Below are 144,179 nucleotides of genomic sequence, written 5' to 3' on the forward strand. Positions count from 1 at the left end.
AGTACCAACCTTAGTCTTCCGCTTGGCTCCTTGCTTGCTTCCTTTCTCCTTTGATAGAATCTTGCCACTGCTTCCTTAATTGTCACGCTTCAAAGAGCACCTGTAGATTCATAGCAGCATAATACCATCAAAGCATAGAGATGTATCACTGTAAAAAATATAGGATCAGATATATATTGACCATACAAATGCATATATCAACACAATATTCAGAGATACACAAGAATATGGAGGAAAACTCAAATAGCTTTATTAGTGAAAGTAGTAGAAGAGATGATTACAAGCACTTGGTCTGACCCAGTGCCATCCTCCCCACTTGAAAGCCGTCTTCACCTCACACAAAGCAATATCACCCAACAATGACTTCAAAGAGAAGCCAGCAGCACCTCTTTGCAAATTACCAAATTCCAACCTTTGGATCTCTGGGATGAGGGATCCATTTATAGATATTTGCATGGGGGTGAGTCAGCTTCTGGGATTTTGATTAGTGTCATCTCTCCGATAGTTCTTGGTTCCACTTGGAGATTTCATGATCTCTTACTCATCCTTGGGTGAATTCAGGGAGGCAAGTGTCAAATGAGCAGCTTCTAGAAGTTTCTCAGGGTCTCCACCTAACAAACTGCTTGTGCCATTTGTCTGCTCTCGCTCATCGCACCCTATAGAAGGGCTTCCTAATATTCATCACACTTTTTGCATGTGTCAGGTGAGATGCATCGCACCCTTTACACTGGGCAGTCTGTATGGTCCTGGTTTGACCAGTTCTGAGTGGTTTTTCATGGATAACTTCTGGGAGATGATGTAATCAGCTGACCTTGCTCCTTTAGGGTATGAAACAACACTTTTAGGGACTTAGAAGCCCTTGGTTTATGGACATATGTGATTGGGGTTGTAGTGCCCAAATATGTCTATAACACAGAGGATTACATAGTTCCCATAGGCAAGACCAGTAATGAGTGCTAGATCAAGACAAGAGTTAGCTTGTGTTTGGGAGGGTGTTTACTTTTCATCAAAAGTTGTGCAATTGTCATCGACAAGATTCAGTTGTTGTCAAGACAACTTAGTTAAGACACCACACAAGGGTTGCATGAAAAGGTAAGTGATTGTGACACTAGAGAATCAAGAGGAACACTTGATGATAATGAAAATGATAGTTCTTATAGACAAAAGGTAGGATCCAAAATTGAAGCATAGGAAAATTTTTGGAGGGGGTTGTAGTAGCTACAACACTCTCCTACATATATTTGGAGAAAACTCTGCAAAAAGAAATATGTTATAGATGTTGAAGAACACAAACTAATCTAAATATATGAGGACATTAAAGTCTCATAAATAAAAAATGTATCATCATAAAACGGCTCCCTCATATAGTATCATAATTTTTAGGAGGTGCAATAATTTCATCATGTCTATTTCTAAGAAGACTCTTGGAATCAAATGCCTAAATTACAGGAGGAGGAGAACTTCAAGAAATAAAAAGAAATCAACAAGGTAAAGATACAATAGTTGAATATTGATAAACATAAGTTAATCATCAAGAATAGTGAATTTGGTTTTCCTAAAAATTAGTGATTACTCCCAGATAGGAGGAATGTGATGGACAACTTATGGACAATGCAATAGGAAAGGAAAATAAAATTTCAAAATGGACTTGACAAATTCTGATGAGGTTACAAGGAAAGAGGAAACTACAATTTAAAAGAGGCATACAATATCATTTTAGGATTCTCATAACTGCTATAAGAAAACATATGGAGTAAAATATGGAAAATGGGCTTATGGTTGAAGATTTCACTATTTTTATGTTAGTTTGCACATAGGAAGATGTTAAATTGGGATAAGTTTCAAATATGTGGCTTTTTATACCAATCTCTTTGTCACTTATATTGACAAAAATCTAAGTCCTTAGAGACCGTACATAACTCTTGCTCATATGTGTCTATCCTCCGGGATAAAGTGGCTCTTATATTTCATAATATGATAAAGTTAGAGACATTCTAACCGTAACATCAGAGTAGTGTATCTCAGACTTCTCATAGAGTATAATTAATTAAGAATGGTAGTCGCTCAGAGGAGTTATTGAATGGGAGACTAGGAATGAAAAGAACAAAATAATTTCCAAAAATACTTTGCAATCAAAGGAACAAATTCGTAGAAGAATAATAAAATCTATTAGAGAAATTATTTTATCTCATAGTTGGTCTCCATAGGAATGGTAATGCAACGATCCATGAAAACCCACTTTAATTTAATCCCTCAACCTAGATGCTCCAATTCAACAAAATGGATTTGTCCTCCCCTAGAAGCAATAAAATTAAATTTTTATGGGACCTTTAAAGGCAACCTAGGCCCTAATACATATGGATGAGCCTTCAAAATCTCTCATGAAATTATATTACATATTTATTTTGGTTCATTGGGCATCGATAGAAGAAATTCAATGTAACTTTTTGCACTGGAATATGGGCTTCGAATAGCCATTCAACATCAATGTAACAACCTACTAATAAAACAAGATTCTTAATTGATAATAACCATGGTGAAAATCATTTAAAATGGATCTCACCTATCTAAAGTGTTTAGGTGATGGAGAATATAAGAATCTCTATTTAGAATAAACACCCTTCTCTCTCAAACGTTTTCCTTTTATTATCACATGGGAGATGAACTAGGAATAAATTAGCCAGCAAACTAGTAAATGAAGGAAGAAATATGGCTAATGGTGCACTGGACTCTTTGTGGACTGAAGTCAATGACAAACCACTAAGGTCTTATTGTATGGATTTGGTTCAAGAAGATCTCACCCCCCCACATAAGGTGTACCATAGCTCCATTTTGAATATCTAGGACATTGATTGAAAGGAAGGTGAAGGGGTAGGGCAGCGACTGAGGATCCATCACTAGGGAAAAGCATGCAAGAATTAATGGGATTCATGATTTCAAGGGTTTATGATTCTAGCCACTATACAGTTTATCGATTTGGCATACTTTGGAACCATAGGAAATCAAGTTGTTCGAGAAGGATATGATAAATTTGTTGGGTGTGGAGCCTGATTATCTTCTATAGTACCGGCATATTGGACCCCAGTTCAAAATGGGGCGGCAACGCCGCCCGTAAAATAATCGCTGCCGTGGGGGGTCCAGGGGGGGGCGGCAGCGACTTTTGGGAGCCCCCCCTGGCGGGGGGTTTCGGGGGCAGCGCCCCCGAAGCTAAAAACAACTGTAAAATTGCCTTGTAAAAGTATAGTAATTTCTAGTCAATCTGGGCCGTTCATTAGGCGGATGATCTGACGGTAGAACTTATGTTTAGTTTAGGGTTTTTTGCCCTAGAAGGCAACCCCTCTCTTTATATGAGGGCATTGTATTTGAGGTTGTGAGATAGATGTGTATTCGGTGAGCGAGAAACATAGAGGTGAGACTGTGAGAGAAAACAGAGGATATTACAGCGGTTTTGCTGTAGGTTGTATCTCTTCATTTTGCTGGATAATAGAAAGGAAGGACTGGCTGTTCGGGGTGGACGTAGCCCAAACTGGGTGAACCACGTATATCTGTGTCTCTCTTGTTTTGTGCGTTTTCTGTGTTTATATTTCTACAATATTTTATGTGTTCTATTGCTCCGTAATATATAATTTTCTATCAAAATTTGTTGTTATGAAGGTTAAATTGACTATTAACCATCTGATGAGTAAGATTCATAGTTGGTTGGCTGACACAACATTCTTGGTCTTGAATCTTTATGCTTGGTGGATGTACTTCCTCAAGCTTTTGGGGTTAAGGATGTTTTTATATAGAAAGTTTCTATGTTGGTCATTTGTTATTTATGTTTCCTGTAAGAAATCCACTGGTTCAAAATATAGCTTGGATGATGAACCCGTGGTTTTCCTTTCGTATTATTAAAGTTTTTTCATTCATAAAATATTTAATATAGCCTCTCTTAAGCATGATTTCCATTTCCTTAGCTCTCTTCTAGGTTTGTTTTCTATGATAGGTGACATAATTTCCATTTTTAGCTTTGTTTTGTTATCATTGGTCCACCATTCACTTTATACGTTTAATGTCTTTGGCTAGAGCTTACATAGGTACAAATATTTGATGCTCTTATGTGTCCTGAGCTTCTTTATATGATGCCTTCATTTCTTTGGCTTCTACTTTAAAGGATTCTTAGAAGCAACTTCTCTCAATGGGTATTTGGTTTCTTTAGCATTTCTATGATTTTTTAAATAAATATGCACTAGATTTCTCCTTTATTTTCCTTTGGTTACCCTAGTGGAACCTCTTCCTTTATGGTAATGTTTTCACTTGCTTCATTGATTTCCTCCATCTCAATATTCTCAATCCCATTCCCCTCCCTTTATTATGTTATCTACTTCAGTGGTTTCTAGAATTGTCTAAGCGAAGAAAGTTTAATTCTCCTTGGGTATCATATTAGTTGTTTTATTCTTCCTTTCTTAAAGTTTCTACCAATATTTTAATAATTTGTTTTAGGGCTTCCATCTACCCTCTATGGTTTCTTTCAATTGGCCTTTCAGTTATGCCTACAAAGTATGACTCAACTGGGAGAAAGGGCAAGCATTACTCATGACCACCCCAAAAAGCCCCTTTTCTCACTTGCATATGTCAATTTTTTGGTGATGGTTATAATGTAAGTTATTTGAGTTTTATTAATAAGTTATTAGAAATGATTTGTGATATACAATTATTATAATACTTAGTTTAAAACTAATCATTATATAATTAATGATTATGAGTATAATGCGATGCATACTAATAAAGTCAATAAGAACAACGTTTTCTATTTTTATTTTTTTTATTTTGGGCCCTTATCATTTATGGATTGATTTTTTAAAATGTTATTGTCTAATATTATTTATAAATTTTGTTTAAATTTTAATTTTAATTTTAATTTTAATGTAGTGTGTGATTATGATGAGTTGATAAATGTTTGTTAATTAAAAATAAATAATGATAATGGATGATATTTTTTATAGGGTGAATTAAATATCTCAAGTTTTCTATACTATATGGTGTCATCACTTGCTACAAATGTAATTTGGTAACAAATGGAGATAAATGTTCAAGAACAAAGGTACCCTCAATTAATAAACTTACTCATTGGAAATCCTTCATCCTACTACTTAGCATAATCCAAACCACTACTTCCACAAAAATGAATATGATACATAAAATGGAGATCACATATGTTCTTTGTAGTTCATTGGCTAAAACCCACCTTAAGTTTGAAACTACCTACATAGGTTGAGTTAACCTAATTAACCACTTAACCTAAAAATTATATTTCAATTTACTTGTTTCAATAAAATTGCAATTGAAGTGATGGTTTGTGGAAGATGAATTAAAAATTTAAGATGTGTAGCTAATGCTCAAATCCTCTTATTATGATTTTTTTTAAATGCACTATCAATATTCTAAATTTAAAATAACTGAAATATGAAAATGAGAGGATAAGCAAATGAACGCACCATCGAAAAAATGAACACAAGATGTTTCCATAGAAATATAATGTAAGAGAAAACCCATGGGGGCTTCACTCAATGAACCTCTGGCATATCACGTGCATTTGTGGCATACTAAATAATACCCCTAATTTGACTATGAAAGGAAAATACCTCTAAAATCGCATTATTTAACCCCCTACCAATACAAACTTAATACACCTTCCTAATTTAAAAAACCCCTACTTTCACTAGATATTGTAGGTGTCCATTTTTTCATTAACATTTTTTATACCCCTTTATAGTTTTTCATTAACTTTGAGCTCCATTTTTTATACCTACCAATATAAGAACCCTTTACCCCCTAATATATGCTCAATATATTCAGTCATTTTTTCCTCAATATATACCCAATATGAACACATGTGGTATGGTATTGCTCCCCGAGTGAAGCCTCCATGAGAAAACCCAACTAGTGGGTGAAGCCTATACTCTACTCTCTCTTCTTTATTTATCAAAATGCAAATACAAGGAAAGAGAACTCACTATGGAGTTTCTAGTGATACTATGGATTGAATGATTACTATAAAGTCTTATACTTCCTTCTTTATGCTCTCAAATCCCACTCTCTAGATGCTCTGCTCAACTATAGCACATTGATAAAACAATGTAAGGTCTTCCTCTCTTCCTAGCAAACCCAATATTTAACTTAGTCTGGTAATCATCTAGGCTTAAAATTTTTGTATACCTCAACCCTAAATTAGTATTAGGATTTTGGACCTTCTAGAATCTTCTTAAAATTCATCATGTGGCTAGCCTCACATGTGAGTAATGGGGGATGGCATGACATCCACTTGGTTTGCATACAAACTTTAATGGAGGTGATTTTGCATTGTTGTTAGGGTCTTTATGTATAAAACAATATCAAGGGATTGTGAGCTATGCTCAAAAATATTTGAACCCAATTAGTGCCAATTGGTGAACCAAAATTGTGATGGAAAGTTCCAAACCATAAATATTGAGGAAAGGACTTGCCACTAAAATGGGCCATGCAAGCCAATTCCTCCAAAGTTTCACCTAGAAATTACCAAGATAGATGAAAAATTATATAATGATCCATTCTAGATCATACATACCCATTTACGGAGGCTTTTAGTCCCCAAAAGTTTTTTACTGAATGAGGTGAGGAAAATGTTCCTCTATCTTCTCCCTAGTGTAAGATTTTTGCCTACTTCAAATTTTTCCTTTCAACTTGATCTACCAAAGGGCATGTCATGAAAAATTATATATTCTACTAACTTTCATTAGGTTTCTACTACTAAGTTATCTATGGTAGGTATTATTTTCTCCTTAGTTTCTTGATCCAACATGGAAGGATCATAAAGATTCATATTTTCCACCTTCAATAATAAGTAAATGTGCATAAATGGATTTTGAAAATGAGTAGAACCATCTTGGGTAGGCATGGACGAAAGTGTTTCCTAATTTGGTTTTCATTTATTTTTTAAATAAAATGATTAGCTTAGATTACTCCATTTAATGTGGACTATATGATAAATTCCTTAAGAGTTCAATTTAAATAGATTCCTTTTCATGTGGCATGAGGGAACATAATGTTTCATCCACCTTTTTTAAAGGGAGAGGGAACATTAGTCTTTTTTTATTTTTTATTGTAAAATCTCTTTGTCCACTAAGATACTTTTTTTGTTTTTGAGAGTAATAATTATTGAATCACATACTTTCTTAGCGGTTGACAATGATCTGTCAAGTATAATTTACACTTTTGAGAAAACAATAGTGTTGGCATTATGGATAATGTGTTTTCCTTGATGGAAACCTCTTGACAAACTTATCCTTATTGTCAACTTGCTTATAATATGATGATTATAGAGTCTATTACACATGACATGATTGATGGTACATGTGTTATAGATAATTGGCAATTTAGTTAATATAATGGATGGAAAGCGTGAAGTTTGAAATGTACACGTGATCCCTGTGAAGAAGTGTCACATACATATAACACATATTTCATTAAATTTGGAATTAAATAATGGATCTAGAATTTCAAAATAACCAAAAAACTCAATTATAATGATGTCCTTGTAATAAAAAATTTCCAGATTAAATGAAATATGTGTTATATGTAGGTTTAGTGAAAAAAATTCATGTACATAATCAAAACGATAGTAAATAGGAAACCAAAAGCTACTACCATGGTAATTTCCAATACTATTGTGGTGGAAACGCCTATTTCATCCAATCAAACAAATACCATCAACATTACCAAAGGATTTTCTTATGGTATTGGCAAAGGAAAAAGCTATATAAGGAGATGAAGATCAAGGAGTTAAGTGTGAAATGAAATGGTTTATTCTTGTATGATCTGATTTGGAATAGGTGTGTACCAAGGAGAAAGGAGAAGGCTCAGATCTAAAAGATCTAAAGTTTTATTGAATATATGCTTGATTGATTTGCTTGTTGAATAATGTTTAAATGACTAACAATGCAAGATATGTGATTATGGTAGAACTATGATTATGAATATATATTTTTTCTAAGATATGTATGTGCATAGAGATCTGGGTTTGACATGTGATTTGTAGTGAAGTTTTAATTTAGTAATTTAAATATTTGTACATGGTTTTTCTTCTGGATAGTCGTTGACATATACAAATATGCCCCGCAATAGTCATGTATGTATTATCAAATAGTTTGTTTTAGATTACTTGTTGACTTGGGTTTTGGAATTCAGTATTTTGAAATATATACGTGAGTTTTATGGATGATAGGTGTGTATATATGAAATTTGGTTAATTTAAGTCACATATATATTCCAGGGTTTGAATTTCTACTTGATGAGAACAATTGATGAATTATATCTTACTTGTTGTTATGCGTCAATGATGTCTTGATAAGAATGATATGTATTTGACAGTATGGATGTGATTGACTTGGTTGTGGCTTATTGATCAGTGATGATGCTACAAACTTTTGATTGGGTATTCAGTGATTCAATGTTGGTATATCAATGATTGAATGATGCAGTGATTTAGAATTTTTACTTAGTGATTCAATGGTTCAATGATTCAGTTTGTTTTTATTCAGTATTCAATAACATGAGATATGCAAGTAGGATTTATGCATAACAAGTGCATATATATGTAGGTTTGGTTCACAAAAACCACGTATATATATTGAATTTAATTTGATGAGGGTTTGCAATGACTGCACATTGCTTCTACGATGATTGTTTGGTATCTAACAATGTGATTAATTAATGAATTGTTGATTATTAACTTGAATGTTTGATTGGTGTTGATCTATTATTGGTTGATTGATAACTTGGGATTGGTTCAATATTAAGTGATTCAGTTTATTTGTGATTGGTATTCAATTGTGATTCAATGATTGTATTAAGTTTGAGCTTATTGTTGGTGTGGGTCCAGTGAGACAATTTGATGAAAGGTGGCCTACAAGTTTTGATGTGTATTTGAGACAGATTGATCTAGAATGAAAATTATGAAACCTAGTCAAAAAAGGATGTTGAGGGTTGAAACCTTCAATAAGGGAGTTGGAGCTTCCTTCTAGTAGTAGCTGGAAAACTTGTTGAGGGGGTAGGTGCTCCCTTCGAGCAGTAGCTAGTAAATGAGATTAGAGGGTTGTAGCTCCCTTCTAGTGGGAGTTGGACAACAAGTGGAGTTCATTGCCTCTTGTAAGTGAGTGCCTGCATGCTGGTAAAAGTCTTCACTAGTACAAAATTGTAATAATATTTTATTTATAAAAAAAAAAAAAAGACAAAGACGACAATAGCGGTGGTTTTCTCCCACATGGGTTTCCACCTAAAATCTCATAATCCTTATGTGTTGATTATGTATGATGGTTTATTTTATCTTAATACTCATGGTTACTACTTAATTAATGGACAATGAAATAATTATGCAATGGTTAAGTTAAAAAGTTAGTAATTTGTATATACACAGTTTGCATTCACTGAAGTTGTTTACACGTGCAAGTTGTTTGAATAACAATAGCATACAAGTTTTTGAATTTGAAATTAAAGGTTAAAGTGAAATTAAAAGTATTGATTCACTCCGCTCCCCACCCCGCCTAAGTATTTTTGCTAACTATTGGTATCAGAGCAGGTCCGTCAGAAGAAGCTTGATAACTTAAAGGGATATATAAAGGGAGAAGCAAGATGGAAGGAGTATTTTCTGCAAAGCCACCTTTGTTTAATGGAACTAACCTTATGCTTTAGAAGGTCAGGATGAGATCATATTTGCATTCACTAAGAGCTGATGTATGGGGAGTTGCTGAAGATGGATATCAATATCCAAACTTTAATCATCCGAAAATGCGGGAAAGCAACAGTATGAGAAAAATTAAAAGGAAGAAATGTTATATTGGGAGGGCTAGTAGAATCCTAATTTGTGAAAATCATGATGCTAAACACAGCTAAAGTAATATGGGGAAAGCTTGACCAAAGATATGAAGGTGACACTAAGGTAAAAAATGTTAAACTTCAATCATACAGAATTCAGTATGAAGAATGCTTGATGATGAAATCATTGTAATGTTTTTTCATTAGAGTATATGAGATTATTAACAAAATGAGAGGATTCATTGATAATATTGAATATGTTTCTATTGTTGAAAATATTTAGAGATCACTAACCCAAAAATTCGATGCCAAATTATCTGTCATTGAAGAAATGTATGATTTGAAAAGTCTCACTCTAGAATAAATTCATGGGATCTTAATAGCTTATGAGATGAGAAAGTGGAAACCATAAGATATTACAGAAGCAACCTTCAAAGCCACATATAAAGGGAAAGAAAAGGAAGAAACTAAAGATACAAGCTACATTTCAAATGAGGAAGAAGTTAACTTTGTGAGAAAGATGCAAGTGGGAGTTGGTAAATTTAAAGGTAAACTTCCCTTTAAATGTTTTACTTGTGGAAGATTAGGTCACTATGCATCCAAGTGTCCATATAAATAAAATTGTCATAAGAAAGAAAAGGGCAATGATGTTTACAAGAAAAATGCTAAAAAGAAGTATTCTGCCAAGAATAGTTTTTATTCTAATGAAGAGAGTCAAAGCAAATATGATGCTTAGGAAGATACAAATTCATATTCTAACACTAGAATGAACTAGTGAATCAAATAGTTGTGAAGAACATGGTTAATGAAAGCATTGAAATAAATTGATAGAATCAAGAATGAAAATAAAGATCTAGAAAATAAATAAAGAAGTATGGTCAAGGAAATAAACATGTTAAATATTCAATTACAAGCATCCAATAGAAGAATATAAGTCTTAGAAAAACAACTTCAAGAAAAGGAAATGCATTGTGAAAAATTAGAATCGAAAGTCGTGACTCTAAGGGAAGATTATGAGAAAACCAAAAAATGGGTAAAGGCATCTGAATTATAAGAGAATATTATTGATGAACAATTCTCTCCTCTAATCAATACATCCATTTGATACAACCACATGGTTTCATATCAACAAGATAATAACAAGGAATAACACAAATCTCCTTAAAAGAAAATTGAATCAAGTTCATCAAGATCGATCCCTAAGTATAAGAGATGGTTTTATGGGTATTTTTTTTCTTGTAACTCATTTGGGCATAAGGGAACTGATTCCAGGTCAAGAATTTGGAATGGAAGCAACCTATCCTCTAGTTTCACGAGATGGGATAAGTTTGAAAGCGTGATTAGAAATTGCAGGTAGATTTGAAGGAAGAAGGTGCAACAGTTAGAGATGTAGGGAAGATAGACCCTACTACAGTCTAGTGTACTTAATGCATACTTCTAATAGAGACTATAGAAGTAAATGAGATGTATGCAGCCTCATGGAAAATAGATGATGATTATTAGGTCCACATGATCAATGGAATATGATCTCAAGGGGAGCTATGCATGTGTGCCTTAATGATGATGATTCCATATGTTATTATGTTTGTCTGATAAAGTGGCTGTGACTAGGAACAAACATATTTGGGGGGAGATGTTGGCAGGAAAAATAAACATTTCATATTCTGTATATGTTTCTTATGAATGAAAGTCATGTGTATATGTGGTTATTGGCTTATACAGCCACATATGCTTCTCTGTGGTGATAAAGAAGTGGCTCAAATTTAGGGGGAACTTTGCATATGCCTCCATCAATTCATTATTGTAATTTTGATCTAACAATGGTCTATTGCAGTTTTTTGGTGATTTCCTTATAGAAATGTGTGAAATAATATTGGTTCATGATGAGTGATGAATTGTTGCAATTTTTAATCACTGCTGTCAATCTGTCTCTTTGTTGTTGGTGAGAAGGATATAATGTGATCAAATTTGATGATGAAAAATTGGCACAGGTTTAGGGGGAGCATCCTCTATGCATCTAATGGTTCATTGTTGGCATTATGGTATCTTGAGCACTCCTTATTGCATGATTTTTCCTATGATGAGTACATGGTTGTTAATGTTGTCATCAATCCTATTATTATTCACTACTAGAAAATTTATGTGCTACTTCACTATGACATGGGTTATAAATGATGTTTGGATTGCATGTGATGAAGTTATGGATGGTGCCTTATTATATAAAATAAGTCTTTGTGATGCACTTGAAGAGGAATATATGTATACTATCCTTACTACTGATGTTGGTTGATAATAAATATGTTGTTATCTATTATATTCTACTTAATGTCTTGTGATGTTGGAGGTTCCCTTAGTTGTTGGTGCATGGATAAAATTTGTATATGCTTCCTATGGTGTTGTGGTCCAAGATATTGACATGATCTTGCTACTTGAATATTGTGGGTCTTCCCATATATGTAGAAAGTATGTTGACCTTGATGACAAGAATTCAAGGAGATTAGTTGCTAACAGAGCCTTATTGCAAAAATCTTATGTTGTTGTTATAATTTCTTAGTATGCTTAGACATATTGCATCTTTGGCCACATGATGATGCTACATAGTCTTATCAGCTTGATTTCTTCTTGATGATGAGGATGTTCTTGATGCTTATTATTGTGCTGCATATGCCCATTTGGAGCATGGTGGTTGCTGATGAGTATCATGGTTTCTCTACAAAAGATACTTCATTGTTGAGATTCTTGTTTATAGTTATAGATGTCATGTATGTCTCTTGATGTAAAGGTCATGAAAACACCCATGTCATAATCATTGTAAAAATTAGTCATGTATGGGTTATTGGGATTAGGTCATGCTATGTATGTAATCCCATTATTTTGGGTGATTGATGTAAAATTTTGGGTCAAATGTGTAACCCCATTATGTTGGATGACTAATCATAGAGTCATTGATTCTAGGAAATGTCATGAATAATCAGGTATTTGATTCATGAAGTCTTGCACTTTTATTGCATATCTTTAGAATCTCTATCATATGATGAGGGGGAGCATGGTTAGTATGCATATTTCATGATTCATATTAATAGATCCTTACAAAGGGAAGTACTTCATTAAGCCTAGTTCAACCATTTTCCCTTGATGTCAAAGGGAGAGAGAAGACTCTGTGTTTGTATGTGGTTTGTTTACAGGTGGTTTCCAAACACCAAAGAGTTTGCCATCAAGTCTAATGGGGGATATTTTTGGCATTATGTCTAGTGTGGTTCCCTTGATGGAAACCTACTTGAAAAACATATATTGTTTGTAGGTGGTTTCCAAACACCAAAGAGGTTGTCATCAAGTCCAAAGGGGGAGATTGTTGTCATTATGGCTAATGTATTGTCCTTGATGGAAACCTCCCTGAAAAACACATCCTTGTTTTCAACTTGGTTATAATATGTTGGTTATAGAATTGTTATAGATGACATGATTAATGGTACAAATGTTACAGAGAATTGGAAGCTTAGTTACATAATGCATGGAGGGTGTGAAGTTTGAAAGGTACATGTGACGCCTGTGAAGAAAAGTTGCGTACATACACACTTTCAGTGAACAAAAGTCACGTACATACTCCAAACCGTGAAAAACAAGAAACCATTAGGTACTACCAAGGTAATTGCCCATTAGTAGCAGCAACGTCTATTTGAACTAGTCAAATGAATACCATCAACATTACCGAAGGATTTTCCTGTGGTATTCGTAAATCAAAAATATATATAATGAGATGAAGATAAAGGAGTTAAGAGTTAAATAAAATGGTTTATTCTTGTGTGATATGATTTGGAACAGGTGTGCACTAGGGAGAAAAGATAAGACTCAAATCTGAAAGATTTGAAGTTGTATTGAATATATGCTTGATTGATTTTCCTATTGCAAAATGTTTAAATTAATAACAATGAAAGATATGTGATTATGGTAGAACTATATATCTATCTATCTATCTATCTATATCTATATATATATATATATATATATATATATATATATATATATATATATATATATATATATATATATATATATATATATATGTTGAGATATGTATGTGCGCAAAGATCTAGGTTCGACATGTGATTTGCAATGAAGTTTTGATTTAGTAATTTAAAGATTCGTATGTAATTTTTCTTCTGTAGAGTCGCGTACATATGTGGACATGCCCCGTAGTAATCGTGTATATATTCTAAAATAATTTTCTTTATATTGTTTCTGGACTTGGGTTTTGGTATATAATATTTTGAGATATATATGTAGGTTTTATGCATGCTAAGCACATATATAAATAGGTTTGGTTAATTGAATTTGCATATATATTCTAGGGTTTGAATTTCTTCTTGAAGATAAAAATTAATGAATTTTATCTTATATATTGTTGTTCATCAATGATGCCATGATCAGAATGATCTGTATTTGACAATATGAATTTGATTGAATTGGTTTTGGCTTATTGATTAGCAATGATGTTATAGACTTGTGATTGGGTATTCAGTGATTCAATGTTGTTATATATGTGATTGAATCTTGTAGTGATTCAAAATTTCTACTTAGTTATTCAATGGTTTAGTAATTCATTTGGTATGTATTACGTACTTAATAACATGATATGTGTATGCAAGTTTCATGCAGAGGAAGTGTTTACATATGTGGGTTTGCTTCAAATAAGTCATATATATATATCTATATATATATATATATCTATATATATATATATATATATATATATATATATCTATATATATATATATATATATATATATATATATATATATATATATATAGATACTGAAGTCAATTTGATCAGGTTTTGTAGTGACTGCACATTGCTTTTGTGATGACTATATAGTATCTAACACTGTAATCAAACAGTAAATGGTTCAGTATTAACCTGAATGGTTGATTGGTCTTAATCAGTTATTGGTTGATTGGTAACTTGGGATTGGTTCAGTATTTAGTGATTCATTTTATTGGTGATTATTATTCAATTGTGATTCAGCGATTGTATTCAGTTTGAGCTTATTACTAGTGGTGGTCCAATGTGAAAATTTGATGAAAGGTGGCATACAATTTTTGATGTGTATTTGAAACAGGTGGATCCAGTATGAAAATTATGAAACATGGTCCACCAAGGTTGCTTAGGGTTGGAGCCTTTAATGAGGGAGTTGTAGCTTCCTTCTAGCAGTAGCTAGTCCAGTTGTTGAGGGGGTAGGTGCTTGCTTCAGGTAGTAGTTGGTAAATGATATTAGTGGGGTTGTATCTCCCTTCCAGTGGGTGTTGGAGAATGAGTGGGGGTTATAGCCTCTTTCAGGTGGGTTCCTGCATGCTAGTAAGAATCTGCACCAATACAAAATTATAAGAAGACTTTCTTATAATAAAAGAAACAAGACAAACATGACAACATTGATGGCTTTCTCCGACATTGGGTTTCCACCTAAAATCCCAATGTCCTTGTGTTTTGATAATGTGTGATGGTTTATTTTCTCTTATTTCTCATGGTTGTTGTTTAATTAATGGAAAATGAAATAATGATGTAATGGTTAAGTTAAATTATTGATGGATATTATGAAAAAATAGTAATCTGGATATACGTTGGCTGCATTCACTGAAGTCGCGTACACACATGAATTTTATGAATAACGTTAAATTATAGAATTCTAAATTTGAAAATGAAGGTTAAAGTGAAATTAAAAATGCTGATTCAATGCCCCCCCCCCCCTCCCCCTCGGTATTTATCCTAACAAATAGTAAGTCAGAAGATCTTTAGGTATTGGATTAAAAAGAAAAAACTCATGTTTGAGACTCTCATTACTCTTGTTATTCTATATGGATGTGAGGTTTGGATTTGTAGTATCTATAGAGAGTCATGGAGTAAGATTGAGTAGATACATGTCAAGCAGTTTATATCTTAAAACCTCAAGATTAAAGAAAATACTACCTACCCTATTCCCCTAATTGAAGCAAGTCTTTCCCCCATTGAAAGCATGGATATTACTAGGTATTGTGTGTATAAGAAGTTATACAACATGGATTCCAAGTGGTTTCCTAAAATTACTTCTAACTCTAGCCAAAACCCCACTTTTGGCTCAAGCGAGGATGGAATAAGGATTCCTAGCCTTAGCTAGACCATTAGGGGATAAGAAACAATATCATATTGCAAAAAAATAAACCATCTTAAAAATATTATTACTTCCAAAATTAAGCAGAAATTATGGGGGGATAAAGAATTAGGGGAAAAAGAAACTAAAATATTATGAGGTGATCGACCCCAATCTCGAAAACCAAAAATATCTATTTGTCTTAACTAATGTTAAGAAGAAAATGAGCATTGATAAGTTAATAATTAATTCTCTTGAGCATCATAGTGAAATTGGGCATTTGTCAATTCCTAATACACCATGGAATGAAATAGTATGTCACTTGTATGATATTAAGAGGGTTGAAGATGAAAATAAATTTCTCTTTGATTGTCCATCTTATACTCACATTCAATTTTATTTTCAAAATATTTGTCACACTACTCACCTTCCCTTTTGTTACTTATTTTCAATATACAAATATAATGTTAAATAATTTTGATTAATCTCTTATCTTATTAAGTCGAATAAAACATATAAAAAATATCAGTAAAAATTAATTATCATCCACTATTTTATTCTTCAGGCTAGTGAGAACCATGAACCACCATGTGGGTAGTCCACAGTCAAGATAAACAACTTGGAAAATGAAATTTGTGTGCCCCATGTCTACAATCTAAAAATTTCGTAAATTTTCCACCCCACATGTACAATTTGTAATTAGAAAAAATCTCAAATCTATTCGATATGCACAATTCCACAAAAATCCAAACACTGAGAAATTTACCTAATTTCTTAGGTATTGATCACTCAACTGTGGAGGCTATAGTCGATCAAAAGAGGAGATCGTGACTTCTACGGATTTCATCCTCATCAACACCATAATATTTCTCATCTTTATCTCTGCAGACAACTATCTAATTGATAATTATAAAAAAAATAAAAAAAAAATGAGTGAATACAGGTCGCTATATAAGCCCTATACCACGTCTTACTGAATTAAAAGATTTCCCTTCTCCATTATTTATGTTCATTTTACCATTTGATTAAAAAATATTTAGAAAATAATAAATGTAAATGTTATTTTTTTTAACTTAATTGAAAATGAAAATATACTTTTAAAAGTGATAATGAGCATGTTTTCCTAAAAGGCATATATGATGTATCATTGGATGACATCTATTGTTGTGGCATGTCGCGTGGCGAACAACTTTCAAACTTACCACGACCATATTTTCCTTAAAAGCATATGACATATTGTTGGGTGACGTCTATTATCGCGACATGCCACATGGTGGAAAACATTCAAACTTACCATGAATATTGTCCGTAAATACATATATGACCTCTCGTTCGTGACATTTATTGTCACAACATGCCACACATTGGAAAACTTTCAAATTTACCATGTTTTTTCCTTTTGACAAACTAGCATCATTATTTTGTTTTTTTTTTTTTGGTCTAAAACCTTTGACTTCCAATTAGTTTTGAAATTTTTAAATAAATTCTATGTTTTATTAAAGTTTTGAAAAAATAAATATTAAACTGAATATTTTGAAAATAAAAAAATAATCTTTTTAGTTTTAAAAATGTCAATTGTTTTTTTCTAATTGGTTGATGACTATTTTTATGTGGTTTTAAATTGAATTATCAAATATAAAAATTATATTACAAAATTAAAAATCTAAAAAAAAAATTATAGTCGCCAAGTGTCATAATAATTTAGGCTTTGTTACAACCATGAATTATCAATACCACATGCCCAAAAACCATAACTCATTTCAAAATGAAAATATTTTATAAATATTTTAATATAATATAATTTTATAACTTGTAAATAGGTTTTGTTACAATACCATGAGTGAGTACAATGGCTTATCAATACCACTTTCCGAAAAACCATAACTCATGCCAAAATCAAAATATTTTATTTTAATTTTATCTTATGACATTTTTATACATGTCTTTTAATTTTATTTTATAACATTTTTATACTTGCCAAAGACAAGTTAAATTGTTCTCTATTTTGGTAAAAAAAAACTTTGTTTTTAAAATAGTTTTGAAATTTTTAAACATATTCTATGAAGTTTATTAAGCTCATTATCAACCAAGCTAGCCCCTACAACATAGAACAAAACTCAGGGAATTGGATGTATGACAATCTAATCGTATGCTATAACTATATGCCCAATGGAGAACATAGCAAAAATGAGGGTCATTAAAACACAACACCCTCTTTAAAAGAGGCCATGTAGCAAAGGGAATCCATAAGACATGAAAAGAAGCGACATTAGAAGTCCAATCTTAAAATTTGATGATAAGAAAATTGAATTTTACTCGATCTGTCTTTACTTTCCCAAATAAATGTACTACATATCAAAGAAAAAGGAAATAAAATTTTAACTTTACTTAAATTTTTAATTGTTTAGCTTGTTATGCCATTATGTGACATTTAGTGTTGATGTCGAGCTATTTTTTTTTTTCGGTACACAATTTTTTTTGGATTTTGATAACCTTTGCTTTCGGTATAAAAAATTTTCAACGTCATTGCGTCAAGGCATGCCCAATACATGTTTCAAGGGATGTCATCAGTGCATAAGGAATATGTGTACAAAATATTTGTATGAGAGATATCTTGAATGCGACTACTCCATCGGGTTCGCCATAAAATGATGCAAATCAATCAATCATCTGTGAGCTCCATCTTTCTAATCCATTGTTGCCCCCATAATATTTCAAATATCACATGCATTTATATGGTTTAAAATTTTGAATTAAATGTGCATTTGAACATTTATTTGGATTTAAGAATCTTGTTTCCCTTCCCAAAATGTTCAAGAGCAAGAACAATATGCATGATTTTTTCTTCATTCAAAAGATTTGAGCCAAAGATAGTTGAAAAACTTGTAGACAACAGGTTGGGGGATAATTCAGCAGGTATTTTCTATGGGAAATCAGCAATGCTCTACTCGATTTACTCATGGTAATAGAGAGATCCATGAGGTATCAAAGGCTGGGTGTCATTTTGATGATGTTTTCACCAAAAGTTTTCCTACCTTTAACTAGGGCCTCTCGAAATTCATGTGGCTATTGCACTTTTCCTCTGCCACCAAAAATGGGCCAGAAAATGTACCTAAGCTCGACAAAAGTGTTGGAAATTACACAAAATGGAGAAAAATTTAGTTTCAGCGACATGCATTTTACGTTGGGAGACAAGACAAAGATTCTTTATCTAGTAGCCATGGAGGAGGTAAGATTTAAGTAGTATTTGTTCCATGAAATGGAGGACTACTTGATAAACTAGTTTACTCAACTGATACAAATTTGAAGTATTAGTGGTTGAATCGATGTATTAGTGGTTGAATCAAATCAAACTGTCAAATTTTCAAACTTTTTTACTTAACGAAATTAGGTAATTATGATTCAAATCTGACTCATCATAATGGAAAACAGCACAGGTTTTCCATCTACCGTGCCATGGTTATTATGTCTTTCCTCTACCCTGTCATGGATATTGGACTTATTAGGTTTTGTCCTCATCCCTACCATGGATATGGTAGATTTCTCTATGTCTAATGATATTTAGTTGGATTTCTGTAAAATGGAAATGAGTTGGAGATATTATTATTAGAAGATAAACTTTTCTGGTTGTTAAAGATCTAGATATAGTCTATTTTACAATATATGTGTGATTATTTTGAATGTGGGCTCATTAAATAACTCTTTGATTTTCATTTTGTAAGCAGTCTCACATGGTGAGATGTGTTTTGGAAACATTTCTAGCATCAGTGAGACAAGGGTAACCTTGCTTTTGTTGCATTGAAGAACTACCGGAGCAAACTGGACTACCAAATTGAAACAACCCTAAACGATTGTGTTTTCCAAGGTAAGGATAATTTTCCTTCAACTTTTAGTTAAATCTAGGGAAACATGACAAAACAAAATTATTATGTTTATGATTTTGTGTTGGGTTATTTTGAGTGCAGGAACAACCTCGTCGTTAAATCAACGACAGGCGCAATGTTATCAAGCCAATTGCAGAAACAAGGGGTAAATGTGTATCTTGAAAACTTCCAAGACTTTGAAGGGTTGGCTTAGGTTTTTTGGGCCATGTTCTCTAAATTATATGGATTAAAATTTTCAAGTCTTTCAATGGTGAGTCCCAACCATAAGGCATTGCAAGGCAAGGGTAAATATGTATCTTAAAAAATTCCAAGTTTGACTAGATAAGGTTTTCTGGGCCATGTTCTCTAAATGCTATGAGTGAAAAATTGCAAGTACTACAATGCGGCTTCCAACCAGAAGGCATTGTAAGCCAACAACGATAATAAGTGTGTCTTAAGAGACACTGAAAATTTGGTGGGAGCTCTAAATGCCAATTCTAAATGCACGCTTAGAATCTAAATGCATAATATGATGATTAATTATGAATCCTCTCAAACTTAATTATACTTTTCTTCACTTGATAATACTCTTCTTCCTCTATTAATGGTGAGAAATACCACAACCTATAGTAACCAATCAATCAGTTGTCACAGATCGGTAGAATCAGTTGTCAAAAACACCCATTCCAACACCGGCATCCAACAGGGCAGTTATTGAATCAATGCATATAGGGAACTGTAAAATCCTAATCCATTCTCCTTCTCATCACTCTATCTATTACTCATTCATTATCTAATGTGATTCTTAGTATCCTTCCCCAAATGAACACATCTATTTTTCTCCTCACCCATTAATGCTAGTGTTAAATGAATAGAGAAGTTAGAATGGAAGGAGAAGTAAAAGATTCAGGTTGTGAGCCTAAGCTTGATGAACATCCCCTTTCAGAATTTGGAATATGTGAACCACTATTAGCGAATTCAAAGTAGTAGGAGCAAAGGTTGAGTCGATCCATTTCCAATGTGACCTCACAACTAACCATTGTGGGTTCAAACGTTTGTCCTATCGAGAGCTTGGACTATGACTATGTCTCCCTCTAACTTATAAGTTTGAACCTGTGGTTGTTGTTTATGGATTTTCATTTCCATGTTGATTGTGTGACCATGGCCTCATAGATCTTGAGTGCAGAATCACATGACTTAGGTTTTGAAATATATTTCATTTTGATATTTATTTGATGGTATTTGGCATAAAGGTTGTTCCCCCATGGCAATATGGCAGGAGAATAGCCAACTGAAATCCTTTGTTCCTCTAATTTTCATTCAGTTCATGAGTTTTGTCCTCAAGTAAGCACATGCACTCATTCTATATTATGTTCCAACACATTATATTCCAATGCCAGAACCTATAGAATTCAAACCTTTTCATGGTTTACATTTGGGTTTCCAGGTCTTGACTTGAATTCCCCAACACCCCCTAGCCCCCAACACACTTGTTCCACTTGGAAGTATATAAAGGCCACATGTGTAAAATAACAGTCATGAGTTAAAATTTCAAAATATTTAGGGATCAAACTTGAAGATTCTAGCATGCATTCATATATTCAACTCTCTTACTTTTTCTCATAGAGTAAAATAGAAAATTATACCAAACGTTCTTTCCAAAAATTGACAGATCATTCCAGCTTCCTCCATTAGTTCAGTGGTGTGGTTTAGATCCTACAATCATCTTAGGCTATAATGTACACCTTAAATACCCATTCTTGTTTGGAAACTACACACAAACTCATAGTGAATGCATTGTTAGTTGAGAGTTAGCCAAAATAAAAATGGAAAACACCCTAAAAACTTTTGAGGGGTTTGAAGCCAACCTCAATTGCTCGTATCTACCATGATATACTACCGTTTATGATCTTTCTTTAATGGTTTCAGATTCATTGGCCATCTTGAACTACATATCTAGTCCCTCTCCCATCTACCCCTAGATTTATGGACATACCCTAATGCGAATGTTGATTTACCCAGCCTTATATGCACACCAATTATCTTAGGGTTGTGGCCAAATATGGTGGAGATTGTGTCATATGAGCTATCTCATGTTATCTAATTGAAGAACATTCTATTGGTTACTTCAATCTAAGGGTGATGAACACCACAAAATGCATGATATTCATCCTACTTGATAATATAAAATCAGTATTAGTGGTGGATGTACCCAAGGCCTAAACTCAATGTTTAATTTCTCAAGTATATACATTATTCCATTATTCTTGAAGATGATGGTGGTTTCCTATTTTTATCATCCAGGATTATTGAACATGATATTTTCAAACATGATTGGCATATTAGATATCATTTTTGGCTATGATTGGCATAGCCACACATGGATTAAAATATTCTAGTACATCATTCTGAAATGGAATTTGTCATTTTTAATTAGCCTTCTAACTAGACTTGTTTTCTTCACCATCAATCTAGCAATTGAAAATATTGTTGGGAACAAGCTAGCAATTACCAACAATTTCATGCTACATAAAAGGTGCATCTCTACATGCATAACATGCATGCCGATTGCATTATGTGCCTTGAATCTTTTATTACTTTATGCCATAGTCTTGTTTCATTGTTTCTATATTTTCTATACCATATTTTAGTTAAACGCACTTGTTTCTAGTAAGATGAATTAAACCCAACTAAAAGATAACTAAGCTTAACAGTGGCTCACGATGAATTTACAAAGTTGTAATGTTTTAATGCAGGTATGCATTAGCATTTGGAGTATATGCAGGATCTAATTTTATTCTAATTATATTTACAGCAATACTTTGTGCTTATATTGCTCCAACAATTGAGAGATCCAGTATACCAGATGTCAAAGCTTATTTAAATGGTATTGATGCTCCAGGAATTTTGTCTCCAAGCACACTGATAGTGAAGCTATCGATTTATGGATATGACAATGATAAGTCGATATGCAACAATAGATATAACATGGCACACTAATACTCAAATAGTAGCCCCAAAGGAGGAGTCTACATTCTTGAAACTCTGCCCTGTGCCACAAATAGTACCAAACAAAAACTATTTTTGGGCACAGTTCTTAATATGAATTAAATTAAATGTTCTTGAAATTTCAAAAATAGTAGAGCATAAAGATGAGGGTTGAAGATCATATCAGTTGAAAACAAGCGTGTACATTATTTGGCAAACAAGTAAGAGTTAACATAGTATTCATAGTGATATGAATGCTTATGGAATCCCCAGTAAGATGTTTAGAGAACATTATCCACTTTGATTATTTCCATTTGTAAGTGATAACATGATAAATTCATAAAGATGAGGGTTGAAGCTTAGATTGGCTAAAAACAAGTGTGTACATAATTTGGCATAAAAGTCAGTGGTGACATAGTTTTCACAGTAATATGAGTGCCCATGGAATCCTACAAGCCATTTAGATAACACTATCCACCTTGAAGATTTCCATCATTAACTAATAACATAGAAATTTTGAGGGAAGAAAATCACAGTATCCCAATGAAATGAAAAGAATCATTATGCTTCATTGATGACATGCACACCTAAAATACCATTTATTTATGTAATTTTTTTCAGGTGAAGAAGTCCACAAGAGAAGTTGAACTCTTGTATGTTATCATATTAAAATAGTCTCGTGTTCCAGCTTGATTTAGAATCACTCCTAATATCTCATCCTAATCATATTGCACTAGTTATTTCTTCCTCCCTAATTCTAGATAACCACCATGTTTCAAGGAATTGATTGAAAATGTTGCAGAAGGAAGTAAAGGAACATGAGTTTTTTTCTAAAAGATAGATTAATATCATTTAATGTCTAGGCACAAAGTGTGCTCTAATATGCATGCATATTTGTACCCGACAATGGGGGACCTAAGTGATGTACTAACACGTCATCATTCTTTATATATCATAATCTTGAATATAAAAATCTGAGCTCCTCATTATCCTAAATCAAGTAAAATATGAAAAAATTCATTCTAGATGTCAAAGGGTGATGTGAGATAGAATAAATTAGTGAGAGATTGCTTCTTCCTTGTTATTATCTCATCTTAAATACGATGGGGCCAACATTTTATTGTTGTTTCCTCTTATGATATTTATATATGAGCCTACCAAATCTTTCTATTGCAAGGGTTTATAATTGAATGTCATGGGTAATTTAAATTCTAGTTGGTGTTGGTTTAAACATTAGGGATAATCTATCTACAGTCATGATTGGATTATATGGGTTTGAAACCTTCTTCTCTATTTTTGAACACTAACACTTATGTCAATAGAGAGTCTACCATGCCTCATTTAACATGTATCACTCAAGTTTTCACTGTTTGTCTGCATTCTTAGCACATTGAGAAAATGCTATGTAATACAAAATGTTAGTGGACTTTTTCATACGCAGATTTTAGGTAGCCTTTACGCAGTCTCTAGTTTCTTAGATGTAGGTAAGGAGGGACCTCTTATGCATACTGGGACATGCATAGCATCATTGTTGGTGTAGATGGGCTCCTGATCTAAACTTAAACAAGAAAACAATAAATCACATATACAACCATAAATACAGAGATGCGGTAGAAATAACACTTCATTTCATTAATATCAAATACTAAAATAAGCTTACAAACAGAAATGGAAATAAACTAGCTTAGGTGATGGTCGCTTATCTCTGAGAATAGATGTGGTGGCTACATGCCTATGAACTATGCTACAATGAGGCTCAAGGGCCTATTTATTATTGAAGAAAAAGGAAAAACCCTAAAAGACCAAAACCCTAACCCCAAGAGATGGAACACCAAGAGTTTGTGGGCCCTGTTGGGGTTAGTTGGGCAACCAACTTCCCAGGGTCGTAACATGGTCATATTATATCTGTTTGGCGTATATGATACCTTGTTGGAAATATCTCTTTGAGTACTACATGATTTGTAGCATTCCCCTACCTACAAATATAGGCCTGCTACGGACCTCAAAAAAACATCGTTTAGGGTGTCAAAACTACTCCGTAAGTTTAAGACCCAAAAAACTACTAAAAATAGTAAATCCTACAATAAACAAGGAAACTGATGAAAACCAATTGGAGGTATTGGTAGAATAGGTGGGTGGACACCAATATCCACCTAGATTAGTTCTCCCTCCTTAGGAAGCAATGGTACCCATTATGTGTAGAGCCTCCATGAGGCGAGGAAATTTCCATTGAACCTAGTTCTTGGTGAAAGAGTTGGCCTGCTTTGACAACTCGATATAGTTGGATCCTCTATTGGTGAGTGTTCTTAATATATGTATCCATAATCTGATCAGTTGTGTCATGTTCCATGTAGTATGGGTTTAGCTCTGTTGGTGTGAGCTATTCTACAATGTCGGATGTGTCTAGCAATGGTGGAAAGTATGGCTGAAGATTGTCTACATTGAACACTGGGTGTAGACCAAGGAAAGATGGAATGATGAACTCAAAGGAATTATCACCTACAATATTGGTGATGGTGTATGGCCCATATCAGAGTGGCTGAAGCTTGTAGTGGGGTCAAGTGAGGCACTCCTTCTGCAAATGTAGCCAAACTTTTTCGCCCACCTAGAACTTGTGTGGAACCCAATGCTAATCATGGCACTGCTTGTACTTAGCATTGGCTATGTTCAATATATCATGGACCTGTTGGTGGATGTGTTGAATGTGCTCAATGAAGTTGTTAACCCTATTGGCTTCAGACTGGACGTGAGTTGAATCTTCCTAAGTAGCTAAAAATGGTATGGTGACATCAATGAGACATAATGGTTGAAATCCCAGCCCTATCTGAAAGGGGTTGTGTCCCATTGAGTTGTGGAGAGATATGTTGTAGCTGTGTTGGACATAAGGGAGGCTTTCATCCCATGTGCATGGATGCTTCGAGTTGTACATACACAGAATGTGTACGATCATCCTGTTGATGACCTCTATTTGGCCATTGGTTTTGGGATGGAAAGTCATGGACTCAGTAAGTTTGGTATCCAACATCAACCAGATACTCAACCAAAATGCACTTAGGCATCTGTTGTCCTGATATGAGATAATGAACTATGGGATCCCAAAGTGTACCCAGAGTTGCTGAAAGAAGAGCTTAGCAGTGGCCTCTTTTGTGGTACTCTTCTTGCAGGTTGCAATAATGGCCATCTTAGAGAATATGTCGACGACCATGAAAACATAGACATTGTAGTGCTTAAAAGAAGGAAGGCCCGACATATATTCCATGGAGATGGATTCCCAAGGTCGACTAGGAGTAGCAAGAGGAGTGTGTAGGCCTCGTTTCTTGATGGTTGGTTTGGAAATGGTACAAGTGCAGGATTTAATGTACCTCCCGACTTCTTGACGATGGTTAAGACAATAAAAATACTTCTACAATACTGCCACTATTTTCTCTACTCTGAAATGCCTAGCGACCCGACCATAGTGCGCCTCCCAAATAATCTTGGCACGTTCACTTTAAGGAACACAAATGTGTCCTAGGTGGCATAACAGTGCATCCTAGAGGTGAAAATTTGGAAATTTCTTACCTTCCAAGAGTGTCTGGTATGTGTTGTCGAATTCTAGATCTCTCTTGTAAAGATGTGGCCACCTCGAAGTCTCATGCCCATAGGAGCCGAGCACACTGATCGGTGCCATGAATAGTGGTCGACTGAGGTAGTATGAAACATTATTGGTGCTTCCCTTCTTCTACTTAATGTTCAAATGGAATTGTTGTAGTTTTGGGCATGGAATCCCCCCACAGCATGTTTTGGGGCTCAAAGCCCAAGTTTTGAGTACTATTGTTTTAAAGACTCTGTGAATTGCGGGCGCGAAGCACAAATTGTATGTTAGCGTCATAGGGTTGTCCGCCCTAAGTTTTGAATGTAGTGTCAGTCTACCCATGGTCTGCGAACCATGGGATTGTATAAACAAAGCGAGGCTCTAAGTTGTAATGAGATACATGGAAAAACAAATGGAGTCTATAAGATAGTGAGCATAGAGTAAGAGTCTAAGTACCTTGGGACATAGTAGTAGGAAGAAGCTTTGCAGCTGAGTGCGTAGAGGCCTAGTAGAGTCCACAGCTAAGTGCGCGGACCGCTGCAGCTGAGTGCGCAGGGTAGAGTCGAGTCTATAACAAGAGAAAGAGATAATAAAGAGAAGTTTGATTCCAAATATTGTGCATCTATTTTGAATTATCATATGGTTGATATCTTCTGCCATTATATTGTTTTATTTATCGTGCGCACTTGCATGAATGTTGAACATTGTTAAGTATAACTAAACACATACATATAAGCTAAGTGGTCAACTAATATCGAGTTAATAGTAAGGATTTGGGTAATAACACTGTTCGGGCCCCAAGTAGGGTTGTGCGAGGGCAGCATCGCAGGCTTCGAGGTACTGATAGGTGCATGTAGCGACATGTGCGCAAGGTCAAACCACAAACCACTTGAAATCATTAGACATCTCTAGGGTGCAGAAACTTAGTTCTAGCACCTCCCATACTACTTCGGGTGAGACCTCAGTCTGCGCTCCACAGACTGTTGCCGAAAGTGCAAGTAGTACCGATATTTTTTTGGTTAAATCACCTCTGAACCTGGGTCAGGCCCCTACAAGCCAACAAATGGTTCCGTTGCTGGGACCGGGATATGCATAAGGGATGTCTGATGTTGTGTCACTTGAATCCAACAAAGAAAGAAATTGAAGGGTGGTTGGAAAATAAGATTCACGAGTTCGCAACACAGGAAAATAGTAATCTGCGAGTATCTAAAGAATAGTGGTTGAAGTGCTACTTATATAAAGAAATCCACGAAATTTTCTTTGCATCCTTTCCTTCTAAGCTGTATGAGTGGATCACGAAGTTAGCAGATAGTAAGGGAAGGTGTAGGCTCGACAAACCAATCGTGTGGACTCCGGAATTAGTGCGTAGACTAGAAGTGTTAGAATATAAGATCGCGTAAACTATGGAAAATTGGCTCAATCAATTTATCATTGTGTCAGACGATTTATCGCTGAGTTCATGGTAGATACGACCGTCAGCTACAGCGAGGCAAAATGACGCTTCCTCAAAGGACCACGAGGTAAGTATATTAAATCTTTGAACACTTGGATTAAAATGCTACTGTGTGAAAAGCAGGTTATGTGAATAAATTAATGTTTGGGACTATGCAAAGTGGGAAGATATATAGAAACATAAGTAGTGAAGAATTAGAAACTAGTCCCTTAATTTCACCCTCACAGGAAAGCGAGGAAGAGATTGCGAAAGTTTCTCTGAGAAGCGCGGTCAGTCTGATAAGGCAGCGGATTCCGTGCTTACCACCTCCACCTACAATGCCACCAGTCTCACAATCTTCACCTCCATCTCTGCCCACCCCACCTATGCCACCACCACAGTTCAATATGGCGAGCGCGATCAAACTGTCAGTATTTAGAGGAGTAGGGAACGAATATACAGACCAATTTTGGTTCGTAGTAAGGGCGGTATGGGAAGCACAAGGAGTCATGCATGACAATATAAAGAAAGCTACGCTGGTATGCACGTTTCTGGATCGTGCACTAATGTGGTACATTAAGCATTCTAATGACCATCCAAATGTAGGAAATGCAGATATCCAGGTTGCGCTAAACAGGGAATTTAGTAGACCAAAATCAAAGACACAATCAATTATTGGGTTTAAGGAAATTGCGATGCTCCTGGACGAGATCCCCTGGGATCTGGACCAGAGACTGAAGAGTATGATTCGCGAAGCCAACATGACCTTGATGGATGGACAACACCATGCATGGTTTTGTAGCGTCACTAACACTGCATTTAAGGATGATGCTTTCACAACAAAGGCTTTCCACCCAGGCTGAAGCTTTGGAGGTTGCAATCAGATTGCATGAGACCCCTATACAAGATCCTAATATGAGATTCCAACAAATCCACGCGCAACTACAAAATTTGTGTCTAGAAATGCAGAGTTTGAAGGAGGACAGGACACCTCTGCAAGAGGTGCGCGAGAAGGTATGGTGCGTAAAATTCAAAGGCCAGGGGCATGATAAGGACCAATATCCATTTTTTGTGAATTACTTGGCCGGAGGAGGGATGATGCCGTTAAGACCTAAGGCATAAGAAGGACTGAGCACGGCACCTACATTATGGTGCGTAATCTGTCAAATAGGAGGGAAACACGCTATAGATAATTGTCATCTATTGCAGAAGTATACGCAGACGTCCCAACAATTGTTTTGTAATTTCTATAGGTCAGTAGGCCATGATGAATGCACCTATAGAAGCTACGAACTAATGATGGATTGGACTCCTTCCTATAGAGTACAGACCGAAACGCGAGCCCTCGACCCAAATGCAGGAATGGCACGCTCTAGATTTCAGGGGCGCGGATGAGGTCGAGGTGGAATGGGACCAGGAAGGGGTTGTGAACAACTAATTTGTTACAATTGCGGAAGGCCATGCCACTATGCCTGCGATTGTATGAATCCGACGAGAACATCATGTTTATACTGTGCTCAGTTTGATCATGAGGCAGAAGATTTCCCTACATTGATAGCGAGGCTACGCAAAAAATGGGTACTCCAGCCTCCCCCGACTCAAAATTTGCAAATGATGAGGTATGAGCCACGCAAAGAAGACCCGAATGTAAACATAGTGCTCAGAAGCAGTATCACAACTGGAGATGAAAAAGGTAAGCAGTTAGAAGAAAGTGCGTGGGTTTGCAAGGCTCCTACAAAGGAACCTGAATTTGATTTGGAGCACGTGAAGGAAACATTCATGGAAGCTAAGAAGAGCTTCATGGAGGCCTCCACTTCAGATAGTAAGGATCAACTAGAACCGACGATGGATCCTTCAATGATTACTACCTTTCTAGAGACATGCACAAAACTACTGCACGACAGCAAGGCTGTAAAAGGACTATAGGAACGTATCACTAGGTGCGCAGGGTCAGAAGAACCATGTGTGGTCCAGAAACTTGGAAAGCATGCATTGCGCATAGGAAGGGAAATGAGATTGACTACGCAAATAAAAGAGTACGAAATGGATCAGGTAATTTTGGATCTCAGATCAGATGCGAATGTACTGCCGAAACAAACATGTGAACGCATGGGAATACCCATGCTACAATGGTCTCCTATTCAATTGCGAATGGTGAACCAACAGAAGATCTTACCCATGGGGAGATTGCAAGGGGTAATGGTGGATATTGAAGGTGCGAGCGCGCTGGCAGATTTCGAAGTGATAGAGATTGTCGATGATGTAAATCCCTATCCCACACTACTAGGCATAGATTGGGCCATTGACATGAATGGAGTCATAAATATAAAGAATCGCAAAATGATTTTTGAGAAAAAGTCACTATGCATAGTAATACCACTAGATCCGGCCGAAGGAGCGCGATACATTGAACCAGTGCATGATGAGGATAGTGATGACAATCTCAATTGTATTTATAAGATAACCGCTTGAGAACAGGATTGGGTGAATCCAGCAGTAGATGGTAGGATTTCGTGGGAGCGCGAAAGCTCCTGAACTTCGGATTCAGACAAAGAAATAGAACGATGGCAGAATCGGCTGCACAAAGTAGCAATGCTCATTTGCAACATGATGATAAGATCACTATGCTACATGACAATGGAGATAAGGGATTTTCCTGGGTACGACGAGTTGACAGTGGTGGATGAATTTCTAAACAAATTTTAGAGTGAAGTACCGGAACAACAATGTTTTGATGCTCTGAAATGGGCACTGTGTGCTACGCCCGCAAGATGGTGGGGTACGCACCAACAGAGTTTCAAGGATTGGCGCGAATGCAGAAGGATGATGCGCCTATGATTTGGAAAACCCCAGCTATGGATGAGAGCCGGTTACGAGGGGAAAAACAACTTGCACGCCCACCTTTCCCGATGGGTACAAACATATGACATGCAACCCACACAAGCACACACCACTCCCAAAATAGAAAACTGGAACAAAACGCAGCAGCAGGGAAAGTGAAGTGTGCTAAAGATTATCCATGGAGAAGCATTCGACAGGGTGTGCGAAGTGTTGAACAGGGTTCACAAGGTGAGATGCACTCACTGGGACCTGCACATACCAGCAGTTCGATGGGCCTATAGGACCATGTGCAAAACCTTGACTGCGAAAATGATTCCAAGGCTATGGAATGAAGCAGGGATCGAAATCTCGAAGGAGCATGTAGAGATGAATCCACACATAATAACACCCATAGGTGTGACAGTGCGTGAAGCCCAGGATGAAGAAATCACATAGCTACACAAAGCAGAACACATAAGACTTCGGGAAGAAATTCGGTAAGGGAACCTTAGACTTCATGAACTTGAAAAGGACTGGGTACGGCTAAGGAAGAAAGGCATTTTAATGGATGCAGAGGTCAAGAGGCTGGAAAACGAAATCAAGGGAGCATGTCTCATCGATAAACCAAGGATGGAAAGGCAAGGTGCGAATAATCATACTAATGAATTAGAGGACTATCGTCGAGAATTGGTTAGTCTGTTACCGTGACTAGGACCGCATATCACCAAACGCAGTAACTAGGGAAGCGCATTGAAAAAAGTAGAGTGTGTGGTGCCGATCGCCACAATGACAGATGAGTATTTTCCACGAACTATGCTAGAGGGTGGGATGGAGCCCCGCACAAGTGGTGCAACCACCTGACTAGGTATAGGAAGAACAGTCTTAGCACTCTAGGCAGCTGAAAGGGAGCGCGGAAATATTAATTATTCTGCCTGGGAGTTGTGCGCTCTGAGAGGTGAGCGCAGGAACATCATGTCATAAGGTTCGTACCCGCGCATGGAGGGATGTGATACCGAATAGGTTGAAAGGGAAGTGACCATTGGTGTCATTGTTCATGAAGGGATGTCTAATTGGAGGCCAAATGGAGTGGGCGGTGGGCATTTAAGACAAAAGTTATGGGCAAGATTTGGGAAAATCTGCTGCCAAGGAAGCATTGATGGCCCAGAATTGGGGGGAACGATTGAATTTGAATTCAAAATGTGTTATAAAACTCCAAGGGCTAGCCAGCAAACAACACTTGGTCATTTGAGACTTGATCGGTTAGATAGAGTGCAAAGTGTTGAGAGCTAAGTGATAATAGAGCCCCTAAGTTCGCGAAAGACCGCATACAGTGTAGAAATGATGATGACCACTAAGGATGGGTTGCGCAATGAAGAAGGAGCAACCAGTGAGGTCGCACAGACCCCCATGGTACAGGATATTCCCGCAACACACTGTATCAGCTGCAAGATGGGATTACAACAGAACTCCGCGCAAGAGAGAGCCATGCGATCCAGTTTCTGAGCAAGCAGAAGATTAATATAGAACAACTTAGATTGCAGCGTGACGAGGTGGTGTCGTAGAACCAACAGTTGGTGCAAATAGTTGATGACGCTTGCTAATGCGTCCCAAAGTTGTCCATTGTAGCAGACCTACCGGCAAAAGTGTGGATCCATTGTTTGGCAAACGGAGTCCGCAACGCTCAACAAGAAACAACAAGAGTGCAGCTGGAGTTGAATCTCTAGATTACCGAGCTGTGTTTGAAGGCGCAGCCTTCCACTCCACTAGAGGTCCAAGAGCAGTGCGCCAACGCTATGGCAGCAGGGATGGAAGAGATTGGAGGTGCAATCCACGACTGTACCAACATGTTGGAGCAGGCGCTTGAGGTCCTCACAACATTGCAGGAGGACCCCAACATCCAGCGGTTGGAGACCGAGGCACATGATCTCCAGCAATAGTATGACAGCATCAGAGGAACTGTGTAGATAGTAATCCTTACTCAGTGAGTTGGAAGGATGTAGCAAGCCAAGGCATTAAAAGAGCAGGTGGACGCGGCACGCCACAAGGAAGTAGTTCTCAAAGTGCACGTCCAACCATGGATTGACGAAGCCTTCACAATCACGACAAATATTGTAGGAAAGCTCGCATAGATTTAGGGGATGCATGCATAGATGCAGCGCAACACGCTGGAAATAGAGGGTTCAGAAGCGATAAAGCAGCAGGTTCAGCAAGCGGCAGCTTAGTGCGCTGTAGACATCCAGACCATTCAGGACTAGCTAGAGTGACTCCACTCCAAGATCGTCGCACCAACAAAGTGACTCGAGGACGAGTCATGATGTTTGTGTTGGGGGCCTATTGGGCATGGAATCCCCCCAAAGCATTTTTTGTTATTGTAAAGACTCTGCGAAATGCGGGCGCAGAGTGCAAATTGTATGTTAGAGTCATAGGGTTGTCCGCCCTAAGTTTTGAATGTAGTGTCGGCCTACCTATGGTCTGTGGATCATGGGATTGTATAAATAGAGTGAGGCTCTAAGTTGTAATGAGATACATGGAAAAACAAATGGATTCTAGAAGATAGCGAGCATAGAGTAAGAGTCTAAGTACCTTGGGTCGTAGTAGTAGGAAGAGGCTCTACAGCTGAGTGCGCAGAGGCCTAGTAGAGTCCGCAACTGAGTGCGCAGACCCCTGCAGCTGAGTGCGTAGGGTAGAGTCGAGTCTATAACCAGAGAAAGAGATAATAAAGAGAAGTTTGATTCCAAATCTTGTGTATCTATTTTGAATTATCATATGGTTGATATCTTCTGCAATTATACTGTTTTATTTATCACGTGCACTTGTATGAATGTTAAACACTGTTAAGTATAACTAAACACATACAGATAAGCTAAGTGATCAACTAATATTGGGTTAATAGTAAGGATTTGGGTAATAACACTATTCGGGCCCCGAGTAGGGCTGTGCAAGGGCAGGATCGCAGACTGTGAGGTACTGATAGGTGTGAGTAGCGACGTGTGCGCAGGGTTAAACCGCGGACCACTTGAAATCATCACACATCTCTAGGGTGCGAAAACCTAGTTTTAGCACCCTCCCATACTACTTCGGGTGAGACCTCAGTCTGCACTCCATGGACTATTGCTGAAAGGGCCAGTAGTATCGGGATTTGTTTGGCTAAATCACCTCTGAACCTGGGCCAGGCCCCTACAAGCCTGGTAAATGTAATGTAAAAAAGATTATCAACATTTGTACTGTAAGGAAAAGAGATGTTTAAGTATAATGTAAGAAAGATTGTAAACAATTTTAATGTAGGGAATATATATATATATATATATATATATATATACACACCTTGGGTGGGCCTAATGGTTAAGATATATATCTCTCTAGATTCTTGGTACATCCCAATTAATATATAAATTTATTTTAATGTGATATACATATTAGAAATTTTTCTCCAAAAAATTATTTATAATTTTATTAATAAAAACAAAGATATAATACAACACACTGCATTAAATCATTTTTTTTTATTTTTTTTTAACTAAACCTACATTATATTATTATTATTATTATTATTATTATTATTATTATATTTAATACGTCCTCTAATATGCCACTAAAACTCAGCCATAAAGAACTTATATATTAAGACAAATCATAATATCTAAATATATTTTTAACAATATTATAATTATAAATGCATCAATAATAATAAGTTATCTTTTGGATGAGTTTGTAAGGAAGTTTTCATATAAAATATATATTTTGAGTAGGCTTAATGATTAAGAAGATGTGTTTATGATTCAATGGAAAGTAAAGTATCCATTCGTTAATAAATTTTAGCAAAAGTCCTAGGGTGCTGCTCAATTAGTGATCAAAGTAATGTGAAATCTTTGAAAACTAAAAGATTAAAGATTCGAATCCCTTGATTGTCACCCAAGTGCTCAATTAGTGATCAAAGTAATGTGAAATCTTTGAAATCTAAAAGATCCAAGGTTCAAATCCCCCGATTTTCCAAGTTTACGTAGAGGAGGATAGGCCATAGAGCCCCGAGAGGTTTACTGGGTTGTTGCGTTCCTTGGTGATCAAAGTAATGTGAAATTTGAGAAAAATGAGATATCTTAAAATCCCCTCAGTTGTGACTTGGTTTACGCTAAGGAGGATCAACGATAGACCCCATGTTTACTAGTAGTTACGTATTAGGTGTGCTATTAGCACTTAATTTCTAGCTTCGTCAAGAGCTCAAAGTTAAACTATTATTATTATTATTATTTTCATTTCTACAATAGTGATGCTAGATCATGGTCATGTCCAAGAATAACATTGAATAGCGTGGGAGAATGGAACCAATGACTTAACACGTAGAAGTTCCTTAACAATACACCTGATCATCATTTATCCAAAACCCTATAGACATAATTAAACTCTTTTTATTAAATAAAAAAAAAAATAACATTTTTTATTTATATATATTAAATTAATTATAATTAAACATATGTATTTATAAAATCAATCTAAATTTATTTTTGGATTGAAAAGAATAATATTGCAACTATAATTGTAAAAAGATATTGGTACAATTGGACTCAACTTTACAAAAACAAATTCTATTAACACTATTCTTCGAAATCCCAAAATCCCGTTTTCGATTATTGTTCCTTTATTTAAGATTCGATTCTCATCCTTCGAGTCTGAACTCGTTGAAGAAACGTAAATTAACGTACCAAAAGTCAATTAACATTGCAAATTTGACATTTTTCGTTTTCGCCGTGATTATTGACTGAGTCACTAGGCCAACGTAAATTAACGTACCAAACGTCAATTAACGTTGCACATTTTTCGCCTGATTATTCAAAGAGCCACTAGGCCCCTAAGCCACTGAAGAGCCTAACTTTGAACCTTGTTATTTGATCTGTTCCACTTGACAAAAAGTACATGTTTATTGACAAAAAATAGTTGTATTAATTATGTTAAAAGGCGTTTAATATGCAGGATTGGGGTGGGCTGACAGTGTTTACCGTGGCCAGTGAGAGGTTTTCATTTTAGTCATCTTCCTTTCAATAAAAAATTGACATGGGGAATTAAATATATGATAAAATATTCTGTGTGGGTTTTTGACATTATTTTTTCATTTTTATCACTATCACACTTTGAGTGGATTTAGTGAGTGCATGTCTCGCGAATAGAGCTTAGCATTGAGGCCCGAAATGCAGTCATAGACTCACAAATCTAGCACAACAAATTTTTACAATGTTGTGCCTTGAGAAAATTTGCACTATAAACTTTGGCATCACATACACTCACTTCATCCGACTCACAATAAAATCTAGCATGTAATTCACATAGATCTAGTTCCTTCATTGCTATAGCCATGTTTAAATCTATGAGACACCCCCAAATTAACTAAGACAAAGAAAACCCTGGATTTATTCACTAACCAAATTCCAAACAAAAAGGAGTTCACAAAACCTCTTCGGATTGTGAACATGTGGAACAGTTTGGGCATGGCTAGAACTTGACTTTAAGATTTCCATCCATTACAAGGCCTTTGTGGGTGTTATGGTGATAATACTTGGAATTGGAGATTACCTCTTTCTAGAGGATTGCACTCATTATTACTTTGTGCTAAGAATTGAAAAACATATGTATCAACGTGGTTACTATTCTAAGGAGATTGGTTATGGCACAATCTATAGGGATTAAAAAAAAATATAGTGCAAGTGATAATTCATCCATACCATCACCTAAATTTATACCATGTTAACAATAAGCTTGAGACAAAGAGAAATTCCAATTGTTTTTCTAAAGTAATACTAAACACTAATCATAGAGTTTTAGAGAATTGCAACCATGAAAACACCAAGAAAAGTGAAAAAATGCTCAAGGTGCACAATTAAGTGTTCCATAGAACTCAACAAATTTTCCAGCCACTATATTTAAAAAAAATTGAGTTACCACTAAAACCAAGTCCTTACATGTCACTCCATTGTTGTTATTTCAGTTAATTTGAAACTAACAACACCAGGGAGAACTATACTCATTGGTTGTGGATGCATAAACAAATGTTCAAAAGTAATTTAACTCCATAGTATACTGACTCTAGAAATTATTTTAGTGAGTCTTAAACCTACAAAAACACACTTGCGACCTATAACTAAATAATAATAAAACACTCGAGCACACTTTAACTTAATAAACATTCAACAACTAAAATATATCAGTAATTGTGCAATTGTAAATTGAATGACTCGTTATTTCCAACTATTAAATCGTTTTTTTCTTGTTTCTCTGCACCGGCGAAAAATTCTTCAGTTTCGTTGGCGGTGGGAACTGAAATTGGTTCCGAGTGCCATGCTCCCTTGGTTCTGTAATCTTCTTGTAGCAGCGTTGAAGGAAGGCCCAGTCGTGGACCGCGGGGTTTCCATCATCTCCACGTCACTTATGTGGCTCAATGGCGTCGTTTCTCTATTTCTTCTGCCCAATCGTGCCCCCAGAAAAAAACCAGTTAGCCAAGGGCAATGGGAATGTCTTTATATTGTCACTTTTGGATGCCATTAGTCTGTGAAAGCATGTTCAGCTGAAAGAGGCGCTGAAACTTATAAACCCTCCCACTTATGCTTCTCTTTTGCACGAGTGATATGAGAGGGTAAAATAGTCCATTCTCATCCGCGCAGCGCATATTTTCCCATGCCTTCGAACACAATTATGATACATATATGTACTGCTCTGAGGAGCACGACCCACCGGATATCTCAACCACATTTCGAGAAGTGTTTCTTTCTCCACCAACGCTCAGCCTCACGTTGTCTGTATTTCAATTTCCAGCCACATAAAAAATGCAATACTAAATGTTATCAATAAATAATGACCATTCAAAGCATGTTGACACTAACTGTTTATTTATCGTCCAAGCAATTCAAGATTGGTGAGGATAGCGACCATAGTTCCCCAATCCTTGGTTGGTATTTGTATTTGGCCAAGCTTCAATGGGTTTATATATAATTTTGGTTTTTTCTTAAAAATACAATTAATTTGTCATGGGTTCCTTTTTTTTAATAAAGAAAACACGTTAACGATCTAACAGCATGAGGTTTAGGTTTGGCTAAGAATGAAAGTTTATATATAAATTATTAATAATACACCAAATGATGATTTAATTTTAAGTATTGAAATGATATAAATAAAAATTAGGTTGGTAATGTTATGGAAGTTTATATCTTTATAAATTATCAATGTTGAGGGCGGAGTATGCCCTAAAACTATTTTTTCTTGGCTAACAATTTGTCTTCTTCATATGTAAGGAAAATAAGTTAACACCCTAGGACCTAGATGTATCTAGCAGGAGTGAAAGCCAACCCACCTTAAGGACCACCAACATGTCATTCCAGGTGGTGTGGCTTTCCTTGAAAAATGATGACAAATCAGCCTGCATTTGTGGATGGCCACTGCTAGTTTGACAACTGTGTTATAATAGCTTGGCCCCCTAAATATATAGATCAATCAATGCCATTAGATTTTAGATACATAAAACGGTGATGTCAATTTAGGGATTGAAATTATATTGTTAAAAAATAGCTTATTAATCTTGGAAAAAATGGGCTAATTTAATTATTAGACATTTTTGGGTTTTGGGTTGAAATTACATGATAATTTTTTATAAAATTGTAAAATTTTGTTATTTAAAATGTTTTTTTTTTTTTTTTATAGAGTGTTAATTTTCTCATTTCCTATATTTATTCTAACATCTTATTACTTTTATTACTTCAGGTATTACAAGGTCCGTTGTGACTATTTTCCATTTGAATACTAATTAGCTTATAACTTTAATAATTCTTCTAAATGAACACCCATTTCAATTATTTTTATATATTTTATATTACTTCATATAATTATATTTATGCATATAATTTATTCTTATATTATAAACTAATTTCCTTTAAATTCTAATCAACTTATACTCTTAAAATAATTTTCTAACTAACCTAACATCCTTTTGATATTACTTTATTTTATACAGGTCCCTTATGTAACTAATTTTCCATTTAATTATTAATTAACTTATAATTTTTAATAATAATTTTAAATAAAATTATTTTATATATTTGTATTTATTTAATTTATTCATATATTATAAGGTCTTTTATTTAACTAAATTTCCTTTTAAATACTAATTGACTTATAATTTTTATAATATTTTTTGAACTGAATACCCATTAAAAAAAAATAATAATATATTTTATATATTTTTAAGATATTGGTTCTAGGTATTACTAATTATATTATTAAATAATTTTGACCCCGGTCCCACAGTCAAATTAGCCGTTGGTCAAGTTAGCCGTTGGAGGCTCTACTCAGACTATTTAACATGCTAAACTGGATCTGTTTCTTCAACTTGTCCTGACGTTGAACTACACTAGTTGGTTCGATGTGTGGTATTCCATGTGATTTTCGCCCAAAAATCTCTCACAATCACAAACTCTTTACATGATTTAGCACTCTAAAAAATGGTACTTGGATTGTACAAATTAGAAAACTCAAATTTATAATTCCAACCATTCTTTACTATATTTAAAGCAAAATTAAACAAAAAAAATATACTTTTAAAAAATCAAAACATTTAATAATAAACTACGTTAAAAAATTAAAATTAATAAATAAATAACTCAGTTTATAATAAATTTACTTTTCTCTTTAGTTTTTTTTAAAATCAAATGATTTAGACCTTTTGACCTTTTATTATTTAGAGCATGATTTAAACATCGGCGAGATATGTCTTCACATAATTTTGGTATCTTGAAGGAGCTTAAACCATTATACATCACATTGGTATGTTGACGAAGCTAAAATCATGACATATGACATTGGTCATAGGAGCAAGGTGCGAGAGAAGAAATCATGGTTTCCAATTCCAAGTGTAACTCAATGTCCTTTCGGATCAAGTAAGAAAAAATTGTTTTACTAGAGATATTGTATAGCTTATATTTTTAACCCTGTAAAGTTCATAAATGATTTTCTAAAATTTAATCTTATATTTTTAACCCTGTAAAGTTCATAAATGATTTTCTAAAATTTAATTTTTTCATTTGTATTGGGAAAATCCTTCTAAGGTAAATCATCATTGTTATAGAAGAGTTTCATAAACAAAAAAACTACATTTTGATTCATAGTCACTGCAAACAACATTTTGGAAAAAAAAATAAAAATAAAAAATTGAGCTGTCGAAGCTAAGATATCAAATATAATTGCATGTTCCCAAATATTAATATACATATGGTTTCTGAATATTAATATAGGTATGGTTTCTACTATTTTTTAAAATTCAAAATTTGTTAATTTTATTTTCACACTATATTTTAGTGCATTGTTTTGTGAATATTATGTTTCAATGAACAAGGAACATCACACACACTCAAAATATTGCAAAGTTTTTCATTATATTGAAGTATAAAAATATATGTATCAAGAATTTCTTATTGTATCTCAATAATTCTTATAGACAAGATAAATGGCATGATCTATGCCACAAAATTGTTTCTTCAAACTAAGAGTCTAAAATAGAATAGTGGGAACCATAATGCTTGGAGATCAATTTAATTGAGTAAGTGCCTAATTTATTACTTGTTAAATATGGTGAACCATTTGTGGATTTCGGAAGAGTCATCTCAAATCCTTTTGCAAAGGACTATTGTACATAAATGGCATATGCATCCAACAACTTTCATAGAGATGCTAACGTAGGCTTTCTTAAAAGGCACACATGACTAGGTTGTCCCAATTACAGAGTTTTTCACAAGTACTTTCTCAACATTCATTGATACAACAATTCTATTTGTAACCCCATTTTTGCTCATCTTCCCAACAACTTACTAATAAAAGTCTTTCTAGTTATTATTTTATTGACCAAATACTATGTCATCATTTGAACATACCCATACCTGAGTAGTTTAAATTACCCTCATGAAAAATAGTAGTATTAATTAATAAAAAATACTAGTGTTAATTACTATTTTATTGACCATGCACATCATCATGATTCATTTGAACATACCTATACTTAAGTAGTTTGAATTAGCCTAACAACTTAACCTCCAAATTATATTTCTATTGACTTCTCTCAACAAAAACACAATTGAGATGATGGTTTTAAAAAGAATTGTCGAAAAAGTTAGGTTGTGCAACCTAGCTTTATATCCTCTTTCGTGTAAGATAAAAAAAATATATAAAACCCCAAAAACAATAATAATACATAGATATTAATAGTATATTAACATTATAAATTAATTTAATTATTATTAGTTATTATTATAATTTAAATTAATTTAGAATGATGAATTTATCACTTTTCATTTAATTTAATGTAAAAAATTTAATAAAAAATATAAAGCAAAACTATAGGTTATCAATCTACCTCGGTATGAAATTTAACCCAACTATCTTAACTATTTCTTTCTATTTATTCTATATGTTTACTAGCCTTAAAATTCATACAATTTTATATATATTTTAAGTAAATAAAAATGAAAACGTGTTTATCAATACTACATAAACATAAAAGATTGAACATTTTAAACCAACATAGATCCATCTTTACTCTAGATCTACCAAGCGCCCAGAGGGATCAAATATTTTTTCACTCTATGCTAGTTTTCATATCAAGATATTTGATCCCTCTCAATGCTTAGTAGATCCAGAGTAAAGATGGATCTATGATGATTTAATTCCCCCCTTTAAATAGGCTACATTCCATGTGAATGCCATGGGTCAATACCATTGGTTCTCAATACCATGGGTCAATACCATGTGCCATCTTTATTTTTATTAATATTAGTATTAGGGTTAATAATGTTTTTTTTGCATAGTATTAATAATATTTTGGCCCATAGGCTTCACCTAAATAAAACCTCATTTTTGAGTGTTCGTAAATATAAAGTGAATTTAAATATTTTATTTATTTACCACACTTCTAGTTGTTTATTTATATTTTTATTAATTTACCATATCTTTTTTATAAATATGGTATTTGGCCCATGGTATTTAGCTCATGCTATTAAAATGATAGCTAGCCCATAGGCTTCACCTAAATAAAACCTATCTTTTGAGCTTTTGTAAATATAAGGAGGTTTATGGACTAAATATAAAAAGAGGTTTTATTTATTTACCATATCTCTAGTTTATTTATATTTTTATTTATTTACCATACCTTTGGAGTAAGTATAAAAAGAGGTTTTATTTATTTACCATACCTCCAGTTTATTTATATTTATATTTATTTACCATACCTATTTTTTTAGTGTTCATCATAAATCTTATTACATGAAAAGGTAATGTTAAAAAGCAGAGTAAGTAAATTTTAAGAGATTCAATTTTGAAGTAGATAAAAAAGACATAGGTGATATAGATAAATGTTAAAAGTGAAATTAATTTTACAAGGTAAGAAATGATGATTTTTTTTTGCTTCATAGATTTTGTAGTAGGTATGTCCACAAAATATATTTGTGTATACCAATTGAAAGAATGTTGAAAGAATTGAACTCGTAATTTTTCAATAACAAAAGCATGTTAATGATGTGGTGGTTTAGTCCCCACAAATTCCGAGGTTCATTCCCATACAGACTTATATAGACTCTTCTTTAATTCATATGAATAATAAGAAAAGTATACTTGTATGAAAAAAAACACCTTAATAATAAAAACTCAACCAATTAAACTAATTCTCATAATAATATAAAAATACTATTAAAAACAAACTGAATCAATTAAACAAAAACCATAAAGAAAACCACAACATTATTTAAAAATCACAAAATTATAAAAAAGTAAGTGAAATATAATTATCACAAAAACTAGTATCTAAGATTCTAAAGTGCAAAGTAAATATATTAATCTGGCATGAATGAGGATACCAATAAAGTGAGACCAACTTTATGAGATATGAGATATTATGTTTAATAAAAGAGTGGCCTTCCTCGTTAAGAAAGCTTGCACTTTACCAAAACTTAGGGATCAGACTGCGACGATTTATTAGTCACCTCTGTTTATGTGTTCATGAAAAACATATAAAAAAACACACATATTCGGACATGATTTTTACTTAAACGGTTCCGTGGCAAACTTTCTTTATCTTTGTCAAAGTTTGGATGTGTATGTCTAATTAGTGTGAATTCCTCCACCTTAAAGTAATTGACCAAAACATAAGAAAGAATCCTCAGTGTAAAATGAAATATCTATTCTCTTTATAAGTTGTAGTTATATTTTCAATTTTTTTTAAATGTAAGTTTCAATTTTTTTTTCATTGTGGCATAGTGATGATTATAATTAGCTATGTTAAATTTGTTCAACAATTTTTTATTCTATTTTTTGGAGAGATAAATACATATTTTGGATTTTGATTTACTTTAATATCTAAGTAATATTGAAGTTGTCCCATGTTTTTCATCTCAAAAAATTTCTTCATTTTTTTCTTTATGGATGTAATAGATGCTTCATTTCTCCATTTTATCAAAAGATCATCTACATGTACCACAAGATATACAATAGTTTTCCCAACTTTTTTGACAAACAAAGTTGCATCATCAATATTGAAATGCTTGAAATTGGTCTTAAAAAAAGCTCACTTAGCTTTCCATAACATGTGGAAAGTATTTTCCTTAGGCCATAATGGGCTTGTGTGCCTTATGTTCTTGACCCTTTATAACAAATCCTCATAGTAGAGACATGTAAACATTCTCTTTCAAGTCTCCATTCAAGAAGGTTATTTTCACATCCATTTAATAAATCATCTACCTATTATGCATACCCAAGCTAATAATGCACGAATAGTAGCCCATTTATTTGTGGGAGAAAAAGTCTCCTCATAGTCTATGCCTTCTTCTATGCATATCCACTCACCACAAGCCTAAACTTATGTTTGTGAAGTGAGTCATAAAATTTGCACTTGTTCTTGAAGACCCACCTACAATCAATTGGTTGAGTTCCAAATGGATAGGAGCAACATACTCCTTTGCATGGCTTCTTTCCACTCATCAAGAGAAGCAACTTATTCAAATGAAGTTGGTTTAAAGTTAGTAGACAAATTCAATTTACAACCATATGAAACATCAATATCATTTACATTGAATTATCTACATCACCTCCATCTTGCCTTCTAGAACTTTTGGTTCCTATGTTTCCAAATTCATCAAGATGAACCTTTTCAAGTGTCTTTATAAGCAACTTTGGACCATTCTATGGTAGTCTAGGTTGCTCTAGTACTTGAGATGGTGTTGCATTCTAATTAAGGTTTAGTCTTTCAATTCTCTTAAGCAAATCATCCAATTGAACTCCCTATTATGGTGAAGTTGTTGGATCTTCTTCATGAGGGGAAGATGGCACTTCAAAAGAAGATTCTAGAGATTGTTCCAATATAAGGATCCCCACTTCAAGATGTGGAATCTAATCATCAAACTCATTATATCTATTTACATGGTAAATATATCCAAATGATCAAATTGTTACTCAACAATTTTTTTAATCCCAATGGATTCAAAGGAAAGCACGTCTCTAGAAAGAATGAAGTTTTCGTTTACCTCATCATAAAGACAAAATTCCTTGGTGGTAGTTGAGTAACCCAAGAAGATTCCCTTTCAACTCCTTGCACCAATTTTGTTTGTTTTCTTCTTAGGAATTAAGAAATAGTAGGTGGAACCAAATACATTGTAAAGCCTCACCAAAGAAATGCAACCATACTACAATTCAAGGGGATGCGATGGACTCATGTTTTTCACACATATTTTCCATACAAATTCATTATCCCAAAACATCAACTTCACATTCTTGAAAAAATATCATTAAGTGTACCATATTCAAGAGTGTCCCATTCATTCATTTTGCTACACCATTCTACAAAGGATTATATGGAATAATGGTTTGATGCTTGCTCATATGTTGATGAAGATATATTTCAAACTGATTTGGATCATTGGAGGAATGAGACTTATAGAGTGACAAATGAATACCAACTAAAAATTCCCAACAAATCTCCCATCCTAGTACTACTTTGGCCCAAGTGCGCTTAGTTTCAAAGTTCTCATGAAATCTAAAGCATTTAATGTTGGTGTGATCCAAATTGTTTAAAAAATGAAATTTCATGAGTGAGAAAGGAATATGTCATAATGCACGAGATAAATATTGTAGAAAAACATTATAAAAATAATTGAGAATAGGGCACAATTCATAAGAGAAATAATGCAAAAAAACATTATAAAGATAACTCAGAATATGTTACCATGCATAAGAGAGTAAACATGAACTCAAATATTTATTGAATTGATAATATACCATGATAATACATTATGAGAAAAGATTGCTTTGATCCCAATGAATTCTCGTATTGATACTTTTAACAAGAGTCTTTCCACTAAGAGTCATCCCTTTGTACATTTTAAAATATCATGGGTAAGTACCATCGTTTACAAAATCCATGGATGAATACCATAGGTGGAGATGACAAATTATGATGGTAAAATTCAAAATATTGTGTGATTCAAATACCATGTATAAATACCATGGTTTACAAAATCCATGGGTGAATATGATGGTAAAAACTAAAGCATCGTGTGATTAGATTCTTACTTCACTATTATGATTTTTTTTTTCTCATGCATATTTCAAATATAATCCATGATTTTACAAACATAGGTAGAAAAATAATTATTAACCATGGTAACTATTATCCTTTTGGATCAATCATCCCCCCTTTGGAAGAAATGGTCCTTGTTACTTAAAATCCCCTCATCATATGGGGAAATGTTTGTTAAACGTGGTTCCTGGTGAACCACTTTACCTAGTGAAGAAACTTCCCTGCGTTAACCACTTGAAAGAGTTGTATGTTCCATTGGAGAGTACCCTTCATCTTGGCATCCACAATCCCATTAGTTGTATCTAGAATCTTACATAGAACCTAATATTGGTCATGTCTTTGTTTATACTTGGCATTGGCTCTTGGTAGAGAATCATGAACTTATTATTGGAAGTGTTGAAATCGTTCAACAAATTTGGTTGGACGATGGGAGGACTTTGTTGGTGAAGATGTAGTCAGAAAGGTGACATCCATGAGGATTATTGGTTGGAACCTTGAACATGTTTGCAAAGAACTAATAGAGTTGTAAAGAGCACCATTGTAGCCACACTGAACATATGGATGGATTTCATCCGATGTATGTCAATGTGTGACTTGGAAGAGTAGGGGTGCCTTTATCAGTGAGGTGAATATATCCCTTTACTGTTCTATAAGCTTGTCCACCTTCTTGTGTTTTGTAGAAAGAGCTTGTACTGAAGTTGTGGTGGTTGTAGTGACTTTCTATTCACATTTTGACCCAGCTATGGAAAAAAAAAACTTAGAAGTATGAGATAACACCTTCTTGCATTTTTTTTTAGATTGACAATTTTGCAATAGTTGGAACTTCTTCTAGTATCCAGTAGAGCTGATCCCCTAGAGTAATAACAACACTACAAGGTCGAGATTCATAAACAGCATAATGTTTCCACATATAAGGTTGTCTTAACAAAACATCACAAAATTTGAGTGGTGCAACATCACACAATACCTCATATGTGAAGGGCTTGATGTTGTAGGAAAAATGACATTGTTGGATGTCACAGATGTCTCGTCCATGGCTCAACCAACCAATGGTGTATGGTTGGGGGTGTAACATTATTGGCAGCTTAAATTCCTTGACGACCTTTGCTGAGATTAGGTTATTCTGGTTACCATTGTCAACAATGAAATGTAGTGGGGTCCTTGTCACCCACATTTGTGAATGGAAGAGGTGCTCCCCCACTAGGGGATCCTCTAACTCTTCTAGTTGGATATTCACGATTGCAATGATAACATTGGGTTATGAAACAATGATCAAATTTCTTTTATACTATTTTAAATCAAAAGTTGAGCCATATTTTATTTATTTCTTTGCAAGCTCTGCCAATAATGATTGTTTCAAGCAGTAATAATCAATATTGTGAAAGGGACTTATGCGGAGCCTACGCCAATTCCCTGTGTCTTCCTTTTAATTTCCATAATCATTTTTTCTCGAGATTTAGTTGCATTGTCCTGGGGAAGTCCACCCTAGCTCTGTCCCTTTCCTTACTTCCACTGTGAATGATTTTCATATCCAATGTATTTCTTATTCTGTTTATTTTATTTTTCTATTTATGACATATCGGTATGTTGCACCAATTGAGGAGATGTCTAGGAACTCAATTTATATCTAGATGTATATGTGTAGACATCCATGGTACTTGATCACTAGATGTCACTCAGAGTCTTTGATATCCATCTTAGTGCACAAGGTATGAAAGATATTTGTGAACTCTGGAATGTCTTGGCCCCTTTACAACCATAGTATGGTCCATTTTATGCATCTATATTCATAGCTCCCGACAGGGTAATATTGTTCCTTGATGACATCTCGGAAATAATTCCAGGAGGGTGCAACTGAAAATAGTGAGGGTTCATCCTCATTCCTCTAGTCATAGTAATTTTTGCACTAGTTCTTGACATGGGGGGAGGCTTTGAGGAGTGCAAAAGTAATATTTTCCCTATCGAAAAAATTATGGACCGAAAAATATCCTTCTAGGAGATTTAACCATCTATTTAGGGCATTTGCGTCTATCTGGCCTACAAATATTAGAATGTGAAAGTTAACTTGTACCTTAAAGGGGAAATGAAATAAAAATTTAAAGAAGAACACAACAACAAAACATGACTTCAATTAATTAATAGCAAGTGTTGAAAATTGTTTACATACATAAGATAATCAAACTACCTCATGTGATGGTAGCTTATCTTTGAGAAGAGATGTGATGGCTATATGCCTTCTGAATTGTGTTACAATGATGTTGACAAGAATTTTTAACATCAAGAACAATGTAAAACCATAAACATCCAAAAACCTAACCCTAGGAGATGAAGCGCCAAAATTTTGTGGGCCCTGTTTGTGTTAGTTGGAATGTCAACTTCCCGAGGTCGTAATTTTGGAATACATTCTTTATTTGGTGTGTACAATACCTCATTAGAAATATCTATCTGAGGAAAATAAAATTTTACTACAAGCCCTTATTGTGGGCTACGCATTTTCCCTTTTTCCAAAAGAACTTCGTTTAGGGCCTCTAAATGGCTCCAAAACTTTAGGGCTCAAAAAACTACCAAAATATGAAATTGTGCTAGAAATTAGGAAACTAAAAGGAAACCATGTTGGAGGTCCAAGTGGAATAGGTGGGTGGCCACCTATATCCACCCCAATCATTCCTACCCCCTTAGGAAGCAATGTCCCCATTACGTTGAGTGCTTCTATGAGACAAGGAAACATCTGTTGAATTTGTTCCCTAGTGAGCCACTTGCCTTGGTGCAGGAACTGGACATTTTTGACAACTCAATACATTTGGATTCTTTGTTGCAGATTGTTTTTAATTTGTATTTCTATGACTCAATCGGTTGTGGCTAGCTCAATGTAATCTGGATTGAGAATTATTGGTGTCTGCTGCTCAACAATGTCTACTGTGGCCAACAATGGTGGAAAGTATGGCCAAAGGTGGTCGACATTGAATACGTGGTGCAAGCCAAGGAATGGAGGGATACTTAACTCAAAATCATTGTCACCCACTACCTTGGTGATAGTATAAGGTCCATATCGAAGTGGTCAAAGCTTTTGATGGGCACTGACAAGGAATTCTTTCTATAGATGCAACTGTACCTTGTGGTGACCTTGTGTCCCACTTTAAACTTATGTGGAACCTGATGTTGATCATGATGTTGATTATACTTGGCATTGGATTTATCCAAGATATCATGAACCTACTGGCATATGTGTTGGATGCATATAATTAACCTAGTGGCTTTATCAACCTTGGATTGTACATTCGCATATTTTACTTGTGTTGTCACAAGAGGCATGGACACTATCAATTGAGCATAACAGTTGAAATTTGAAGCCCACTTGAAAGGGGTTGTTGCTAGTCGAGGTATGGAAAACTCTATTATAGGTATGCTACACATAGGGAAGAATCTCATCTCATGTTCGTGGATGCTTATATTTGTACATGCATAGTATCTAAATTATCATCCTGTTGATGACCTCTGTCTATCCATCATTCCGGGGATGAATTACAGTTGACTCAGTGAGCTTGGTGTCCAACAATGACCAAAGGCCTCACCAGAATGTGCTCAGGAACCTGTCATCCCAATCTGATATAATGGTCTACGAGATCCCAAAATGTACCCATACTCGTTAGAAGAAGATTTTGGTACTATCTTCTGCAGTGATACTCTTCTTGCAAGTAGCCAATATAGCCATATCGGAAAATATATAAAATACCACAAATACACAGTCATTACCATGCTTTCTAGAAGGAAGGCCAAACATATAGATCATGGAGATGGATTCCCAAGGCTGGCTAGGTGTAGGTGAAATTCTTTGAATGTTTCAAGTTCTTTAGATTTATATTTCAACAAATTGTAGGTTTTAACCCCATACAGAAATGACCTGCATACGAATTCTACAACATAGATAATAAACAATAGTGAGAGCATAACACATATAGAAAATATACATAGATATTTTCCCCTGGATCACAAAACCGGGACTACCAACTTGATTTTTCATTATGTTCCTTTCAATGTTACAATACATATTTATACATGCCAAAGCATCCAATACCATGGACTGAAAAGCATCGCGTCCAAAACCATGTATGAAAACCATGCACGAAACCATAGGTAGGTCTGCCAAACCTAATATAGGGTCCAAAACAAAGTTCCCCGAGGCGTTGCCCCGAACCCCATAGAGGGGGGCTACCCACCCCCCTCAAACCCCTTGGATAGCAGGGGCTGCCACCCCCCTTGTCACCCCTCCACTGTGCAATTGGTGCAATGAAGGGGGAGTTCTACCCCCCTCTAACCCGCCAGTTAACTAGGTTAGCTAGTCGTGGAAATAATATAACACAACCCAACATTCTCCCACTTGTTTTTTTATTTCCACAATGGGCCACAAGAGAGCTTAGTCATTTATGCAGCCCTGCAACACTCATTTTTTCTCTACACCAAGAGAACTTCTCATAGCTCACAGATTTTGTCAATGCATCTGTAGTATTCTTCAAAGTCTCCACCTTCACCAGAAACACTTTTTTGTCTTCTATCATATCCCTAAAAAAGTGATATTGAACATCAATGTGCTTTGTCTTTGAATGATAAGCAGGGTTCTTTGCCAAGAAAATTTCACTTTTGTTATTACGATCTATCCTTATAGCTCCTTGTACTAACACCATACTTGAACACAATCTCCGCAACCAAACTACTTCCTTGCTTGCATGAGTAGCTACCATCTATTTTTCCTCTATAGTTGATAATGCCACTATAGATTGTCTCTTAGTCATCGAACTGATTGCACCTCCAAATAGGTTAAACACATACCCACTTGTAGATCTTCAATGATCCATATCTCCAACCTAGTTTGCATCAACAAAGCCATGGATATAAAAAAATCTGTCCAATCCTGGTCTTCCTTGGTAGCACAAACCATAATCACTAGTGCCACACAAATACCTAAAAACCCGCTACGTTGTTGTCCAATGCTCCTTTCTTGGTTTTGACATAAACATGCTCAATCCTCCCACTGCATGTGTAATGTTTGGTCTAGTACAGACCATCACATACATTAGGCTACTGATTGCACTTGCATATGGAACACGGGACATGTCCTCTCCCTCTTCTTGTGTCTTGGGACAATGTTCATCAGATAAATTTGCACCTACAAGAATAGGAACTTTCACTGGTTTACTATCCTGCATATTAAACCTCTGCAGTATTGTCTAGACATACTTCCTCTGGTTTAACCAAAGATTCCTCTTTGCTTTATATATTTTAATTTCCATGCCCAAAAAATAGTTTGCAGCACCAAGATCTTTCATGTCTAATTTGGAGGACAATTGGGTCTTCAAATCTTGGATAATTTCTTTGTCATTTCCAACTAGCAACATATCATCCACATACAAGGCTAGATAAATAACACGGTCACCAATTAATTTAAAATACACACAGTGATCTGCTTTGCTTCTGGTGAAGCCAAGTCCCCGTATAAATGTATCAAATTTATGATACCACATCCTTGGTGACTGTTTCAAACCATACAGATATTTCTTTAACTTGCATACCAATTCTTTCTTATCCTTCACCACAAAGCCTTTAGGTTGCTTCATGTAGATCTCCTCTTCTATATCCCCATGAAGAAATGATGTCTTAAAATCCATCTGTTCTACTTCAAAATCAAAAGTAGCAGCAACAGATAAAAGTAATCTAATAGAAGCTACCTTGGCAACAAGAGAAAAAATATCACCAAAGTCAATTCCCGACACCTGGGAATAACCTTTTTCTACCAACCGCACTTTGTATTTCTCCACCTTTCCTTCTCCATTTGTCTTCTTCTTTAACACCCATTTGCTTCCAATGGGTTTCCTTCCAGCCGAGAACTCCACCAGATCCCAAGCCTCATTTTTGTGCAAAGATGCCATTTCATCAACCATGGCCTCTTTCCAGAGGTTTTCATCCTCTGAATCTATTGCTCCCTTCACAGTTCTAGGATCATCATCAATAATAGATAAAGAAAAATTTGAACAGAAAGCAGATGTACTATACCTTTCTAGCTGCCTTCTTTCTCGAACTGATCTTCTCACAATCGAAGTTTGTGGCTCTTCATCTTCTGATTCCTCTTCTGCTCTAGAGTCTGATTCTTCCTCCTTTAGCTCAAACTCTATCTTCTCAGGTTCCTTTTATGGGACTTCATGTTTAATAACATCTTTCACCTCTTTGAACACCACATATCGGTTGTACACAACCTTCCTTTTTATTGGGTTCCAAATCTTATAACCCTTTAAACCATCCTTATATGCAATAAAGATGCACTTTTGAAATTTACTATCCAACTTTGTTCTTTTCTCCTTTGGAAAATGTACATATGCATCACATCCAAATACCCTTAGATGTGAAAGAAAGGGTTTCTTACCAGTCCATACCTCTTGTGGAGTCTTATCCTCCAATGCTGATGAAGGTGATCTGTTGACCAGGTAACATGCTATCTCCACCGCCTTTGCCCCGAATTCTTGTCCTAACTCGGCACCACTGAGCATGCTTCTTGCCCTTCCATCAACGTCTTGTTCATTCTTTCTGCAACTCCATTTTTCTCAAGTTTGTATGGAGTAGTCTTCTGTCGTGCCATACCACACTTCTTACAGAATTCTTCAAATTCCTTGCTACAAAACTCTCCAACATTATCTGTCCTCAGCACCTTTATCTTCTTCTCTGTTTGGTTTTCCACCAGAGCCTTAAATTCTTTAAACCTGTCAAAGACTTCAGATTTATTCTTGAAGAAATATATCCATGTATTCCTTGAGAAGTCATCTATATGATACATAGTACACAGACTTACCTAGTGATGGAACCTTCACAGGTCCAAACACATCATTGTGCATAAGCTCTAATATATGTTTCGCCCTCTTACCACCAGAGGGGAAACTCACCCAATTCTGCTTCCCATATACACAATTTTCACAAAAATCAAAATCCAGAGAGCTATTAGTCATACCTTCTACCATACCTTCACCATGAAGTATTCGAAGGCCCTTCTCTCCAATATGTCTAAGCCTTTGATTCCATTGCATGGTTTTTTCTCCAAAGACCACTAGATTTTCTGCTCCACTTTTAGGGACCACAGAATTCTTGCACCCATCAATAATAGTGCTACCTTGCAGCTTGTACAAAGTTCCAATCTGAACTCCCCGCATCAATACCAGTGCTCCCTGAACCATCTTGCAGGTATCCTTCTCGAACACTGTTTTTACACCTGCATCATCCAACTTTCTTACAGAAATCAGATTTCTGGCCAATGCAGGAATATGCAAAACAGCCGGAAGTGTTCTAACCCTTCCACCTTGCAACTTCAACTTTACTTTCCCAGGACCAACGATTCTAGCCTTCTTATCATCCCCTAAAAAGACATCACCACCATCATATTGCTCATACTCACAAAACCACTCTCTATGGGGAGTGAAGTGAAAGGATGCACCTAAGTCAATCAACCATGCCTCATAATCTACATGTGTACTTGAAGAAGCGAAGTACACATCCCCACCTTCATCTGAGGTGGTTTTTGCCTCTACAGAAGGAGCATCATCAGAACCCTTTCCTTTGTCAGGAACTTTAGATTTACAGTCCCTTTTGTAGTGCCCATGCTTTCCGCATTTCCAGCACACCACCTTTATAGGATTTCCTAGAGATTTAGATCTCCCTTTAGATTTAGATTTCCCACTCGATGAATTATTTTTGTTTCTGTTATGGGACCGTCCTCGTAAAGACAAGGCATCACCATTTTGGCTCTCCATATTTTTCTGTCTCATCTCCTCCATCAGCAAGGATGAGACTATTTCATCAAATTGCAAGGCAGTTGCATTGCTACCTATTGTAATAACCAGACTATCCCACGAATCTAGTAGAGAACACAACAAACTGATGCACTTATCTTCATCTGAAATTTTAATATCAACAAATAATATCTGACTTACCACAGTATTAAATGCATTCAGGTGCTCTATCATCGAGTCTCCATCTTTCATCCTCAGGTTATGTAGCTTTTTCTGTAGGAACAGTTTATTCACCAAAGATTTAGATTGGTACAAAGTCCTTAACTTCTCCCACAAAGCCTTCGCTGTAGCTTCCCCTTATACATTCATAAATACTAAATCTGAGACACACAATCATATTGTGCTCTTTGCCTTCTGATCCAACTTCTTCGATTCTTCATCAGACACTCCCGTTGGTTTAGTATCGAGATCTACCGCGATCCACTGATCTTTATCCATAAACAGATCCTCCATCTTGAGTTTCCATAACTCAAGAATCTGACCATTAAATTTATCGATCTCTATCTTTCCATTACTCGCCATCTTCTTTCACCACCAAAATCGATCTCATGGATCTCCCACAGAACAAAGTCTACCACAGGCCTGAGCAAAACCCCTCAGCAACAAAGGCGTCCCCTTGAAGCAAAAACAGATCTGATACCGAATGTAGGTTTTAAACCCGTACAAAAATTACCTGCATATGAATTCTAAAACATAGAAAATAAATAATAGCGAGAGAATAACACATAAATCAAATATACATAGAGATTTTCGACTGGATCCCAAAACCGGGATTACCAACTTGATTTTTCATTATGTTCCTTTGAATGTTACAATGCATATTTATACATGCCGAAGCATCCAATACCATGGACCAAAAACCACTGTGTCCAAAACCATGTGCGAAAACCATGCACAAAACCATAGCTAGGTCCGCCCAACCTAATATAGGGTCCAAAAAAAATTCACCAAGGTGCTACCCTGGACCCCGTAGAGGGGAGCTACCTGCCCCCCTCAAACCCCCTAGATAGGGGGCACTTCTGCCCCCTGTGTGACCCCCCCATTGCACAATTAGTACAATGAAGGGGGGTCTCCACCTCCCAGTTAACTAGGTTAGCTAGTCATGGAAAGAATATAATGCAACCCAACACAAATAAACACAACATATGTGAAGAACATACCCGAATGTTACAATATGATGAACATAACCTATCATCACAATGTGACGTGCAAAGCCTGGTATTGCAACATGACATACAAAAGCTAAACATAGAAATGTGATGAACCTAACTTGAAAATACTATATGAAAAACATACCCTGGCATCCTAAAGCAAAAAACATAATCCGACATCATAATGTGATGAACAAAACCCAATGTCATAATATCTCAACCTATTGACGGTGCTCAATACTGTCAACATACAGGGGGTCTCCCCAATGTGAAGTCTCAATTCGACCTCACACCATTTGGAGTAGGAGCCCCATCTAGAGTATCGATTTGGCCACCATAACCCTAATCTTTGCCTTGGCTTCAAGGTATAACATAAGATATTACACACATATCCTTTGAAATAGGAAAGTAATTTGACATTATGAAAGACAAATTGTAACACGTAAAAGGAGACTTTTATGAGGGGAGTCTAAAGAGTAGGTGCTTGGAATAAAAGTAATAGTACTAACCTAAGAGAGGCACATGACAACAATGAAATATTTGTTAGTTATCTAGCAAAATAGTTCACATAGACACAATGATCATTAAAGAAACCACAAGACACATTCAACAAGATGAGTATGAAAGAAAATGAACTAGTTTAATTTCTTTATTAGTATGAACATAACACATACCAAAAACATATAAATAATAGTCTTACAATAGTCACAATACATACATGAAAATGTGTTGGCTCAATGTGCTCCTGATAATTAAGTGAAAGATCGAAGTACACAGTTACAATCTTGAGCCACTAGATCTAGTAGTGGAACATTAAGTCACTTATTGCTTCTTCAAGGAATGATCTTCTCTCTTATGTAAAGTTAGAGAAGCCAAATCTATCTCTCCAAAGATTAAGCCTCCAAAAGGAATTTGCTTGAGTTATGAGGTTTCTCTTATAACAAGAGGAAGGACCTTTCATCTCCCCTTATGACTCTTGAGATATCCTCATGAATCTTGGACTCCTAAATGACTTTTCAACTTCTATAAGGCTCTCTTTTCCACATGTGACTTTTCATATTCCAAATCTGACTCTTTCACTTCCACACATTACATTTTTTCATTTTCCTTGGATAATACATCATTACATACACAAATGATGTGGCAAGACACATTGGCACATATGACATTGTGATGACACTTGCATAGGGCTGATTTGGCATTGATGACATAGGACTTCATGATGATGTGGCAATGCCAAGCTACTCTCTTATTGCTTTATATTCAACTTCACCATCCAAGGGGTCTTGGATCATCATTGATACCTTCTTAGTCATCATGGAATGTCATCAATCTGTTTTAGTTTAGGATGTGATTCATGTCTTCATGATGGTTCTTCTTTGTGCTTCTTCCTTGCAAGTGCTTCTTTGCTCCTTCTCCTTGGTTACTTCCTTGAGAATTGATCTGAACTTAAATAGGAACACAAAAAATTATAGATATAACCATCAATACAAAGATGCAGTAGAAATAACACTTCATTTCATTAATATCAAATACTGAAATAAGCTTACAAATAGAATGGAAATAAACTAGCTCATGTCATGGTGGCTTATCTATGAGAAGAGATGTGGCTGCTACAGGCCTCTAAGCTGTGTTAAAATGAGGCTCAAAGGCCTATTTATTATTGAGTAACAAAGGAAAATGCTAAACATCCAAAAACCTAACCCTAGGAGATGAAGCACCAAAACTATGGGCCCCCGTTACAGATCCATTTGGGCACATCAATCCCATCATTCATATCAGTACTATTAGGGCTCATCAAACCATAATTCAGTTGCTACATGCCCTAAACAAGTCATCACTTTGAATTCCTCCTTCTCTGAGAGTGTCTTGGCCTAAAGCCCTCAAGAAATTTCCTCTTAAGGGACCAACGCAGCCTTGGTCAGGGGTAAGTGCACTTCAGTGTAGGTAGGTCCATGTCAGGGTGGATTTCAGAGAACTTAGGCCCACTTTGACCTGTGTTGGGCGAGATTGAGAAAAATCCTCATAGGGTTCTAGGAATATCCTTATCTTCTGGAGCCTTCTAGAAGATTCTCACACTTATCATCTCCTATGAGCTCAAAATTGGATAGGGAATGAGTTAAGTAACCTCCTATTCTATCATCCCTTCCTCCATGGAAACTAGCTCTAAGCTTGGAAGGCCATCCAATACCCTCATTCATGACCAAACCTCCTCCATTTTCCTATAAATTGAGCACTCATGTAAGTAATCAGGGGCTAGAATTTTAAAACTTGTAAGGAGATACTGTTGGCATGAGGTTTGAGATTGTAAGCAAGTATTGTTATGTTGTCGGAGTGTTGTGCTTTTGATGTGATGTTGGTTGGAACTCAAGCTGGAGGAGTGATAGTAGATCGGACTTCATGGTTGTAACTCTTCCTTCTACTTAATAAAGCTATTTACACCTTTTCCCATATTCTTGTCTTTATGTATGATGATTATATGTGTAAATTCTTTCGATTCCATTTGCTTATAGTGTTATAGACATATTTGGGCACATCAACCCCAAACTTATATGTCAATAAACTAGGGCTCATCAACCCCTAAAAGAGTTGTTTCATACCCTAAAAGAACATAGTCATCTGATTACATCATTCCCCAAAAGTTCCACCTAAGAAACCATCCAGAAATGGCCTAAACTGAACCATACTGACTGCTCCACTGGCAAAGTGTGATGCATACTGAGTGGTACACTGCCAGGGTGCGATGCATACTGATTAAGCCTTCTATAGGGTGCAATGGGTGAGGATGGACAAATGTCCGAGACAGTTTGCTAGGTGGTTGCTCATGGAATCTTCTAGAAACTTCTCCTATGCCACTTGCCTCTCTGAATTCGCCCAGGGATGAGTAAGAGATCCAAGAAATCTCCAAGTGGAACCAATTGTAACAAGTGGAATGACACTAATCAAACCCCATGGATGACTCACACCCTTGCACACATCTATAAATGGATCCCTCATCTAAGAGATCTAGAGGCTGGAATATTGTGAATTGCAAGGAAGTGCTGATAGTTTGTAATTGAGGAAAGAGCATTGTATTGTTGGTGTGATCTTGCTATTTCATGAGGTGAAGAGGGATTGAAGCTGGGAGGATGATGCTGGATCAGACAACTAGGTTGTAATTCTCCCTTCTATTAATAAAGTTCTTCAAGTTTTCTTCCATATTATTGTGCAATTGTGAATGTTATCATTTGTGAATGCTATCATTTGTTCATTATATATATGATTCTATAATGTTTATGTTGTAATATCGCATAAGCACATGGCCCAATGGTTTTGTCCATCACCGATACCGATTCACTGATCCGATCATCGATGATCAGCATATCACATATCGCATATTGCTCATTGCAATTGTCATGTCTTATGCTCAGATATCCTCCGCCTACAACCACCGATTGTGATTTGTTGATCGGATCTGGATCGTTGATCGTCCAGATTCGAGGGCTCTTGAGCCAAGGTTGTTTGACCTCCAATAGGCTCGATTTCACTGTTTTCTTCATGTTTTTGCCTCTTGATAGTGTTATTTGCCTTTTTTAAAGGTTCTCATTTTGCGATAGTTTTGGTCTTTGAAGACATAGAGGGTGTTTAGGACCCATTTTAGGGGATTTTGCCCCTTTTTCCAAGGGATAAAGGGCAACTTCATTTTATGATAACTTCCGCATCCTAAGTCCATTTTTTCCCATTCAAGTTGTAGTAGATTTAGAATGAGATGATCTCTGTAATGGGGCTAGTTCCAAGAACTTCCTTGGACTTTCATTTTTCCTCTGTGAGGAACACTTATACTTAGGAGCCTATCCAAAATCCCTTTTGGATCAGCCTCCTAGCCTGAAAAAGGGTAAACTTATACTGGGTGCATGACATTTCACATCCGTTATTGAGTTCAAAACAATAAGGGCTCGACTATGTTTTCACTTTTAAAGGGTCAGAAAAGAGTTGAAAGTGGACTCCCTATTTTTATTCTCTTTAACGAATCAAAAAGGGAAAAAATACTCGGCAATCTTTTCATATGAGTTTAACAAGTAGAGAAAAGAGTTGAAATCTGACTCATTGTCATCGTTGAACATCCATCACCTGTTGCTGCGCAAGTAAGGCAAAGTGTATTATCGAGTCCTTGAGGTAAAATAGGTCAAAAATATTTACAAACCCTGATATTTTCATGAAAAAATGAATAAAAAGGGGAAAGGTAAATATATTTTTAGCATTTACCATTTTAGCTTTGCAATGAAGACTTTTTACCCACTTTTGATGTAGTTGTTTCGGAGCATATTGCAGGCGATCCAGGAGGTCAATCGATGAGCCATCAGTTCCAGGTAATAGCTAAAGCCCTAAGCTCCATTTTCATGCTATTTATTTCTATTTTTAGCCATTTTTTTGGATTTTTAGGGACGTTTTTGAAAATATTTTTTTCCCTCGGTCGGCGCGATTTCCGAGCACGGGATCGTACCAGCCGAGGGTGATTTGTACAACCATCCGCGCTGATTGGCGCAACTATTTCTAAAATAGGCATGTTGATGTTGTGGATAGGGAAAAACCATTTTTCCTCAAAAATGACTGTTTAAACTTGAATTTTATGTGCCAAAGATGATAATTGACTCAAATTAATGGCTTTTGCAAGAGAGAAATTGCCGAAAATGGTGGATTGAAAGGAAAGGGAACATGAAGAAGTTGACACCCAGGCACTGACTGATCCAAATTTCCTAGAGGCTTTGAGGTATTGTGGGCTCCTCACATTTTTCCTTACACCAGGGATGCGAGCCCAGCTCGAGTTGCTTCAATACTTGATAAGCCTTCGAGACACTAATCGCGAGATTTTTGTCATTGGGGACCTGGAGCTAGAGTTGAAAACTTTAGATATTTACTTCATCACTAGACTATCTCGCAGAGGTGAGCCAGTGAACTTGTATGGGTCACGTCCGATCGAGGCAAGCATATCTTCCCTGCTTGTCGAACACTGCCCTAAGGCCTTGAAATCCAAGAGTGGGAAGATAGAGATTTCCAGTGTGTAAGATTTGACACTGAGGGTGCTTCTGTTGATTATCAACAAAGTGGCAGGGTCCTAGGCGGAACATGAGACTAACAAGTCAAAGTTACTTTATGCTATTGACTACACAGCTCCTACGATCTTCAACTGGGCAGAGGCCATGAAGATGAACATCAAGCGCCAGCTGTCCAAGGCCAAGGCGAGGAATCTGAAGAAATTTGGCTTTGGATCAGTACATGTGACATTTTTTCATGGAACGAGTGCCACTGTTCCAGTATCAGTTGACTGAGGTTGATCCTCCTACTCCACGTGACCCGTGGATGGCCCACTAGAGTCGTCTAACACCCAGGATCACTGGGGGTCAACATATGTCATACTGACCTGCATTCTTCTCATGGCTACTATGACAAAAGATCTTCATGGAGGAATGGACATACAACGACACTAATTTCCATGGAGATAGAGATATGCCCTTACCAGATGGAGAGGACTTCGATGACGAAGGTAAAAAATCAAATTTTTAATTTTGATATTTTTAATTGTTTTTGGTATATGCGTGCTTATAACATTTCTCTTGTTTATGCAGATGTTGGACCAAAGCAGCCAACTGGGATGTCCCCAATAGCTAGGTGCGTCCCTCGCCCTATTAATGGTTTCACCCTTTATCAGGAAGGGAGCGACAATGAGGAGGAGATTGAGAGGAACCTCGAGGGGTTAACTCATGGTATCCCGGAGTATGCTTGAATAGGAGACATGCCCCAGCTGTACCAGAGGCACACAGTGGGAGTCTCAGGTCAGATTCATCGACTGTTGAGTCATGTTGCATGAGCTGTCTTGTGCTACCATGACCACCATGCTGAGTAGTTCCTAGGTCCAGCACTTACATATTTTTTAGGCCTGCATGCCATGGATGTACAAGGCCTGCAAGCCGCTGATGTTATTATAGACACATATTGTTTTTTGGGGTTCTTATGTATCAAACATTCTCACCATATATCTATATATATATATATATATATATGTTGTATTTTCCTGTCTATTATGGTACAAATGGTTTGTCTTATCTTTTACATGTTTCGTAAATGTCTATCCAACACGTAATTAGCTAATGCATCTATCAATGTATTCATGTGTCTAAGAATATGATGATATGTAATATAATCAAAATTCCTTTCCAATAGATAGATATAGAGATACATTTGTAATATTTGAGGGTTCCTGATGGAATATTTCCCGTTGAGTTGAAGGACGACAAGCTATAAATCTAGGTTGACAACCAATTCTCTCATGCCCAGAGTGATGGCTTCTGACAACATTTCGATGACTGCATTGTATTCAGCAATGTTGTTGGTTGTGTGACCCAAGAAGATACCTTGAAGGTCAATCAACTCACCGTTAAGGTCATAGATAGCCCATGTCACGGATGATAGCTTCTGGTTACTACGGAAAGCACCATCAGAAAAACCAACGTGAGGAGTCACAGACATCTGCAAAGCAAGAAAAGCATAGTAAATATGAAGGTTGTTTGAAAACTATCACACAAAACCATGCTGTAAAAAAATGAATCACACACTAACGCACATAAGTAACCATGCAAGATGACCTAAGCATAGTACTTTTTGAGATAAAGCCGGTTTCGAGGCTTATCGAGAGGATTTCCTTCATAATCAATAAGCTCATATGCTCCTTTCTACAAAACACATTTTACAATATAGGGCCCATGCCACATAGGTTCGAACTTTCCTACCCCCATCTTATCGTTAGCTTGGTCGTATAATGAGACAAAATCACCCTCAGAGAAATCACGAGGGGAGACCGACTGATTGGAATGGGATTTGACCCATTTCTTTTGTGCTTCGATGACCAAGGCATCGAGACAGTGAGTCTTGTCCAACCGTTCTAAATATAAGATGCGTTCCTCTTGAGGTCATGTTTCAGGGAGGAGTTCAACAACTAACTTGAGTGAAGGAATCTTGCATTTGAACGACAATGTTGCTTCCAGACCATAGACTAGCTGGAATGGTGTGAAATTAGTTGTGTATTTGGTTGAAGTTTGGTAGGCCCACAGAGCTGAAAAGAGCATGAGATGCCAATTTGACTTGTGCATCCCAACAGTACGCTGAAGAATGGTGACCAAAACCTTGTTCACGGCTTCAACTTGGCCGTTGGCCTGAGGGTAATATGGGGTCGAACCATCGTGGTGCAAGCCCAATGCAGATGTTAGTTCTGCCGCCATGTAATCTCTAAAATGGGAGCCATGGTCTGTGACAATGGCTTGGGGTATGCCGAACCTAGAAATAACATAGTTAAAAAGGAATTAAGCTACCGTATTACCATCTGCAGAATATGTAGGCATCGCTTCGGCCCATTTGATAAAATAATCCACAGCGACAATAATATAGCCATGCCCCTCGCCAAACGAGGGTTACATGTCATATAATCGATGCCCCATTTGTCAAAAGGATCAACAGTAATGACGAGATGTAGGTGAGCAGGTGGGGCACGCATCTTGTGTTGGTAAATTTGGCATTCATGGTACTTACGGATAGTAAGAATGCAGTCTTTAAAGATAGACAACCAAAAATAACCAGAATAAGATACCCCAATATGAATGTGTTCAACGACACCGGGTTTGATAGAAATGTCAATCAGCATCGTTTGGGTAATATTACCCAGATTTCCTTTCGACCATACTTCATGAGTAATAGTCGGTGGTGGAAATGGAGAAGAGGATGCCTCGAAAGCGGTAGACATGACCGCCGAGCGAGGCAAGAACAAGGAGCGATGATGAGTATCGATCTATGGTGGTTCCTCAAGAGACATGATTTCCATGATACCTTCATCGGCGAGGAAGGTCTTGGCTAAGGGATCGGATGATTCCAAAGTGCCAAGCCAGGGAGATTGAGAGTACATATTGAGAGAGGTATTCGACATATGTGAATTAGAGGATGCAGAGTTTGAAAATTTTTCCAAGTAATTGACTTTAGTGGGACTAAGCAACATAACCTCGCCCCAAGTATCAAAAAAATCTGGTGTAGGTATGATCCAGGGATCATATTTGATTGAGATCATGTTGACAGAGGCAACATGAGGAGGTGGGAGTGGAAAAATTCCCATTAAAGCAGAATCTTTGAAGAGCCCTGCCCCCACACTCTCATAGGGAGCACCAGAGTGCTTGACGTAGGGAACATTGCCACCCGAGGAGGAAGAGCCAAAGAAAGACAGTTGATGGACAGTGAAAATTTTCCCTTGATGGGGAAAATGAATCACGTAGAACAAGGAGGAGGCCACGGCATGTATGGCATGAGTCCAACTTTGGCCAAGTAGAAGATTATAATTGAGATTGGCCTCAAAAATTTCTACTTCGACCTGCACTGTCTTGCCTTCTAGGGTGATGGCAAGGTTAGGTAAGACATCAAATGGTCATGAATCGCACCCATCGAAAGCTTCCAAATTGTTCGAAGACTGGTTCAGTGCAGGGGAACCAATAGCCTTCCAACATGCATTTGACATGATGTAGGTGTAAGCACCTTCATCGATGATAGTTCTGTGGATGGTCTTCTCATTGATGATTACCTAAATAAGAAAGGAAATCTGATGGGGGAACCGTGGAATATGGTTCTCTAGATTGAAAAATATGAAATTAGAGTTGGTGGGATCTATGCTCCCGATAGCTGACAACAAATATTTCTACTGCGATGGGTAGATTTAGAGTACCTCGAGAGCCGACATGGCTAATGACACCTGAGCCAAGTCCTCAACAATATTGTAGTGCTAAGCGGCTCAGGCGTTGGGATTATACGAGAATTTCCACAGCACAGCTCGAGAGGGTGGCCGCGTAGCGGAATTAGGGTTAGGGCGCTCGATTTGCAGAGGGCTAGAACATGGGGTAGAAGAAGGAGGTGCAACTTCTTTCCCTTTCCCAGCTACCAGAGCTAGAGTTTGATAATCTTTTAATTGGGTAGCCACATTAATGGGTGTGCTCATCATGAACACTTGAGATCCAGAGGAAGCAGATCGGGGTTGGTCTACCATTTAGGTCTGCCGAGATGGAAATGGCTCTTTGAGGATAGCAGGGGTCCCTCTGTGTAGGTGACTAACTTCAGATCGTCAAGGACAATCCTTAGTGTAGTGATTCTCCTTGAAAATGAGGCAAGGATACTTAGGTTTCCGTTGCGAAGATTTGCCAGTCGACAATTTAGGAGGACCCTGTTTCGGGGCATCGGCTTTAGCTTTGCCTTTTCCTTTCTTTTTCCATTTTGAGGATTTGTCCACTGTGGTAGACTAGATAGCGTGGATCTCTGAGATTTTACCACGGCCTGGTGGATTTTGAGATGAACTATTAGGAGCAGCATTCGAGACTGACTTCTGTTTGGAAGAAGTTTTAGCAGGGGTCTGGGATTCTAAACCAATATCTCTATCAATAGGAGGAAAAACTAGTGACTTCAATGCTATAGGATCAGATGATGGGAGTGGAGCATTGGGTAACAACTCGTATAAAGTGCCAGACTGAGAGTAAACCAGATCCAAGTACTGGGCATGAGCGATGGTTTTCTCTTCAATGACGCATCCACCCATAGCTATATCACGAGCAATTGGGGCTACGAATAATTTGGTAAACCATTCAGTGAGCAACTAATCAGTTATCTCAAATTTTATCAAGAAACATCTACATCTCCATTCATGGATATAATTAGAGATGTGTCTCGCAGTGTCTTTCTTAAGCAATGTGAGCAAGTAGGTGCCAATTTCATAGCGAACCGACAACTGAAAATGCGTGAGGAAAGCCATGGCTAATGAATTAAAGTCATGGAAATTACTTTAAGGTAGCTCGATGTACCATTTCACTGCAGTACCCATGAGGGTTCGTTGGAAAAGACGAAGACGAATGGAGTCATCTACGTATGAGTTCGATGAGCACCATAGGTGATATGTCATCACATGGGCCTGAGGATATTCTTTAGCTTTTCCATAAAACTTTGGGCAATCACTTGGTATCTTGGATGGCACCGGAGGCCAGTACGGTAAATGAAGGATCAGATCATTCCTAAGGCGTGATACATCTGGCAACTCAAGTGCAGCCAAGAAAGGTAATTGAGTGTTAAAAGGCATGGGAAGTTGATAAGCGAGCCCATAGGGAGGAGCCCATCCTTGTTGGTAAGGATTTTGACCCCACAGTGGGGGATTTTGGCCCCACAGTGGGGGATTTTGCCATATGGAATCTGAGGCTGCCCCCATTGTGGATTACCTTGACCATAGGGAGGATTTTGACCTTGAATACCTTGAAACTGTCTAGGCATAGGTTTTTGATAAGCAATGTATGGGTTAAAAGGCTGTTGAGCCTGTTGACCTTGGACATACGGATATGGGACTTGTTGTCCTAGAACATAGGGCTGATGAGCCTGTTGTCACTGAACAAGAGGGTTTTGGACCTGTAGTCCTTGGGAATAAGCTTGATACACTTGTTCCCCTTAGATGTAGGGATTTTGTACCTGGTGCCCTTGGCCGGTAGGATTCTGAACCTGTTTACCTAGGACAAGAGGATTCTAGGCCTGCTGCTACAGGACTTGACCTTGGCACTACCCCTGCAAGGGTTTACCTTGTTGATATGTATACAAGGGTTGTTGCTACCCTGGTGTTTTTTGTTGTTGCAAAGGCTGACCTTGCAGTTGCAAAATTTGTCCCTGGGGTTGCAGAGGTTGGCCCTACGAGGGTATGGGTTGAGAGGTGTGTGGAGAATATTGCATCTACTACTGCGCGACTTGCTACAACTGCTGTAAGGATTTACCTTGCGGTTGTTATAGGTGACCTTGTTGCGGGATAATTTTCCCTTGCTATTGCACGGAGAGCCCTTGATGCAACAAAGGTTTCCCTTGTGGTAACAAAGGCTACCCTGTTTGCTGTAAAGGTTGTCCTTGCTGTTGTAAGGGTACTTGAAGAGTGCCTGGGAAATTATCGAACTAAATCTAGTCATAGCCAGGCTGGATGTACTGCCCAAATTGGAGGGTGCAAGGTTGATTAACCAATCCTTGAGAACCATATGAAAAATAAGGATTTCGGTATTGGACCTGAGCCCCATAGGTCTGCTGATACTGAACAATTCTCGATCCAGATAGACCAACAAGATTCTAAACCTATTAGTAATGGACATTTCTTGATCTAGTAGGGTTATAAATAATACCATAATAGGGTTGGTTTATACCAAACATGTGAGCCGCTCACATTAGTGGCACCTGACACCATAGAGACATTCTGGTTCTGCCCCCCAGGTGGTGGCACAATCTGGCCACTGACTAATGGGATAGAAGAACTAATAGAGACAATATTTGAAACTGCCAATTGTGATTGATGTGTAACTAGGATCGATGATAAAAGAGTATTCGGAATGGTGGGTTGAATTGGGATTGAAGTAACAGCCTGTTGGGAAGTCGTGTTCATGACAAATGAACCTGACGTAGGCCTGATGCCTGACGCCCATACAAGATTATGGTAGAGTGATGAGGCAGTAGGTGTGCCTGAAACTAAGTGCCCCAAAGACACATAGTTGGGTGGAAAGCTGGCGGGAATACCTTTCGAATAAAGGAAAACCTTAGGACGAAACTGAAATTGCAATTCTTCCCCCTCAATAGTGTGTGGAGTAGAAACTTTGAACTCATCTGAAGATGTGACTAGAGCATCGCCTTCGGGTTCCATGTTTGAAAACAAACAACGACAAATGGCCGAACGTGTACTTGGGGATAGTTCCAAAGGAACACCCGGCTGGTCGTAGGACTGTAAGGATGCTACCGTGATATATCAACGATGTCAAATAGAGGGTTCAAAGAATAGATAACCAATCCAAGATGACTGTCAGTGGTCGACAAGTTCTCTGGAGTTCAAACAAGATTGTCTGGTGATTCTGGGCCAAGATCAATAGATGACCTTGAATCAAAAGTAGGCAGAGGATGAGATGACAATGGTTTAACACTCAAAACAATTGTGAGTTCAATGTTTTGGCCCTCAAGTGACTCTAATAACTCATGAAACGACTCCTCAGACAATATTTCAGATGGAGGAGAGGAAGAGGAATTGGGTGAACCACGTGGTTCAACCACGATGATCTTGTCTTAGTCAATAGAAAAATAACTTCAAGGCTTTAAAATTTCCTTTTAAGGGAACTCATGATTTGGTCAAAAGGATTAACATGATGTTTTGGATCGTGGGAAATCAATTATTAAGACACCTAAAAGACTGATGTTCTTTCATTTTTTAGGAGTCGAGAAAGAAACAAAGATGATTCTATCACTTTCGAATGGAAACAAGCTCGAAAGGACAAGTGCTCGAATGATCTTTTAAGTTTAATCAGTCAAAAAGATCAAATGACTACTCTGGATGATCTAGGTAAATAGGATTACTAGGCAACTGTGAACTACATAATACCTCTTGGTGAACCAAGAAGTACGAGCAGATAATCTCCCTGAATGTTGTGTTTGGTGTATCACATTTGTAAGGTGGCTGACTCGGCTTCCTAAGAATAAAAGGGTTGCAGCCTAGTGGATTCTCTCATTATATACTCGACTGTACGGGGAGCACAAATCCGTGCTAGCGCTGTCAAATGCCAAAGCTAACGATGGATGCTAGGTTTAAAGACGTCGAAACACGTCTCTAGCGTAGACCTTCTAGATATGATCGCGAATGTCAAATGCACCTTAGGTTAATTGAATTCATTTTAGAGTTGATGTTGAGTTATGTTTCAATTTTCAGGTGTTAGCGATGCTACTTGAAAAAACCTAAAATGCAACTAAATGGGACAGGACCCTTTCAATTTGATGAAATGCCTACACTAGAGAGGGTAGAAACTAATCAATCAAATGCAAACAATCAAGCAACTGAAAATGAAATGATCTTTCACTACTTCACTTTTTCAAAAAATAAACTAATGAAAAATGCATCCCAATTCCTAATTCCCTGACAAGCACTTATCTATTAGTCCTTTCAAAATGAAGAAATTTCTCTTCCTTTTTCAAATGTTGATGCAATTCTAGTCTTTAAAAGATGTAAATTATTGTAACATAATGATGCAACAAGCTATAATTTCATACTTTCTCATGAAACAACGAAACAAACTTTTCGCATACAATATTTCAATGAAAAAGTTTTCGAGACAATGAGCTCTTCAAGAAGATGAAAACATGAAAAGAGAAGTTCATTCAAATCAATGAAACACTAACTTGACCAAACACAAGACCAACAATGTAATCTATGCTGGAAAGACATGTTCAAGCTAGTAAACCAAACTTTTTCAAACTTGTGCAAAAAGAAGTCAAAGTCGTAAAAAGGACCAAAAATAAAATGCAAGGAGCAAACACACCTACAATCCGACTTAGTGAGTTCACAAACTGCTGAATGGGTGACCAACTAGATTCCCTAGTGTCGTTGGCCACTCAATGACTCAATCAATCAAATGGAAAGATGATAAGCCAACAAGCAAGCAAAACCAAATGAAAAGTGGCTTTCTAATTAGAGGGAAGATAGTCAAAAAGGAGCATGGGGTGAACAACACAAGAGCGGAACACACTGGCAAAGATTGGGGTCAAGCCCTAATATTCACTTATAGGCATCGGCATGACTGCCTAACTGACAACAAGTGCCAGAGGCTGGTCGACGTGATTGTCAACGGATTAAGCATGCTAGCTGAGGTAACTAAGGAAAAAAAATAAAAACAGCGACCAGATCTGCTACTATGAATTTTAGACTCAGGCCAGTAAGTAGGAGAAAATAAATAGAACCAAAGGGAAAACGTGAAACTAGAAAAATTCTCACGAAATCATGAAATCCAAAACAAACAATAAGATGGGTTCCCTAGTAGAGTCACCAATTTGTGGTGAAGTAAAATTATAAGTGCGAGCATGAACGAATTCCTCTAGCCCGATAATGGGTCTAGCCACAAAAGATACATTCTATGGAAGATTTCCTTAGGTTAGAATCAATCAAGAGGGCCTACCTCTTGGTCACTTATCCTGCTTGATGGTATCCTCGCTTGCTTGCTCCAACAATCTCTTTCTTTCTTCTTGAAGCTCCTAAAACAAGTAAACAACAACAACACACAAACATAATAATAGACAAATTGCAATTCAACCTACTTAACGAGTCAAGAAGCATTAAGACACGGATATGTAATATTACAAAACATGAAGGAAATCAATTGATAGTTGCATATATTAATATCAAAGAGAGATTACAACCATTCGTCTTGACATTGTAGTCTTCCTTTGACAAGACCAAGTTCCCACACACTTCTGTTAGCATTCCATGATGGCTTCAAACAACAATAGTTTAAAGGCTCTTCCCTTTAGGCTTCACTCTAAACCAAAACACACTTCTCCCTCACACAACAAGATGGCTAAAACTAGTAATAGATTTCTCGTCTACTCCAAAATAGTATCAACACTTTGCAACTATAACACTCACACTCAACCAAAAACTGTAACTATGACTAGTTTGTTCTTGGGAATAAGGGAGGTTTATATAGGAAATATGTATGGGAGATGGATCCTCTTCTCATGGGAGAAGGAATTATTCCTTGAGGTAGTTCCATCATTATAGGGAAAAGGAGCCCAAACTATCATCCTCGACCCCATCCGGCCAAACCATTTACGGAGCTTCTAGCACTGGAAGATTCAGCTCTAATTTAAAAAACTTTCCATAACAAGACCGGAACGATTGAAACACATTTCAATCACTCTGATCAGCATGACGAGTAGTGCTAATCTCTGCACATTGACTTTGGGGAGACAAAGGCCATTAGCGTCGGCCTTGTAAACTGGGAAAAACAGAAGTTTAAGGGAAAATGGTGCAAAAGGGAATGATTTGCTCATGAAGAGGGACATAATGGGAGTTTCTTCATGAAGGAAAAGCCTGTGGAGTTCACTGTAGAGGTCCTCCAGGATCAAGGAATAGGGAATACATGGAAAGTGACAAAATGTTGTGTAACAGGCCAAGAAACTCTCAGGGAAGGAGGCATTCAAAGTGATGACCTGTCTAGGGCATGTAGCAACTGAATTAGGGTTTGATGAGCCCTAATAGTACTTATCTAAATGATGGGAGTGATGTGCCCAAATGGATCTGTAGCATTTTCCCCCTAAAGCATGAAGTCAAAAATGATAATGTCAAGTGATATGCTTTACGATTTGATGAGGAGGTTCTGAAGCGGATAGTGATCTGCATCAATTACAATACATAATATCATGATATTTTGATTATTTCTCATGAATTGCTGAGGGAAGGCATACCCATGCTCAACATATAAACTTTAATAACATGTAAAAAGATAGTCTTCTACAGATATAGACGCATGATGGGATGACCATCAGTGTAAAGCCATTGTACGGATGATTTGGTACTTCCCTGAAATCACAGCTTGGATGGATGAAACTAGATCCGGGGTCTTCTATCTCGTTCAATCGTGTGCTCAGGTATGAGTCTAACCATGTGAATATGTGATCTAAAGTCGAACATGGGAAGACACCATATCATTACCAGCCAATGATGTAAGTCATTAATAGAGGCGAGGGAAATCACCGATAATTTTAATGATCCTCAAGTACTACAGTATATTTTGCATAGTGTGAATAAATGTTTTGATGTCAAACACCATACAAAGTCTTTCAGTCGAAGGCTAGTGATGTTAACCTATCACCAGAATCAAGAAACTTGCCATTGATGTATGCAAGCCCCAAGGTACTCAAAGGATGTTTCTAAGTCAAATTCTTGGATAATGTGCTGATGTCAACAAGAAGCAACTTGTCGTAGGAGCGCCTTGATGTATCCCACATCAACAAAACGAAACAAGTGTAATGATTTTTTGAGACGGAATGTGATTGACGACATAAGGTTAAGGAATGGTGGTCATGAAAATGAAGGTTTATGAGTATTACAAAGGATGAATTCTGACTGAGTGACTTCTCTTGAACATGTCGGCGACACTGAATGAATTGGCAACATTGACCCAAAACCAAAGTAATGGACGGTATGATAGACCAAGTTATGATGACCATCAAGAAGATAACCCAACCCATATAATCATAGTGATGAAGTGAAAGTGTCGTGTTCAAGAGTGACCTGCTGCCATAAAGTGGTGTACCCCTTCTCCCATTTTCCCCAGTCATTGTTGACCAGTACCTCTTTATTTTTTTATCAAGATTGAGGAGGATAACATATGCTTGTTGTATAATTCCACACTTTGGGTGAATCCATAGCTACGTGATGTTTTAATGAGTCTAGCAAAGGTGAAACTCGGTCTTGTCATGATGGAAAAGTTGTCACTATTTGATGTTTTAACGAGTTTAATGACAATGATAACTTGGTCCTTTTCATGTTTAGAGAGTTTGAAAAGGGACAAAAATAAAACTCCACAAGTTCTTTTTTGTAGATTTGTCTCTCAAGTCGGATAAAGTGTAAAACAATACGGGATCGAACCTATTGACCATGTTCAGTCAACGTATTCCTTTTTTGTAAATAATCTATCTTAGTTTGGAAAAGGTTAAACTTATACTGAGTGGATGTCATTTCCAATCCATTAACGAGTTGAAAAGGACAAGTGCTTGGAAATATTTTCAGATTTCGAGAGTCTGAAAAGAGTTTAAAGAGTACTCCAAGGGGGTTCCTTTTTCGATGTTTAACAAAGCTCAAAAAATAGATAAAAGTATGTTATGTGGTCAACGTACAATTCACGATCGTGCACATCAAATTCTATAAGTCAACTATAAATATGTTCAAAGCAACACCAAACGGATCAAACATACCTGTTCATTGGTAAAAATAGGTAAATACTAAAGTTTACTCATTTAACTATCATGAAATATACATAAAAACAAGAATTTACCATGTTATTTTCACCATTTGATATTTACCATTCAGGTTGTAGTCTTACCCTATTTTTTACCTCGATCTTCAGTAGTTGATTGCGAGATATTATGTGTATCATTTCTCGTGCTGTTTGGACCAAGTAGAAGATCTACCCCTCCTCTTTCTTTTCATGTCATTCTTTTACAGTTTCATGCAAGTTTTTAGGGCTTTTAGGGCCCCTGGGGTTAGAATATTTCACCCTGGGATCAACGCAACCTTCCATGTCGAAAACTGTGCTACATAGAATCCATAAAGAAGGGTAGTTGCATTGCAGTGCATTGTCTCCTTGCCTGGGTTGCGTTGGCCGAGTTTCACAAATTTGTTTCACCTGTTGGCCCAAAATTTCTCCAGTTTTTTGCATGAAATGGATCCTAACTAAGCTTATGGCTTGATTTCAGACTTTCATCAGATCAGAATGTCTATTACTTGGCGAGAAAGAGACATGAAGAACAAGACATGGTTGTGCTAAATGATCCATGTACAATTGAGGCCCTCAGAAACTGTGGGTTGCTGAAATACTTTAGGTTGTCTGGGATGAGGAAACAATCAGAACTATTGCAAGTCCTAGTTCATGCATGGGATCCAATGGATCATAATTTTCACATAAGGGACAAAGTGGTCCCTATTATGATCGATGATGTTTACTTTCTATTGATGCCCCGAAAATCGTTGTATCAACATTGGGGGATAACCACCCGGTCCGGACCTTAATACAACTCCTTTTTCGTTTGGGATGGTGGCTCCGACTGGATATAATGGGACCAGTTTCCCAATAATGAATAAAAGGGGATGGATGAGTGATTGATTTCTAATAAATGATAATGAATGGATAACTTAATCTATCAGCGAAAATATAAATAACTATTATATCCCGGGAGGCTTCTATTCTTTTAAGTGCAACTTTTGATGATCTGTGTTCACTGATAGGCATATAGATGACTCTAAGCAATAAACATAGACATTCATTTACTTAATGATTACTTTGTTCAAATAGTTGAACAAAGTGGTTAACAAAACATTGCTACACTTATCTTTTTATGTTACCGATACATGAATGATTCAGAGAAGAGCATGATGTAAACATCCAATAGTGGAAATTATAAAGAACACTGCTAAAACACATGCATATATCTGATAATAGCAAGAACGATCAAACAACAATTCATATAAACAGAATAAACTCAGACATAGATAGTAGTACCATATGAGCTGAAAATCATTCCCAACATCAATTGCTATTTGAAATTCCTTCTTCTGACTCAGAAATACTTTTAAATAAAGGCAGTAGTGCACATCCACAGAAAAGCTTCGTTATCAAAATCTGGAATAATTGGCCCAGTTTTATAAAAGAATATGCCTGAAGTACAGTAGTGCAACTTCAGGTTTTAAGTCATATACAAAACTTATGACCCCTTCCAAATACAATGAAAGGGTCTATAAATACTTAATTAAAACTAACTAACTATGAAACTAAAATCCTACTTAATTGGTACAACTTTGATTGGAAATATCTTCTTCATAGCAATCTGGCAATTGGCAGCATGATTCATCACATAGGTTGTTTGTCTTTCGACCTGAGTTGGCATATTTCTAGCATTGGTTCCACTTTTGGAGGTCGGTTGAGACGAGAATTGAGTTGGGCAGCATAGGTGGCATCTTGTATATCGGGAATGATACACCCGATTGCATCTGTCAGACACTTTAGGGTGGCTCTCTGACTGTATGGTTTTACAAGGAACAACCAATAGGTGTCCCAAGTCAAACTGTTAATACCTTCGATCAATTTACCATTCTTCTCCAGCTCTTGAAAACATGACTGCTCCAATGTTTTGGCTGATAGTAGTTTACCTGGGATACATTGAGAGATCATGTTAGATAAATAGAGAGTATCATTAATCAAATCAACCAAATTACTTGTGGTTAACTTGCATCTAGAAACTTCTCTCTCTGCCTTCATTAACTGGGACTGCCATTCCATAAATAGAATCTCTTTATGGGATTCTAAGATTTTTGGTAAATTTGCTACCTGTCCCTCATCAGTGTCTTGCCACTCAAGAAAATTGGTCAAGGTTTTATCGGTCTGCTCCAGGTCTGTTCTAGCCTCAACGGATTTATCAATTAGAGATGTTGTTGTGTCACATAGAGGTTTTGCTTGAGAGATCTTTTGACATAACAGCCTTATTTGTGTTACCAATGCTTTGTTAATCTGTAGTGCTTCTGCTCTGAACTCGGCCGGCTGCAGAAGATTCTTAGACTTTTATAGTTGGCCTGATAATTGAGCAAATTTCTCATCTTTCATCTTAACCATCTACTCATTCATTGCTTTTAGTTTTGCCAATGCTTCCGATAGCTCCTTTTGCTTTTGAATTGCGCTTGACTCAACCCTTTGTTTCTCTTCCTGCAATTGTTTATTCAATTGATTATTTATTTGTTGTTGTGTAAACAATTGATGTTCTGCTCGTTTGGCCTTCTACTGTGCCTCCGATAGCTGCGCTTGTAGCAAAGTGATTTCCTGGTCTTTTCCTTTTAATAGATTACTAACTTTTGATGCCTTGTCTATGGTGGTTGCTGAATAGGTTCCAGCATATTGGGACAGTTTTGTTAGGTCATCAGAAGGATCAAACTCCTCCTTCCAAACCACATTGCCTGTCACTGTTTGTTCAGGGAAGAGGGAAGGTTGATCAGTCCTTCTCCTTTTCCGCTGTCGTTTTACTACAACCCTGTGCTTTGGACTGTAAAAGATGTCCAATGGAGGTATCTCCTCCACTTGCAAAATGATTTGATCCGAAGGATCCTTGGGAATTATTTCTATACCTGTAGAAGGGGGTAGGCCGCTGGTTCCACTTGGAACCTCTTTTGATGTTGTATCATGTTTCTCAGCCACTTTTGATGTATCAGTTTGCTTTGGGCTCTCAAGATTGCTTATGATTGAGTCGAATTGCTGCCATTCCTGGAGCAATCTCGGGTCAATCTGGGCATCTACATTCACGTCTGTGCTGCTCTGCTCCTACTCTTTCCTCTGCGCTTCCTCGTGCTCTTTCCTCTGCGCTTCCTCCTGCTCTTTTGTTTGGGTTTCTTCAGCAATACCTGATGTAGCAGGGGGTCACTATTCAGGCTCGCTTGACTGTGTCATTGGGGCCATTGCTAACAGATCTAGAGGCAGAGTTTGCAACCTCTATTCTCTAAGCCTGTTAAATTCAACTAACCCGTTGTCATGATATTTCATTCTGGCTAATGTTTGAACCTGGAAAAGTGACTCTGCTAAGGAGAACAGGTCATCAAACTCATCATATTTATGGTAAAATTTAGTGAGTTTTGCATGTTCAAGTGCATTGTAGGCGACTTTATTTGGGTTAAATCGCCTATTCGGAAGAGTGGCAAGATTTAGTGTCTTAATCTTATCTGCTTCTTTCTTTGCATGTTTATAGTCATGCAGAGTGTAAACACCACACCTTAGAGGAAAGGGAGGCCAAACCTGCTTCTTTTTATTCCTTAGAGTTTGTGTAACTCCTTCGGATGTTATATGAGATGCTACCTCTTGGGCTAACAGTTTGTCGGGTATATACAAAGGGAGGACATGAGGCTTGGCATGGCTGCCAAAAACTCTTACATAAGTGAATCTTTCTTCTCTGAACCATCTCCCTATGGCTGTCAAGTCAATCTCTGCCTGAGAGGAAATCTTAGGAGCGGGCTTGTTAAAAATAGCATAGTGAATGGGTAGCATAAAACCATTGCAAACTTGGTATAGATGGTGTTTATGGTGGGCTTTCCACAAATTCTGATGGTATATATGAAGGGGCATAGGGTCTTGTGGAGTCCATCTCCACCTGAGCACAGGAAATTCTGAATTAAAACATAGGGTATCCAGGATGTAGGCACTATAGTAAAATGGGGGAATAAACCTTTCAGTAACGCGGGACTTGTTTCTGAAATCAAGAACCGCTGTTGCTAAATTATCAAACAGTGTTTTTCCCCAATCCATTATTTCACTATTGCAAGCTGCTTCTATTAGAGGATCCATCTCTATAGTGAAATTTGCAGAATCATGCAACCCCCACAACCTACACATCATTACTCTGGCATAACAATAAGGAGAACACAAGGAATTGACAGAGTACTTACCCAAAGACTCATGCTTGTGTTTCGCTGGGTTTTGCCTCCAATCCCGTATTGGTTCCGATTCAATGTGATTTTCATTTCTAAATTTCTCCAAAAATGCTTTGTTGTACTTCTTCTCCGGTGCAGGCAAATGATACATTTGCCTTAAATCATCAGGTTGAAATGAGCTGAAGACTCTCCCATCCATGGTGCAAAATGTTCTGTTTGGTGATTGGGATTTCTTCAATCGCCCATCTCACCACATCTGTATATGGGAGAATTTGTTCTCAGGCTGCTATCCGATGAAGGTAAGAGTCGGCTAAATCCTTTAGAGTAGCATCAGACTTCCGAGTCGAGTCTTCTATGGCTTGCACTGTTGTTACCTTAGGCTCTTCGGCCTCAATCAGATTGTAGATGTTCAGCCAAGTAGTTTTACCGAGTCCTAGACATGTGGTGTCCAATATTAGTCCCTTTTTGCTTTGTCCAGGATCGGCAATTTGTTGTCCTGTAACTGCTGAAGCGGAAGCTGTTCCAGTTTTCTTAGATTTCTTACCCATTTGGCTTGAATTTGCTGCTTCGGAAGAGCTCTGCACAAGAGAGAAAATGAACGTAATACGGAGAATCGGTGGCGCAAACCAAATATGAACGAGATATATTAATCAATGAATAATGGAGGATTAACTTAAGGTGGCCGCGGATACAATCCCTGAAGAGATTTTAGCCTTACTGTTTCATTAAATGGCCGTTTAAACCTGTCAATCCTTTAAATGCCCATCATATCGTTTATTGGCCGAATAATTCATTTAAGCATGTCTTTGATGTTTTGGCGGTTGAGCGTAAGTGAATCACTATTGGGAAGATAAAGGCTTTTAATACTAATTAACCGTAATATCCGAGCCTTATCAATCCTTTTTTGAAATACGCGCCTAGCTTTATCGCAGTCGGTGATCGGGGGAATACTTGAGTTTTTATATTGGTGTCCTTTCGGAATCCCCGATCGCCAATAGCGATATCACCAATTCACATCGGGAGTTTTAAATGAGGGCTTTCAAATGCATGCATGGTACATCTCTGATCGCCGATATCGATATCGCGTCGCATCAGAGTGAAAAGGGGCCTTTTGTTATGATCACTTACCATTGCCGATATCTGATAACCGTTTGTGTATTGTCGCATCGCGAAAAACCAATGGATCCTTTTGTTATGCATCCTTTGTCATTGCGATATGCGATCTTGCGATCGCTTTATCGCAATAATAAAGGATTATTCATTTTTTATTATAAGACCACTTATATGATTTATCAAAAGGTTTTATAATGTGTTTTTTGTTTTCGGACCTTTTGAATAATGCTAAGTTGATACCAATTTAATCTAAAAGGGACCCATTTCATACTATAGTTTTTTGAAATAAAAATTTTATGAAATGGGGGGGTTGTTGTAGAGCACAACAATTGGCGATTCACTGGGAGAAACAGTTATCTCTGAGAAATATTGAAATACTTAGACTTTTTGCAAATAGAAATCTTATCAAACAGGAAAATTCTAATATAACTAGGTATATATATATATATATATATATATATATTCCAAATAAAATAAAAACTATTTTTGCTAATTTCTTCTCTTGTTGAAATTAGATACATTCTAAGTTTTTAGATTGGCCTCTATTGGTTGATAATGATAAAACAGAAAACCTTTCCAACTCTGCCTTTTTAATTAACTCCTTTGTCACAGGTAGAGCCTCTGCTACCAGCAAACATTCATAGTTTCGACAGGGATACCTTTTAACCATTTGACTGTCCATTATCCCATCCATTTCAGAGTATGACTAAAAGAATGAATTCAAAACATGCTTTCATATTTTGTAATTCTTTTTTACTTTTTATTATTTCATAAGATAAAAAGCCATTGTCCTGGTTTGGTGGCCAGCTGTTTGACAATGCCATTCACTGGTAGTAATCTAACCAAACAAGTTGGCTTGTGATGAGACCCCTTGTCTTATGATTATAAGCCATTACCCTGTTTTGGTATGCAGTGTTGGTAATGTTGGTCAAACTATTTTCCAATTATCATGGTAAGCAGGCTTGTAATAAGACCCCTTATCTTTTATATCAAATATGTTAGAATTACACTCTGAGTAATCATAAACTTCGATGAATGGGATGGACAATTTTCTCCTTAAGAGTGAATGGATGACAGGGTAAGAGTTGAAGATGCTGAAGTTGAATTAGTTTCTGTTTTGATATTGATAACCTTTTTGTGACCAATCTTGAAAACTAAAATGATTTACAATAATTCTAAACCTTGAGAAGAGTTCACAAAAATTGAAATATGGTTTCAGAATATGAATATGCCTAATTTCCTAGAAATTGTCCCTTTTGATTAAGGCTTCTATTATTCAAAAGTAAATATCAACAATACTTCTTCGAGCCACTTTTAAATACAGCAAAGGTCAATGGAAGATACCTTACAACTTTATTTCCTAATGATCCTACAATTTACATATTCTACTAAACTAAAAAGGGAGAAGGGGTTACCTCAATTGAAGAATTTTTTTAAGATAAGGCCATTAACACGAAGAGAATCTCTCTTACCTGATAAATCTTGTAATATGAATGTCGAATGGCCTATCTTCTTACAGATATGAAATGGTCCCAGCCACATTTTCTGGAACTTGGTGTGTTTTCCTTTATCTTCATGGGCTTTGTCCCATTTCAGAACTAGATCACCGACTTGCAATTGTTTTGAACTGGATGAGGTTGAATCAAAAGATGATTTGATAATTTGCTGATGTTTTGCATGAGTAATTTTGGCCTTTTCTCTTTCTTCTTCTAATTTCAAGATTTGATCATGTCTAAGTTGAATAGAAGAAGAGGGGCTTTCTTCAATAAACTGAACTAGGGCTAGAGAAGGAAGGACAAGATTTGTTGGTAGCACTGCTTCTTTCCCATATACAATATTGAATGGAGAAGAACCTATGGAAGCCTTCTGTGTTATCCTATCAGCCCATAGTGCAAATATTAAATATTTGTGCCAGTTTTTATGATTTTGTTCGATAGTTCGCTTAATAATTTTAACTAGATTTTTATTGGTAGATTCTGCTAAACCATTACCCTGGGGATAGTAATTGGCAGAATATTTCAATTTAAACCCTCTTTTAATAGCGAAATCAAACATAGCATTTCCAGAGAAATAAGATGCATTATAAAAAACAAGAGCATTTGGGAAACCAAACCTGGTAATGATGAATTGATCTATGAATTCCATAATTTCCTCAGAATTTGTTGCCTTTAAAGGAATCGCTTCAACCCACTTAGTAAAATAATCAGTGGCAGTAAGGATATACTTATGTTGTTTGGATGAATGTGGAGTGATTTCTCCAATGATGTCCAATCCCCATTGCTCAAATGGTTGTTCAATGTTGACTGGTTGCAAAGGGAAAGCTGGCTTTCTTTGTCTTCCACTAGAAGTTTGACAACTTCGACATTTCCTTACATATTCATGAGCATCTCTGAACAAGGTGGGCCAATAGTACCCAGCATGAATAATTTTGTGGGCTATTGTGTCAGCTCCAAAATGTCCTCCTGCTGGTCCATCATGTAGTTCCTTCAAAACTTTCTGTGCTTCAGGTTTTTCTAGGCATCTTAATAAAATTGAATCATAATTTTGCCTAAAAAGTACATCATCAATGATTGTGAAGTTTTTCGCTTTTAATCTAATGGCCCTTTTGTTTTTATAAGAAAGGTTGGGAGGTGCATATCCATTTTTCAAATAAAAGATCAAGTCTGCATATTGTGATTCAGAATCAGTAATACTTATCTGGTTGATTTCTTCAATAGGTTCTGTATCATCTGGTTCTTGAATGTTGGATGCTCCTGCCAATAACCTGCAAAAACCTTGGCCTCTAACAATCTTTGTTGGCTTGATTTCCAAATCATATTCTTGAAGTGCTGTAACCCAGTTTGCTCTTTTTTCCCCTAATTCCCTTTGGATTAATAGTTGCCTTACTGACGGGAATGGAACTATAACTTTTATATGGGCTTTTAAAAGGAAGGGTCTGTAATGTTTGACAGCTTTATACACAGCAAAGGCTTGTTTTTCCACCTCGAAGTAATTTAGTTCAGCAGCTTGTAGGCTTGAACTATAAAATGAAATTGGTGCTTCTAAGTTGTAATCATTAATCTGAGTGAGTACTGCTGCATAAGATGAATCAGATGCGATAGTATAGAATGTGAAATGATTAGAAAAATTAGGAGTGTTTAAAGCAGGGGCATTGATTATTGATTGTTTGATTGAAGCAAATGCTTCCTTTTCTGCTGATCCCCATATAAACACTGATTTTTTCTTAATCATAGTTTGTAGTGGTAAAATGATTTGAGAAAAGTCGGGAACAAATCTTTTGACAAAATTGATTTGGCCTAAAAATGACTGCATGGATTTTTTATTATGAGGAAAAGGAATTTCAGAGATTTCTTTAATCCTATCCGGATCAATATAAATGCCATCTTTAGAAACAATAAAGCCTAAGAGCTTTCCTTGATTAAGAGTGAAGAAGGATTTTTTGGGATTGAGTGAAATACCGTACCTTCTGCAGCATTCAAAAATTTGATTTAAATCATGCAAATGATTGGATCTCTTCTTAGAAAATACAGTAATATCATCTAAGTAGACAACTACTGTTTTGTTAATCAATCCTTTGAAAGCTATATCCATCGCTCTTTGGAATGTAGCTCCTGCATTAATAAGTCCGAAAGGCATTTTCTGATAAGTATAAGTTCCCCATTTCATTCTGAAGGTAGTTTTGAGTCTGTCATCAGGATGGACCAGAATTTGGTTATATCCTTAAAAACCATCTAAAAAGGACATTAACTCAGAGCCTGCTACTGATTGGAGTATCTGCTCCATAGTAGGTAATGGGAAATTATCTTTTTGACTTGCCTTATTCAGATTTCTGAAATCTATACAAATCCTGATGTCGCCATTTTTCTTCCTAACAGGCACCATATTGGAGACCCAGTTTGAGTGTCGAACGGGAAAAATAATCCTAGCTTTCAAGAGTTTATTGAGTTCCGATTTTATTTGACTCTCTAAGTTCAGATGTATTTTCCTCAACTTTTGTTGAACTGGTTTCTGTTCGGGAAGCATTGGAATGGTATGCTGGATGATAGATGTATCATATGTCTTTAAATCATCATATTTCCAAGCAAAAACATGTTTATTTTTCCTTAACAGTCTAATGAATGCTTCCCTTTCTTCCACGGAAAGTCCTAATCCTAAATTAATGTTTTGAGGATTTTTCTCAGTGCCAAGGTTTATCAATTCAAACCTTAAGGTGGAACTTTGGAGTTTTGTATTGGTCACAGGTTTGAACCTGTCTTTAATATCGTAAAGATCCTCAAGCTTCACCACAGGCTTTGGTATTGAATTTTCCTCGTGCTTTTCTTTCATCTGAAGGTCATGATCGCTTTCCTCAATGATCTGATCATCGTAGGACTTGTCGGAAGTTAAAAAATGTAAGATGTCTTCATCGTGATTGAACACTCTCCAATTAGTGACATTGTCAGGAATTGATGGTCTAAAAAGTAACTCTACTGAAAATCTATCTGGGCTATAATCTTCGGAAGGTAGGAGTTTGGAAGCAACATTGGCTAGCAAGTCTGCTGCTGAATTTTGAGACCTAGGGATGGAGGAAATATTGAATGCTAAAAATTGAGAGGTGAGTTCTTGTACCAGCGTCTGATAATGTTTGAGATGTCCAGAAAGACAATGAATTGTATTTCTCACCTGTTTAATAATAATTTCAGAATCTCCAAACACTTTCAAATATTGAACCTTGAGGCCAATCACTTTGTATAGTCCTTGAACTAAGGCTTCGTACTCAGCTGTATTATTCGTGCATTCAAACTCCAACCTACAAGACAGCATCGTTTTTTCTCCTTGAGGGCTAACCAAAATACATCCTGCTCCCGAACCTTCGCTAGATTTAGACCCATCGAAATATAGTGACCAAAATAAAGAAGTATTAACAATTTTATTTACAGTTTTCTCAGCATCATTAAAACATCTTGACCTATCTGTTTGTGAATAATTTTCTATCTGAGATGTAGAATTGTTTACTGAGAAAGGAGATGGTTGGGCAGTGAAGTTGCCAAAGAATGACTCAGATGAATAATTCCCCAATATGTTGTTATTAAATGCTATTGGTTGATTCTCCTGTTCAAATTCTGTAACTGTATGGGTCATGTGTTTCTCCCGATCGATTTTTATTTGATTTGGCTTTCCCTTGTAGGGAAGCCACATATGAGACCAATCGGTAGAAATATACCCATGGAGCTTCTCAGACCAATCCCTACTCAAGATTAAACCATAAAATTCAGGTATATCGGCGATTAAGATATCAATTCTTTGAACTACTCGTGGGTCAGCCGATAACCTGATAGTTACAGAGTTAATTTCTCCTAAAACCTATACCTTGGTTCTATCTAACTGCACAATGTGAATTGCAGACTTTTGGGGTTCAATGTTCAGTTTGGAACAAACTGAAGTTGGAATTATATTAGAGGATGCCCTTGAGTCAATCAAACAGTTGTGTAGGTTTCTATTGTAGATCTCATAGTTTAAAAGGAAAGGTGGAGTATGAGAATTTGATCTATCTCCAATTAGAACTGCATCAGTAGCTTCGACCCTACCAGAAGGTGGTTGACCTGAATCATTTGCAGCTTTAGCATTGGGAAGATGTGAAGAAGGAACAACATTCAATTCTTTGAGAAGCAAATTCTGCTGATTTTTTAATTTACTAAGTTCAAACATGGTAATGTTTTCCTTAGTCTTCTTCATATCATCAACAATATTGTAATCCATTGAATTAGATACTACCAACGTTTTAGATGTTGAAGGAATATTTGAGGTTGAAGGTCGGTTTTGCGGAACTGTTGCAGGTGGCTTCTTTGTGGATACCTTTTCCTTTGTAGTGGTAGCTCATGCACTCCTTTTCATTGAAGTTGCCTGAACAGGTTCGGAGGTACTTTTACTCCTAGTAGTGATAGGAAAAGCTTCTTCTTCGTCTTCTGTATCGGAGTTAGGGAGTATGAAGTCCCACATTCCATGGCATTCAACAACTTCCTCTTCATCATCAGTTGGTGAGATTGTTTCCTCTTCTTCTTCTTCAGGATCTGCATCTGCATTAGATATAACATTTGGTGTCTTTGATTCGGTTTTCTTGAAAGTTATAAAGGGCCTTTTTGTTGAGGTTTCAGCTACTTGTTTTTTGATTTCGACCATTTCATTTGACATAGTCTTGAGGACATTTTGTAGACCCTCCATGTCATATGGATCTTTAGGGGTTTTCTTCTTTGAATCATCTTTAAAAGAAACTTTTTTGGTTTTTCTATCTTCAAGAGCAGCTTTCTTCTCTAGAGCATTAATACGTTTCTCCACAGCAAGTGCTTCTTTCATGTTTTCATCTAAAGTTGGTTTTCCAACCCTGTCTACAAAAATAGCTATATTGGCAGGTAGGGCAGTTATATACCATTCACTTCTGATTTTCTCACTTGGTTTGGAGGCCATTGGGATTTTATTCAAGAGTTTATTGAATTGCACATTGAATTCTTTAATTGGTTCCCTATACTCTACCCTAAGATTGGAGAGATCATTTATTAATGTGGCTAAAGATCTATCATCCCCATACTTAGTGAGAATCTGTTCTTGGCAAGTGGTCCAACTGGTAATGGAACTAGACGGCAAGGAAAAATACGAGGATCCTGCTGATCCTTGCAAAGTATAAGGGAAAAGCCTAATGACAACATCTTCCTCTGTTACTCCTTTAAGATTTACTGATAACATGAAGTTGTTAATATGTTCCTCAGCTTGTGTCCCATCGTCTGGGTTAAACTTGGGTAGCCATTTGTCAGGAGCATCAGGTAATACATGTAATGGTGCAGGCATGTTGACTGCACCAGGCTTGGTCCATGGATCTACCATTGTAACACCAGTAGTGGATGATACTACTGTTGAAATTCCAAATGTTTGGGAAGGACTTGATATTGAGGATTGAGCTGATTGGGATGCTGAAGTTCCTAATCCCTGATGAACAACAATATGTAATGAGGGAGTGGATGGTTGACTTCGCACTGGGGAAGATGAGATGGAGGATGTGGATGAAAGTGCTTCACTGTCAGATCCTTCAGTGTTCTTCTTTGCCCTTTTCCTTTTGGGTAAAGGGAACTCAGTAGGTTCAATACCGAGCTTTCCGCTCTGAAGTCTAGTGAGGGGATGAGGTAAATTGAATTGCGAAGTCTCACTGCTTTGAGATACTTCAGATTTATGTGGTGTTATCGAGAAGCCTTGAAGTTTCTGGATGAGTAACTGAACTTCAGGGGACTCAGGACTTAATCATTCTGGAGTATTGTGGGTTTGAGCAGTGGTAGTTGATTCCTCTTCTTCTTGTTTGGATACTGGAAAACCAGCATGCAATTAGGAAGTACGAGGTGATGTGGAGGCAGAATTACTCTTAGAATGGTCTGTAGATTTGGATTTGCTCGCCATTCATAGTTAGGCCCTCCTTCTAGTGCCAAAAATTTTGATGCCCCGAAAATCGTTGTATCAACATTGGGGGATAACCACCCGGTCCGGACCTTAATACAGCTCCTTTTCTATTTGGGATGGTGGCTCCGACTGGATATAATGGGACCTGTTTCCCAATAATGAATAAAAGGGGATGGATGAGTGATTGATTTCTAATAAATGATAATGAATGGATAACTTAATCTATCAATGAAAATATAAATAACTATTCTATCCCGGGAGGCTTCTATTCTTTTAAGTGCAACTTTTGATGATCTGTGTTCACTGATAGGCATATAGATGACTCTAAGCAATAAACATAGACATTCATTTACTTAATGATTACTTTGTTCAAATAGTTGAACAAAGTGGTTAACAAAACATTGCTACACTTATCTTTTTATATTACCAATACATGAATGATTGAGAGAAGAGCATGCTGTAAACATCCAATAGTGGAAATTATAAAGAATGCTGTTAAAACACATGCATATATCTGATAATAGCAAGAACGATCAAACAACAATTCATATAAACAGAATGAACTCAGACATAGATAGTAGTACCATATGAGCTACAAATCATTCCCAACATCAATCGCTATTTGAAATTCCTTCTTCTGACTCAGAAATGCTTTTAAATAAAGGCAGTAGTGCACATCCACAGAAAAGCTTCGTTATCAAAATTTGGAATAATTGGCCCAGTTTTATAAAAGAATACGCCTGAAGTACAGTAGTGCAACTTCAGGTTTTAAGTCATATACAAAACTTACGACCCCTTCCAAATACATGAAAGGGTCTATAAATACTTAATTAAAACTAACTAACTATGAAACTAAAATCCTACTTAATTGGTACAACTTTGATTGGGAATATCTTCCTCATAGCAATCTGGCAGTCGGCAGCATGATTCATCACATAGGTTGTTTGCCTTTCGACCTGAGTTGGCATATTTCTAGCATTGGTTCCACTTCTGGAGGTCGGTTGAGACGAGAATTGAGTTGGGAAGCATAGGTGGCATCTTGTATATCAGGAATGATACACCCGATTGCATCTGTCAAGCACTTGAGGGCGGCTCTCTGACTGTATGGTTTTACTAGGAACAACCAATAGGTGTCCCAAGTCAAACTGTTAATACCTGCGATCAATTTACCATTCTTCTCCAGCTCTTGAAAACATGACTGCTCCAATGTTTTGGCTGATAGTAGTTTACCTGGGGTACATTGAGAGATCATGTTAGATAAATAGAGAGTATCATTAATCAAATCAACCAAATTACTTGTGGTTAACTTGCATCTGGAAACTGCTCTCTCTGCCTTCATTAACTGGGACTGCCATTCCATAAATAGAATCTCTTTATGGGATTCTAAGAATTTTGGTAAATTTGCTGCCTGTCCCTCATCAATGTCTTGCCACTCAAGAAAATTGGTCAAGGTTTCATCGGTCTGCTCCAGGTCTGTTCTAGCCTCAACGGATTTATCAATTAGAGATGTTGTTGTGTCACATAGAGGTTCTGCTTGAGAGATCTTTTAACATAACAGCCTTATTTGTGTTACCAATGCTTTGTTAATCTATAGTGCTTCTGCTCTGAACTCGGCCAGCTGCGGAAGATTCTTGGACTTTTCTAGTTGGCCTGATAATTGAGCAATTTGCTCATCTTTCGTCTTAACCATCTGCTCATTCATTGCTTTTAGTTTTTCCAATGCTTCTGACAACTCCTTTTGCTTTTGAATTGCGCTTGAATCAACGCTTTGTTTCTCTTCCTGCAATTGTTTATTCAATTGATTATTTATTTCTTGATGTGTAAACAATTGTTGTTCTACTCGTTCTGCCTTCTGTTATGCCTCCGATAGCTTCGCTTGTAGCAAAGTGATTTCCTGGTCTTTTCCTTTTAATAGATTACTAACTTCTAATGCCTTGTCTATGGTGGCTGCCGAATAAGCTCTAGCATATTGGGACAGTTTTGTTAGGTCATTAGAAGGATCAAACTCCTCCTTCCAAACCACGTTGCCCATCACTGTTTGTTCAGGGAAGAGGGAAGGTTGATCAGTTCTTCTCCTTTTCCGCTGTCGTTTTACTACATCCATGTGCTTTGGACTGTAAAAGACATCCAATGGAGGTATCTCCTCCAGTTGCAAAATGATTTGATCCGAAGGATCCTTGGGAATTATTTCTATACCTATAGAAGGGGGTAGGCAGATGGTTCCACTTGGAACCTCTTTTAATGCTGTATCCTATTTCTCAGCCGCTTTTGATGTATCAGTTTCCTTTGGGCTCTCAAGATTGCTTATGATTGAGTCGATTTTCTGCCATTCCTAGAGCAATCTCGGGTCAATCTGGGCATCTACATTCACGTCTGTGTTGCTCTGCTCTTGCTCTTTCCTCTGCGCTTCCTCGTGCTCTTTCCTTTGCGCTTTCTCCTGCTCTTTTGTTTGGGTTTCTTCAGCAATACCTGATGTAGCATGGGGTCATTGTTCAGGCTCGCTTGACTGTGTCATTTGGGCCGTTGCTAGTAGATCTAGAGGCAGAGTTTGCAACCTCTGTTCTCTAAGCCTATTAAATTCAACTAACCCGTTGTCATGATATTTCATTCTGGCTAGTGTTTGAACATGGAAAAGCGACTCTGTTGAGGAGAACAGGTCATCAAACTCATCATCTTTATGGTCAAATTTAGTGAGTTTTGCCTGTTCAAGTGCATTGTAGGCGACTTTATTTGGGTCAAATCGCCTATCCGGAAGAGTGGCGAGATTTAGTGTCTTAATATTATCTGCTTCTTTCTCTGCATGTTTATAGTCATGCAGAGTGTAAACACCACATCTTAGAGGAAAGGGAGGCCAAACCTGCTTCTTTTTATTCCTTAGAGTTTGTGAAACTCCTTCGGATGTGATCTGATATGCTACCTCTTAGGCTAACAGTTTGTCGGGTATATACAAAGGGAGGACATGAGGCTTGGCATGGCTACCAAAAACTCTAACATAAGTGAATCTTTCTTCTCCGAACCATCTCCCTATGGCTGTCAAGTCAATCTCTGCCTGAGAGGAAATCTTAGGAGCGGGCTTGTTAAAACTAGCATAGTGAATGGGTAGCATAAAACCATTGCAAACTTGGTATAGATGGTGTTTATGGTGGGCTTTCCACAACTTCTGATGGTATATATGAATGGGCATAGGGTCTTGTGGAGTCCATATCCACCCGAGCATAGGAAATTCTGAATTAAAATAGAGGGTATCCAAGATGTAGGCACTATAGTAAAATGGGGGAATAAACCTTTCAGTAACGCAGGACTTGTTTCTGAAATCAAGAACTGCTGTTGCTAACTTATCAGACAGTATATTTCCCCAATCCATTATTTCACTATTGCAAGCTGCTTCCATTAGAGGAACCATCTCTATAGTGAAATTTGCAGAATCATGCAACCCCCACAACCTACACATCATTACTCCGGCATAACAATAAGGAGAACACAAGGAATCGACAGAGTACTTACCCGAAGACTCATGCTTGTGTTTCGCTGGGTTTTGCTTCCAATCACATATTGGTTCCGATTCAATGTCATTTTCATTTCTGAATTTCTCCAAAAATGCTTTGTTGTACTTCTTCTCCGGTGCAAGCAAATGATACATTTGCCTTAAATCATCAGGTTGAAACGAGCCGAAGACTCTCCCATCCATGGTGCAAAATGTTCTGTTGGTGATTGGGATTTCTTCAATCGCCCATCTCACCACATCTGTATATGGAAAAAACATTTCTCGGGCTGCTATTCGATGAAGGTAAGAGTCGGCTAAATCCTTTAGAGTAGCATCAGACTTCCGAGTCGAGTCTGCTGTGGCTTGCACTGTTGTTACCTTAGGCTCTTTGGCCTCAATCAGATTGTAGATGTTCAGCCAAGTAGTTTTACCGAGTCCTAGGCATGTGGTGTCCGATATCAGTCCCTTTTTGCTTTGTCCAGGATCGGCAATTTGTTGTCCTGTAACTGCTGAAGCGGAATCTGTTCCCATTTTATTAGATTTCTTACCCATTTGGCTTGAATTTGCTGCTTCGAAAGAGCTCTGCACAAGAGAGAAAATGAACGTAATACAGAGAATCGATGGCACAAACCAAATATGAACGAGATATATTAATCAATGAATAATGGAGGATTAACTTAAGGTGGTCGTGGATACAATCCTTGAAGAGATTTTAGCCTTACTGTTTCATTAAATGGTTGTTTAAACCTGTCAATCCTTTAAATACCCATCATATCATTTATTGGATGAATAATTCATTTAAGCGTGTCTTTGATGTTTTGGCGGTTGAGCGTAAGTGAATCACTATTGGGAAGATAAAGGCTTTTAATACTAATTAACCGTAATATCCGAGCCTTATCAATCCTTTTTTGAAATCTGCGCCTAGCTTTATCGCAGTCGTCGATCGGGGGAATACTTGAGTTGTTATATTGGTGTCCTTTCGGAATCCCCGATCACCGATAGCGATATCGCCAATTCGCATCGGGAGTTTTAAATGAGGGCTTTCAAATGCATGCATGGTACATCTCCGATCGCCGATAGTGATATCGCGTCGCATTGGAGCGAAAAGGGGCCTTTTGTTATGATCACTTACCATTGCCGATAGCCATTTGTGTATTGTCGCATTAGGGAAAACCAATGGATCCCTTTGTTATGCATCCTTTGTCATTGCAATATGCGATCTTGCGATCACTTTATTGCAATAATAAAGGATTATTCATTTTTTATTATAAGACCACTTATATGATTTATCAAAAGGTTTTATAATGTTTTGTTTGTTTTTGGACCTTTTGAATAATGCTAAGTTGATACCAATTTAATCTAAAAGGGACCCATTTCATACTATAGTTTTTTGAAATAAAAATTTTATGAAATGGGGGGGTTGTTGTAGAGCACAACACTTTCTTATAGGGTTGTCAAGATGTGGTGTCCCCATTTCTCTTTCAGGTTCTTCCCATGGAGGGGAATCTGTGAGGGACTATGTTAGACAATTTTTTCAGCCAGGTACGTAACCTAGCAAAGACGAAAATATAATCATCAAATATATTCGTGGTTTTCATTTGAGAACAATCCTTTTCACTATTGCAAAGTTGGAAGGAAATGTATTACTTCATCTGGCAAATAGATCATACATGCAACATGCACTTGAGTATCTTGAGCCAACTTTATTCAGCTGGTGTGAGGCCATATTTTCTTCACTGAAAGAGTAGCTGATAAAGGTAAAGAGTGGTAAGATGAAGAATTTTAGCTATGGATCGCTCTTAATCACTTTTACCTTAGAGAGAATTCCATTGATGCAACCTCAGCATGTAACACTAGGTGTAGTTGGTCCTAGAGATCCACGGATGCAGAGGTGGGTCGAATTGATGGCTAGACATGCTGGTCAGTCATCGATTACATTTTCTACTACATTCTTTAGTTGGCTTGATCGAAAACACATTGTCATCAAGGAGCATCCATATGCAGGGATGGACCTTCATGGAGATCTAGAGTTGAGTTTACCAGTGGGCGCTCAATGAGGTGCTATAGGTAAATTGTTTTTGACCAAATGTTTTTTATTTTTAAGTTTATACATGTTTTTGTGTTTTGATGTTTCCAAGACTAAACTAAAATCATTCTCATGCATACAAATGTTGGTATTGTTTTACCTATGAGACACCAACAGGAGGCAGGTGAACCAGTGCGGAGAAATGTTGGGAGGGTAGTTCTCCAGGATTTGGATTTGACCGAGACACTGGTAGAGTTGCAGGATCATGTAGAGGGGTTAACCCTCAGTATTTTGGATATCTGGATAGAGGAGTTACCTATGAGGTTGCAGCGCCATACTATTGGTATTCTTGGCTGTTGGATGCAGCCATTGCGCATGATAGCTCAGGCTGTGACTTATTATCATGAGCATCACTAGGTCTACTTAGGATGACTTTTGTATGCATTTTTGAGTTTTTAGGTCAGATGACCAAACATGTCTTGGACACAAATTTTGTAAAAACTTTTAAAACATCTATCTATTTTTTACTTTCAGAGTTTTTATATATGGTTATGTGCAATCCTATTCAACTAATGATGTGAATTGAAGATTTACTTTTACAAGTGTCACAAATGTCTGTTTAATACATAGTTTTCTAATGAATCAGTTAATGTGTTAAAGTTTCTGGAAATATGTTGATATTGAATGTAGTCAAAATTTCTTTCCAAAAGACGAAATCTAAGGAACATACAAAGAATAGTTGGGTTTCAGACGGTATAATTTTTTGTTAGTTGCAGTACATTGAGTTCTGAGTCTAGCCTAATGATGACTCAACGAATTCCAAGTAAAATGGCATCAGAGAGAAGTTCGATAAACGTGCTATACTCAGCGATATTGTTCGTAGAATGGCCAATAAAATCCCTTGAAAACTCACTAACTCTCCACTTGGAGCGAAAATGGCCCATGCTGTAGAAGATAGGTTCAGTGTACTACGACTAGCACCATCGGTGTAACCAGCAAATGTTTCCAAATATTCTGACATCTGCAACAAATGAAAAGTGGACTACTTAACCACATTAAAACTGTAAAAGACACATTGACACACACACATGAAATTAAATCATATATACAGTGATTTTACTACACTCAATTAAGTAGAGTAACATTTGAGATACAACCCATTTCAAGGCTGTGACAATGGAATTCCATCATAATCCACCAACTCGTAGGCACCTTTTGCAAAAACACACTTGACAATATAAGGCACCATTCATAGTGGTTAAAATTTTCTTGCTCCCAGTTTATCAGCTTCCTGATCATAAAGCAAGACTAAGTCTCCTTCTGAGAAAATGCGAGGCTTGACATTTTGGTCGTATTGCACCTTGATTCCTTTCTTATGTGCTTCGTTAGCCAATGTGGCTACATGAAGGGTTTCATCTAGATGGATGAGTTCTAAGAAATGTACTTCTTCATCAGAAGTGTTGCGTAAAAGGTCAATCGCAAGTTTAAGAGATGAAATTTCACATTGTATCAGAAAGATTGCCTCCAGACCATACACAAATTGAAAGGGTGTGAATCTAGTTTCATCCCTAACCGAGGTTCGACATGCCCACAAAGACGGGTACAATATTAAATTCCAGGTTCGTTTATGAACCCCTATCATTCTTTGAAGCATTTTCTTCAAAACTTTGTTGATGGCCTCAACTTGTCCATTAGCTTGCGGATAATAAGGAGTAGAACTATCATGTGAAAGTCCTAACTTGGCAGTTAACTCAGTCATCATGTGATTGCGAAAATGTGACCCATGATATGTAACTATAGCCTGTGGTACACCAAACTGAGAAACCACGTGGTTGAAAAAGAAAAGTGCAGCCATCTCGCCACTGTTGTTTAATGTTGGCATCGCCTCGGCCCATTTTGTGAAATAGTCAACGGTGACTATAATGTACCCATGCCCCTCGGCCGAGGTGGGGTTACATGTCATGAATTCAATGCCCCATTTGGTGAATGGTCCAACAACAATGATAGGATGCAATGGTGCAGGTCGTAATCTAGATTTACAATCATAGATCTGGCATGCATGACAACTTCTGATGGCAATAATGCAATCTTTGAATATAGTAGGCCAGAAGTAACCAGCACGGAGAATTATCTGTGTGGTAGCATAACCAGATAAGTTTCCACCACAAGCACCTGAATGGAAATCATTCAAAACTTTCTCAGCTTCCTCATGAGTGAGGCACCTCCGTAAAACTCGATCAATACCAAGACAGTAAAGAGTGTCGCTAATGATATGATAATCTTTGGCTTGGTGTCGGATACGTCGCTGTTGTGAGCGAGAGGTATCAGGTCGGAAAGTTTGGGTCTGGAGATAAATCAGTATATCTACATACCACGGGTTAGATGATGAAATCAGGAATAGAGACTCATCCAGAATTGATGGTTCTGATATTGAATCAATGGTATTTGAGGTAAGGTGGCAAAGAAACTCGACGAAAACTAGAGATTTCTTTTATTTGGATTTGATGAATTCCAAGTCAAATTCTTGCAAAATCACAATCCATTTTGAGTATTTTCCCCCGAGCAATTGACGTGACAAAATATATGTCATAGGGATGGAATCTGAAATGACAGTGGTCTTTCGGAGTAGGATATAGTGGTGTAATCTTTGTATAGCTTGAACAGCAGCCAGATCTAGATTTTCGACGTAAGAGTACTTAACTTCTGTATCATTGAGATTGTGGCTCAAATAATATATCAGATGTTCAATCCCATCTTCTTCTTGGACTAAAACCATTCCAATGGTTGTATCTGTAGTGGCGAGATACAAGAAATAATAGTTTTTGATAATTCGCGGAATACATTAATGATGCTCTAATCAAGGTATCTTTAAGAGCATCAAAGGAATTTTGCGCAACCTGATCCCAATGGAAGGGTATCCCCTTTTTCAAAAGATGAGTAAATCTTTTAACCATTTCAGCATAATTGCGAATGAACATCCTCAGAAAGTTAGCCTTCCCTTGGAGTCTCTGTAATTGTAGTAGATTGGAAGGTGGAGGCAAGTCAAGAATTTCCTGAACTTTAAGTGGATTGAGTCAAATTCCCTCTTTAGACATTACGAAACCAAGCAAACAACCAGAACCAACAAATAACACACATCTGTGTGGATTGAGTCATATTTTGTAGTGTCAGTACCGTAAAAATATATCTCTCAAATGTTGCGGGTGATCAATCCGCTTTCGTGAATGAGTAGGTAAATCATCAAGATATGGTTGAACAATATGTTTGATGTCATGGAAGGGATAGTTCAATTCCCTATGAAAAGTTGCCCCTGCGTTCTTCAAACCAAAAAGGAGTTTCCTGTAAGCGAATGTGGCCCATGGACAAATAAAAGTAGTTTGAGATTGGTCCTCTAGGCAGATATTGATCTGATTATAGCTAGAAAAGCCATCCATAAATGAAAATATTTCACATCCAGCACATTCATCAATAATCTCGTCGATAAAGGGAGTGGGATAATTGTCTTTTGGAGAAGCCTGATTAACATCCCTATAATCGACGCACACTCGTATTGTCCCTTGTTTCCTCATGACAGGAACAATATTGGAAACCCAATTAGTAAGAGGAATATGCTAAATAAAATCAACATGCAAAATTTTTTCAACTTCCATTTTAATGGTAGCAACCTTCTTTGGATGAATAGGATGGAGGTGTTGTCACACTAGTTTGACATCAAGATACATTTTGATTTCATGTTCAACTATACTAGAGTCAATACTTGGCATCTCCTCATATGACCATGCAAATATATCTCAGAATTCATGAAAGAGAGCACGATAAATATCAAGTTCTGATGGAGAACAAGATTTTCCAACATGAATGTTTTCTACTGTTATCACCCCAAGAAACTCACCTAGGTTGTATATCAGTGATGCTCAAGAACATTAAAAATTCAACAGTTTTGTTGGATAAAATGATAGATAAATGGAAGATGTGCAGCACCTTTAAGCCAGATAACCACTCCTACTATGATTTACCCCAGACATGGGTGAAGACCCCCAAACTACAAGGATTTCAACCACCAACTACTCACAACTTAAAGTAAAAGTGATGATGGAGAAGACTGATTGCACCAGCAGATGCACAAGGCTCTGTGATGGCCAGCTGCAACCAGTTAGAAGGTCTACAAGACTACTATTCCATATACAGAGAGGATGACAGCTCTCTGGTACTAGAATAACAGCAACCTGCAAGCAATTTTCAATGAACCACTAAATTTTAACATAGAGGTGGGATGACAGCCCCTCAAATTCCAAATATTCACAGCACATCAACTAAATGCAAATCAGGCAGAGCCTAGAACATAGAAGAAGTGAAAGCAAGCAGGTGATAGCAAAAGAAGCTTGTATTAATGGAAATCAAGACTAGAAGCTGCAGGTCTCATAGTATTAACAGTCTCCAGAAGTTGAAAGGCTACAATAAGCTCTCATTCATCAAACACTCATCAAATCTTATTACATTTGAGTTTTGAGTATATATAGTGTTACAATACAAAACATCTCTGTTAAACAATGTGTGGAGGAGCCCATAAATGGCCACCAACCATATTCATATTCAGAAATGGGCCTCTGATACAAATCTGTCTGAGTTTTAAATAGATTTGACCCTCTCTGGCTCTCTGCAGTCCTCCTTGGGCAAGTGGAATGAAATATGGGTGAAACCCATAACCATTGAATGCTCTGTCTGGATCTGTGGTGTCCTGTTTCCTCCTCGGCCATACTGCTGATTAAATGCTGCTGCTGAATCATTAAATGGCTCTATCATGACTGTTTTGGCTTTAAAACAGTGAAATGCTGCCCAAACTATTCATTCCCGCCCATCACTGCTTCCATGTTGACTTTTAAAAGGTTCAGGCATGGTTTATTCACTATCGGGTCCGCCTTTGGCTCGCAATTCACATTAAAACAGGCCCCTCCTTTGTTTTTTAATAGTTGACAAATATATGAAAAACTGCCGCAAAACCACCAAAAATGGCTTTGGCAAATTTGAAATATATATATATATATATATATATATATATATATATATATATATATATATCTATATATATATTTCTTTAGAACCCTTTCGGATCCGAAAACCCATCGCAATCGGCGCTTGCTAGGCATCCTTTATATTTCTTCATATTTCACAATACACAGAAAACGCGCCCGAAACCATTGAAAATGGCTCAAGCGCGGATTTGAAATTTTATGCAAAATGATTTATAAACCATCGGGTCCGACCCATCGGGTCCGAACTCCATCGCAATTGGCGCTTGCCCCAGGCTTCCCTTTGTATTTTCTTTATACAAAGAAAATACACAAAATACATTGAAAACGCTAAGGGCGCGGACTTGAAAAAATATGATATGGAGTGTTGTGTGGTCATCGAGTCTGGCTCATCGAGTCGGAGGTATGCATATGTCTAAAGCCCCGCCCCCTTGTCATTGCCGATAGCGATATCATTCCGAACCCGCACATTTATCAAAAGGGATTTAATACCACCGTCGGGTCTGGCCCATCGGCGATCGCTCATATATGCAAAAGGCCCTGCTCCATTGGAAACGCCGATAGCGATATGCCGATGCAATATTGGCGATCGCTCATCGCACCATAATAAAGCCCCTTTGGTAAGTCCTCCATTGCGATACTATCGGTGATCGTCCATCGACGATATATTATGTCACTGCCACTGCCCTCCCCCGACCTGCGATATGCCGATGCGATCTGGACTGTTGATCAACCAGATCCGACGGCTGAGATTGATGCAGATCCATAAGCCTGTGCTTTTGATTTTTATGTGGTTTTTTGGGTATTTTCACCTCCTGATAGTGTAATTCTGCCCTCCAAAGGGCTTTTCTCTTACAACCTTTTTGATCGGTGGGCAGCTTTTTCCCATAATTTGAGGATTTTAACAGCAAACATGGATCTTGGGCATGATTATAAGTATATTTGCAGCCTTTGAGAGCATTTTGAATCCATTTTTGATCCTTTTGCATAGCAAGGCTAACATCTACAACTTTATGTTTGGTCGAAATATTGATAGAAACAGTTTCTTCGATATTTGACAAGTTTCGCTCGGAATCTACTATATCTATGAAAACAAAATTCGAAAGGAAATTGACAACCAAAGGGTGATTAAGTTCATTTGAAAAATCTTCTATGTGATCTGGAATATGGGAACGATGATGATAAACTTCCCATGGTTCTTCTTCTGTCATTATTGATTGGATGATTCCTTCATCAGTAGAAAATATACATGAAAAAGGATCAGAGGAAGTACCATACTCTAACGAATGATCTACCCATACAATTGGCGAAGATGGATTTGGGTTCATCGCGCAAGCCAGAAATATTGATTGCTATGCAAGCTCAATAGGGCTTAGCAGCATGATTTCATTATTACTATCAACTTTTGAACTATTGGTAATTTTCCTTAAGTCAGATGAAGTGGAAGATATCATGTTTCAAGTCTCAACTTTTTCCACTTCCGCCATGTTTGATGGTGGTGGTAGTGAAAAAGTACCCATTAGGGAATAATCCTTGAAGAGACCTACACCAATGTTTTGAAGAGAGAGTGGGGATCTGTTAAGTAAAAAAATGCTTCGAGTAGCCTGTGAACTAGAGGTGAAGAAGGAAAGTTGATCGATAACTATGAATCCACCTAGATGAGGGAATGGAATCGTACGAAAGTATGTTGAAACTACAACAACCATAGCATAAACCCACTATCTTCCTAGCAAAATGTTGTAGTTAAGGGGTCCATTAACAACCTCAACTTCAACAGTTACTGTTTTTCCCCCTAGTTCAATTTACATGTATCTTAAGATTCCACAAGGCGTATATGTGTGACTGTCAAAAGCTTTTAATGTTGTTGGTGAGCATGAAAAAGGTGGTGAGCCAAGTGTTTTCCAGCAATTCATAGACATAATACAAGTAGATTCCCCCTCGTCAATAATGGTTTGGTGAATAAGTTTATTCAAGGCATTTACTTGAATCAGGAATGTTAATTGTGCTGGTAACTGTGGCATATAACCCGCATGGTTGAAAACCACAAGATTGGAATAAATTGGATCAATTCCACCAATTGCTGACAACAAAGCTTGCTTTTGGGATGGACAATTCTGAAGCACCTCAAGCGTTGAAATAGTAGAAGGTGACCGAGCCGAATATTTTACTATGTTATAGTTTTGTGCAGCTCGAGCTCTAGGGTCAAATGTTGATTTATGTACAACTCCCTTAAGTTGTTTTATTGTTAACTCTGGTGCAATAGGTGGTGGAATAGGATTAGATGAAGTTGAAGTCAAAGGATCAGGTTGATCAGCTTGGTTATTTGATGATGATGGTTGATTTCCATAATCTTTACTTCGTGTTGACACCAAAATACCATTTTTAGGCTTAGAGGTTGATAGCATAAGTACTTGGGAAGTGGAAGCATGGTCTGTAGCAACCGTATGTGTCTCTAGGTTCGGAAAAGGATTAGTCAACACTGAGGATGTATTAGAAGTCTTAAGAAGCTTTGAGACTTCAGAGTGGTGAGGACAATCTCGCATAAAGTGCTCATCATTATAGATTAAATATGGGTAACGAGGTTTCCTAACCGAAGAAGTTGAATTAGATGATTTCTCTTGAGGGGGATTATTTTGTTTCTTCTTGTTTTTCCCCTTCTTCATGCTTCTTGGTTGCTTTTCATTCTTTCCTTTGTTGGATGACACGACATTGATTTCGGAAGCAAGAGTGTTGTCAGGTGCATTTGAACTTTGATTGGAAATGGCAAGTGTTTGATCAAATGGTCTAACTGTCGTTTGTGTGCTTGAAGAACCAATCACACCATCATCGGCATGAGAGTCCTTACTCGATGGTGGTGGAGGAACAATGAAATCTAGTCGGGGTTCATTCGGGATCTTGTCATAGAGCGTGCCAGACTATGTATAAATCAAGTCCAAATATTGGTTATGAGAAATTACTTTCTCTTCAATGATAACTCCACCTTTTGCCACATCCTCAGTGATAGATGGCAACAAGGATTTTATAAACCACTCAGCTAAGAGCTAATCAGGAACATAAGTTTTAGCCATTTGACGACGATGATGCCACTCATGAATATGATCAAAGATATGAGTAGCAATAGTCTGTTTAAATTTGGCTAATAGTTCCGTTCCAGTTTCATATCATATGGGTAACTATAAGTGGGTTAAAAACATGGTACTAAGGTTGTAAAGTTATCAAAAGAAGCTCGTGGTAACTCAATGTACCACTTGGCAGCTGGACCAGTAAGCATTCTCTGGAAAAAGTCTAACTGAATCATCATTCAAGGAGTTTGGTGAACACCATAAATGAAAAGTCATGACATGGTTGGACGGGTCTTCTCTAGGGTTTCCATTGAATTTCGAAATATCAAAAAGTAACTTATGAGGAATCACCGACCACCAAGGTACATAAATAATTGGGTCATTGGTGAGCCAATTTAGATATGGTAACTGAAGTGTTCAACAAAAGGCAACTATCTATTGAGGTCAGGTTGAGCATATCCAGGGTATGATGGGATTGCCTGGGAAATAGGCATTTGTTGGTGGTAACCTTGTTAAGGGTAAGTTTGTTGAGTAAATCCAGTGTAGCGTTGTTGTTGAGCACTAGGATACATTTGATGTTGTCCAAACTCAACATAGGCTTGTTGACTAGGACTTGGGTAAACTTGTTGTTGACCAAACCCAGAAAAGGCTTGTTGACCAAGTCCAGGATGAGGTTGGTATTGTTGGAATTGCTGCTGTTGATATTGGGGCTATCAAGGCTGTTGAAGCAACTGTTATTGTTGTTGATACAATGGTTGTTGATTGAACAGTTGTTGCCCACTAATGTAAGCTTGACTAGGTTGTGAATACACTAAACTAGTGTAAGTCTGAGTCATTCCAGTAAAAGGTAAACTAGCATGAGGTTGTTGGACTCTAGGCATAAGTGGTTGTTGTAAAACTACCTAAGAAGTTTGAATCTGTACACCTAAAACATGGGGGTCTGAGGTTGAAGGACCAACTTCCGCAGGTTGAGATACACAATTCTGAGCTTGTGACTGTGTAAAGCTATAACAATAGGCATTGTAGGTATGGATGAGACAGATTGCATAGGTTGTGATGGATACACAAGCCTAGGCTGAACAGGCATTGTTCGCTGCCACTGACAGACAGTCATTCCAGGCTGAACTAAAGATGACGGCATACCAACATATGGTTGCCCCCCAGAAAATGGAGGATAAGGAGATTGTGCATATTGTTCTTCGTATGGGGGTAGTCCAGTGTAACGCACATACATAGGATGGTAACCAGATGAACCAGCTTGATATTTACTTGATGGGTCTAGTTGTTCGATATCCGTTAATGAGGAACCAAATAAAATTCCTATAGAGGACATTGGTGAAGACCAAGGACTAGAAGAAACACTTGAGTGGGTTCCAGATAAATATTGGTAACCCGATGGGATGAAAGCAACACCATACAAGTGTGACTCAGATGTCGTAGTAAACATCGAAGAGGTTGTGACAGAATATTTTGTAGTAGCTGTAACAGATGGTACAGTCTGGGATGTTGAATCTGCCATAGTCAAATTTCCAAATAAATTTCATAACAAATCAACGAGTGTCTAAAAGTAATCAAGTTCAAAAGGAGCAGTAAAATGAGGAGTATGAGGATATAGATAAAGTCCATTTCCAAAATGGAATGGAGTTCTAGGTGTTTCTACCTCAGGTTCCTCTTCTATCAAAATCAAACCAGGTGGAAGGATTTCACTATCAGGTCCATAATAGATTTCCAGTATTTTTTCTTGAGATAAAGAGGAAGTCTCAATAGTTACGGATGTCTGAGGATGTACCAGTTGATCTTCTTCTTGTATGGTAACAACTTCTGATTATTCAACCTCAAGATCCAAATTTTCTAGTAAAAGAACAAGTTCAGGTTGGGTCTCTTGAACAACTTCTGGTTCAAAAGTAACTTCTGATTGAACAGTGATAGGTTCAAGATCAACTTCTGGTTGAACAGATTCATGTTTAGAAGTAATTTCTTGTTGAACAACTTTGGGTTGGGAATCAACTTCTTGTTGAACAAATTGGGTTACCGTTTCACCAGCTTCAGTTCTAGTTTCCTCAGGTAATTGTGGAGATTCCACTTCAATAACATATGTACGAATAACTATAGGAGTAACTAGGGTCATAGTACTTACTGGTATAGGTGTTTCTGGTAATTCAGATGAAGAACCAGAAGTTTGTGAAGCATTGGATTTAGTCAAACGAGATCGCTTTGACCAGATAGGTGTAGCTTCAGGCGGTAAAGGCGGTTTACTCGCTGCTCTCTGCAAACTACGGGGTAAAGGTTGATGTTCCTCCATGAATTCTGATTGATTTTATTCCAAAAAAGAAATAAGCAAAAAGGGGTAAGCTAGGAAAAAGGTTTACCGAGCAATTGTGAACTGCAGAATACCTCCCGGTGAACCGAGAAGTACGGGCAGGAAATCTCCCTGAATGTTGTGTTCGGTGTATCACAATGTACAAGGCGATTGACTTGGTTACCTAAGGATGGATAGCAACCTAGTTTTGTCCTCCCATATATACCCAAAAATACATGGAGGCCCAATCCGTATTAGTGTTGTCTAATGCGAAACTGCATAGTGAGAGCATTCCTTTATACTTTACGTACTATAAAACTGCCCTATATACTCGAAGGTAGATGGACGAGCTACGATATACTCACGTACGTGGAATGAGGTATCACACTCAAAATGTATCACAAACAAGTTAGCGAAACTGTTATGTTTTACGACATTGGAACACGTCTCTAGCCTAGAACCTTTAAATGTTTTGCGTTAGGTGACAATGCTCCATTAGTTTAATTGAGGTTAATTTTAAGTTGATCTTGACTAAGAATTTGCCTTTCAAGGTTCACCATGTGATGTATTTGAAATTCCTAGAATGAAACTAATATGATAAGCATCCTTTTCATTCAATTTCAACAATGAAAACCTTAGCTAGTAGGGATAGAGCAATCATATTCTTTTAATCAAAGAGCAAAGAGCACATTTAATGAAATTTCCCTAAACTATTCCTATGAGCACACTCAAACTTTTTCAATGCACAATGTAAGTTTTTCTTTTCAATTCCCTTAATGTTTGAAATGAACAAAAGGAAACTAATGCACATAAAATCAATCAATCTTTTTGCAAGAACAAAGACTTTACGACAGTTCTTTTTCGAAAGAAATGAAGACTTTTATGACACTTTCTTTTGAACAAATGTTAATTGACTATAGACTAACTTTAAAAATGAATTGATAGTGATAAAGAAATCATTTAAGAAACACTAAAGAATCAAGGCCAAAGTAGGGCTAGCAAAGGAAACACAAATGTATTTTAGAGACACAAGCATCATTGATCTTTCAGTAAGCAAAGACAGAAGGAAATTTGGGAAAAATCAAGTCAAAGGAGGGATTTTTAACCTAAGGAGGATCAGTGCAGCCTTGAATGGAGACAGTGTACTTCAAAGCACTGTCCTCAAGCCAAGGGTACTCTGTAGCGCTCTGTCTCTTGATCAAACCTGCACTGGTGCCAGAGTGGCCATCCTAGTAGCTTTCAAGCACAACTTTTACCAAAAAACACTTCAAAAGGTTGAAACAAGATCAATTCAAGAAAATAAAGTCTACTAGGGTATACTAGGATGAAGATAAACTACTTGGAATGATGATCGTTCCCCAGTGGAGTCGCCAATTTGTTATGTGGAATTTTGCATCTATAGATAAATACAATTTCCCTAGGTGGGTAGCTGTACCTAGAACAACAGAATTAAAGCGCTAAACCTTTTTCTATAGAAGATAAATAAGACAAGGGACCTACTTGTTATCTTTTGCTTTCCCTTTTTCTCCTTTATGGCTCCCATCACTTGTTCTCAATCTTAATCCGCTCGTCAAGTACCTGTAATCATAAACAGAGGATAGAAACCAATCAAAGCAAGAGATATATCTACTATATGCTTATGGGAAAACTAGTGTCTTATCGAATGACTCGCTGTCTAGGTTTGGCAGCTACCCTAGAAACAACAGTTTAAAGCAATTCAATGATTTCTTCTATGTGTAATAGATAAGAGAAAGACAATGGAACCAACCTGGAAATTTCGCTTAATCCCTTGCTTGATTTCTCTCCCCCTTGATAGAGCTTGCAACTCCTCCCCGTACTTAACCCGATTGGAGAGTACCTGCACAAGTACAGCAACAAAGAATCGCCAAAGCATCATGATCTATTACTACATAAACATTACAGAATCAGATATATAATGAACAAATGATAGCATTCACAAATGATAACATTCACAATTGCACAATCATATGGAAGAAAAGTTGAAGAACTTTATTAATAGAAGGGAGAATTACAACCCAGTTGTCTGCTCTAGCATCATCCTCCCAGCTTCAATCCCTCTTCACCTCATGAAATAGCAAGATTAAACCAACAATACAATGCTTTTTTGTTGGGTCCCTATAGTACTAGTGATTACCCCATTACTATTGTAGTTATACCCCTTATTTATATTGTTGTGCCCCTATTACCCCCATTTTGTTATTTCTGTGCCCCATAGAATCCCTCTATTGCTATTTTTGTGGCTTTATATTATTATTGTTAGGTCGGCTGGATTATATTGTGACTCCCTAGACTCTTATATACAGAAAGGAGGTTTTGTCATTTGTATCATCCAAGAATTGTTCATTTATGTAATGTAAAGGAGGTTTCCCCCTCGAAGAGGCTGAATTATAAGGCGTTGATCTATCTTTTCTATCTTTTCTTGAGCTGGTTTCATAACATTTGGTATCAGAGCTTTGGATTCTAGGGTTTCGCTGCTCCAAACAGGTCATCGTGGCATTTTCGCTATAACTTTTCTTCTATGACGTTTCAAAAGTCACAAAAAAAACCCATTTGAGAAGAAATCGTGCTGAACCTTGGGTCCGAATTTCAGAGCTTTTCGCGTGATATTTGCGGAGATATGATCTGAGGAAGTTGGTCTTTTTGCAGACTCCTAAATTACATTCAAAACAGGTGACCTGGGGAAAATCGTCATAACTTTCTCTCTGGAGATCGGATTGAAATTTCGTAAGAAGGTACAGAAATAGGACGGACTTTAGTTTCTTGTGTGTGTGTTTCAGATTCAAAGGTTGAAACAGTGACTTGTGGCACGTCGTACAATTTCGCTCTACTGAACCAGTCTAAAAACAAGTCACTGTGGGAGATTTCACATAACTTTTCCTTGGAGAATCCAATTTGGCTCAGAATTGTGGCATTGGAAAGAGGACACAGAAGGCTACTACAGGTACCAATTTCAGAATTGGATGATCCGAAATTACAGAGATACATCAGATTCAATATCAGGCTTCTATAAAGTGAAAAAAGGTGTGTAGTTTTTTTTTTTTTTTTTGTAAGCTTGGTTTAACGGAATTCAAAGGGCATAGTAAAGCATTATTATCGGTAAATGATGCCCCGAGGAAAGAAAATGCAAACACCTAGTAAGGAACCTGAAAGCTCTAGCATGACTCATGAAGAAGAGGAAGAAATGCTACATGATATATCAAAATTACAAGAACAAGTGCAACAAATGTCACGCTCACAAAAGCTAACAGAAGCTAAGATAAGTGGCGTGGAATCTAAGATAAATGGCGTGGAATCTAAGATAAATGGTGTGGAATCTAAGATAAAGGGAATGGAAGCTAAGATGGATGATTCGAACACAGATTTGAAGAGAGACATGGCAAATTTGAAGATAGATATGAAGACAGACATGGAAGAATTGAAGAAGTTGCTACAAGAAAGGGTCACTAATGGTGAAAAGGTAGTAAAGGAAACTCATGATGAGAAAAAAAGAAATGTTAATCATGATTCCATAGATGCTAATGTTGGATCGAAGAATCACCATATTCCAAAAATCGATATGAGGAAGTTTGATGGCAAGGATCCCGCCACATGGATATTACAGATGGAGCAATTCTTCGATCTCAATAATGTGCAAAACGAACAAAAGGTACGTATGGCAACTGTATATTTGGAACCAAATCAGTTTGTATGGTATCAATGGCTTTGTTCTCGTAAACAATTTATCACTTGGGCAATTTTTACGGAAGAATTGATAGCACATTATGAAGATACAAAAAGCAACACTTTTTTTAGCCAATTGATAAGTCTCAAACAAAAGGGTTCAATAATGGAGCACATTGAGGAGTTCCAAAAATTGAACATAAGGGTAAAAGATATTCCAGAGGAGCATAGGATTGATGTGTTCATAGGGTCTTTAAAGGATAATATCCAACATGATGTTCGCCTTTGGGAACCTGATTCATTAGAGAAGGCATTCAGGTTAGCAAGAAAAATGGAAAGCAAAATTATGGCAACCAGGAAGCATACCACTCACAACTATAAAGACGGAAGTGTTGTTGCCCCTAGTCTTCCACAACCTATAAGGTTGACACCACAACAATTGGAAGAAAAAAGAGCAAAAGGGCTTTGTTACAGTTGTGATAGCAAATACACTAAAGGTCATAAGTGTGCTGAGAAGAAATTATTCTACATAGATTGTGAAGAGGAAGAAGAAAAGGAGCAAGAAAGGTCAAAAGAAGAAGATATACTTCAGGAACAAAGCCTAGATGAAGAACAAATAAATCCGACCATATCTTGTAATGCATTGGCGGGAATTACCACTCCTCAAACCATCAAGATAGAAGGACAAATCAAGAAGAAAAAGGTAATAGTGTTGATTGATTCAGGAAGCACCCACAATTTTATTCATTGTAGGGTAGCAAAAGAATTGAATTGCTTCCTATATCCAGCACCAGAGTGTCAAGTGATGATTGCAAATGGAGGAACAATAAATTGCTCTGGAAAGTGCCATAATATCAAGCTATCCATGGGAGAATATGTATTGACTAGCCCAATGCTTTCCATTCCAATGGGAGGTGCTGATGTTGTACTAGGAGTCCAATGGCTACAATCCTTGGGTACAATAGCTTTTAATTTTCAAGAACTTTTCATCAAATTTTCTACGGAAGGAAAGGAAGTTGAATTAAGGGGTATTGCAGGGAAACCAGGAAAGATAATCAGCTCTAATGGTATGACAAAGCTTCTAAAAAAGGAGCAAAGAGGTGTAATTGCACAATTATGTTCGCTAGATGTTTCCACATTGGAATCATCTATTTCTCCAGATCTCCAAAAAGTCCTGGACAATCATTCCAAGGTATTTGAGACTCCCAAAGGTCTCCCACCTATGCGTGATCATGATCATGCTATTCATCTGATTCCAGGAAGTGTTCCTCCAAACATCAGGCCGTACAGATATCCCTATGTCCAAAAAAGTGAAATTGAACGTATGGTTGCAGAAATGCTAGAGGCTGGTATAATTCAACCGAGTCAAAGTTCTTTCTCAGCTCCAGTAGTATTGGTGCACAAGAAGGATGGATCATGGCGCATGTGTCCGGATTATAGGGAGCTCAACAAGCTCACTATTAAAGATAAGTTTCCCATTCCTGTCATTGATGAATTACTGGATGAATTGCATGGATCAATTTACTTCACCAAGTTGGATCTTCGTTCGGGATATCATCAAATCAGAATGAAGATTGAAGACATTCTAAAAACGGCATTTAGAACTCATGAGGGTCATTATGAATTTTTGGTCATGCCTTTTGGCCTTACCAATGCACCTTCAACATTTCAAGGTTTGATGAATTCAATTTTCAAACCATTCCTTAGAAAATTTGTGTTAGTATTTTTTGATGATATACTAATCTACAGCAAGTCTTGGAAGGATCATGTTGAACATGTTGACAGGGTGCTACAACTATTGGAGGAGAAACAATTATATGCAAAAAGATCCAAATGTTTCTTTGGAGTCCAGGAGGTGGAATATTTGGGTCATATTGTATCTCATGAAGGAGTTAAGGTAGACCCTAGCAAAATTAAAGCCATTAAGGAATGGAAAATCCCCACATCCATAAAGCATCTGCGAGGATTTCTTGGGTTGACAGGGTATTATCGCAAGTTTGTTAAGAATTATGGGAGAATAGCAGCACCTCTAACAACATTATTGAAGAAAGATTCATTTTCATGGACTCCGGAAGCAACAAAGGCCTTTGAACATCTTAAAGAGGCAATGTGCCAAGCACCGGTCTTAGCTACACCGGACTTCACAAAAACCTTTATTGTGGAATGTGATGCTTCAGGAAATGGAATTGGTGCTGTTCTAATGCAAGATGAAAGACCCATTGCTTTTGAAAGTCGTCCAATCAAGGGAAAGTTTTTAAGCAAAGCTATTTATGAGAAGGAAATGTTGGCAATACTCCATGCACTTAAGAAATGGCGACCCTACCTAATGGGAAGACACTTCAAGGTAAAAACGGATCATGATAGCCTTAAATACTTTTTAGAACAAAGATTATCCTCTGAAGAGCAACAAAAGTGGGTCACAAAGATGTTGGGTTATGACTTTGAAATCATCTACAAAAAAGGGAAGCAAAATGTGGTGGCAGATGCACTCTCAAGAAAGGATGAGGATGTGGAAGCATTGTTGTGTGCCATTTCTATTATCCAACCAGATTGGATAAACGAAGCAAGGGAGGAATGGAAGAATGACGAAGAAGTGTGGGCACTTATTCGAAAGCTACAACAAGATTCCAGTACTTCTGATACATTTAGCTGGAAAAATGATTCGTTATGGTACAAAGATCGCTTATACCTCTGTAAGAATTCCCAGCTAAAACAAAAGATTCTTATGGAATTGCACACTTCTCCCTTAGGAGGGCACTCAGGATTTTTAAAAACTTACCACAGGGTTAAGAAGGAATTTTTTTGGGATGGCCTTAAATCAGATATTCAAAAGTTTGTGGCGGAATGTTTGGTTTGCCAACAAAATAAAGTTGAAACAATTAAGACACCGGGTCTATTACAACCTTTATCCATTCCAAGCCAACGTTGGGAGGAGGTTTCAATGGATTTTATCACAGGTTTACCCAAGTCTGAGGGAAAGAGTGTCATCATGGTGGTAGTTGACAGACTTACCAAGTATGCACACTTTTGTGCATTATCACATCCATTTAAAGCCAGTACAGTTTCTACTGCATTTATGGAAACAGTTCAAAAGCTACATGGAAACCCAAAGATTATTGTAAGTGACAGAGATCCCATTTTCACTGGAAATTTTTGGACAGAATTATTTTCTTGTCTTGGTACTCAGTTAGCTCATAGCTCATCTTATCATCCTCAATCTGATGGGCAAACTGAGATAGTAAACAAATGTTTGGAAGGATATCTTCGTTGCTTTGTATCTGATAAACAGACACAATGGGTCAAATGGTTGCCTCTGGCTGAATGGTGGTATAACACTTCCTTCCATACAGCAACAAAAATGACCCCATTTATGGCACTTTATGGGTATCAACCACCATCCATCACATCATATTTAAGAGAAAATTCTAAGGTTCAGGCAGTGGAACATCACATCGAACATCAACAACAAGTCCTCCAACTCTTAAAGGATAACCTCGTGTTGGCACAAAATAGAATGAAACAACAGGCAGATCAACATCGCAGTGAAAGAAGTTTTGATGTAGGTGATTGGGTATTCCTGGCTACAACCATATAAGCAAATGTCCCTAAAGCAAGCTAAGAAGGATAATAAATTATCACCAAAGTATTATGGTCCGTACAAGGTGTTGCAAAAGATTGGTACTATGGCATACAAATTGGAGCTTCCTGCAGCTTCTCGATTGCACCCAGTTTTCCATGTTTCATGTTTAAAGAAGGTTATAGGTGACAAGCTCCCAATTCAAACAATATTGCCAGAACTTGACGAGGAAGGAAAAATTATATTGGAACCGGAAGCAGTCACAGAAACAAGAACTCGACAGCTACGAAATCGATCAATTTCAGAGTATCTTATCAAGTGGAAGAACTTATCCGCTGAAGATTCCACATGGGAGGATGAGAATTTTATGCAGAAGTATCCAGAACTACTCAAGCGTTGAGGACAACACTTTTTTGAAGGAGAGGGGCATGTTGGGTCCCTATAATACTAGTGATTACCCCATTACTATTGTAGTTATACCCCTTATTTATATTGTTGTGCCCCTATTACCCCCATATTGTTATTTCTGTGCCCCATAGAATCCCTCTATTGTTATTTTTGTGGCTTTATATTATTATTGTTAGGTCGGCTGGATTATATTGTGACTCCCTAGACTCCTATATATAGAAAGGAGGTTTTGTCATTTGTATCATCCAAGAATTGTTCATTTTATGTAATGTAAAGGAGGTTGCCCCCTCGAAGAGGGTGAATTATAAGGCGTTGATCTATCTTTTCTATCTTTTCTTGAGCTGGTTTCATAACATTTTTCCTCAATTACAAACTATTAGCACTTCCTTTCAATTCACAATATTCTAGCCTCTAGATCTCTTAGATGAGGGATCCATTTATAGATATGTGCAAGGGTGTGAGTCATCCATGGGGTTTGATTAGTGTCATTCCACTTGTTATAATTGGTTCCACTTGGAGATTTCTTGGATCTCTTACTCATCCCTGGGCGAATTCAGAGAGGCAAGTGGCATAGGATAAATTTCTAGAAGATTCCATGATCAACCACCTAGCAAACTGTCTCGAACATTTGTCCATCCTTGCCCACCACACCCTATAGAAGGCCTAATCAATATGCTTCGCACCCTGGCAATGTACCACTCAATATGCATCGCACTTTGCCAGTGGAGCAGTCAGTATGGTTCATTTTAGGCCATTTCTGGTTGGTTTCTCAGGTGGAACGTTTGGGGAATGATGTAATCAGATGACTATGTTCTTTTAGGGGATGAAACAACTATTTTAGGGTTTGATGAGCCCTAGTTTATCAACATATAAGTTTTGGGTTGATGTGCCCAAATATGTCTATAACAGTTGCCCCCTAAAGCATAAAGTCATAAATATTGATGTTAGGTGAAATGCTTTATCATAAGGATCTGAAGTTTCGAACTGGAAGGTGACCTGCATAAGTTACAATACAATACATCATCATAATATAATTTTCGTGATCTAGCTGAGGGAGGCATTCCCATGCTCAACTTTATAAATTCATTTCATGTACATAGATTAGATAGTCGTCTGTAGATGCAGACTAGTGATTCTTCAGATGTAGAGTCATCATCCATGGTTCAGATGACCATCTGTGCAGCTCCTTTGTACATTTGATGTTTTTATATCCTTGAATATATCATAGCCTGAATGGATGAAACTAGATCTGGGGTCTTCAAACTCGTTCAATCTTCATCCGATGTACAAGTCAATCCATGTGAAGAGATGTTCTGAAGTCGAACATGGAAAGACATCGCCTGATTACCAGCCAATAATGTGAGTTGTTAATAGACGTGAGAGGAATCACTGATAATGATAATGACCCTCAAGGTACTACAGTACAATTCATGTGGTGTGAATATATGATTCGATGTCGAACACCACGCAAAATCTTTTGGTCGAAGGCCATTGATGTCAACCTGTCGCAAGAAGTGAGAAACTTTCCGTTGATGTATGCAAGATTCAAAGCACTGAAAGGGGTGTTTCTAAGTCAACTTCTTGGATAATTAACTAATGTCAACAAAAAGTGACTCATTGTAGGAGTGCCTTAATGTATCCCACATCTACGACATGAAATGAAGAAAATGATTTCGAGGGGTGAAAATGAACTGACGACACAAGGTTCAGGTATGGCGGTCATGAAAAAATGAAGGCTGCAGGTATTGTAGTGGATGAGGCATTAACTGGATTGTGGTTTCTCAACTGAATGAATTCTCTTGAACATGTCAATGACACTGAGATGAATTGGTAGCGTTAACCCCAAAATATGATGGTATGAAAGACCAATGGTGAGATGACCGGTGAACGGAATAACCCAACCCAACTCAATGATGGTGATGAAGTGAAAGTGTCATGTTCAAGATCGACCTGCTACCATAAATTCTTCAAGTTTTTTCCCCTTTTCCCCAGTCATTGCTGACCAGTACCTCTTTATTTTTTCCAAGCTTGAGGAGGATAACATGTGCTTGTTCTATAATTTTCCCTTCGGGTAAACCTGTCACTATGTTTTAATGAGTCTAGCGACAGTGAAACTCGGTCTCGCCTAGAATGGACAAGTTTGTTGCTATTGTTTTAACGAGTTTAACGACAAGGATAACTTGGTCCTTTTCATGTTTAAAGAGTTTGAAAAGGGACGAAAAGAAAACTCCATGACTTATTTTTCATAAAATAATCCCTCAATTTCGAAAAAGGATAAAATAATACAAAAGGGATGACTTTTCCGATCACTTTAACGAGTTGAAAAATACAAGCACTCGACTCTTTCATAGGATAATCCCTCGCGTCCGAAAAAGTATAAAATCATATAGGAGGGATGACATTTCCAATCACTTTAATGAGCTAAAAAGGCAAAGCACTCGACAATATTTTCATATTTAGCGATTCTGAAAAGGGTTTAAAGGAGACTCGGTTTTGAGGAACGAGTGGTGTCTAGGGTAGAAACTGGTTCCGGTGAATTTGGAACTTCTCAAAACATGGTGAATTCTGTGAAGAGGTTGGCTAATAAGACTACTCATCATAATTTTTCCTCAAAAAGGGTAAAACAACCAAGTGGAAGCGTATGATCGGCCAAAGGAATGGTGGTGATGGGATGTACACAACCAAGGCTCAAAAGGTTGATAGAATGGCAATCACAAAGGTTAATTACTTGTAAATGGGTTCATTTTTTGACAAGCTTGAACCATGGGGGAACTATGCTTGGATTCGGTTTCATTTTTACACAAGCTCGAAATGAAAAACTATGCTTGGAGTCAGTTTCATTTTTACACAAGCTCGAAATGACAAAATCATGCTTGAAGTGGTGGTCAAAGATGTTCAATTCACTATTTAACACATCAGCTTCTTTCGTCAGTCGTTCAACCTGCTCAATCATTCCATCAAATTGATTAGAAATACATATATATGGACAAAAAATGAACTAAAACTAACATTTTACTTGAAGTACGTGAATAGTAAATATAAAAAGTAGTTTTACCTTTCACTTTCATCATTTCATTTCAAATTTGGGATTTTGGAGCTCTGGAGCGGTTTTCCCCCTCAAATTTCACCATTCAATTTCGGGAGATCCTGTGGACTATTTTTCGTGCTGTCAAGACCAGGTAGGAGCTATCCCTAAGCTCTTCATTTTCATTCCATATTTTCTTGGTTCTGAGCTAGTTTTTCCACTGTTCTAGGCCCCTAGGGTTTCAAGATTTCGTTCCCCAATCATCGCACCTATCTTATATCGAAAGGTGCGACGCATACTGAGCTATACACTAGCCATTCAATATGCATCTAACCTTGCCCAAAGGTAGAGTGCGATGGGCATAGAAAGGCAACTTCACATAGTGTTTTTCCATCAAAGTTTTCCCTGTTTTTGCTCAAATTTGGATCCTAACTCATCTTTTGTCTGCATTTTAGATATTTGTTGGATCAAGATGGTTGTCACATGGCATGAATAGGAACATGAAGAGGAGGATATGATTGCTTTACATGACCAGGGCATAGTGGATGCATTAAGAAACTGTGGTTTGCTGAAGTTCTTCCGCATATCCAGCATGAGACAATACATCAGTCTGTTGCAGTATTTTCTCGAAGCTTGGGATCCCACTGACCAGGTATTACAGATTAGAGGTAAATCCATTCCTCTCATGGTTGAGGACATTTACTGTCTGACGGGGTTGTCGAGGCGTGGTGCTCCTCTTTCACTATCAGGATTTGCTCGTGGGGGTGAATCTGTGAAAGATTACATTTGTCAGTTCTGCAAGGATGGATCTCAGCCCAATAGATATGTAATATTAACATCAAGGACATCATTTATTGACCTTTGAGGACCATTTTATTTACCTTTGCTAGATTGGCTAGCAGTGCGGCCTTACATTTGGCAAATAGATCTTACATGCAGTATGCCCTAGAATGTCTAGAACCGAAGGTGTTCAATTGGTGTGAGGCAATACTTCCTGTCATAAACTAACAACTGTCCAAAGTAAAGAATGGAAGAACCAAGAATTTTGGCTATGGATCCATATTGACTGCTTTTTCTTTGGAGACGATTCCACTGATGCAGCCTCAAAACATTTCACTGGGATTGCCAGCACCGAGGGAACCACGGATGCAGAGATGGGTGGATCTTATGGCCATGCATTCCGGTTAGTCATAGATCTCCTTCTCTAATGCCTTTTTCGAGTGGTTCAACCACCAGGAGATGGTATTTGTAGAGTATCCATATGTCGGGATGGATTTCCGTGGCGAACTGGGTTTGGCGTTACCAGTTGGTGAGAAGTGGAGTGCTATAGGTAAAATGATTTGACCACATCTTTGTTTTTCAGTTTTATATTGTTTTTGTGTTTTTTATGTTACCAAGACTAATCAATCTTATATGTGTGTGCAGATATTGGACCAGTGCGACCAGTGGCACGCCCACAGGCGGTAGATGACGCTCCAACAGGAGAGGCTGTAGGGAGGGACGTCCTTAAGGATCTAGACATATCGAATACCCTGGCAGTGTTGCAGGATTAGATCGAGGGCCTCACTCTCGGTATTCAGGATGTCAGGACCGATGAGTTACCTTTGAGGTTACAACGCCATACTACTACCGTACCGAGTTGTTGGACTAGGCTCCTGTGCATGATAGCACAAGCGGTGACATGTTATCACCAGCATCACTATTCTAGGATGTTTTTTTGCATTCATTTTGAGTTTCCTGGTCAGATGACCGATTTTGTCTTGGACACAAAACATTTTGTAAAAACTATAAACAGCTATCTACTTTTGATTTTTGGAGTTTTATTTTGGCTAAGTGATGCAATCTTGATGCAAATGTTGATGTAAAATGCTTTCTTTACAAATGTTGCAAATGTCTAATTAAAACATAGTTTGCTAATGAATTAGTAAATGTGTTTAAGTTTCTGGAAATGTGTTGATATTGAATGGAATCAAAATGTCTTTCCAAAATCCTAACTCTTAGGAACATGCGATAAATAGCTGGGTTCCGAACAGAATAAACACCAGAAATCTGTAGAAATACGAGTTGTGAATCTAGCCTGACAATGAGTTGGGATATACCATGTGAAATGGCATCAGATAAAAGTTCAATCAACGTACTATACTCAATGATGTTGTTCGTCGATTGACCAATACATATCCCCCTGAAACTTACTAACTCACCGCTTGGAGCAAAAATGGCCCAGGCCACAGAAGATAGGTTCTACGTACTACGACTAGCTCCATCGGCATACTCAAGAAACGGTTCCAAAAAATCTAAAATCTGCAACAAATGTGAAGTGGATTACCTAACCAAAATGACAACTCTAAAAGAAAACACTCCAAAATGCAATAAAAGCATATGTACAATGAGTTTACTACACTCAATCAAGCATAGTAACGTTTAAGATACAACCCGTTTCAGGGCTGCAATAGTGGAATCCCATCATAATCGACTAGCTCATAGGCTCCTTTTGTCAATACTCATTTAAAAATGTAGGGGCCCATCCATAATGGTTCGAATTTACCTGCTCCTAATTTGTCAGAGTCATGATCGTAAAGCAAGACTAGGTCACCTTTTGAGAAGAGACGAGGCTTGACATTTTTGTCATATTACACCTTGATGCGTTTCTTATGTGTTTCATTAGCCAATGCGACATCACAATGGGTTTCATCCAGATGGATTAGTTCCAAGAAACGAGCCTCTTCTTCAGAAGTTTCAGGGAGCAGATCAATTGCAAGCTTAAGGGATGAGATTTCTCACTGAATTGGTAAGACTACTTCCAGACCATACACCAACTAAAAGGGTGTAAATCTGGTCGCATTTCTCACCGAAGTCCTATATGCCCATAGAGCTGAGTACAGGATTAAATGCCAATTCCGTTTGTGGACTCCAATCATTCTCTACAGCATGCACTTAAGGACTTTATTGATTGCCTCAACTTGTCCATTAGCTTGTGGATAATATGGAGTAGGAATATCATGGGACAATCCTAATTTGGCAGTCAATTCGGTCATCATGTGATTGTGAAAATGCAACCCATGATTTGTGACTATAGCCTGTGGTACACCAGATCTAGAAACTACATGAATAAAAAAGAAAAGAGTAGTCATTTTGTTGTTGTTGTTTAATGTAGGCATCACCTCGGTCCACTTTGTAAAATAGCCGACAGCGACTATAATATACCCATGCCCCCCGGTCGAGGTGGGGTTACATGTCATGAAATCAATGCCCCATTTATCGAATGGCCCAACAACAATGACAGGATGCAGTGGTGCAGGTGGTAATATAGTTTTGCGATCAAAAATCTAACAAGCATGGCAACTTCTGACTATGGTGGGCTAGAAGTAACTAGCTCATAAGATCTTTTGTGCAGTAGCATAAATAGATAGATGCCCCACACAAGCGCTTGAATGAAAATCATTCAAAACTTTTTCGGCCTCCTCATGAGTGAGGCACCTTCGTAGAACTGTATCGATACCACGACAGTAAAGTGTATCACCAACGATTAGATAGTTTTTGGCTTGGTATCTAGTACACCGCTGTTCAAAGCAAGAGGTGTTAGGCCTAAAATTTTGGGTCTGGAGATAGACTAGTATATCCCCGTACCATGGATCGCTTGACGATATCAGAAATAGAGTCTCATCCACGATTGATGTTTGGGATGTTAAATCGTTGGATGACGAGGGAAGGTCACAAAGTAACTCTGCAAAGATGAGAGACTTCTTTGATTTGGATTTGGTGAATTCCATATCAAACTCCTGCAAAATGGCTATCCATTTGGAATATTTTCCCCCTAGTAATTGACGCGACAGAATGTAGGTCATAGGGTTGCAATCTGACACAATGGTAGTTTTGCAAAAGAGAACATAGTGTCGAAATCTCTATACTGCTTGAATGGCTGCTAAAGCCAACTTTTCAACATAAGAGTACTTGCTTTTTGTATCATTAAGATTGTGAATTAAATAATATATATGATGTTCAATTCCATTATTTTCTTGCACTAAAACCACAACGATGGTTGTATCTGCAGCGGTAAGATACAGGTTGAAATCTTTCTGATAATCAGGAGCATACATTGATGATGTTTTTATCAGGGAATCTTTTAAAGCATCAAAGGAAGCTTGCGTAACCTGATCCCATCGGAAGGGTACCCCTTTTTCAAAAGACGTGTATAACCTTTAGCGAGCTCAGCATAATGTGGAATGAACCTCCTCAGAGAGTTAGCTTTCCCTTGGAGTCTCTGAATCTGAAGCAGATTTGAAGGTGGAGGCATGTCAAGAATTGCCTGAACCTTAAATGGGTTGAGTTGAATTCCATCCTTAAAAACTACAAAACCAAGCAATTGACCAGAGCTAACACAAAACACACACTTGTGTGGATTGAGTCGTATCTTGTAGTGGCGGCAACATAGAAATATGGTTCTCAAATGTTACAGATGATCAGTCCGTTTTTGCGAATGAGCTGGCAGATTGTCGAGATATGGTTGAACTATGTGTTTGGTGTCATGGAAGGCATAATTAATTTCCCTCTGAAAAGTTTCCCCTATGTTCTTCAAACTGAAAGGTAATTTATGATATGAAAATGTGCCCCACGGACATATAAATGCAGTTTTTGACTGGTCTTGTGGGTAGATATTAATTTGATTTTATCCAGAAAATCCATCCATGAATGAAAAGATTTTTCATCTAGCACATTCATCAATAATCTGGTCGATAAAGGGTGTAGGATAGTTGTCCTTCAGACATGCTTGATTTACATCCCTATAATTGATGCACACTCTAATCGTTCCTTGTTTTGTCATCACGGGAACAATATTCGATACCCATTTAGTGAGAGGAACAGGGTAAATGAAGCCAACAAGAAAAAGTTTTTCAACCTCTGCTTTAATGGCAGCGGCTTTCTTCAGATGGACAGGTCGAAGCCATTGTCGTACTAGTTTGACATCTAGATACATCTTGATTTCATGTTCAACAATTCTCAAGTCAATGCCTGGCATTTCTTCATATGACCATGCAAAGACATCTCAGAATTCGCGAAAGAGAGTGCAATAAATTTCTAGTTCTGATGGGGAACAAGATTTGCCAACGTGAATATTCTCTACAATATTAGGTTTGGTCGAAATATTAATGGTGATATTTTCTTCAATGTTGGATAGATTTTGCTCAGAATCTACTGTATTTACAGAATTTAATAAGAAATCGAAAATTGAAGGATAATTGAGATCGTTTGAATAATATTCTTTGTCATCTTGAAGGTGAGAACAATGGTGGTAATATTCCAATGGCATCTCTCCTATCATCATTGATTGGATGATTCCTTCATCTATAGAACTTATACGAGACCAAGGATCGGAAGAGGTACCATATTCTAAAGGCCTATCTACCCAAACACTCATCAAGTGTTGATTCGGGTTTGTCGTCCAAACCCAGAAAATTGATTGCTACAAAGATTTGATGGGGATTGGTGGCAATGCCTCGCGATGATCCTCACTATCAGAATGTTCGGGACTCTTCATAAACTCAGATGATGTAGAAGAGATCATTTGACAGGTTTCCACTGTGGCCACTTCCGCGAAACTAGATGGAGGCGGGAGGGAAAAAGTTCCCATTAAGGAAGGATCTTTTAGGAGACCTACTCCAACATTTTGAAGTGATTGAGAACTTCCATGGATCAATGGAATGCTTCCAATAGCTTGTGAACTGTTAGGAAAAAAGGCTAGTTGGTCAACGATTGTGATTCCACCTTGGAAGGGAAATGCAATCTTTCTAAAATATGTAGACACAACGACAGCCATAGCATAAATCCAGGGCCTTCCCAGTAAGATATTGTAATCAAGGTTTCCATCAATGACCTCAACTTCAATCTCTACTATCTTGCCCCCCAGTTCAACTTGCAAGTTACTTAAAATCCCATATGGAGTGTATGTTCTTCCATCGAACGCTTTTAATGTTGTTGATGATCGTGACAAGGGTGGTGAACCAAGAGTTTTCCAGCAACTCATTGACATAATATAGGTAGATTCCCCCTCATCAATGATGGTTCGATGAACATTTTTATTGAGGGCTTTACCTGTATAAGGAAAGCGAGTTGGGCTGGTAACTGAGGTGTATATCCTTTATGATTAAAGGCCACAAGATTGGAATCCGTTGGATCAATCCCACCTATTGCTGATAACAAAGCCTGCTTTTGGGAGGGACAATTTTGCAATACCTCAAGTGTCGACATAGCAGATGGTGATTGAGCCAGATCCTCCACTATATTATAATTCTGAGTAGCTTGAGCACGAGGATTAAATGTCGATTTATGTACGACTCCCTTTGGCAGCTTTATAGTTAATTCAGGAATAATGGGTGGAACAACTTCTGGCGAAGTCATTGTCAAACCACTAGGTTGATCTGTAGCTTGGTTGTTTGATGACGATGGATTCCCATAATCTTTATTCCTTGTTGATATCAAAGCATCATTTTGCTTGTTTGAGATGGATAGCATAAGCACTTGGGATGTGGAAGCATGATCGATAGCAACCAGATTAGTTTTTGGGTTTGGAAACAGATCAGTCAACACCGCTGAGGTATTCGAAGCCTTCAAAAGTATTGAAATATCAAATCAAAGTGGACAATCTCTCGTATAATGCTCCTCATCACATATCAAACATGGAAAACAAGGAGGTTTCTTTGGCCCAATAGAGTTCTCAGATGATTTTTAGGTTGAATTCTCCTGTTTCTTCTTATTATTTTTTCCTTTCTTCTTGCCCCTTGGTTGCTTTGGATTTTTGCCCTTGTTAGATGACACAGCATTAATCTCTGAGGCAAGAGGCTTGTCATTTTTATTTTGACTAGAAATATAAAGAGCTTTACCAGATGGACCCCTTGCGGTTTGAGTGATTGAGACATCGATCACACTGTCATCGGCATGAGAGTCCCTATTCAATTTAGGAGGAGGTGGAACGGAAAATTCTGGTCTAGAAGAGTCAGGAATTTTGTCGTAGAGTGTGCTAGACTGAGTGTAGACCAAGTCTAAATATTGGGCATGAGCAATGACTTGATTTTTAGTGACAACTCCTCCTTTCGCCATGTCCTAAGTGACAGATGGAAATAAGGATTTAATAAACCACTCAGCTAATAGCTGATTGGGAACATAAGTCTTTACCATTTGACAACGATGCCGCCACTCATGAATATGATCAGATATGTGAGTGGCCGTAGTCTGTTTAAAGTTGGTAAGGAGTTATGTTCCCGTTTCGTACCTGATGGGTAACTGAAAGTGGGTTAGGAAAGTAGTGGCAATGATGTTGAAGTTATTAAACAAAGCTCTAAACAATTCAATATACCATTTCATTGCTGGACCACTCAGCGTTCTCTGAAAAATGTGGAGCCTAACTGAATCATCATTCAGGGTGTTACGTGATTCGATGGATCCACAAATGAAAATTCGTTACATGATTCGATGGATCCTCACCTGGATTTCCATTGAATTTAGGGATATCAGAGGGAAGTTTATGAGGAATCGCTGGCCACCAAGGGGTGTTTGCAGTTGGATCATTCGTCAGCCGGTTCAAATCTAGTAATTCCAGAGTTGCTACAAAAGGCAATTGCTGATTCAAGTTAGGTGGAGCATACCTAGGATAAGATGGAATCGCCTGAGCAGTAGGTCTTTGCATACCAACATAATGTATTTGATGTTGGTAACTTTGATAAGGTTGTCGGACATAACCATTATGGTGTGGTTGTTGATAACCATTTTGAAAATGAGACTATCCATTACCTACAAAGCCTTGTTGCTCAGGTCCTCGGTAGGCTTGATATTGACCAAATCCAGTTTGAGCTTGTAAACCAAGCCCAAACTGAGGTTGGGTTTGCTGGAATTGTGGTTGTTGGTATTGTGCCAGCCATGGTTGTTGGACCATTTGTTGTTGCCCAATACTGGAAGATTGACCAAGATGCGGATTGACAATACCTGTTTGTGCCTGAGTCGTTCTAGATAAGGAAGCACTAACCTGAGGTTGTGATTGAGTCATAGAGACAAGTAGTTGTTGTATCGTAACCTGAGAGACTTGAGGTTGAGACACAATAGGCTGTGCTTGTGCTTGCGACACAGTCATAATAGCAGGTGTAGTGGGAATATTCGACACAGGTTGGATTGGTTGCATTGGATATACAACCCTTGGTTGTTGTGGCAGTATTGGTATCCAACCACTAGATGTAATTCCAGTTTGACTTGAATTTTGCTGGAAAATCTCATATGGTTGTTCCCCAGGAGGAAACAGTGAAAAGGCATACTGCCCTCCATATGGTAGTAGTCCAGTGTTTAAAGGATATATCGGTCTTTGAAGACTGGTCTGCCCAAATTGATACTGGCATGCAGGATCAAATTGCTGAGCTTCAACATAAGAAATACTAGATGGAAAAATACGAGCAGACCATGTTGTCGAAGCAGCCCCTGAGTGGACTCCAGCTAGTGATTGATAACTAGCTGGAACAGATGGTATACCAACAAACATTGCAGGAAATGCAGCAGGAAGTTCTGTCATAGCTGCATCAGATGACACATTCCTAGATGTTGATGTTTGCTCAGACATGTTTAGTCTATCTAAAAGATTTCCTAGCGATTCGATAGGAAATTGCGATGAAGGAGGATTAAAAGAACCAAACTCAGTAGTAGAAGGATACAAATGAATCCAAGTTCCAAAATGTAACGAGGTCCTATATGGGGGATCCTTTACTATCTCCTCTAAACAATCAGACCAGGTGGAAGATGTAGACTGCTAGGTCCATAAAAGATTTCTGGAGACGAAGAAGTTATAGCTTTTGCAGTGACAGATATTGGAGGGGTGACACCTCCTCAATTCTAAAACTCAACTTCCAGATGTTTAGGTAAGTGAACTTCATTCTCAAAGGGAGGTTCTTGAACAACTACTGGTTCGAATGTAGCCTTGGTTTGAATTGATATGGGTTCTGGATCAACTCTAGATGGAGTTTTTTCAGGTATAGAAGTGTCTACTGTTACACTAGGATCAGTTCTAATGTCCTCTTGTAACTGCGGAACTTCTTCTCTAAAGATAGATGTACCAGAAATGATCAGAGTAATTGTAGTCTCTGACGATGTTGGAACAAAAGTTTCAAATAAACCAGATGAATTGGACTCAGGTAAATGAGACTGCTTTGTCCAAATTGGCTTTGCTTCTGGATTCAAAGACGGTTGACTCGCTAGTCTCCGCAAATGATGGGGTTTTGATTGACTTTCTTCCACGATTGCGGATTACTTGATCAACTCAAAATTAAGGGGAAAATGATGTTATTCCGAATTCAATTAATTTTAATGACGCTTTTGACACAAAATTTTTTTTTCAGTTTTTAAGAGTCGATAAAAATCTAAAGATGACTCTAGATTCCTTTGATTTTTTAATGAGCCTGAAGTGACAAGTGCTCAGAGGGACCTTTTCTTTTAAAGAGTCGAAAAGGAACGAAAGTGACTACTCTAGAAAATCTAGACAGAGGGATTACAAAACCAATCGCAAAACTGCAATATACACCTTAGTGATATATTAAAGAGAAATTACCAAGGACTTATGTATAACAGTCAATCTTCCCGAATGCTGTGTTCAGTGCATTGCGATCAATAAGGCGGCAGACTTGGCTTCCTATGGATAAAGGATTTAGGCCTATTGTGGTCTCCCAATATATACGCGACAGTACGGGGAGCACAAGTCTGTGCTAGTACTTTTCGTATCAAGGAGGAGGAATCACCCAACCTTCAATGAAAATGATAGCCACTAGTTTTAATGATTCTGGAACACCTCTCTAGCCTAGACATCTAGATGTGTTGCGTGAAGTTCCAAAGCGTTGTTAGGTTCATTGAAATTTATTTTAGAATTGATCTTGTTTAGAGTTTGCCTTTCAATGGTTCACTGCGTCGTGATGATTTTGAAATTCCTAAAATGCGATCTACAATGATAAACAATCTTTGTTTATTTTGAGCAATGAAAATCCTAGCTACTAGGGAAAGAAGATTACAATTTTTTCAAACAAAGAGCAAAGAGCACACACTAGTGAATTTTCCTAAATCATTTTTTCGCACACAAACTAAAAAATGCTAAATGCAAATGCATGTATTTTTTTTTTTGTTCTCCTTAATGTGAAAAATGCCAAAAAGGAAAACTAAATGTAGCAAAGATTTGAAATATTTCTTTCAAAATGACATTTTCGACAATTTCTTCTTCAAAAGAGAAAGGAAGACTAAACGACACTTTTCAATTTTGAATAAAAAATGATTTTGACACTTCGAATATAAACAAATCAAACCAAATACATGAAGAAAATTTCAATCGACTATCAAAGGAAGGAATAATTCATGACACTTCTCTTTTCGACCCAAAATGACATTTACGACACTTTTTGTACCAAAGCGACAAATCGATTTAAGCAACTTTTCGACAAAGGATTGTAAATGATGAAAAAATACACAAAAACATTTACTAATCCTAATATAATGGAGGCTGATCTATGCGATGCAAGTAGGATTCAGTAAGGAGGCACTATTCATATGTAGCAAAACAGCTAAACAAAACTGAAAACAATGTCAAAAACCCCCAATTTATAGAATGGAAAAAGGGTTCAGTTAGTCATTACACCTGGGCTTCACAGAAACAGGGATGTATCACACTTACTACACTCGGGAGGTGCGATGCATACTGGGTTACAATGGAAGACAGTGCGATGGGCCAGGGAGCGCAACTGAAGTGGGTTTTGGCTCAAATATGTATCTGTTTCAATGAGTTAGGCTGAGCTTTGATGGAAAGTAAAGAACAAAGTATAGAGGAATGTCTTGAGAGGCTACTGGGCTACCAAAAGGGCATCTAGAAGGGCTTGTAAGTCAAATGTTTAATTCATAAACAAAACCAGAGATTGACTGAAGCAACATTCATCTACTATGAAATTGCAAAGCAAGAGTAGTTCGAAGGCTACTTAGTTGACTTCAGGCTCTATCTATAGTTTATAAAACAAGCAATAATAGCAAACAAACATCTGTTCTTCCCCAGTGGAGTCGCCAATTTTATTCTGGGAAAACTAGTGTCTTGTCAAACGACTAGCCCTCTAGGTTTGGCAGCTACCCTACAAACAACAGTTTAAAGCAATTCAACGATTTCTTCTATGTGTAACAGATAAGAGAAAGATGATGGAACCAACCTAGAACTTCTACTTAATCCGTTGCTTGATTTCTCTCTCCCTTGTGAGAGATTGCAATTCCTCCCCGTACTTACCCGGTTGGAGAGTACCTGCTCCCTCTGAAAAATAACCGTGCCTACACCTAAGACACTATACTTCTCATCATTACCCATCGCTATGAGTATCTGGAGATCTTTCTCCTCCAAAGTACTGAACAAACTATTGTCGTTGGTCATGTGGAAAGAAGCTCCACTTTCAAGAAACCAACCAATGGATGAAACCATGCATGTGAAGAGTGTGAAATCCAACTCAAACTATGAAGCAAGTGCCTCACCTTCAGATCTTTCCCCTAGTAAAAGGTGATGAGTCAAAGACTTGGTCTAAGGTCATTAGTATCAAAAATCAAGACTCAAAAGTTAAAACTAAAAATTATCACTGGACAATGAACCAATGTTATTAGAATTGGACCAGTCTTCAAACCAGTTGACCCAAAAACTGATATTCAGAGAAAAACCAAAACAAAAACCAATGAACCAAAAATTACATAAATATTCATTTTTTTCAAAAAAAATGTAAATATTCATGTACATCAATATGAATCTAAAATGTTATACACAAATATGCAAAGTTTCTCATATATTTAACAAGTAAAGGTGCATGTAACCAAAATAACACTGACTGCAATCCATCTTTGAACTAGAAATGCATCAACAAAGAGGTTGTAGATTGCCTCTATAGTCCAAAAGAAACCATGCTACAATAAACACCTGCATATCATCATGCTAGAATAAATTGAATCTATGAAACAACTCCATATACCTATAGCCAAGTCAGCTTGTTAAGCACTGGTCAGAAAAATCTTTGTAAAAACACTAGAGAAAACCTATCACTATTATGAAAAACCTAATACCACTGTTAAGACACATTACAAAGCACGGTGTTAGAATATTCATCTGTTATAGTTGAAAAGTACATATCATACAATTCAGAATCTACCATGCCCTCCTAAATTGAATCCAACTTTTTCTTATCAATGTGCACTCTCGTAGAAGCTATATCCTTCTTCTTGTGAAATGTTGATGCACCAACTCCTATAGGTTTTGTTGAAGTGACATTTATGCTTGGATCTTGAATATTATTCTCATATTTGTTTGGAATGGTAGAAGTGGAGTAGGAGAGGTCATGAGGGTATTTCTTTGGCCTTCATTTAAAGCAATAGACTCTGAAATTGCCACTTTACTCTTCAATTTGGGCTTTAAAGCATGAAAGTTTGTATAGAGCCTGCAAAATAGACCCATATAAATATATTTTGTTTATAACATAAGCAAACTTTATCTCTTGTAACATAATCACATCGTACCCATAAATAAGATAAATTGATAAGTGGTTGAACACATACAAGAAGAATGTGTTACAGTCCAAGGGTTAGATTCCAATCCTTTTGGACAACAGAATACTGTAAAATACCTTTGCTAGCCATGGGCCTGTTGGGCTTCGCCACCCAATTGTCGATTCCAATTTTGGTTTTCCGAAAATACAAACACAAAGCATTCAATAACTATTGAACAATCAAACCCCTCTGTATATCAATGTAGGCAAAAATAAGAAAGCAAAGTTCCATCACCCAAACAAGATACCAGAAGCACATATCTCAATAAATTTGTAAATAATTTAAAAACAAACTACCATCACATGTCCAAAAGCCGTTACAAATAGTAGTTATTGTTAATGTCATTTAGTGAAAGCACTAAAAGGAAATGCCCCAAATATGATTGAGGACTCAATTGAAAATAATAACCAAATGCAATTTAACTGTTGTAGACCCCATGTAGATGGCCAAAACATAAACACTTACAAAAAGACTCTGATGGCACATTTGAATGGAGCGGGGCCATTATATATATATGTGATGTGATAGCTGGACCCGACGGGGCTATAGGTGGTATTTCATATATTTTGAGATGAACTGTGTCGATGTGATGAAACCGGACCTGAAAGGGTTTGTAAGTGCCAATGTATAATATTTCAAGTCTGTCTAAATCCATTTTGCAGGATTTTTCAATGTTTTAATGTATTTTATAAATACAAAGGGAAACCATGAAACAGGGCAGTTGCGACTTGCGACAACGATTAAAAGGCGGACCCGATAGAAGTATAGGGTGGATCTATGGATATTTGAGGTCCGATGAACAGTGTTTTGGTGGATTTTTCCTGTGTTTTAGTGTATTTCTCTATGTAAACAGAGAATTCTATTCTTGGGGAATTCCAAAAGCCCGATGGTCCCTTCCATTACAACACAGGTGGCCACCATCCCTTAAAGTGTTTAGCAATGATTGCTAATGGTCAGAGAGGGGATTTGAGTAGACCAAGGCCGAAAGCTAGAGAGCCTAAGAGGGAAAATTAATAGACAAGCGTCGATTTGCTTTAAAGCCACAGACTGACAGAGAATAAAGAATAAGCAGGGGTCATTGCTAAAACAGAGAATAAGCAAGAGCGCAGAAGTAGAAAAAGGTTGAGAGAGCAAAAAGCTAATGCATAGAGCAGCCGATGGAGTCACTTGGAGGTCAAGTGAAAAGCTAGAGAGCTGTAAACTAACAGAGAGCCAAAGAAGCTAGAGCTAGAGCCGAAGAGTCAGAGCCAGAGCCAAGAGCCAGAGCGAAGAGGTAGAGCTAGAGCTAGAGCCGAGAGCCCGAAGCCAAGAGCTTCAACAACTAGGGATCAAATGGTGTCAAAACCCATTGTTTCTGTGTAAAACAGTGGAGTTGAGCCAAGAGCTTGTAAAAAGGACTTTTCCATAATCCCAAAGAGCCTAGTTGAGTTGACTAGAGCTCAAGGAGACGTAGCCCAAGAGTTTGGGGTGAACTCCATATTAAATTGTTGTTCTATGTCTTTTGTTTATTACTGCATTAGTTATTATTGTATGTATTTACATATCAGCATAACATCAGATTTTAAAACACATAAACAGTCAACAATAAACATAAGCATACACCTTAATGTCAAGCACTTATTAATTTTGCATTGGTTAATCAATAAGACTTGCAAATATTTAAGCTTTAGAAGTGGGAGAGGTTCTTGTAAGTTAGACAAGGAGCCTAAGAGCCCCATTTTTAGATCAAGTGGTATTAGAGCCTAAGTTTGATTAAACCCACCTTGAAAGAAGGCTATATCAGAATGCTTGATTGACAGAGCAAAGATTGCTTGTCTGAAAGCTGTTGGGCAGTCAAGGATTGATTGTCTAATTGATGTATGCTTGTTTGCAGATTGTCTAATTTCTAAGTTTGCAGAGGTGAAGGGAAAGACATTGATAGTTCAGTCCAGGAAGGACCAGAAGGAAGAAGGACTGAAGGCATTCTTCTATCCCAAAGGACCTCAAAGCAATCCTTGGAGCACAAGAGGTTTGTTGCAAAAGGTTGCTTGAATAATCTCTTTGTTAATCTTGTTTGAAGTTCTTTGCTCATTGGCATAATGACAACTTATACAAGTGAGTCCTAAAATTCTCATTTCTTCACAAGTTTCTTTGATGAAGACATGAAGCAATACTTGTTCATCATGATGGATATGGTGAGATAAATGTATGAGGATGGTAGGAAGAGCAGCATACTTAGAGAGCAATTGAATTCCGTGGAGGAAGAGAAGCAGATGCTTTCTGACAAATTGCAAGAAATGGAGAGGCAACTTCATATTGAAAATATGCACCTAAAAAGGATGCATGAGTTGGAGTCACAGATCCTTGTTTCCCAAGAAGACTTAGTCAAGTATTAGCTTGAAGAAGAGGTAAGCCATTCCAGTTTGTCTTCAAATTCTTCTGAGAATGCTTATATTGGTTCTTTTGAAAGCATACTAGAGGCATAGGTTCCAAGCTGATCTCCAAGATGGGCTATGAAGGAAAAGGCTTGGGTAAGCATGCATAAGGTATTGTTGAACCAATAATGGTTGAGGAAAGGCCTAAGTATTTGGGTCTTAGCTATGGACAGTCTTATGGAGAGAATTCCAAAGTTGCCATGAAGGTCATTGAAACGGTCCCAAAAAGGAGTTTCATTTCATGTCCTCTACCTCAGAAGTGTGAAGGTTGTATTCAAGAGGAATGCAATGGCTTGAAACATCATTTGCAGGATGTAGGTGTTCAAAATCACACACTTGAACTAGAGAGTTGTGGAAACTCTGATAACCTTGAAGAGATTGATGGTGTTCCAAAGGGAGCTACTTCTTCACTCAATTCACCTCCTCATGAAGGCAATAAAGGTGAAAGAGAAAGGTATAAATTTGGTTCTAATCATCTTCCTTTTTTTTTGGAAAAGCATGATAAATTTCCACATAATTATGGGGAAAGAGTTGCATGTTCCTTTTGTGGTTTGGATAACCATAATGTTTCTAGATGTTGGAAGAGAATGGCCACATATAGGAAATTTTTGAAGGAAATGAAGCAAGAAGCCAAAGGTCCATTAGACAAGGAAAATCATGCTATCAAAAGGATGCACATGCAGTGCACTTACTACCATAAGCAAGGACATCTTGCTGCAAAATGTTGGACACTGAATCCAACAATGCTTCCACAAAGCTGAAGAAAGTGGAAAGAGAAGATGGCAGGCATGGAAAGGAAGATTCCATGATTGATGTGTTTCAAGATGATTCCCATGTAGATGCTGATGTGCAGACCAAGGTAGTACCTTTGAACAGGATTGGTAAGAAACAATTAGTTTCTTATCCAATTAAGGTTGCATGTCTATTAATGCATCTATTTATATTTCTTTGTTGATGAGATGCAAGTTGCAGATATTACCAAGTAGGTGAATGGAGAAGTTGGGTAGGAGACTCACTTTGTTGCTACAACAATATATTTCATTTCCACTTCGAAATTACAGTGTGCTTAATCGAAAGTTGAAAGATGAAATGCGTGCATGAGCTTGATGTGCATGAACATGGGGACACTGATGATTTCCTTGTATTTGAACATGTATGTGTAATTAACTTGTAGGGTTGATTTCTTTGACATGCATGTGATGCAATGTTGACTTGGGAGAAGTTAACTTGTTCTCCTAGATGGGGATAGTGATGAAATGTTTCATCTTTTGAAAAAAGAGTCCAAATGGTCTTTTCTACATACTTGACTTGAAAGGTCATTTGTTTTAAAGGAATTTTTTGTGGGATTGTTACCTATTCCATCTTTTGTATGTACATGTAAAACATGGAGGTGTTCACAAGATGTGAAATCTGTTTCTTTTGTTAAAGCAGGAGTTTAGGCCATCCATTTGTTGTCTGTATTTATGTTATTGTTAACATTTGTTGTTCACAGCTTGTCAAACAGGTACAAATGAAAGTCTTTTGGAGCAAATGTACTTCATGTTTGTTTGAGCCACCTTGGATCAACGATCAAGGAAGAGAAGTTCAAACTACCTTCTGTGACCATCTAAGCAGGAGTTTTGCAGGAAGGAAAAGAAGAAGGCAACTCTTCCTAGGAAGACTAGCCCATCCAAGAAGGGAAGTGGTCAGAAACTCTAGTTCAGAGGCACTATGCAAGGCAAGTGTAGGGAGGCTGAAAGAAGAGGGTGAGTCACTCTCATTTATTGTTGAGATCAATATATCAGTATTTTGGATACCAAAAGTTCTTTTAGTGGGAAGGCGTGATCCAAAAGGGATTTTGGATAGGCTCCTAAGTCCAAGTGTTCCTCACAAAGGAAAAATGAAATTCTAAGGAAGTTCCTAGAACTAGCCCCATTGCAGAGATCATCTCATTCTAAATCTACTGCAACTTGAATGGGCAAAAATGGACTTAGGATGCAGAAGTTATCATAAAATGAAGTTGCCCTTTATCTCTTGGAAAAAGGAGCAAAATCCCCTAAAAATGGGTCTTAAACACCCTCTAAGTCTTCAAAGACCAAAACTATCGCAAAAGGAGAACCTTTAAAAAAGGTGGATAACACTATCGGGAGGCAAAAACATGAAGAAAACAATGAAATCGAGCCTATCAAAGGTCAAACCAACTTAGCACAGGAGCCGTCAGATCTGGCTGATCAACGGTCTAGATCCGATCGGCAAATCGCAATTGGCAGTGGTAGGCAGAGGATATCGGAGCATAACACATGACAATTGCAATGAGCAATATGCGATATGTGATATGTCGATCGCCGATTATCGGATTGGCAAATCGGTATCGGCAATGGACAGAACCCTTGGGCCATGTGCTTATGCGATATGCGATTGTGACAAGTCACATCACAATATCCATCAGAAAAATACAATGGAGTGAGGCCGTTATATATATATGCGATGCGATAGCTGGACCTGATGTGGCTATGGGTGGTATTTCATATATTTTGAGATCCAGAAGATGGCATTTTCCTTTGTATTTGCATTTTCTGCCAAATAAATAAAATACAAAGGAACTATGTTGATGCGATGAAACCGGACCCAAAAGGGTTTGTAAGTGCCAATGTATAATATTTCAAGTCCGTCTAAAGCCATTTTACGAGACTTTTCAATGTTTTAATGTATTTTATAAATACAAAGGGAAACCATGAAACAGGGCAGTTGCAACTTGCGACAACGATTAAAAGGTGGACTCGGTAGAAGTATAGGGTGGATATATGGATATTTGAGGCCCGATGAACAATGTTTTGGTGGATTTTTCCTATGTTTTAGCGTATTTCTCTGTGTAAATAGAGAACGCTATTCTTGGGGATTCCAAAGGCCCAATGGTCCCTTCCATTATAGCACAGGTGGCGACCATCCCTGAAAGCGTTTAGCAATGATTGCTAACGCTCAGACAAGGGATTTGAGTGGACCAAGGCTGAAAGCCAGAGAGCTCGAGAGGGAAAATGAATAGAAAAGCGTTGATTGGCTTTAAAGCCACAAACTGATAAAGAACAAAGGATAAGCAGGGGTTATTGCTAAACCAAAGAATAAGCAAGAGCGTAGAAGCAAAAAGAGGCCAAGAGAGCAAAAAGCTAATGCGGAGAGCAGCCGAGGGAGTCACTTGAAGGTCAAGTGAAAAGCCAGAGAGCTGTAAACTGACAAAGAGCCAAAGAAGCTAGAGCTAGAGCTGAAGAGGCAGAGCCAGAGCCAAGAGCCAAAGCCAGAGCCAAGAGCCAGAGCCAGAGCTAGACCTAAGAGCCGAGAGCCCGAAGCCAAGAGCTTCAAGAGCCAGGGATCAAATGGTGTCAAAACCCATTGTTTCTGTGTAAAACAGTGGAGTTGAGCGAAGAACCTGTAAAAAGGACTTTTCTATAATCCCAGAGAGCCTAGTTGAGTTGACTAGAGCTCAAGGAGACATAGCCCAAGATTTTTGGGTGAACTCCATTTTAAATTGTTGTTCTGTGTCTTTTGTTTATTGCTGCATTAGTTATTATTGTATGTATTTACATATCAGCATAACAACAGATTTTAAAGCACATAAATAGTCAACAATAAACATAAGCATACACCTTAATGTCAAGCACTATTAATTTTGCATTTGTTAATCAATAAGACTTGGGAATATTTAAGCTTTGGAAGTGGGAGAGGTTCTTGTAAGTTAGATAAGGAGCCTTAGAGCCCCATTTTCAGATCAAAGGCACTATTTACGAAAAAGGTATTCCTTGACAGAAATGGTCAAGCGGTTCTCTCAAGTATTGTTTTCTACCTTTTCGAGCTTGAGAGTCACAAATATATGAAAAGGGACTATGTGGAGCTTTATTTCCCGTGTCTTTTTCAAACTCTCTAAAACATGAAAAAGATACTGAGTTACACCTTTGTCAGACTCGTGAAACTATTAAATGACATTGTATTCGTCACCATGATGAACATGAGCTTCTCCTTCCTAGGGCTCATTAAACTTACTAGGTCGGATTCGTCCGAAGGATGAACTTACAATGCAAGCATATGCTATCCCCTTCAAGCTTGCAATTAAAAAATAATTGGGGTACTCACTAGAAATGGTGGGGGGGAATTTGGAAATCTATCAGTCATGTCAGTAGCTCACTCTTGAACATGAGACTCTTTGCTTCATGTCGGGTTGGGACATCCTCCTTTGCATCGTTGAACTTCCTGGGTTTGGGCCTTTCATTTTGCCTTCCATTTGATCTCTACCACATCATCATGACCACTGATCCCATGGATCCAAAAGCTACCAAACTCCTAGTTGTGTCACCGATATGCTCAAGAGTTGTCCTTCGGCAGTTACACTTACCTCTGATTCTCTGTATCATCCAAAATCATTTTGCATCCTCTCATCTCGAGTTGATGATGTGGGATTCATTATGGCCCTCCTTCGACATGGTCACCTTCCATCAACTTCAACTCATTATCTGGGAAGATGACCAAGAGACTCCCTTCCAGTACCTTAGAGCTTGCATGCCCTAATGGAAAATTGTTCTCACTCAATGACAAGTTCACATCATTGGCTTTTGATCGAGTTATTTCACAGGTGTTCGACTCCAGTTCCTGTATTCACATTTCGTGAATTTTGCTGATAGTACCTTAAGGGCCATTGTCATTATTGGTGGTTTCTCTCATGCTTGTTAATAGTTTACATCATTGACTGGTAATCAAGCGGCTTTCACTCATGTTCAACGTCAACACATCCATTCGCATGCTAGGATCTATACTTTGATCAGGTCATGCTGGAGCGCAAGACCCTGGACTTAGATCACACAAGTCCAAGTTGTGATGTGCTGTGACATGGTTTATGATGATATGCATGTCTCTTTCAGATGGCTGCCTGTGACCAGACCATGAGTTATCATATGTGATCCTTTTCATTATTGGATGGTTGTGACCATCCCTTGGTTTCATTATGATCCTCTTTAATGGATGGGTGCACCCATACCTGGATCCATTTTACACTATCATTATTTGGATCGCTGCGTCCATGCCATGATTCATGTATCATTTGATAGATATCTCAGTTTATGTATATGTATCTTTACTTTCTTGTAGGTTTTCCGATAGTAGACTGATTCCCCACAGTGATTTATAAAGCATTTCATCCCTCACTCCAGTTCGGCCTTCACGCTTTAGGGGGCGTCTGTTACACAACATTTTGTCACTGTCTCTGTACTCCCCATACCTTGATCCTTGGGGACCTCTATAATGAATCCTGCATGCTTTGCCTTCATGAAAATACTCCCATTATGTCCCTCTTCATGAGAAGATCATTTCCATTTTGCACCATTTTCCCTAAAAATTATGTTTTGCCCAGTTTACAAGACCTGCACTAATGGCCTTTGTCTCCCTCGTTCTAATGTGAAGAGATTAGCACTACTCCTGATGCCAAATGGAGTGACTAAGCCGTGTTTTAGTGGCATTGGTCCTGTTATGGAAATTTTTTTAAATTAGAGCTGAAGCTTCCAACTCTATAAGCTCCGTAACAGAAGTCTGGTAAATGGTTTGGCTGAATGGGATCAAGGATGATAGTTTGGGCTCCTTTCCCCTATAATGATGGAACTACCTCAAGGGATAATCCTTCTCCCATGAGAAGAGGATCCATATCCCATCCATATTTCCTATATAAACCTCCCTTCTTCCCAAGCACAAACTAGTCAAATTTTTTGATTAAGTGTGAGTGTTATAGTTACAAAGTGTTGATACTATTTTGGACTAGACAAGCAAGCTATTACTAGTTGTAGTCATCTAGTTGTGTGAGGGAGAAGTGTGTTTTTGGTTGGAGTGAATCCTAAAGGGAAGAGCTTTTAAACTATTGTTGTTTGAAGCCATCATGGAATGCTAGCAGAAGTGTGTGGGAACCTGGTCTTATCAGAGGAAGACTGCAACGTCAAGACAAATGGTTGTAATATCTCTTTGATATTAATATATGAAACCATTGATTGATTTCTTACATGTTTTTTAATATTACATATCCGTGTCTTACTGCTTCTTGACTCGTTAAGTAGGTTGAATTGCAATTTTTCTATTATTATGTTTGTGTCTTGTTGTTGTTTACTTGTTTCAGGAGCTTGAAGAAGGAAGCGAGAGATTGTTGGAGAAAACAAGCGAGGACACCATCAAGTAGGATAAGTGACCAAGAGGTAGGCCCTCTTGATTGATTCTAGCCTAAGGAAATCTTCCATAGAATGTATTTGTTGTGGCTAGATCCATTATTGGGCTAGAGGAATTCGTTCATGTCCGCACTTATAATTTTACTTCACCACAGGCCTGAAGCCCTCCAGAAATGCCTCCTTGAGAGACCAGCGCAGCCTTGGTCAGGGGTAAGTGTGCTTTAGTGTAGGTAGGCCCATGTCAGGGTGCATTTCAAAGCACTTAGGCCCACTTTGACCTGTTCTAGGTGAGATTGAGCAAAATCCTCATAGGTTTTTGGGAATATTCTTATCTTCTCGAGCCTTCTGGAAGATTCCCACACTTATCATCTCTTATAAGCTCGAAATTGGATTGGGAATGAGTTAAGTCACCTCTTATCCTCTCATCCCTTCCTCCATGGAAACTAACTCCAATTTTGGAAGGCCATTCAATACCCTCATTTATGACTAAACCTCCTCCATTTTCCTATAAATTGAGCCCATCTAAGTGATTAGGGGCTGGACTTTGAGAATTTGTAAGGAGATACTGTTGGTGTGAGGTTTGAGATTGTAAGCAAGTATTGTTATGCTACCAGAGTGTTGTGTTTTTGATGTGATGTTTGTTGGAACTCAAGCTGGAGGAGTGACAATGGATTGAACTTCATGGTTGTAACTCTTCCTTCTACTTAATAAAGCTATTTACAACTTTTCCCATATTCTTGTCTTTATGTATGATGATTATATGTGTAAATTATTTTGATTCCATTTGCTTATAGTAGATAGATCTCTTGCTTTGATTGGTTTTTTTCCTCTGTTTATGATTACAATTACTTGTCGAGCAAATTAAGTTCGAGAAGGAGCGACGGGAGCCATACAAAGGAGATAAAGGGAAAGCGAAAGATAACAAGTAGGTCCCTTGTCTTATTTATCTTCTATAGAAAAAGGTTAAGAACTTTAATTTTGTTGTTCTAGGTGTAGCTACCCACCTAGGGAAATTGTATTTATCTATAGATGCAAAATTCCACATAACAGCCCTGTTTGGCTAAACTGATACATCAACTTCCTAGGATCATAACTTTGGCATATGATCTTCATTTGACATGCACAATACCTCGTTAGAAAGATATATCTAAGGAATAAAAGTTCTACATGGAAAACATTAGATGATGTCTAATGTTTTCCCCCATTTTCCCAAAACAAATGTCGTTTAGGGACTCAAAACGGCTCCAGAAGTTCAAGACCCGAAAAACTGTGAAAAATAGTAAATTGTGCTATAATTAAGGAAATAGAAACACTGAAATATACAGCAGTGGGGATCCAATTGGAATAGGTTGGTGGCCACCAAAATACACCTGGATCAATCCTCCCCCCTTAGGAAGTAATGGTCCCCATTGCAATGAGTGCCTCCATGAGATGGGGAAACTTATGTTGAACTTGGTCCCTGGTGAGCCACTTGCCTTGGTGCAAGAGTTGGCCAACTTTGACAACCCGATATAGTTGGATCTTCTGCTGGTGAGTGTTCTTGATCTATGTGTCCATCATCTAATCAGTTGTGGACTCTTCCATGCATTTTGGGTTAAAATCTATTGGTGTGAGTTGTTCTACAATGTTTGATGTGTCCAGTAATGGTGGAAAGTATGGTCGAAGGTAGTCCACATTGAACACTAGGTGTAGGCCAAGGAATGGGGGAATGCTGAGCTCAAAATAATTGTCTCCCACAACCTTGGTAATGTTGTAAGGACCATAAAACAGTGTTCTAAGCTTCCGATGGGCTCTAGTAAGGCGTTCCTTCTGCAAAAGCAACCAAACTTTGTCGCCCACCTGAAACTTGTGTGGCACCTGATGATGATCATATTGTTACTTGTACTCAGAATTTGGATTCTCCAAGATGTCGTGAACCTACTGGCGAATGTGTTGGATGCATTCAATAAATATGGTTGCTTTCTCAGCCTTAGACAATACACGTGTGGGTTTGTCTATGTAGTCACATGAGGCATGACAACATCAATCAAAAACAATGTCTGAAATCCTAGACCCAGTTGAAAGGGACTGCAACTAGTCGAGCTATAAAGATACCTTTTATAAATATGTTACACATAGGGAAGACTCTCATCCTAGGTTCGTGGATGCTCGAAGTTGTACACACGGAGTATGTGCACTATCATCCTATTGATGACATCCATCTAACCATCAGTCTGCAGATGGAAGGAAATCAACTTAGTGAGCTTGGTGTCCAATAATGTCTAGAGGCTTGACCAGAATGTGCTTAGGAACCTTCTATCCCAATATGATATAATGGTCTACAGGATCCCAAAATGTACCCACACTTGCTCAAATAAGAGTTTGGCAGTGTTCTCCACTGTGATACTCTTCTTGCAGGCCGCCAATATAGCCATCTTAGAAAATTTGTCCACAACCACAAATTCACAGTCATTACCATGCTTAGTAGAAGGGAGGCCAGGCATATAGTCCATGGAAATGGATTCACACAGCTAGCTGGGAGTAGGTATAGGAGTGTATAGGCCTTGCTTCTTGATGGTTGGCTTGGCAATGGTACATGAAGTACAAGATCTGATATGTTTTCCAATATCCAGTCAAAGTTTTGGCCAATAAAAGTACATTTGTAGTACAACCACAATTTTCTCCACATCAAAGTGTCTTGTGACCCAGCTGTAGTGTGCCTCCAAAATCAACTTGGCATGCTTTCTTGAAGGAACAGAAAGGTGTCCTATGTAGCATAATAATGCATCGTGGACGTAGAAATCAAGAACTTTCTTTCCATCTACTAGCATCTGGTATGTGGAGGCGACTTCTGGATCATTTTTGTATAGTTGTGGCCACTCAGACGTCTCGTGGCCACAAGAGTTGAGAACAGTAGTCAATGTTGAAAATGGGGGCCAACTAAGGTAGCATGCAACAGGATTGGTGCTTCCCTTTTTGTATTTAATGTTCAAGTGGAATTGTTGCAGATATGTAGACCACTTATGATAGCGATCATTCTGAAACTTCGCTTGTGTTTGTATAAACTGAAGTGGTCGGTGATCGATGTGGATGACTGTCTCCGTCCTCAGAATGTAATGATTCCATTGCCATGAAGCCTTCATGATGGAATACATCTCTTTATTATAGGTGGGGTACTTCCAAATTGTATCGAAAAATGTTTCACTATGATAGGCCACTTGATTATCTTGTTGGGTGAGGGTTGCACCAATAACATAGTTGGAGGCATCTATCTCAATTTCAAATGGCTACTACAGGTCTAGAAGTCTGAGTACTGATGCAGAGCAGAGGCAGTGCTTCAACTCAATGAACGCCTTCTGTTGGGACTCGGACCAGGAAAAAAATTATTTTGCCCCACCCTTAGTAATCTGACTCAAAGTCCAAGTCATATTGGAGAATCCCAACACGAACCTCCGATAAAAATTTACAATACCCAAAAAGTTGTGAAGATTTGTTAGTGTGGTTGGGGCTGGCCAATCCCAAATGACTTGGATCTTAGTCAGATCCACATGCACACCACACACATCTATGATGTAACCCAGATATTGGACCTGGTTCATGCCAAAGGTGCATTTCTCCAAGTTGGCACACAATTTATGTTGTTGAAGGGTTTAAAGGTCCCACTGAATGTGTTGTAACTATTCTTCCAAACTCTTGCTAAAGATGAGGATGTCTTCCAGATAAACAACCATGCATGAGTTGGTGAAGGGCCACAATATGTCATCCATTAGCCTCATTAAAGTAGTAGGGGCATTTGTCGACCCGAAGGGAATAACCAACCATTCAAAAGTCCTTCCTTGGAATTGAAGGCGGTCTTCCATACATCTATGGGCTCTATTGTATCCTGGTGATAGCTAGACTTCAGATTAATTTTGCTAAAATACTTTGCCCCCTTGAGTTGGTACAAAAGGTCATCAATCCATGGGATTGGTTACCTGTTCCTAACAGAGATTTTTCGTAGTCCCCGATAATCAAATTAGAGCTTCTAGGTCCCATCATTCTTCCATAGAAGTACAATCGGGCTCCCACAAGGCGAGGAACTTGGTCAGATGTGCCCTTTATTCCCCAACTCATGGATTTTTCACTTGATCTCGTCATTTTTGAGAATGGAGCGGTGATATATAGTTCCTTTGGGTAGAGGTGCTTCAAGAGTCAGATCGATCGAACGCTTGACCTGACAGTGCAAGGGTACCCCCGTGGGTGAGGAGAATATGTCAATGTATTCTTCCATGACTGTATCCACCTGCTTTTTTTGCGTGGAGGAACCTTTCCTGGGAACCATGGATGTGGCTACAATCTTCCCCTTACTTTCAGAGTGAATCAAAAAGAAAATAAATTCTGCAGTTTGGGAGATGATCTTACTGCATTACTTATCAGAGATGAAAGAGATGGTGGTAGACATGGATACCTTCAGTATCCTATATATTATCACCCAAAGAAATAATAATAGAGAGAGGTCTAGAGTCATATACAACATACTGCTTCCACAACTATGGTTTTCCTAATAATAAATCACAAACTTCAAGATGATCCACATCACACAATACCTTATCTGTGAATGACTTGATGTTGTAGGGAAGGTGGCACTGCTAGTCGATGTGGAGATCTCGTCCTTGGTGAATCCACCCGATGGTGTACAACTATGGATGTGATGTAGTTGGTAGGCCCAGTCGCTTCATGAACTTTACTAAAATGAGGTTCTTTTGTCTCCCGATCTTGACAATGAACTGTAGCAGAGAACCCTTCACCCACATATGTGAGTGGAAGAGGCATTCCCCCTCCTCAGGATCTTCAGGCTCAATCTTTTGTATCTTGGTGGTGGCCCTAGTGTCACTGGGCTACGTGTCAATGATCTACTTCCCTTTGGCATTCCCCTTGTCGTGTTCTGAATTAGAGTGAAAACATGCATCTGATTCAAAAGCCTTCATCTTGACCACTAGTGACTACTTGGCCTGACACTCACTTTTGTTGTACTTGGAACTCTTATGGAACTCACACCACTTTCCTATGTCCTTATTTGTCTTCATGGTTTCATTCTTTGCTTGTAGCTTTGACAGGTTATCCTGGGTCACCTTGCCTTGTCAATGTCCCTTTCTCTACAATTTGGGGGCACCTTTCCCTTGCTTTAGATTCGCAAATCCAATGTCTCACCTTTTCTATTTAAACTTTTGCTTAATCTTGACAATGTATTAGTTCGTCATGCCAAGCGAGGAGATGTTCAGGATCTCTGTCTCATCCTGGATGTACCTGTGTAAGCAGCCACAATATTTGAGTACCAAATGTCACTTAGAATCCTTGATACCTAGCTTCGTGCGAATGGTATGAAAAGCATTTGTGAACTCTGACACATCTTGGTCCCTTCCCTTCCACAACATGGTCCACTTTATGTATTTATCCTCATAGCTCCCAACAGGGTAGTACTGCTCCTTGATGTAATCTCAAAACAAATTCCGCATGGGTGTGACTAAAAATAGTGATGGTGTACTTTCATCCTTCTTCTCACAGTAGGTTTTCCACCAGTCCTTGACGTGGGGGGTGGCTTTGAGAAGTGCAAAAGTAATATTTTCCCAGCTGGAAAAATCATGAACAGAAAAATATTCTTCTAGTAGGTTTAACCATTTATCTATAGTGTCTACATCTATCTTACCTTCAAATATGGAAATGTCAAAGTTAACTTGTACCTTGAAGGGTGTGGCACTTCCAGAGTGGCTGTTGGAAGCAGATGCATCCCTTTTGGGTAGACGTTGAAGGATCTGGGCAAAGTTGTCCATCATCGCATTCCTCTATCGCTCGAGGTATTCTCTGAGAAAGATTTTGAAATCATCCCCTGCCCCCTCATCTTTATTCTCTTCTCCCATGGGATGTTGTTGGGGTTAGTGAGGTTGGTCTTGCAAAAGTTTGACCAATTTGAGCCCTATGCGGACATGTAAAGAAAAACCGAGAAAGAGTAGACTGCTCTGATACCACTGATCCAAAGTTAAATAGGAATGCAACAAATTATATATATAACCATAAATATAGAGATGCAATAGAAATAACACTTCATTTCATTAATATCAAATACTGAAATAAGCTTACAAACATAATGGAAATAAACTAGCTCAGGCGATGGTAGCTTATCTTTGAGAAGACATGTGGCAGATACATTCCTCTAAACTATGTTTACAATGAGCCTTGAAGGCCTATTTATTATTGAGAAACAATGGAAAACCCTAAACATCAAAAAACCTAACCCTAGCAGATGAAGCACCAAAACTATGGGCCCCGTTTAGGTAAATTGGTACATCAACTTCCTGGGGTTGTAACTTTGGCATATGATCTTTGTTTGACACACACAATACCTCGTTATAAATATCTATTCGAGGACTACAAATTTTTCATGGAAAACATAAAATAAATACCCATTTTCCCAAAAAGACATCATTTATGGCCTCAAAATGGCTCTGGAAGTTCAAGACCCAAAAACTACAAAAAATTATAAAATTTGCTACAATTAAGGAAAATGAAACACTGAAAGAGAAAATGGTGGGGGTCCAAGTGGAATAGGCCGATGACCACCAACATCCACTTGGATCAAAAATCTCGTTGCCATGTTGAGGAGGTACATCTTCCAATGAAGATCACTCCTGACAAGGAAAAATAAGTCTTGAAATCATCTATTCTCTCTTACCTTGCTCATGGAAGAAGCAGTTTGTGATAGGCTTGTGGAAGGTTTGAGAAGAAAGGTCTTGATGAGGATGGCATTGCTGATCTCAACAATGTCTAAGGAGAGCACCACTTATCACTAGAACTGCGTAATGTACTATGAAGAGGGGCTCTTGAAGGTCCAACGTAGTGGGAAAGTGCAAGGAACAATGTGATGACCTCTGTTGACTAGAACTGTTCCATTCGCTAGGCTCAATGGAGAAGGAGCTAAAGATAATTCATTTTGACTTGAAAGTGAATGAGATTAGGCCTCGTTGTGCTCTAGGAATATGCTATGAATAAAATAGGAAATATAAGAGAAGGCTCAATGTAGAGGGGACGTCTAGTGGACAGGAGTTGAAGTCTTTTTTAATAAAACTATGTTGTGCACTAGGAAGGAAGGGAAGGATTAAAGGATGGTGTGGTTTGACTTGATAGAGTCTCCTTGTCTACTAAAAATTCACCATGCATTGGGAGGGAGAGGCTTGAGCTAGTCTTCTATGCATCAGGAAAGTTTAGTGGCTAAGGGATGAGTCATTGTTGATTAGAACTACGCTACGCACAAAGAAGGAAGGGGACCCCTGAGGCTAGCATACTTTTCCTCAATAAACCATTTTCTACTAGAAATAAAATTTGCACCTTATTCTAGCACAATTTTCTTTAGCAAGGGACATCTATAAGAGGAGATATGTTGTTCATTGAGGTAGGGAGTAGAAGGTTAGGTCACTTAGCATAGGAAGTAATCACTACATTGTGAAGGGAGGAGGGTATTTGAAGTGGATATTTTTCTTTTGCAAGGGGATGACAAAATTCCTTGCTATCATCTAGGAGTTCTCTATGCACTTTGCTTCGTAGAGGTGATCAAAAATTAGTGCAGTGAGTCAATGCGTGCAACAAGGGTTAGGTGACAATGCTTGGAAGATTCTCAAATTGAAATCAAAGGAGTTGACCTTAGGAGAGGCTTAGTGCACAAATCTAAGAATAAGATATATCATCCATGGGGCTTATGAATAGGAAATGGTCATCACCTTGTGAAGGATTTATGCTTTCATAACTTTCACTGGGTAGGAGGACCAAGAAGGGACCCAAAATGGCTAACTGTGAGATCAGTAGAGTAAGACAAGGAAACACATTCGAAAAAGACTCAAACATGTATCACACACATGAATTCCATCAATACAAATTAGGAGAATTCATAAGACTCATGAAAAACAATCACACCTTGAAAGTACAAGGAAGAGACACTTATTTCCAAGTGCGACAGTTGAAACACAAAATGTGACACTTAAAATACAAGTTGCTATAGAAGGGTCATGTGTGACCATAAAGTGCTCTAAGTTGTAGTAATGTTTCTAGCACATATTCTAATTATATATAGTATCATCTACTACAAAAGTGTGCACTAGATACGAATTTAGTGTTTTAAAGAGGTGCGACACATACATGAGGGAAAATGGCTAGAAGCACTGCTTGCGGTAGTAAGAAAAATTAAAAATGACACTTGCAAAACCTAAAGAAATTGAATTGACAGATGTGAGAGTGAATATAACATGAAAACACCACTTTTTAAAGTGAAATAAAGAAAAAATGACATTCGGGAATGTGAAATCTAGACTTGTGAAGGAAAAGGTGCGCAAAAGCGACAGTTGGGAAAACTCGCCGAAATAGAAGTACAATTGCAAAAAAAGTGACGGAGACTATCAATAGAAAGTGTGCACTCACTATCAAAATAGCTTAAGGATTGCAGAGCCATTGTCTTGATGTATTGTGCTATTCCTATTCAAGTTTTTATTAAGGGAGTGCACTTATGAATTCATCAAGGACTGCACATGTGTGAGCAAGTGACTTTGATAGTTAAAAACTAGGAAGAAGAATTAAATACTTAGAACAACATCAATTGATGGTGAAGTTACCATGAGACGACAGATTGTAAGATTCTCAGTATGCTCCAGAATTCAAGTGTAAGAAAATTTTTGGATGGTGTTGATCGTAGCGTCCGCACTTGGTGACACAATGGTAGAACTCCAACTTCTCCACTTAGGTTTCACCTTTAAGTGTAAGGTCTCAAAATTTTGGAAAGTATTTATTCATCGTGTCGATTACCTAGGCTTCCCCATCTGACGTGGTTATGGATGTAGTCTCCTTTATTCCTTTCCTCGATTGAACACATTCACAAAGCTTTCCATATTACAATTGTTTCGATTTGGGAGAAGGGTAATATAATTACGATTTTAAGATGATGAGAGTATGAGTTTTCATATTTGTTATTTCTCAGCTACCAACGGGCTTAGATAGAACCAAAACGGAGTCACTTCAAGAACACAAGCATTGCTTCACTGCTGGTGAGCCTAGATAGTACCTCGAAAAAGTTACTTGCTTCACCTCTCTACGTAGGAAGCCTTTCTCTTCTTTCACCTTTGATTTTTATTTATTTTAGTGTGCTTAGGAATTTATTTATTGATCAGGGAAGAATAGGGATACCAATTTATTGAGAGAAGAATATGTTTCCCCTTCATAAACATGTATATATACCTCTGATGTTGGTCTTATCGCTATTGATTTTCCCCTTTCCATTCTCTACTTGATTGGATCATCGAGAAAACACTATTCAATTGCCATACTGAGTCAAGTAATGAGGATGCTAAAATAGATGTTGGTGTCATGGTTCTACTAAAGGATTTCCAATCAAATGGATCATCTTTTCCATTCATACATCATTGATTTTAAATATATGTAAACCCAAAATAGAGAAGAGGATAATAGATAAGCCAATAATTTTTTTCATCACAATCGCCCTTTTCAGGTTTCGCCGCATTTCCTTTTGAGCCAAAAGAGAGCAGTTTTCATGCAAAGTCTTATTATATAAAACATGAAAGAAAATACATAACAAAACAAGTAAACAAGGCCAAAAGGTGAAGAAAATGGAGAACTAAACTAAAAGAAGCATTCATAACATAAAATAAGAAAACAAAACACTTGCAAAGACTAGATGGAGAGCAAGTGTACTATCAGTGGAAAGGAAAGCTAAAATTCAACTAGACCTACTCCTAACCTAATTGGCTAGAATGTGAGGGCTAAGTGTAATGAAATATCCAATGTAACCACTTTAACTACTCTTGATCTATAAAAAGAAAATATGTGAGCAATTAAAAGCAATTAAAAACATTATGTAACAAAAAAGATAAAAACTTGAAACACTTGCATAATGAACTAAAGGCCTTTCTTGTTAACAAAAATATGTTCCATACCAACTAGTTTGAGCTAGTATATATATTTACCTTATTGATTAAAATGTCAATAATACAAACCTTGAAGTCTTCTTGCGAATGCACTTTCAACTGTGTATTCAGTTTTTGCAAGCATTAAGAAAGATCAAAACTAATCATTGGCATAGGAGCTTTCCAAGTAGGATTTCTCTAACCAATCAACGATTGGATATTGATATTCACAACAACTAATTTTAAAACTGTAAGTCCCATGACAAGATAAAGTTACAATTACCACATTCGAATCATGAGAGACTCTTTGGTATTATGATCAGATTGATTGATTAACATATAAGGTTCTGAAGTGTCTATTGGTTCCCTTTGTATCCAATTACATGCAAAATAAACAATGTGAAAACTAGGGGCATTAAAAACAATTGTTGACATTGTAAATCCAAGAAACCAATCAAGATACTAATTTGACAAAATATCGGAAACATGTGTCAAATCAAACCCAATATTTGTATCAACACAAGGGATTTTTTCCGCTAAATGATTCAAGAATTTACTATCACTTAAGGAGAAAAATAGTTCCAGGAAGATGATTAACTTCATGATATACAAAAAAGGGATAAGGTTATAATCGATCTAAAAAAAATAGCAAAGATAAATCCTCCAACCCAAAATGACCTTTATGTTGATAATTAAAATGACAGTATTTAACGTTGTAAGGATCTACTAAAAACGTGCTCTCCAACCCTTGGTCTAATGTAAGGGACTCACATGAAAAGGGGCTAGCAAAACAAGACTCCTTATTCTGATTAGAAATTTTTTCTTGATGATGAGGAAGATCAACTTGAAAACATTAAAAATCCCTTAAGAATGATCTCACAACCAATGGGTTAATGTTAAGGAAATAAGTATGCGTGAAAATATGGATCCATCTTAGTTTGAAGATCTCAACAAGATTGTGAGAACCTAACATTACCATCATCAGGAGTTGAGGTTCATTGACTTCTTGACAGGTCTCTAAATTTTCTAACAATGGATCATTGAATTTGGGTGGCTTAGAAAAATCAACAGGTATATATGCACTGCTATCATTATATGTTTCAATAAAAGCATTGATAATGCCATTGGTTTGGTCAGATTTAAGATTAAAGATATCAAAGTGTTTATGGATAGAAAATTTAGATGCATTGATTCGAAAACTCCCTTGATTAGATAGAGTTGGAACATCTTCCTCCTGACTTATGAAATATTTACAGTTGAACAAATCATGAATAATGGATTTAAACTTTTCATCCTTTGATTCTAGGATCACACCATCCTGTACCTAATTGAAACCATGGTCAATCGAATAAATATCTAAAGGATTTAGAGGAACTACTGGTATGACAAATTTATCAAACATATATGGGTACAATGAATAGTGTGCTAGAGGTGAGGAAGGATGAAAAGACTCGGGAGGAGGAACACCATTTGTAACTAAATTAGATTGAACTTGTAAGAACAATGGATCAATATTTTTATCATCAGTATAATGGTCAAAGACATGCATACCAATGTGATATTCATATTGAACTTGCTTTTCTCCAACATGATATACCAAAGGTTCAAAATATTGACAACTTACCTCTTCATACTTGATATATGAAGATGTATGTATTAGAGGAATTCCAGGATCATTCTGAATTGAAAGAGTATCCCAACCCATAAATGGATATTATACACTATGGGAAGTAGGTTTTGAATCGATACCTTGCAAGTCCAAGTCCTCAGAAAAAGGAAATATATCACCTAATTTGATTGGGAACTCATCACCACATGTATTAGTGGAAACATGGATGTCAAAGTGATGGTTTTCCAAAGTCACAACTTGAATGGAGGGCTTAGAATCATTTGGCATTTTATCAAGGTTAGAACACTGGTCATCAACCAGAAAGGAAATATTATCATCTTGAAAGAGGGAAGAAAGATAAGACCTATCTCCAACACTTTTCTTCTCTACAAGTGACTACAACTACCTTGTTCTTGATTATTATTTGAAGCAATAGGTTAGAATCCAAAGAGTTTGAAGTAGTTGGATCAAGCGAATCATGAGGCCTAGATAGTAGAGGTTTTAGGGTATCCCTGGAAGAAACCATGTTTTCAATTAGATCAGATTCAAGATTAGTATTATGTTCATTTATATGATCTTAATAAACCAAGGGATCAAGTTTTAATCTAGGATCCTTGCAATTATTGAACCATTCCAATTTCTCCTCAATAAGACCTAGATCATGGGAAGTGGATGGAGGTTGAATGGATGGATCAACAATTTGATTTTTAGATTTCCCAACTTCGACATCATCACCAAGTTGCACCCAAATTGGTACTGGAAAAGGAGGAGGGAAAGCAACAAAAGGAATAGGTTCCTCCTCTAAAATTAAAGGTATCTCATGGTTTTTAAAATTCGGGCAAGAAAAATCATCTTGGGGTTCAAATTCAAAATATTTAAAGGTGGGTAGATCCAAATTTTGAAATTTTTTCTTAATGAAATTCGAGTCAGTCACTCCCTCAGGAAATTCATAGAAAATGTGAAGAAAACGATTAAGAAAATACTCTGTAAATTCACCAGGTTTCATTCTAAGCAGATCAATCCTTTTACATACATCTTGATAGTCATACATGTCAAAGGCTTGATGAAGCTCCAAAAAGATTTGTTCAAGTGAATGAATGGAAGTAGCTAATAAAGTATGACACTATTTCTTAACCCAACCTTCAAG

Source organism: Pinus tabuliformis, chromosome 8 (genome assembly GCF_031772625.1).
Source record: "Pinus tabuliformis cultivar Carrire ecotype Pingquan chromosome 8, CPIR1, whole genome shotgun sequence".
Classification (NCBI taxonomy): Eukaryota; Viridiplantae; Streptophyta; class Pinopsida; order Pinales; family Pinaceae; genus Pinus; species Pinus tabuliformis.